This window comes from Muscardinus avellanarius, assembly GCF_963383645.1.
Source record: "Muscardinus avellanarius genome assembly, chromosome: 21".
Classification (NCBI taxonomy): domain Eukaryota; kingdom Metazoa; phylum Chordata; class Mammalia; order Rodentia; family Gliridae; genus Muscardinus; species Muscardinus avellanarius.
In genome coordinates, this window is record NC_137807.1 from 16,655,651 (window position 1) to 16,797,108 (window position 141,458).

Sequence of the window (141,458 nt, forward strand, 5' to 3'; positions counted from 1 at the left end):
TGCTGTGGTTACAAGTGTGTGCCACCACGCCCGGCTATAGGCTTGTAGCTTTTTGTTGGTTCTGTGGTCAGAGAGAAACTTCAGGCTTGGAGATGCCTCCTCCTCTGTTCCCAGCCTATGGCTGTGGCCTCCGAACACACTGACAACTAATTGGGCTCCAAAAGTTAGGGTGCATCTTTGGAGTCCCCCACTCATGTCTCACTTGCTGTCCCACTGCCCAGTCTGCTCCAACCCAGAGAGCCCTAAACTGAGCTCACTACCTCCTCCCTCAGGCCAGCTCGCCTGCCTCCCTCCCTCCCTTCCTCCCTTCCTTCCTTCTTTCCTATTTTCCTTCCTCCCTCTCTTTCCTTTCTTCCTTTCTTTTCTTTCTTTTTGTGCTGAGGATTAACCCAGAGGTATTCTACCTGTGAGCTATACCCCAGTCCTATTTTAAATTTTTTTTTTTTTTTTTTTTTTTTTTTGCAGTACTGGGGATGGAACCCAGGGGCATTGTACCTCCAAGCTACACCCCCAGCCCTATTTTTTTTATTCTTTATTTTGAAGCAGGGTCTCACTGAGTTGAAAAGGGCCTCCCTAAGTAGTAGCTGAGGCTGGCTGCAAAACAGGATCCTCCTGTCTCAGCCTCCCAAATGCTGGAATTATATTTTTATTTTGAAAAAGGGTCTTGCTAGGTCACGGAGGGCCTTGCTAAGCTGCTGAGGCTGGTCTTGAACTTGTGATTCCCCGTCTCAGCCTCCCAAGTCCCGGGTAGCGTGGGCCACCGCGCCAGGCTGAGCTTAGCTCTGCACCCGCCCGCGGTGGGCGCTGTCCTCCTCCACGCCTGCCCGTGTTGTCTCCAGTGCTGTCTTAGTCCGTGGACTCCTGAGGTCTCCGCCTCCCATCCTCGCCAGGCCCTCCTCAGCGGATCTCTCCGCAGTATTTCCCCGCCCTTTAGCCTGGTGCTTGGAGGGCCCAGCACGCACGTGCCTCTGCCCCTTTGCACGGCTGCTCCCTCTGCTGGGCTGTCTCCTTCCTGTCAGCGAGTGCCTGGCTCTTCACATTCATCCCGTGGAACTCTGGGCATTTGTAAAGCTTCACTGATTTCTACACTCTGGCTCCTCGGTGTGATTCATCACCAGGAAACTGGCAGAAACGCAGGATCTCAGGCTCCCCGCCAGGACTACTGGATCAGGGTCCATATTTTGAAGGATTCTCAGGTGATTTGTGTGTAGTTTCTTTTTTGCTTGTTTTTGGTACTGGGAATTGAACCCAGGGGCATTTTACCTCTGAGCTACACACCCCAGCTCTTTTATCTATGTATTTACTTATTTGTTTGTTTAATTTTGAAACAGGGTCTAGCTAAGTTGCTGAGGCTGACCTCAAATCTGCAGCCCTCTTGTCTCAGCCGCCCAAACACTGGGCTTGCAGGCGAGCGGCACCAGGCCCGCTGCCGTCCTGCTCTGACCTGTGCTCTGCTGCGACACTGTTCCACTGTCTTGTAGTGAGTTTCTTGGGGTGGGGATCCAGGTCCAGGTCTCATTCCATGGCTAGCCAAGGCTGCCACAATGGAAACGGAGCCAAGATGTCGGATCCTCAAGGATTCTCAGTTAAAGGCTAATGACAAAGAGAATGAGAAAAGGGAGTGCTGTTCAAATATTGACTTCTTCCTTACAAACTTATTGCTAAAAATGCTATTCCTTCTTCCCCTTAGGATTAATTCCAATTAGAATCAAATGGGAGTTGGGTACTTAGGAAAGTTGAGACAGGAGGATCTGGGTTTGTGGCCAGCCTCAGCTACTTAGTGAGACCCTGTTTCAAAATAAAGAATAAAAAATAAGGCTGGGACGTATCTAGGAGGTAAAATGCCCCTAGGTTCAATCCCTAGTATCACACACACAAAAGTAAATAATAAATAAATAAATAGGGTTGAGGGTATAGCTTGGAGGTAGAAGGCTGCTGGATTCAGTCCCAAGTACCAATAAACAAATAAATAAATAAATAAATATAAAATAATAAAATGGGAAACAAACAAGGGCTTATGTTTATAACTGTAAAAAATTAGAAAAATAAGCTAGGCGTGGTGGCTCACTCTTGTAATACCAGCATTTGGGAGGCTGAGACAGGAGGGTCGCATTTGAGGACAGCCTCAGCTATTTAGTGAGGCCCTTTGCAACTCAATGAGACCCTGTTTCAAAATAAAGAAGAAAAAATAGGGCTGAGGGGTGTAGCTCGGAGGCAGAATGCCCCTGGGTTCCATCCCCAGTACCACACACACACACACACACAATTAGAAAAATAGCCAGGCAGGATGGCACACACCTATAGAGTTAGTACTTGAGAGACTGAGACAGGAGGGATGCAGATTTGAGGCCAGCTGCAGCGGCTTAGCAAGGCCCTTTGCAACTTAATGAGACCCTGTTTCAAAACAAAAATAAAGGCCAAGCGTGATGGCTCATGCTTGTAATCCCAGCACTCTGGAGGCTGAGACTGGAGGATCACAGTTCGCGGACAGCCTCAGCTACTTAGTGAGGCCCTCTGCAACTCAGTGAGACCCTGTTTCAAAATAAAGAATAAAAAAATGGGCAGGGGGTGTAGCTCGGAGGTCAAATGCCTCTGGGTTCCATCCCTAGACCTGCAAAAATAAATAAATAAATAAATAGCTTAGAGGTAGAATGCCCCTGGGCTCCATTCCTAGTACCGCAAAACAAGCAAACAAATAATGAATAAATAAAAATAGAAAAACAAAAGGGCTAGCAAGTAGCTCAGAGGTACAAAACCCCTGGGTTCAGTCCCCAACACCACGCATATGCATACACACACACACAAGAAGAAAATTAGAAAAAAACTTAAACATACAACCATATGGGCCATTAAAAATAGTTATATGGATCTATATTTTTACATAAAAAGAATATAATCATATAAAAACATAAATTTTTCAAATCTTCTAAAATTATAAATTATACAATAAATTTAACAAATTCAAACAATATAGAATTGCATGTAGGTAATATTAAAAGTAACAGCCTAGCCAGGCATGATGGTGCATGCGTGTAATCCCAATACTTGGGACGCTAAAACAGGAGGATTGCAAGTTTGAGGACAGCCTCAGCAAGTAGTGAGACTCTCATCAACCTAGTAAGACCCTGTTTTCAAATAAGAAATAGAATAGGTCTGGGGATGTAGCTCAAAGGTAAAATGCCTCTGGGTTCAATCCCCAGTACCAAAAAAAAAAAAAAAAAAAGGAACAGCCTAGCCTAGCCAGGTGTGGTAGCGCATGCTTGTAATCTTAGAAATTAGGAGGCTGAGACAGGAGGAGTGCAGGTTCATAGCCAGCTTCAGCTCCTTAGTGAGATGACCGCAACTTAATGAGACCCTGTTTCAAAGAAAAATATATAAAGGGCTGGGGTGTAGCTCAGAGGTAGAATGCTCCTGGGTTCCATCTCCAGCACCATAAAATAAAGCAAGTCAAAAAATTAAAAATCACCTTCAATTTTTCTGCTATGGAATATTGAGCTTCAGTTTTTTCAAACTAAAATATTTAATTAAGTAGAATTTAATAGAAGAGAAGAACTAAAGTAAAACTTGTCCCTTTACCCCCCTCCAATTCTTCTAAATTTAAAAAGAGATTGTAAATAGTAAGAGAATGGGAACATTATGTTTTGGGTTAAATTTGCTTTTTCTTAATAGGCATGTTTTCAAATTTCCATGTAATAAAACTTTATAACCTGCCAAATGAAAATCAGAAGACACCATTGATGGCCAGATAAATACACACACACACACACACACTTAAGACATTTTTGTTGAAAGGGCAAGGTTTACAACCTTGTCCACTTTTCCCAGGAGAAAGTATTAGAAAATGGCCGATCTCTTGTAATCCCAGTACTTGGGAGTTTGAGACAGGAGAATCACAGGTTTGGGGCCAACCTCAGCTACTTAGTGAGGCCCTCTGCAACTTAGTGAGACCCTGTTTCAAAATAAAGAATAAAAAATAGGGCTGAGGGTATAGAATTCCATGGGTTTCATCTTCAGCACCACAAAATAAGAAAGAAAGAAAGAAAGAAAGAAAGAAAGAAAGAAAGAAAGAAAGATCCAAGAAAAATATCCCAAGTCCCGGTGTGGCGGCGCATGCTTGTAATCTCAGCATTTGAGAGACTAAGACGGGAGGATCGTGATTCATGGACAGCCTCAGCTACTTAACAAGGCCCTTCACAACTCAGTGAGACCCTGTTAGAAAAACAGACTTAAAAATAGGGCTGGGAGCGTAGCTCAGAGGTACCATACCCCCTGGGATCCATTCCCAGTACCGAAAAAAAAAAAAAAAAATCCATAAAACTGGCAAATTGCTTGTAGGAGAAAAACAAAACTTCCTGGGAAAACTACCTCATACCCATTAGAAATCTAATAAAATAAATCATGAATTCAGAATAAAATATTAATCTTACCCATCTGTTCTTAATGTTTTTGTCCAGTAGGGACTGGACGCTATTTCTTATGAGTCGTATTTTTCTTTCTCTTTACTTATTCCTTTATTTTATTTTTTTTATTTTATTTTGCAGTACTGGGGATGAAACCCAGGAGCATTCTATCTCCAAGCTAAACCACCAGCCCTATTTTTTCATTCTTCATTTTGAAACAGGGTCTCACTGAGTTGAGAAGGGCCTCACTAAGTAGCTGAGGCTGTCCACGAACTGCGATCCTCTAGTCTCAGCCTCCCGAATGCTGGGATTACTGTGAAGTCTGAGTGCAGGCGCGCAGTGTAAAACACGAGAGAAGTCCAGTACGCGTGGTATCAGCTTTAACGGTGCAGTTCTCCCGGGGATGGGGCTGGGCAGCCCTGGAGACCCACGAGACCCACGGGTCCATCCGAGGCTAGAAGGGGGGGGCCCTTCTTTAAAGGTCTGCATCTCGGGGGGTGAGATTTACTTGTGGGAACACGCGATTCTTGGAAGATACTACTTGCGAGGCAGACTCTTTCTGCCTTCAGGGTCCGCCCCTTGCCCACGCAGAGGTCATGTGGGGGAAGGGACCCCGACTTATCATCCCGGTCTTTTGGTGATAATGGGCTACTTCCTGCTGTCAAGGGGTGTCATAAGGAGGCCCCTTGGCCAGGAGAAGCAGGTCCTCCAGAAGTGGGCAGGTGGGAGTGTGGGACTTTAACAGGAGAGGGCTATTAAAAAAAAAAAAAATCGTGAGAGCGGATCCCAGGTTGGGCAGGAGCCCTTTAGATATGAGGTAGATTGTCACTAGGTATATTAATACAATAGCAGCATTTTCCCTGAGGAAGACATACACCACCCCTTTAGCAGTTTTTCATTAGACCAAAGTCATTAATAGCAGCTTTTTCCTGAGAGAAACACACGCCATTCTTTTCAGCAGTGAGTGGGTTTGGGCCCTCTGGTCCAATGGAAACATGCTATTGGGTCAGGAGCATCAGTAACGGATTCCAGAGGCTTAATACTTATGGCAGTTTGGCATCCGAAGAGGGAGAGCACCATGGTATGTAAACAAGTGGACCTGCTAAAATAAAAAATAACATCAAAGAGAATTATGCCAAGAAAAATGAAGCTTAGTAGGTCCCAATACCGTACAAGAAAATTTGTCATGGAGCTGTTGTAGCGGAGCCCTTTGTAGACTCTGCCTGAGCTTCAGGCAGAGCAATTTTGTCCTGTACAAGAGGCCTGTAATGTGTGGTCATGAGAGCTTGCCGTCAATCCCCTGTACCGAGATCGGAAAAGGAAAAACTAGAATCTGAAAAGACGGAGGGACTGAGCAGGCAACCAAAAAGGAGATTGGCTTACCCGCTACCCTGAGAGTTACCCTGGGCTGGCAAGATGGCGACTGTGTAGTGTCACATGGTCATGACTATGTAATGTCACAAGATGGCGATTGTGATGTCACCAGGCAGCGATACGCACCATCACAAAATGGCAGCTGATGAGGGAAAACATTTGGAGGGATGGAATTCAGGGGGAAAAAAATCCTGGACATAAAGACTTCTGACCATTTACCAAACCGCTTACAAAAGTTCTTAACCGTTCTTGGGCCACCGGAACCAATTACCCAACTCTATCAAGGCCGGACAGGTGCTCAGGGCATAAGTCCTCTGCTAGTTTAAAGGTTTGACTTCCCATAATTGGTTCGTGGGTGAAAACAAAGAACAGGAAACAGGCTTCCCCATTTTCCCGATCAATCGTTCGGAAACGAAGGTTAAGAGATCGGGAAGGACGTCTCCATCCCTTCTCGAAACTGGAGGATGACCTGGTCATCCTAACAGTGGTCCCAGTGGACCGGGGGACAGTGGGTCACCAAGCACTTGGATTTCAGGGTCCCAGTGGACCAGAAGACCCAAGTCTGGAATCCACTAACCAAGGGGAGACGGAGCTCACTGGAGTGAAGTGTTGCCAGCCAGCGCCGGCTGCGGCAGCTCTGAGAAGCTGCTGGGGGTGTGGTGGAGCCCGGGTACGTGGCGTCTGTGCCTGGTGTGGCGGCACTGGTGGCTGGCTTGGGCGGAATCAAACTGTGGTGCGCAGGTGGCATGGCTTGCCAGGCCCGCTGCGTGGAAACAAAATAGCTTCCAGGCGCGTGGCAGACACTGAGGCCGGGCCACGGGGCACAGCGCCCTGCAAGCCTGGCTTGGGAATGGGTGCAACGAGTGGCAGCGAGTGGAGCTACACCTGCAAGTCAAGCCTGGCACGGGTGGCAGTAGTGGACGCCGAAACCGGGCTGTGCGCCACCCAATGAGCCTGGCTTGGCGCAGGTGGAACAGAACGGCCAGAGGTCCAAGCAGCAGGCAGTCGGCAGGCAGAGCAGGCGCCAGTGCCCCCCAAGAGCCTGGCTCGGGGCTGGTGGAACTGGCAGTGTGGGAGCGTGTGCACCTGCAAGCCAAGCGCCAGGGCAGGACCTCACGGTGGAGCTGCTGGCGGGTCGGAGAGTCCAGGCCGGAGTCCCAAAGTCCGATATGGGTGCAGTAGCCCACGGGGAGCTGAGGTGGAGCGAGCGGGGAAGGAACCCAGGCACCTGCCCGGGTTGGCTGAAGACCGGGCCTAGGCGGAGCAGCGCCACTGCATAGGGGCTGGAAAGGGTTCCTCCATGGCCGGGAGACGGCGGGAGGTTCTTTCGGGGCCAGGCGGGGCAGTTTTTCTGGGCCAGGCGGTGGTGGTCCCTCCGGGTCGCTGTCCGCGGAGGTGGGCGGCGGTGACTGCGGGGCCCACTGTCCAAAGGCCGCAGATATGGTGGCGAATTCAGCTGCGCAGATCAAAGGATAAGAGTCCGACACGGATTCGGCACCATGATGTAAAGTCTGAGTGCAGGCGCGCAGTGTAAAACACGAGAGAAGTCCAGTACGCGTGGTATCAGCTTTAACAGTACAGTTCTCCCGGGGATGGGGCTGGGCAGCCCTGGAGACCCGTGAGACCCACGAGTCCATCTGAGGCTAGAAGGGGGGACCCTTCTTTAAAGGTCTGCATCTCCGGGGTGGGATTTACTCGTGGGAACACGCGATTCTTGCAAGATACTACTTGCGAGGCAGACTCTTTCTGCCTCCAGGGTCTGCCCCTTGCCCGCGCAGAGGTCATGTGGGGGAAGGGACTCCGACTTATCAATTACAAGTGTGCGCCACCACGCCCAGCTCTAATTTTTAGTTTTGAAACAGGGTTTTGCTAAGTTACTAAGAGCCTTGCTAAATTGGTGGGGCTTCAATCCTCCTGTCTCAGCCTCTCAAGTACTGGAATTACAGACATAGGATTGCAGGCATGCACCACCATGCCTGGCTTGATGACTGTTTAGAGCAACAAGCGTCAGGCACGGTGGCGCACACTTGTAATCACCGCGCTTGGGAGGCGGAGACAGGAGGATCGTGCAGGTTCAAAGCCAGGCGCGCATGCTGGCTTAGGAGACCCTGTTTCAAAAAAAAAAAAAAAAAAGTAAAAATAGATCTGGGAGTGTAGCTGGAGGTAGAAGGGCTTCCAGAAACCCCAGTACCACCCAAAACAAAACAAAAGAGCAACAAAACCTAGCTAATTTGTGTGTGTGTGTGTGTGTGTGTGTGTGTGTGTGTGTGTGTGTGGTACTGGGGGTGGAACCCAGAGGCTTTCTACCTCCAGACTATACCCCCAGACCTATTTTATACTTTATTTGGAAACAGGGTCTCACTAAGTTGCTGAGAGCCTCACTAAGTAGCTGAGGCTGGCTTCGAACCTACGTGATCCTCCTGTCTCAGCCTCCCAAGCACAGGGATTACAAGTGTGTGCCACCACGCCCAGCTTATTTTATATTTATTATTATTATCATTATTATTATTATTATTATTATTAATTATTTGCGGTAAAGGGGATGGAACCCAGGGGCATTTTACCTCTCAGCTATATCTCCAGCTCTATTTTTTATTCTTTAATTTGTTGGGGTTTTTTTTTGGTGGTACTGGGTTTCCTGAAAGCCCTTCTACCTCCAGCTACACTCCCAGATCTATTTTTACTTTTTTTTTTTTTTTTTGAAACAGGGTCTCCTAAGCCAGCATGCGCGGCTGGCTTTGAACCTGCACCGTCCTCCTGTCTCTGCCTCCCAAGCGTGGGGATTACAAGTGTGCGCCACCACGCCCGGCTTATTCTTTATTTTGAAACAGGGTCTCACTGAATTGCAAAGGGCCTCACTAAGTAGCTGAGGCTGCCTGCAAACTGTGATCCTCTTGTCTCAGCCTCCCTAATGCTGGAATTACAAGCATGCACTACCACACTGGGCTAGAACTCGTTTTTAATGAATAGAATAAGGCAGAAGTAGACAGGCATAATGGTTTGTGCCTGTAATCCCAGTACTCAGGAGGATGAGGCAGGAGGATTGTGGGTTTGAGGCCAGCCTCAGCAAGTTAGTATAGTAAGATCCCATTTCAAAATTAAAAGAGGGCTGTGGCTAAATGCCTCTGGGTTCAATACCCAGTACCACAATAAAGCAGCAGAGCATGGTGTGCGTCTGTAATCCTAGTCCTTGGGAGGCCGAGACAGGAGGCTCACAGGTTCACAGCCTCAGCCAGTTAGTGAGGCCCTCCACAATTTAGTGAGATTCTGTTTCCAAATAAAGAACAAATCCAGGCGTGATGGCACATACTTGTAATCCCAGTACTTGAGAAGCTGAGACAGGAGGATTGCAGGTTTGTAGCCAGCCTCAGCTACTTAATGAGGCCCTCTGTAATTTAGTGAGACTTTGTTTCAAAATAAAAAATAGGGCTGGGAGTGTAGCTCAGAGGTAGAATGCACCTGGGTTCTATCCCCAGTACCTGCAAAAATAACTAACCAAATAAATAAATATAAACTAAAATAGGGCTGAGGGTGTGGGTCAAAGGTAGAATGACTCTGGGTTCAATGATAAATTCTAAAAAGTAAAAAACAACAAAAACAAAAACCCAAAACAGAAGAGGGCAGAAGTTTCGATATGCAACTTTGGAGACAATGTCACACAAAGGTGCCATGACGTCTCTTTGGTTGTTTAAAAAGTTGGCAGTTTCCACCACCTCTTTCTAGGAAGACTTGCTTAGTGGGAAGCCAGCTGCCACACAAAAGTCTGACTTCCTCGAGACTCCCATGCCAAAAGGAAACCCAAGCTGGTCACGGGAAAGGCAGCATCACAAAAGGATGCCCAAGCTGCCTCCCGCTACGCACCTGTTCCCTGTGCAGGTGCAGGCAGACAACTGGGCTGCCATCCTGTACACTCCTCTCCCAGATGTGCTGTGCAGAACTGAGGGCCACCTTCAGCATCCTAGGCCCTCCAGAGGATGCCTTAGATATCTAGGCTCAGAGGAGAACCATCCACACTGTGTCCTGGCCAATTCCTGAACCACAGAATAGTTAAGTGTTGTGCTCAGGCCAATGTCATGGGAACAGAGAAAAAGTGTTCTTGGAAGATCAGTTTATTTAACTGCAGGAAAAAAAAAAAAAAAAAAAAAAAAAACAGACTAGCCAGGCTAGGGACATAGTCCTGCACTCAGTCCAGAACTGCAACCAGGAGCTGAATTTGCAAGGTGTTTTTAAAGGCTAAAGGCACACACAGGTGGCTGAGGGTAGGGGGGAGGCCCATTGTTATTGTCTGACAAAACTGCAACTTTGTCTGGAGTGGAGCTCAGTGTTCCAGGATGCAGGCTGTTGGTCTACATTTAAAATAATACCCTCCACTGATGTTACTTTAACCCCCTGAAACACCAGAGGAGCATTACTGTGCAAATTTTCTTTTTAAAGGCTGGTACAAAATGGGAAGCCAACTCTAAACAATTTTGGCTTCTTGGGCACAGTGGGAGAATTCCAATAACTGTGGGGTCACATCTGGGTCAAACATGGAGTGTCTCTTTTTACTAGGGCCTTACAGAAGGTATATGCTACAGTTTGGCTCTTAAACGTTTCCCAAAAGCCCACAGGTTAAAGGCTTGGTCTTCAACCTGGCATTAGTGGGAAGTGGTGGGAACCCTTGGGAAGTGTAGCCTTGTGAGAGGTCTTAATTCATTGGGGAAATATCCTTGAAGAGGGTAAGAGTTCTCTAGTTTCTTCCTCTGTCTTGTTTGATTTCCATTGGTGAGGTAAACATGCCCAGGCCTCCATAGGCTCCTGCCATTGTACCAGTATTGGGAATGGCTTAGGAAGATTTGAGAAAGCTCTGATTATTAATAGATATATTTCAAAAATAATTGTGTCAAAATGGCAGACCTGGAGAGAAAGACTTAGTTTGTTTCAGTCAGAAAGCAAACAGCTATTGACTTAGATAAAAGTAATTAACAAGTCCATAGGAGAGGGGAGCTAGGGCTTCCTCTTTCTTTCTTTTTTTTTTTTTTTTTGGTGGTACTGGGGGTGGAACCCAGGGGCTTTCTACCTCCGGGCTATACTCCCAGACCTTTTTTTATATTTTATTTGGAAACAGGGTCTCACTAAGTTGCTGAGAGCCTAAGTAGCCAAGGCTGGCTTCGAACCCGTGCGATCCTCCTGTCTCAGCCTCCCAAGCTCGGGGGATTACAAGCTTGCACCACCACTCGGGGCAAGGGTTTCCTCTTTCTAAAGACAGATCTACATAATAATGTAGCTGGGATAGGAGAAGGGGGTCGACCTTCATGAAAGGAGACACCTCGCCACACCTTGCTGCGGGAGGAACCTTACAGAGGCGTTTACTATGTCAGAATTACGTAAACAAGATGGAGGTCAGGAGTATAAAAAGTCCGGCCCACGTGTTATATCTTTGGTGGGGCATTCATTTGGAACCCCCCCCCCCATGCCATTCTGGCACGGAGCGTCTGGAGAGCTGCGCACAGTCCTGATGGGCGGCTGAGTCACGTGGGGGATCGAAGGCACCGCTGTTTTATAGGCATGCCGGTTCTCTTACGACACCTGCAGCATGGCAATGTTTGGAGTCTCGAGGCACCTGGGGTCTCGCGATATCTCAGCCCCTGGCTTCCGCTTCCTGTTCCGCTGTGAGATCAGGTGGAGGAGGGACCCAACTTATCACTGAGATCCTGTCTTATCTTTCTCTATAGCTTCAATACTTAGCACAGGGCTTGGTGTGCCAGAGGCTTGAAGGAATTAATTAATTAATGGTACCAGGGGTTGAATCCAGGGGCATTCTACCTACAATCTACACCCCCACTCTTTTCAATACTGAATGTTCGTGGCCCACCGGACATTCTACCTCTGAGCTACACCCCCAGCCCTATTTTATTCTTTTATTTTGAAACAAGGCTTCACTCAGTTGCAGGGGGGCTCACTAAGTAGCTGAGGCTGTTGTAATCCTCCCGTCTCAGCCTCCCAAGTATGGGGATTATAGGCGTGTCCCACCAAGCCCAGCTTTCATGAAAATTTATGGAATAAAGGATTTCTACTTTCTTTCTCCCGCCTTTAGCCTTCCATTCAGATTAAAAAGGTCACACTCTAAAATGCCCCAGAATGCTTTTACATACCTCCCAGGATTGGAGGCGAGGCTGTGGCTCTGCACTGGAACTGATAATTCCAAAGATAACAGCTTCAGGGCATGGGGCAAGCTTTGGGAATATAGCAGCTAAGATACAATGTTTTGAGGAATTTGGAGGGGGAGAAATCTCTGGAAGCCCACAGGTTATGTGGCCTTGGGCTTGTCCTCCCCTCCCGGGCTTAGATTCCTCCTGAGGCTTTGGAGCCAAAGCACAATCTGGGAAAAACTCGAAATCATCAGAAGAGGTCCCTGGCTTTGCCCCAAAGTGCCAGGGACAAACGCACCCCTCCGATGCTTCGAATTCTTTAGAAAATGTGGGCTGACACGATGGAAAGAGAAAGTTACAAAATGGTCTGTACAGAGCGTTCCCTGTGGGTAATTCTATCCGCCTCCCCCCTGCCAAGCCGGGGAAGCTGCGTGCCCGTGTTATCTGTGGTTATCTCGGGGCCAGGGAGAAATTATTCTGGGTAATTTTTATTTCCTTTTTCTGGCATGCTTCCACACTTCCTACAATGAAGGTCTATTATTTTTCATAATCAAGAAATTAAGAAGACATTTTTCCAAATGGGCAGTTTGGCACTGCCTTTTTTTTTTTTTTTTTTTTTTTTTTGGTGGTACTGGGGTTCCTGGAAACTCTTCTACCTCCAGGCTACACTCCCAGACCTACTTTATATTTTATTTGGAAACAGGGTCTCTTAAGCCAGCACAGCTGGCTTTGAACCTGCGCGATCTTCCTGTCTCCGCCTCCCAAGTGCGGGGATTACAAGCATGCGCCACCACGCCCAGCTATTTATTTATTTACTTATTTTTGTGGTACTGGGGGTGGAACCCAGAGGCTTTCTACCTCCAGACTATACTGCCAGATCTGTTTTATATCTTATTTGGAAACAGGGTCTCAGTAAGAGAGCCTCACTAAGTAGCCAAGGCTGGCTTCCAACATGTGCGATCCTCCTGTCTCCGCCTCCCAAGCGCGGGGATTACAAGCGTGCACCACCACCCCCGGCTGGGCATTGCCTTTTGTCCTGCTTGTTGCTTCTAGGAAGAAGTAGAAAACAGAGAAATCAACCACGCAGCCTTGTAGGCGGAGACTGTGGGATTCTTTCACCTGTGATTTGCCCATTGTTTTATAGCAAGTTATCACAAATGCCTCAAAGCAGAACACATTATTTCAAAATTTCTTCCTTCTTTCTTTCTTTTCTTCCTTCTTTTCCTTCCTTCTTTCTTTCTCTCCTCCCTTCCTGTACTGGGAACTGAACCCAGGGACATTTTTATCTCCAAGCTACACCCCCAGCCCCCCTTTTTTATTTTTTATTTTTCGTGGTAATGGAAATTGAACCTAGGTGCATTCTACCTCTGAGCTACACACCCAGCCAATATATATATATTGAAACAGAGTCTCAATAAATTGTGGAGGGTCTCACTAAGTTGCTGAGGCCGGCCTTGATTCTGAAATCCTCCTGTATCAACCTTCTAAGTATTGGGATTACAGATGAGTGCCAACACGCCCTGCTTTTTTTTGTGGATCTAGGAATGGAGCCCAGAGGCACCTGACCTCCGAGCTACACCCCCTGCCCTATTTTTTATTCTTTATTTTGAAACAGGTTCTCACTAAGTTGCGGAGGACCTCACTAAGTAGCTGAGGCTGTCTGCGAACCTCGATCCTCCGGTCTCAGCCTCCCAAATGCTGGGATCACAAGCATGCGCCGCCAAGCCCGGCTCCCATGCCCAGCTTTTAAAATGTTTTGAACTAGGATTTTGCTACATTACTGAGCCTGTCCTTCAACTTGTGATCCTCCTGTCTCCACCTCCCAAGTACTGGATACAGACTGTGCCGCACCACGTCCGGCTGTCCTTTATATTTTCAAACAGGATCACATTAAGTTGCTGAGGGTCTTTGCTAAATTGCTGAGAATGGTCTCGAACCTGCAATCCTTCTGTCTCAGACTGCCAAGTATTAGCTCATCATTTCTGTGGGTTGGGAGAACAGGCATGGCTCAGCCAAGTCCTCTGCTGAGAAACTCACAGGACGGCATCAGGGTGTGGGCCAGGCCGCATTCTCACCTGGAGGTAGGGAAGGTGCTGTTCAAATGTCTCCCGAAAGTTCACACATTGAAAATTTGATCCCCAAAGTAATACGCTAATGGTACTTGGAGACGTGGCCTTTGGAAGCAATCAGGGTCCCATGAGGTCATAAAGGTGACCCGGTGATGGCATCAGTGTCTTCATGAGGAAGAGAGCTGAGACCTTGCTCCTGCACACTTGCCAGGTCCTGCCAGTGGCTCCCTCTGCCTGGTTATGCTAAAGATCGGCCTTCTCAGCCTCAGCACCCCAAGAAATAGTTTTCTTATGAATCACCCGGCCTCGGGTATTTTGTTAAAGCATCAGAAAAGGCGTGAGACATTTGGGGGTAAAGCCATGGCGGCTGTGTCCACTCGGGCTGTTGACAGAATCCAGTTCCCTGAGCTGTAGGATGGAGGCCTAGCTTCTTGCCGCTCTTTGATTGGCAGCCACCCTCAGCTTGCAGGGGCCACCCGGTTTCTTTTGCACCTGGCCTTTCCCAATGTTGCCATTTCTCTTTCTTTCCTTTCTATTCTGTGGTATTGGGGATCGAAATCAGGGACATTCTTTCTCTGAGCTACCCCAGACCTTTTTACTATGTTGCTGAAACTGGCCTCAAACCTGCAATCCTCCTGTCTCAGCCTCCCAAATATTGGGATTATGGGCATGCTCTGCCATACCAAGTGGCCACGCTCATTAGCCAGCAACAAGAGCCTCTAGAACAAGGTGACATACCAACCTTCACCTTCACCAGACTCTACTGGATGAAGCAAGTTATAAGTCCTACTTGGAGGGGAGGGAGTTACGGAGATACTGTCCGTGGACTGGGCTGAATATTCGGCTCCTGCCAACATTCGTGTTGAAGCTCTAATTCCTTGTGTGACTGTATTTGAAGATTCTAAGGAATCTTAGATTCTTGATTCTAAGGAAGCAGCTTGATAAGTCGGGTCCCTCCCCTCCATGATCTCACAGCGGGAACAGGAGGCGGAACCCTGGAAGCCAGAAGCGAGATACCGCGAGACTTCAGGTGCCGTGAGACATACTTGAGATTGAGAGACTCCAGATGCCCCGAGAGAACTGGCATGCCTATAAAATATCGGTGCCTCCGATCCCCCACGTGACTCAGCCGGCCGATCAGGATTGTGCGCAACTCTCCAGACGTGTGGCCCGTCGTCGGTCCCTTCCCCCACGGCCGGCTGACTCCTCGGAGGGTGCTGGGTGGGGTCCGAATAAAGCGGCGGCCTCTGGTAACCCGGCGGGTGTTTTTACCTCCCTCCCTAGCTCTATTTTCAGCCTTTCACAACTAAGTTTGAACGAGGCCACAAAGTTGGCCGATCCAATAGGATTAGCGTCCTCATAAGATGTCCCCCGTACCACGGAAAGGCCATATGGAGACGTGTTGAGAAGGCAGCCCTCTACAAGCCAGACCACCGAGGTGGCTGGCCACCGTGGCCTCAGACCTCCACTCCAGGACGGTGAGAAATCGGTGTGTGTCTAAGCCCAGCCTGGGGTTCAGTCAAGACAACATGTGCTAAGATAGGTCTGAATGCCAAAGGCAAAGAGCACTGGAGAGGGGCGGTGATCTTAGAGCCCGCTGCCGCTCTTGACATTGTAAGGTTGTCTGGAATTCTGGGTAGAGATTCCAGAAGCTTCTAGGCAATGGTAATGTGGAATATTTTAAAAATGCAGTACCGCAAAAAATAAAAAATAATAAAATAAATAAATGCAGATACTCTGCAGACATTTTCATTTGGTGAGCAGTGTAGGGTCTGGGAAACGTTAAATGAGCTTGTCTTTCTTTCGTTCTTTTATTTATTTATTTTTTGGATTCTACTGAGCTACCCCCGTACCTATTTTATTTTTATTTTGAATCAGGGTCTCACTAGGTTGATGAGAGTCTTGCCATTTGCTGAGGCTGTCCTTGAGTTTGAAATCCTCCTGTCTCAGTCTCCCAAGCGCGGGGATTACAAGCGTGTGCCACCATGTCCGTCTTAAATGAGCTTTTCTAAGATGACTCCAGTGGTGGCTGCAGGTGGTCCATATTGGAGAAATACACACGTAGACCAGGCAGCTGTGGATCCTGCTGGACACTGCCACCTCTTGGCTATGGGACCCTAGATCAGGGTCTTCGCCTTCATCTGATGTAATATGACAGGTCGTTAAAGAAAATATAAACGGGGTGTGGTGGCACACACCTGCAATCCCAGTACTTGGGAGGCCGAGACAGGAGGATCCTGGGTTTGAGGCCAGCCTCATCCTGAGTGGCTGAGCAAGACCTTTAGCAACTTGGTGAGACCTTGTTTCAGGATAAAAAATAAAAAATAAAGCTGGGAAAGCCGGGCGTGGTGGCGCACGCTTGTAATCCCAGCATTCGGGAGGCTGAGATCGGAGAATCGCGGTTCGGGAACAGCCTCAGCTACTTAGTGAGGCCCTCCGCAACTCAGTGAGACCCTGTTTCAAAATAAAAGAATAAAAAATAGGGTTGGGGGTTGTAGCTCGGAGGTTAAATGCCCCTGGGTTCCATCCCCAAAGCCACAAGAAAGAAAGGAAGAAAGAAAGAAAGAAAGAGCGAGCAAGCTGGGGGTATAGCTTGGAGGTAGAATGCCCCTGGGTTAAATCCCCAGTACCAAAAAAATCATCTATCATCTATCATCTATCTATCTATCTATCTATCTATCTATCTATCATCTATCTATCTATCATCTATCTATCATCTACCTACCATCTACCTATCTAACATCACACCCTCTCACTTTTAGCAGCTTCTGTCCCTAATCCAGCCCCAGCAGAGGAGGCCAGCATTGCTCCTCATGTCCCTCCTCCTGTCCTTACTGCTTCAGAGCTGTGGGGAGGTTTACGTCACGAAGGGGCTGGGCTCGGGGATGCTCAAACAAGGAGGAGGCTGGATCTTGGGGGTCCTCGTGGCTGGAGAAGGGAGGGTCCAGGTGTAGAGCTAGGGTCTGTCGTGGGACTGAGGTTAAGGGCCAGCTGCAAGTGGAGCGGCCCCTGTGTGGCGGGGCCTCAGCTATTTGGCATCAAGGAGTTATAGCTGGGAGCGGTGCTGGTGCTGAGTGTGACACTGACTCAGGGTAGCATTAAATGACCTACAGAAGTAGAGGCATGGAGCCGGGCGTGGTGGCACACATCTGTAATTCCAGGACTTAGGAGGCTGAGACCAGAGGATTGCAGGTTCAAGGACAGCCTGAGCAACTTAGTAAGACTGCGACTCAGTGAGGCCTGTTTCAAATAAAGAATAAAATAGGGCTGGAGGTGTAGGTTGGGGGTAGAATCCTCCTGGGTTCAATCTCCAGCAACACACACAGAAGAAGAAAGAAAGAAAGAGAGAAAGAGAGAAAGGAAGAGAAAAAAGGTATGGAAAACTTCTTGCACCGGGGCTATGAAGCAAAATACACACCAGAAACATGTAAAAGGAGATGACGTGTGGAAGCTGCAGAGCATGGTACATGTCATGGTACACAGTAGGGCTGTAATCAATGGAGGCTGATATCCTGTTATCCAAACCCCCCCGGGCAGAGCAGCTCCTCTGTCTCCTTCTTATTCAGCACATATGTACGTGTGTCTGTGGTTCCCAGGCTGAAAGAGCTCTGGTGAAAAGCCAGGGTGGAAGGCCATTTTCATGCTAAGAGACCCTGGTTTTCCCTTCGTGGAGAACTCTATTAACTGGGGGAGTAATGTCAGAGCTCAGCTCTGTTCCCAGACTCAATAATGAGTTTTTATCACATACTGTATGATACCAATCAATTATGATACCAATGTTGGCCAGAACTGGGTGCTGGGTGTCACGGGCATGTTTTATTTTGTAAAACAAAGGGCATTTGAAGAAAATACACATCAGGGCTCATTCCTGGTGTGACCTGTACGGTCACAAAGGGTTCTTCACTTAGAAGGACATCACATTTGGGTTAATACTTTGATATCACCATCTTGAAATTCTTTTTTTTTTGGTGGTACTGGGGTTCCTGGAAGCCCTTCTACCTCCGGGCTACACTCCCAGACCTATTTTATATTTTATTTGGGAACAGGGTCTCTTAAGCCAGCACGCCTGGCTTCGAACCTGTGCGATCCTCCTGTCTCTACCTCCCAAGCATGGGGATTACAAGCGTGCACCACTGTGCCTGGCTCTTGAAATTCTTAATATATAAAATATATACAATTATATATAAATTATATAGTATAGTCGGGTGTGGTGGCGCACGCTTGTAATCCCCGTGCTTGGGAGGTGGAGACAGGAGGATCGCGCTGGTTCGGAGCCAGCCTTGCTGGCTTAAGAGACCCTGTTTCCAAATTAAAAAAAAAAAAAAAAAATATATATATATATATATATATATGTATATTTAATAGGTCTGGAGTGTAGCCCAGAGGTAGAAGGGCTTCCAGGAACCCCAATACCACCAAATATATATATATATATATATATATATATATATATATATATATATATATATTATATTTCTATGTATATATATTTTTAGCACTGGGAATGGAACCCTTGGGTGTTCTACCTCTGAGCTACTCCTCCAGACCTATTTTTTTATTTTTTATTTTTGGTGGTACTTCTACCTTCTACCTCCGGGCTACACTCCCAGACCTATTTTTACATTTTTTTCATTTGGAAACAGGGTCTCCTAAGCCAGTGCGTGTGGCTAGCTTCGAACCTGCGCGATCCTCCTGTCTCTGCCTCCCAAGCGCGGGGATGACAAGCGTGCGCCACCACGCCCGGCTTTATTCTTTATTTTGAAGCAAGGTCTCACTAAACTGCAGAGGGCCTCACTAAATATCTAAGGCTGGCCGTGTGATTCTCCTGTCCCAGCCTCCCAAAGTACTGGATTACAGGCACATTCCACTGTCCTGGTTGATATACTTTATCTTGACCCTAGTTCTTAGTAGCAGTCTGTACGGGAAGTTTTCAAGTTTCTTATAGCCCTTTATCTTGTTTGAGCCTTGACAGATCTGAGTGGTCTTCATCCATATGATTTCTCCAGACAGTGAAGGAAGATGGACACTGTACGGTCAGAGAATGCAGAAGGATCCAGTGGCAGGGAGTGTGAGGCTCCCTGTGTAGCCCTGGCGCCCACTGATGTGGGAGGCAGCTTCCTGTGAGGCCCTGTGGGAGGCGCTCGGAAACTTGACCAAAGTTTTCTAGGTGGAGGAAGATGAGCGTACGAGAGTGAGAAGATGGCTGGCCAGAAGCAGGTTCTTTCTGTCCTTCTTAGGCCGTTAGGCGTTAAGGACGTGCACAGAAAGTCCATTATAGACAGGCTCTAGGAAGCTGGTGGGTCAGAATGCTGTAGGAACAGGCCTGTCTTCCTTCTCTTTCCTTTTGGTACTGGGAACTGAAGGGGGCCTTTTACCTCTAAGCCATACCCACAGAGCCCTTTTAATTTAGTGTGTGTGTGTGTGTGTGTGTGTGTGTGTGTGTGTGTGTGTGTACTGTACTGAGGATCGAACTCAGGGGCATTCTACCTCCTGGGATTCTCCTATCTCAGACTCCCAAGTACCAGGATTACAAGACTGTGGCACCACATCCGGCTACTAGGGCTCTTTGCCTTTAAAAAGAGAGCTGGGAGAGGTATCCAGACCGAGTTATAAACATAGCCCGAGCCGTTATTCCCTTTTTGGGTGCCCCAGGCATGAGGAAACAGCAATCCGTTTGGCGAGAAGCTAAGAACAACTTGATACCAATTTGTTCTTCGGCTGAAGTCAAGGACGCCTACTATTACAGCCTGGAGGTTTCTAGAGATCTCTCCACATGCGTTTTTCATCGCTGTTGGTTTTCCCATAGTTAGACATGCTGGAGCACGTGAGCGCGGTTGCAAGGTTAGCTTTGGGCCAGGAAAGAGCGGCTGAGGCTGCGTGACCCAAGCCGGTTTCTCTGTAGGACGGGGAGGAGGCCCGCTCGGTTCCTTGCCCAGGCGGCAGCTTTCCATGGCGCCTCCGCCCTGGCGGTCTCTGGCTGGCTTCCTGGGCTGTTTCAATCAGTGGTGGCGGCGGCAGTGTGCACGTGTGTGCGCGTGTGCACACATATGTATACGTGAGCATGTGTAGGTGCCGCTCTGGACTCTGACTTCATGCTCTATCACATGCTTTCCAAAACTGTGGTATGATTTAAATGATCACACTGGAAAACAAGCCTTGGAAAATACACACAGAAGTCACGGCAGCATAATTACGTTGGCCACAAGGTAACCAGACTTATTTTAGAATGTTAATTCAAAGCACACTCCAGATGTGGTTTTGATGACGGAAGGCACGTTGAAGGCTGTTTTGAAGACTGTTGTCCTCATCTTTTGAGCATGTCAGCGAATATTTGTGATTGAAGTCTGGGCCTGGCATCCTCCTGTCCCTTCCTCTCTGTGGGAACCCTGTTTTATATGTCTCCTGGGCATTGTATCACCTAAAACAGCCTCTCGATTTGAGTCTTTTCTCTGGCCAAACTGTCTCCCTGACTATATACATTCTCAGGCATCCATCCATCCATCTTCCTTTCTTCCTTGGGGGTGGCAGGCAAGAAAGGAGCTGATTTTCCTTGTAAAAAGATTGAGTGTAAGCCGGGTGTGGTGGCGCACGCTTGTAATCCCCGCCCTTGGGAGGCTGAGACAGGAGGATCGCGCAGGTTCGAAGCCAGCCTCAGCTACTTAGTGAGGCTCTCAGCAACTTAGTGAGGCCCTGTTTCCAAATAAAATATAAAAAAAAATGGGTCTGGGAGTATAGCCCGGAAGTAGAAAGCCTCTGGGTTCCACCCCCAGTACCACCACCAAAAAAAACAAAAAAACACAAAAAACAAAAAAAGATTGAGTGTGTGCGTATGTCATGGACACTGGCAGTTGGGGCCAAGGCTGAAAAGATGGAAGGGGATGGCCAGCTGAGCATCGTCTGGAATTTTGTCACCTTAGTAATATTACTAATAACAACTGCTAGTTTCTTGTTTTTTTAAATTAAGTCTTCAAAAAAATTTTTTGGTGTAAATATAGTTGTGTGTGTGTGTGTGTGTGTGTGTGTGTGTGTGTGCGCGCGCGCGCGTGTATGGTACTAGGGATAGAACCCATGAGCATTCTACCTCTGAGCTATAGTCCCAGCCCTATTTTACTTTCTATTTTGAAACAGGGTCTCACTGTGGTGAGCTCCATGTGGTGGCACACGCTTGTAATCCTAGTACTTGGGAGGCTGAGACAGGATGATCACAAGTTCACAGCCAGCCTTAGCTACTTAGTGAAGCCCTTCACAATTTAGTGCGACCCTGTTTCAAAAAAAAAAAGGGGGGGGGAGGTAGAGCTCAGAGGTAGAATGCCCCTGGGTCTGATTCTCAGCACTACAAAACAAAACAAAACAAAAACCAGAGTCTCAGCCAGGCGTGGTGGCACATGCTTGTAATCCCAGTACTTGGGAGACTGAGACAGGAGGGATCACAGTTCGCGGACAGCCTCAGCTACTTAGTGAGGCCCTCTGCAACTCAGTGAGACCCTGTTTCAAAATAAAGAATAAAAAAATAGGGCTGGGGGTGTAGCTCAGAATAGAATGCCCCTGGGTTCCATCCTCAGTACAGAAAAAAAAAAAGAAAAGAAAAAAAAAGAATAAAATAGGGCTGAGGGTGTAGTTCAAAGGTAGAATGCCCCTGGGTTCAATCCCCAGTGTCAAAAATAAATAAATAAATAAATAAATAAATAATTTATGAGGCTGGCCTAGAATATGTGATCCTCCTATCTCAGCCTCCAAAGTGCTGGGATTATAGACATGTGCCGCCACACCCAGCAACTCCTTGCTTTATTCGATGGCTGTCCTCTATATTCCCAGGTGTATACTGTCTACACCATCATGGGCTTCTGTAGCTTTGTCTCCCAGAATCTATTCTTACTTTTTTATTTTTCAGTACTGGTGATTGAACCCAGGGGCATTCTACCTCCAAGATATACCCCAACTCTGTTTTATGTCCTTTATTTTGAAATAGGGTCTCAATAAATTGCAGACAGCCTCAGTAAATAGCTGAGGTTGGCCACAAAACTGCTATTCTGTCTCAGTCTCCCAAGTACTGCCAAGTAATGGGATTACAAATGTGCGCCACCACGTCCGGCTCTACCCCTACTTTTTTTTTTTCTTTGTTTGCAGTACTGGGGATGGAACCCAGGGGCATTCTACCTCCAAGCTAAACCTCTAGCCCTATTTTTTATTCTTTATTTTCAAACAGGGTCTCAATGAGTTGCAAAGGACCTCACCAAGTAGCTGAGGCTGTCCGGAAACTGAGATCTTCCAGTCTCAGACTCCCAAATGCTGGGATTACAAGGGTGGGCCACCATGCCCAGCTTCTATTCCTGCTTTTGATAAGGACATATCAGCTGCTTTCTTGAGTTTCCATCCCTCCTCCGCTGTCCATATTCACTACCTCTGGCTCCAGAAGTGAGCATATAACTCAAAAGTGTAATTTTTTTTAACTTAAAAAACACATTATGGCCCAGGGTGGGGTACACGATTCTTAATTCCAGTACTTGGGAGGCTGAAACAGGAGGGTCACAGATTCATGGCCAGCCTCAGCTACTTAGTGAGGCTCTTCACAACTCAGTGAGTCCCTGTTGCAAAATAAAGAATAAAAAATAGGACTGGGGGTGTAGCTCAGAGCTAGAATGCCCCTGGCTTCAATCACCAGTGCTGCAGAAACTAAATAATAAAAAGTAAAACATTATGGACTTACAATAGCCCTAGAGATCAGACTCACTCATTTTAGCAGTTACATACTACTCCTGAGTATATGTAGCTTCTCTATAACTGATGGGTCCATTCCTTTTTGATGGACCTTCAAACCCTTTCCATTTTTCTGTAACATAGACCATGTTGCTGTAAAATGCTTGAACTGATGTCCTGGGTACTTTTAATTCCTTGAGGTGGTCTTCAAAGTAACACTGCTAGGTGAAAAGCTATTTTCCAAGTTAAATTTATATTCTCAAAATTCTTTCTAAAAAGACTGGCACAGCCGGGCACGGTGGCGCACACTTGTAATCTCAGCATTCGGGAGGCTGAGACCGGAGGATCGCGGGTCGCGGTCAGCCTCAGCTACTTAGTGAGGCCCTCTGCAACTCAGTGAGACCCGGTTTCAAAATAAAGAATAAAAAAATGGGCAGGGGGTGTAGCTTGGAGGTCAAATGCCTCTGAGTTCCATCCCCAGACCCGCCCCCCCCAAAAAAAAAAAGACTGGCACAATCCACAGTCCCACCAATAATGTGCAAAGGTTTTCCTATATCCCATACTTGCCAGCACTGCCGGTCACTGGTGTTTTACATTTGGCCATGTGATAGGTCACAGAGGTAGGTGCAGAGACTTCTCACCACTCCGATCCTCTTCACAGGCTCACAGAAAGGCAGCCTGCACTGGAGTCACCACTGCTCCATCACCCACTGGGTGACACTGGAAGTGACTTGATTCCTCTGAGCCTGTTTTGTTACCTGTAAAACAGAGATAGTACCTAACCCATAGGACTGTGAGGATCAGATAAGACAATACTTACCAAGTGCCTGAAACGCTGCCTAGCATGGAGCAAGCACTGAATGCAGTAGCGATCACAGGCACCGCACGATGTTCTGGTCAACAGTGAACAGCATGTGCCCTGGGGATTCCATGGTCACACAGCCAAGGGAGATGGTAGGGGTTTTAGTTTGTGTAGTACAGTCAATGCTGTTCACAAGACAAAATTGTCTCTACAAGCATTTCTTGGGCCGTGTTTCTACTAAGTGACATGTGACTATTACTGTAGTTACCAATTTGTAGTAACTCTGGTGTATTTAGGATATTAATCCTGTCATTTAAGCTGGGCGTGGTGGCGCACGCTTGTAAATCCCAGCGCTTGGGAGGCTGAGACAGGAGGATCGCACAGGTTCGAAGCCAGCCTCAGCTACTTAGTGAGGCTCTCAGCAACTCAGTGAGACCCTGTTTCCAAATAAAGTATAAAATAGGTCTGGGAGTATAGCCCCTGGGTTCCACCCCCAGTATCATACACACACACAAAAATCCTGTCACCTATTTTGGAAATATTTTCCCAGTCTATCATGTGTCCTTTACATATTTGCTTTATATGGAAAAATATGTCTATATAATTTCCCATATGGCTTCTAGGTTCCCTGTTTATGAAGATCTCCCATGTCACAAGATTATAGTCAGCTGGGCTAGGTGGATCACTGGTTTGAGACCAGCCTCAGCAACTCAGTGAGGCCCTCAGCAACTTAAGAGTGGCCTTCAACAACTAAGACTCTGTTTCGAAATAAAAGATTAAAGAAATAGGACTAGGGATTTAGCTTGGAGGCAGAACATCCCTGGGATCAACCCCCAGTACCACAAAACAAAACAATACAGAACCCCACAAGATTATAGTCTCCTAAAATATTCTTCTAATACTTTTTTTTTTTTTTTTCGGGTCTGGGGATGAACCCAGAGGCATTTGACCTCTAAGCTACACCTCCTGCCCAATTTTTTATTCTTTATTTTGAAACCGGGTCTCACTGAGTTGCAGAGGGCCTAAGTAGCTGAGGCTGTCCGCGAACCACAACCTCCCGGTCTCAGCCTCCCAAATGCTGGGATTACATGCGTGCGCCACCACGCCCAGCCTAATACATCATCTTAATATTTAAATCTGAGCTGAGTATGGTGGCGCACGCTTGTAATCCCAGCATTTGGGAGGCTGAGACTGGAGGATCGCGGTTCACGGACACCCTGGTTACATAGTGAGAGCCTGTTTCAAAATAGAGAATAAAAAATAGGGCTGGGAGTGTAGCTTGGAGGTAGAATGCCCAAGTTCCATCCCCAGCACTGGAAAAAAAAATTAAATCTGTGATCATAGGTGGTACACACTTTGTATATACTGTGAACAGGGATCTGGCTGCTCTTTAGGCATCTTACTGTAGCTTTTTATAATTACACACATCTAGTTTGGAAGACTATGGTAAGAGATATGGAAGATTGTATTTATACCAATAGCTAACTTATTGGGCTGTTTGAAACAGCCCATCACTGGGTTTTAATTTCCTTTTTCTTTTTTTTGCAGTATTGGAGATTGAATCCAGGGGCATGCTACCTCCAAACTATACCCCCAGCCTTATGTTTTATTATTATTATTATTATTATTATTATTTTTTGCGGGTCTGGGGATGGAACCCAGGGGCTTTCGACCTCTGAGCTACACCCACTGCCCTATTTTTTATTCTTTATTTTGAAAGCGGGTCTCACTGAGTTGCAGAGGGCCTCACTAAGTAGCTGAGGCTGTCTGTGAACGGTGATCCTCCTATCTCAGCCTCCCAAATGCTGGGATTACAAGAGTGCGCCACCACGCCCGGCTTTTTTTTTTTTTTTTTTTTTTTTAATTCTTGGAAACAGGGTCTCACTAAATTGCAGAGACTTGACAAGTTGCTGAGGCTGGCCAAGAACCTGTGATCCTCCCGTCTCAGCCTCCCAAGTACTGGGATTACAAGCGTGCACCACCACACCTGGCTCAATTTCCTTTCTTTTAATGGAAACCTCCCATTTATTTTTATTGGAAATTTGGAACTCTCCCTTTACTTTTTTTTTTTTTTTTACAGTAAGTTCCAATATACAAAATTGAGCTATTTCACTTTGAAATATTAAAAGATGAGGCCTGGGGTGGGTAACATAAGGCCTTGGTAAGCAGAATATAGTTTAATTTTATTGTGAAGCAATGGAGGAAGTATTAAAAGGCCAAGAAGTGCATAGTGACTTGAGCTGTTCTCTAGGAAACAGACTGTACTAGGACATTAAAGGCCATGAGACCACTAGGAAGACATCATACAGTCCTAACAACTGATAATGCTTCCTTGAGCAACAGTGACAGAAGGTGAAGTTATTTGTTTTTTGCAGTACTGGGGATGGAACCCAGGGGCATTCTACCTCCAGGCTCCACCCCAGCCCCATTTTTTTATTCTTTATTTTGAAACAGGGTCTCACTGAGTTGTGGAGGGCCTAAGTAGCTGGGACTGGCCACAAACCTGCAATTCTCCTGTCTCAGCCTCCCAAGTACTGGGATTACAAGTGTGTCCCACCATGTCCGGCTCAGGTGAACAGTTTTGAGGTAACTTTACTTAAGAATACCAAGAGAATTTAATAGTGATATCTGGGGTGAAATGGAAGTATCAAGAATAACTGTCATGTTCTGGTTTGATGGGTGGAGGATGGTACCAATGACCAAGAAAAAGAAGACCTGAAAAGAATATATTGGGTCAATGTTTGATATGTTGGATCTGAGATATGGGGTACAGGCTATAGATATTTCTGCAACAGATGACAAGACTATAGCCAGTATTCATCTTTCTTGTATGTACATACGTTTATCCCCTGCAGTCAAGAATTTTTGACACAAAATTCCTGAGGTGTTTGGGGGCTGGGATTCTCAGACTTCTGAATATTCCCAGGTATTAACACTGCAAGTCAGTCTCTTTCCTGACTCATGCCTTAACTCTTACATCTTAGTAAGCATTATACTTTAGCAATTTGGGGAATTAATCTCCAAGTGCTAGTCTGGACTTAAGCACACTGAGACTTATTCATCCTGGACACAGAAAGGTCCTGGTTCTTATTCTCTGCATTAAAGGTTGAGTTTCTAGTTTTGAGTTGTCCACTGAAATCCTACCTTTCTATCCACTTCAAACTGTCCTATTGACAACAGCTACGTAGTTCTTTTTTTTTTTTTTTTTTTTTGTGGGTGTGTGGTACTGGGGATTGAACCCAGAGGCATTCTACCTCCAAGTTATACCCCCACCCTGATTTTATTTATTTGGAACAGGGTCTTGAGGCTAAGTTACAGAGGCTGGCTGTGAACCTGTGATCCTCCTGTTTCAGTCTCCCAAGTACTGAGATTACAAGTATGAGCCACCATGCCTTGATTAGTTCTTCAGATTTTGCCCTCAATATACACATGGACCCAAATGGCCAAGAGGCAGATCATTACTAGCTGTTTTGTCATAATAAACTGCTAGTCTTCTCCTCCCCCAACACAGAATGAACTACTGCTGCCTTTAATTCAGAGTGCAATAATCAGTTCCAGATCCTTGGCATTACTGAGGTTCTGAAGCCTACCATTTTACTCGCATCGACGTTTGTAATCAACCAGTTCTTTGGTTTATGCAATAGAAACCCATTTGACCATCAAGAGAATGTTCAAGGATATATGGTAACCAAAGTCACAGGCCCACCCAAGAACAGGGATGAGGGTGTCTGGCATCAATGCTTATGCCTCTGCATATCTTTTGGGATATTATCATTGGAATGACTCAGTTTCTATCACTTTTTTGTTACATTTTAATATCAAAATCCTGCTGAGTTATAGTGGCACATGCTTGTAACCTCAGTACTTGGGAAGCTGAGAAAGGAGGATTGCAAGTTTGAGGCTAGTCTTAGCAAGTTAGTGAGACTATCAGAAACCTAGTGAGGCCGGCATGGTGGTGCACACTTGTAATCCCTGCGCTTGGGAGGATGACACAGGAGGATTGCACAGGTTCAAAGCCAGCCTCAGCAACTTAGTGAGACCCTGTTTCCAAATAAAACATAAAATAGGTCAGGGAGTATTAGCCAGGAAGTAGTAAGTCCCTGGGTTCCACCCCCAGTACCACCCAAAAAAAAAAAAAAAAAAAAAAAAAAAGAAACCCAGTGAGACCATCAGAACCCTAATGAGACCATTAAAAAAAAAAAAAAAGTAATAATGAGGGCTGGGGGTATAGCTTGAAGATAGACTGCCCCTGGGTTCAATACCCAGCACATGATGGCAAAGGAAGGAAGGAAATCAAAGTTCTGGTCAGCAGGAAACTTTCATACCTCCGCCAGAATGGGCAGTAATTTCCAAAGGTAGAATGGGGATCTATCATTGAAGGAAATGGAACTGATTTTCAGCAGGCCAAAGCAATGTTTATGTCCAGTACACCAATATTTAAGTGTTATGGAGGACTAAAAACATCAGGAAGAAAATGGAAAGCATCACAGCACTTAAATGAAGATGTTGGTGAGTCATCTGTATTGCTCAAAATTCAGGTAAGATCCATATGCAATGGATTTAGAAATCAAAAGGTATTATTGGCCTTGAGTGCAGTGACAAGAGAGTAACCCAAGGATCTTTTAGTGATTTATTTTCTCCTCTCTGCCTAATGTGTATACTATAGTAGGGGGTCTTAGTAGATCAACATCACTTGTCGAAAGAAACATGCCTAAAAATTTTTTAAGGAACAGTTATTGAACTGAATTTCTCAAGTAGAGGTGTGGCATTCTGTCAGTTTGAGAATGGAATATATGTACCTTAAAGTTCACTAATATAGGTGGCATTTAAAATCATTTGACAAAACAGGCTCAGTGTTAAGTAAGTTGCCAAGGTCAAACAGTAAGCACTATATTTATTTTTAAAAATTCTTTATTTTTAAATAAAGTTTAAAAGTAATGTGGTAGTGTAAAATATTCAAATACAGGAATGTATAAAGTTGACTCTCAGATAACTACACTGTTCAAAGAAAGCCATTATTAGACTTCTATGCAGTTACAAACATAAGCACACATTTTTGAGTTCACACTATACACTTTTCTATCAATAGCTTGTTTTACTTAATATATCATGGCCATTTTCCCATGTCCATTCACAATGAATGACCTTGTTTAACAGATATGCAGATTTTAATGGTTGAACCATATCTTTTGTAACCAATCCTTTACTGGCAGTCACTCAGACTTTCTTCGATTATTTTCTACAGTGTAATCTGTATGCTTCTGTAGTAACTAAAAATATTTGCTCAGTCCGACTTATTTTCCCTTTGATTTTAGAAAATAACTTCAATGTAACTATGACTTCTAGTTTAATAAATATGTGGATTTGTCAAGTTTTGATGTTGGTAGATACTCTAATGGTCAGGACTCAATTTCAAGTAATAGAAACCCAACTCAAAGTAACTTAAGCAAAAAAGGGTATTTATTGGTTCACAAAACTGAAAAGTCCAGGGGATATACTAGCTTCAGGCACGGCTGGATCTAGGGGGCACAAATGTTGCCATCAGTACTCAAGTTTCTCCATCTTTTGGCTCTGCTTTCTTCTGCACTGGCTTTATTCTCTGACTGGCTCATTCAATGTGGTAGAGCTTGCATTTTCATCCTCAGTAATGAGAACTCCTTCACAATTCAGTAAAATGCCTAGGGTTGAGAATCACTGGACCAAGTTGAATCACAGTCATTCCATGTCAAGGACATGGATTTGATGAAGTCTGGATTACATGTCTACCAACGAAGTCCAAGGATGGGCCAGACTGTCCAAAGCACACAGACTGCAAATCGAAGAGATGGTTCCTAGAAAAATCGGTGAGTTGTTACAATGAGATGGGATGAATGCTGGGCAGTCAAAAACAATTGGTGTCCAGGATAAGATACTGAAAAAGCTTAATTTCTGCTCATTAAGTTGAATAGTCAACAGCTGGCATTGTTTCTTCGGTGGTAATGAAATTATCCTAAAAATAAGCATGAAGAATGTTTGTCCTGTCTATAGTCTATTTGGTTGGAACAGTAATCATGTCCACTAATATACCTTGGATGATATCACAGAGCTTCAACACAAGTAAATTATTGAGTTTGAGAGCCCAAATGCCTTGGTGACACCAAGCAGGACAATTAGCCTCCCAGTGGCAAATGGTTCCATGAGGCTATTTGAATCAGTGGCAGATTATCAAATTCAGTTGAAAACTTTTTCTTGTGTTCCTTTGAAGTCCTGTTGTCACGTTGACTGGTGCACTGCAGTAAGTACTGATGGATCACTCAATTCTGTGTTACTGCAGAATAGAGAAATGGACTCTTTCAATCTTCCTTGTTCACCTTCCACATCTGGTAGAAGAGGTCCTGGGTGCTGAAAACGATCAAACACACAGCTTACTTTTTCTTTTATGAAACAGAAGAGTTGCCTGTCAAGGAGCATGCAGCATGGTCCTTCCTGTTGTGAATGTTAAGTCATGGTGGGGTGAGGTGTGGGCTGCGTCTATTCAGAAATCCTCGATGGAACTGGGCACAAGACCGGCTGAAATTGGCTATAGTCTTTTCAGGGTCAATCAGTTTAAAGTGTCAAAAAATCAGGCAAGAGCTGAGACAGGCAAACAGACAAGCAGGGCCAACCATACCAACTGACAGGATATAATCTGGAAGGAAAGGCAGGTTGACAAATAAAGCTCTGTAAATCAATTTTTGCCCTGGGTACTTCAGTTATTCCATAGGGCTTACTTTGAATATACTTTTTTGATGTTAAAGGGCCAAAGATAGCAGTTATTTTCCTGCTTCCATATGCCCAAGAACTGTCATCTTAGGCCATATACTCATTGCAGACTTGGCGTTCTGTTTAAGTCTATGCTACATCAGGGTGCAATACAGCTGATAGAGCCAGCTCTGTCAAAGTTGGCCCTATTTTCTTTGGTGATCAAGTCTTCATCTGTAACTCAGCTCATCTCTGAGAACCATTATATACGCAAGTCAAGGCCTCACACTGACTGTGCTGCTGAAAGATTTAGATTTGAAGCGTGAAGATAGTAAGCAAGCGCCTATGTTTAAGCGCTAGGCCATTTGCTTTCTCAATTACCAATTCTGATGCAGTGTACATTAGACTCTTGAGCAGGTGATCATCCACATCTTAAGCCCTTCATTTTGACGGAGTATGACAGGATCAGGAATGACTGGCAGTGTAGATCAGTGTCTTTTTCTGAAAAGTATAGGAAAAAGCAGAAAGGAAAAAATCTGACAATCTGAAGGTTTGTAGAAAAGTGAGCTTGTAGATAATTTCTTCTTTACAAATAAATAGTTGTGTATACAAGCAGAATATTAATCCAGACTTTCCATTGCTTAGGGTGAGAAGTCTAGAGCAACTGTACCCAAGCTTTTTCTGATGACTTGTAGAGGAATCATGGAATCACAATTAGTCTAGGGGATGAGAGACAAAGATATAAAGAAACCATTTCCAGCATTTATCCAGTGCATCATTAGAGTGGCTGAGGACGGTTGGTCCCTTAAATAACTGTGAAGTAAAGGAATGAGATTTCCTCAGGGCACAAATGATAGTCTCCTTGTTTGATACATGGTCTCAGAATTGAGGAGTTGAGTCCTTCCTCTAGAAATAATTTGTCCTAATGTCCAAGAGTATCTCATAGCAAAGAATGAAGCCAGCTACTCTGAATCAGTGTAAAATGACAGTATCGAGACAGAAGCAATTCCATTAAAAAAAATCCACGAGGACAGAACTTTTCAGTCTATTGATAAAATCTTTAGCTGCCATCTTTGTAGATTTTTTTCAAGTCAGTCTGTTTCCAGAAAAATGGTAGACAATATTCTATTTGAAGTGCCCAGCAAGTCGGCTACCATGGCCTGATCAAAGGGCCTATGCACAACTATCCCCTACCATAAAATTGATGACTAGACATCGAAAGACCCATCTTAAAAGAACATCTCTCACTAATTAGAAGAAAATTTTCCAATGGCCACATTGTAAGTCACACATATGAAAAGGGATGTCTTGAAGGTCAGATGCAGTTAAGATATGAGTAATCTCTTATTAAAAGTTTTAGAAATAGGCAGACGTGCCAGCGATGGAAAAACTGCCCCCTCGCCCCAAGGCTATCAGATCATTTATCCTGGAAACAGTAGTTAGGCTGAATAAAAACCAAGGGGCAGTGTAACTACCACTAGCTGAGTCACACAGTGATTTGTAGTTTGAAGATGATAGCCAGGTTCTAAGCCCCTTTAGGAAATGTCGCCAGTATTTGGATTCTGCTTTCATAGTTAATGGTTATCCCTTGTACATGAAGTAGAGTACCACGGTTAAGGATGAGAGGTCAAATGTACAAGTTGGTCTAAGATGGCCTAAATGGGCACCAGCTTCAATACCAGCATGCGGGCGATTCACATATCTGAGAAGAGTCCAAGACTTCAGTTATGTATACTTCAAGTACCGCTACTACGTCTGGTGTTTAAAAAGTTGGTTAATGGGGCTTGTCAGTATAGGGTACACATGAATTGCTCTCTGTCTAAATCAAATTCCAGGAGCAACTGTAAGTCCATCTGGGAGAAGGCTATTAATAAAGGTTCATTTGACACCACTTTCAGCTCATATGACCATTGTGGGGGGGCAAAAGCATGCCCATCTTCTTGCACGTATATAAGCTTGCATGCAGTAAGCATTCATAAGATTGTTCAGCATCAACTGAATATGGACTATTTTGAGTGGAGATATAAAATCAGAATACCGTTCAGATCAAACATGTCGTCTAGGCAGTGGTTTCCAAACTGTGTTCTGAAGAATTCTACGTGTTGTAAGGAAGTCCCATTAGGTGTCACCATGGTGGGAAAGATGACTGTGGGAAGCTGCAGAACCCCACTCCTGCTTCACTACTTCATCTACAACAGCTTCGTTTTTTACTCTGGGCTTCCGCACTGTTTTCATTCAAAGGACTTCATGGCCTCAAAGCCTTTGGAAAACCAATGATCTAAGAATAAGTTGTTCACAAAATGCTGAAATACAAAAAATAGGTCACAAAAACCAGAAAGTGGGTGAGCAAAGCCTGTGGTCAGACAAGGCCCTTTCCTACTTATGCTTTCCCCAGTGTGGACTCCACTATAGGTTAATGAATTTTTTTTTCATGGTACTGGGAATTGAACCCAGAGATAGTCTACCTCCTCGCTACATCCCAGACTGATTTTATTTGGAAACAGGCTCTCACTAGGTTGCTGAAAGCCTCACTAAATTTCAGAGGCTGTCCTCGAACCTGAAATCCTCCTGTCTCAGCCTCCCAAGTACTGGGATTACAAGCGTGCGTCACCACGCCTGTGAGGTTGATGGATTAAAGCTCAAGATAATAATAGGTTTTGATTGTCTGAAATTGGGGTTATGAATGACTGCTGGAGAACAAGACTATTGGTTTTAAGTTGCAACAGCAGTGGGGCTTTAAAAAGGCAAAACACATCCATTTCTTTGTAAATATTAATTCAGTAAGTCCAGATTAGGTAACTTAAGCAATGATACAATCTCAATAGACCACAACTCAAATTCTAAAGAAGTATTCCCTCCTTATCTCTTCTCCCTTTATTCTCCTCCCCTTTGCTTCCCAACCTCCTTACCCACCTGAGATGAAATGCTCTTGAACAAAGTATAGAGAAAAATATAAACATCATAGAAGTCACCCAAATTTGGGTCAGAATTAACTTTTCCCCATTCCTCTCCCCTGTAGTCTTATAAATCTAGGGGTTCCTTTGCAAAAAAAAAAAAAAAAAAAAAAAAGTAATGATCACATACAGCACTTTCAGATGCTAGTGAGAACACTAATTTAAGCAGTAAGACAAGGTATGAGAGCCAGGCATGATGCCACAGGCCTGTAATCCCAGTGACTTGGAAAGCCAAGTCTGGAGGATAGCAAGTTCAAAGTCAGCCATGACAACTTGAGACCATCAAAATGAAAAAAAAAAGAAAAAAGAAGAAAAAAAAAAAAAGGTGGAGATTTAGCTGGGTTCAATCTCTAGTACTGCCCAAAACAAAAACAAGACCAGGCATGAGAAACCATGTTTCTTATGGTTTGTCCAATTTGTTGGTAGTCAGGAAGTACTCACTATATGGCACTAAAGCAGTTTCCCTTTTTGTTAAAAGGAATTAAACATGGAACAGCTAAATGAAGCTCTCTGCTGCAAGTCTTCTGAGATCCTCTAAAACACTACACTGCATTTTGGGTTGGGGAAAGGAACACTTTATGTGTATGGTACTAGGGGTTGAACTCAGGAGCATTTTACCTCTGAGCAATACCCACAGCCCTATTTTATTCATTTTGAATAAAGGTCTGGTTGGTGAGGCTGACCTTGAACCTGAGATCCTCCTGTCTCAGTCCCCCAAGAACTGGGATTATAAACCTGTTCCACCATGCTCAGCTGAAGGGACAAATCTTACAGTATTTTACCACTTAACTGGATAACAGAAGCTCTCTATACTTTACACATATATACACATAAAAATGGATGGCTCATTTTGTATTAGTTTGGGGACAGAGGACTACAGATAAACTCTTAGTGTCTAGAAGTATTAATACAATGTAAGATGATATGAACAGGGATTTCCTAATAATTAGGCCATTTGGGGAACTACTATAAAAATAGACAAAAGCAGCTTTGTTTCACACTGGGTAGCTTTCACGAAAAACATGCCTGATATGACATTCTGCTCCCACACTTAGGAAGGCTGCCAAAGGATCCTGGTCTAGGTGCAGCAACCACATGATTAAAGAGAAAACATCCTATCTGCTGGGGCACCAGATTAGCAAGCTGGAAAGTTCTTGAATGCCCAATCTCCAGCCTTTTTAACACTGAGGGTAAACTGGAGGCTAAGTTAATGCCAAATATAATACTGGACTGGGAGTCAGAAGGTCTGTTCTCTACCATTTTGTAGCTGTGTTGCCTTGGGTACTTGTTTAACCTCTTAAATTTCCATTTTCATTTCAAAAGGGGATGTTTTGTTTTGCTAATTAAGTGAGATAAAACAGAAGTGCTTTCTAACTGTAAAGTGCTATATAAACAGAGGGGATTACCATAGAGGTTCTATCTTGATGTATCATGTGGTCTTTTCTGGAGTCTGATTGAAGCCTTGTGAGATGCTGTTAGATAAGGGGATTCCTTGGTAGAATTTCTTACATTTGTGTGAAAAGTTCTGGTTCCTGAGTGATCCCCAAAATGATATGAGTTGACTGTGCCTTGGCTTTCATCATAGTGGGTCAGAATATCTGCTTCCTCATTCAGTAGGCTACTATGGATTTGAAGGAGAAAAAGAACAGAGCCCAGTGACCTTGATGGGATCCTAGACAATCCATGAACTTCAATCATCTGAGGTTGTGGGGTGTGGTCCAATGCTGTTCTCAAAGAAATGTTGCCCCTCTTCAGACAGAGTTGACAAAAATTCCCTGGTCCAAGTTTATTATGTGTCTCCGAAGGCTTTTACTGAAGAAATGAAATGCACACTTATGAAACAAACTGGGCCTTCATTGTGATAAAACAGCTTTAGCTATTTGGCTTGAGGACTCTGACTACACTATAAAGGGCTATGTTGAATCTGGGTAGAACAGGACAGTAGAGGTGAAGGCCACATCATGATGGCTGAATGCCTCTTGGGTCACAGTGGTCCACTGGAATGATGTCTTCTTCAGTAGTAAGATGGCAGCAATCACCATGGGCAAAAATCCAGGTACCAGGTCTGTAGGCTGATAAGACTAGCAGAAGATGGTTGGAAAGTCCAGGTGAACACTCAGCAATCAGGAGGCACAGGACTAAAAAAGGGAGGAACAAAACAAGCAATATAACAAATGCATGAGTTAGAGAAACAGGATTCTTTTTTTGTGTGTGTATGTGGCACTGAGGATTGAACCCTTGGGTATGCTACCTCTGAGATACACCCCCAGCCCTATTTTATCTTAAAACAGGGTCTCGCTAGGTTGATGAGTCTCACTACTTGCTGAGGCTGTCCTTGGAATCTGTGATCCTCCTGTCTCAGCCCCCCAAACACTGGGATTACAAGCATGTGTCACCATACTCAGCTACAAACAGAATTCTAACACTGAGGTGGGTCTGATGTCAACACATCAGCTGCCTGAGGGGCACCAATTCTTGATAAGCCCGAGAGATACAATGGTGTGTGTGTGTGTGTGTTGGTGGTGTTGTGGGGAGGGGGAGGCAGAAATAAAATCACAGAAAACCTGGTTAGTAGTTCCTGATAACAGAAAGATATCTCTGGAGAAGACTGTTTCCTCAGAACAAACTGTCTTAGAGATGTAGCAAACAGGCAGTGCCCTAAAGCTCATATTTTGGGGCAGTTATTTGCTTTTATTCCTGCTACCAGATATCATTAGTTGCAGGGAAGGAGGACATGGCACCACAGGTGGCACACAAGTGAAATTTAAAATTTATATACTAACAAGAAAGCAAAGGGAATATCTCCTCTTTCCTTTTCCAATGCCTTCCTTAGGTTGTCACACAACCTTCTCCTTTTAAAAGCTGCCCTTTCAGCTTAAAAAAATTTTTGAGTAGGACAGAGTAACACCTTGAAGCAAGCATGCTTCTGGTCCACTCAATGTATCAATTCCTCTTTAAGTCTGAGGGCTCCAGAGATCCTTTAAAATTTATTATTAAGTGCCAGGCCGGGTCGTGGTGGCGGAGGCTTGTAATCCGCATTTGGGAGGCGGAGACAGGAGGATCATGCAGGTGCGAAGCCAGCCTTGCTGGCTTAAGAGACCCTGTTTCCAAATAAAAAAGTATAAAAATAGGTCTGAGAGTATAGCTTGGAGGTAGAAGGGTTTCCAGGAATCCAAGTACCACACACACACAAAAAAAAAAGAAAACATAAAATTTATAATTAAGAAGCAAAACATTACATAAAGACCCATATCTAGTGACTTTATTACACAGCGGTTAAGCATACACTAAATGCTGGTTCTGAGAGGCTGTTCTTTGAACTCCTTTGTAATAAAGAGAGGTGATGCTGCAAAGGTAAATAAAACAAGGCCCTTGCTTTCAAAGAGTTTGCTATCCAGAAGAAGAACAAATGCATGCAAATAAATGATTTTGCAAAGATGCATAGATATGAGATACATAACATGCTATGTATCAAAGACCATATTTTGGCTAACATTAAGAAGTTCATGGGAGCCGGGTGTGGTGGCGCACGCTTGTAATCCCAGCATTTGGGAGGCTGAGACAGGAGGATCGCAGTTTGCGGACAGTCTTAGCTACTTAGTGAGGCCCTTTGCAACTCAGTGAGATCCTGTTTCAAAATAAAGAATAAAGAAATAGGGCTGGAGGTGTTGCTTGAAGGTAGAATGCCCCTGGGTTCCATCCCCGGTACAGCAAAAAATTCACGAGGACAGCATCTGAGTTGGATATTGAGGAAATGCAAAGTTGTGACAGGTGAGAAATCAGAGAAGGGCATTTCCAGGGTAGAGAAAAGAGTGTGAAAAAAGTGCAGAAATGGAGAATAAGGCATTTCAGAAAATGGCAAGTACCGTAATTGACTTTGGAGTGTTGTCAGTTTGCACTGAGAGTCTGGACAGAAACTCAGGTCTTCTATTTCCCAGTAACAGTGCTGGTGGCAGTGCTTGCTCAGTCGTTGCCTCTTTTTCTCACAGCAAGGTCAATAGTCCCAAAATTAAAAAAAAAAAAAAAAAAAAGTAAAACTACCACCGGAGCTTCTGCCACATTATAAGCTCTTCTGGGTTGCAGGTCCAGTTCTTGAAAATCTGGAGTCCATGGATGCATCTAAGCTGAAAGATATCTGCTTCAATAACTGCAGAACACTGTAGCAAAATCTTTTCAACCTTCAATCCTGGACATCTTGTTTTGTCACAGAATTTCAAGCTTTGAGTTCCAGTTGAATTTCTCCTCCTTTCTCTGGAGGAAAGCCTCTTATCACCAGTCTAAGATTCTTTTGAGGTACATCCAGATTTAGTTACAAAGAGCAACACTTCCCCCCCCCCCCCAAAAACAGTCATTTTTCTGGAAGTGAATCATTTGTCTCTGCCTTTTGGGTTAAGGGAATAGTCCGTTGATTTTTCAGATATCTGAATAAAATAGCAGGGTTGGCTAACATCTAATCAGACAAACTACACTTAAAAGTGTTTATGTTCACTTAGAGCTGTACCACTTGGTAAGCACCACTCCACAAAATGAAAATGTCTGAAATCCAATTGTTCAAACATTTTATAGTGTTTGCTGGATAATGGCCTGGAATTTAATAAAAGCAGCTGACAATTAACAAAGAAACAAAAGATACCTTTTTGGCTATCTCAGTATCACAAGCAATTACAATACAAGGCAGGCCGGGGAAAATATTAAGCTTCCACTCACTTCCATATCTGATTTTGAGGTTCATCAGTTCTAGCCAAACTTTTCCAAGAATGTTAACCTTCAATTTGATACAGAAAAACCCCGAAACATCTTCAGGAATGCCACGCCTGGGTTAGTCAGTTCCAGTGAAGCCTGCTCACTAAAAATCCACGTGCACCATTAATTGGCTGAGCTTTGCAGCACCATTTAGAGATAAGTCTGTTCACTACCAACCACAGAAACTAGGGACACAAAATAGGAGCAAGTGACGCATGGCAACCATGGTCATACAAAGTGGTCAAAGAATAAGGAAGGTCATCAGGCACCAGTACAAGCAGCAGAAAACAAGAATCGCTGGGCCAAAGATTAAATATGCTTCTTGATACTACAGAACACAATCACTCCTAATTGTAGCTGCTTTACAGTTGGGTGCCACTGTACCATGTGTATCAGCCATCCTTCAGGCACCCCATGGTTAAAGGAAAGGATTCAGAATAGAAGCCAAGCAGGGGAGTGCTGTTACCCCGAATAACCATTATGCATAGAAACAGCTCACATATCCCAGGGACTCAAACAGGGGCTTCATATTGGTAGTGAAGGGTCCCAAATGACATCTAGGCCTCAGTTTCCTCCCTGTGGCATAAAGGAATTGTCCTTCTTAACTCTTCTGGGTCACGCCCCCTCCGAAAACTTGCTAGCGGATGGATCATCATTTCCTTGGAATGCACATTCCCACAAATTTCTGCATACGATTCCAGGGAGTTTGGGGATCTCCAAATCCAAGGTTCCCAGGTTCAAAATTCCAGGAACTGGGCAATTGCTAAGTTTTCTTACAACTCAAAAACAAAACAAAAAAAACCTTTACACATAATCATCCTTTACGAACAACCAACGCTTTATAGTTTACAAAGCGCTTTGAACCCCACACACACCGACAGGCAGAGGAGGAAACTGAGGCGCAGATCAATTACAGAGTGACTTGCTGACGGTCACTCGGCCAGCTGGTGGCCCGGCCCGGGAGCGGCCCCAGCTCCTCCGACCCCGGGGCGCGGATCCCCACCCCGGGGCTGCCTCCAGCGGTGCCGCGCCTCACTAAGGCGGCATGAGGAGGAACAGGCAGAGCAGGAAGCCCACCACCAACCATCCTCCGGCCCCCTCCTGCCCGCCCAGCTGGGTCCTCGCGGGCCCCGAAGGGTGGCGCCAGGCCTCCAGGCCGGCCGCCGCCACCCCCGCCTCCCCGGCCGCGCCGAATCCCGCCGCCGCCGCCGCCGCCGCCGCCGCCGCGTCCCCGGGAGCGGGGCGGAGCAGCTGCCCGCCGCCGCCGACCACCCGGACGACTCCTCGTCGGATCGCAAACGCATAGGCCGCCGCCCGAGTTCTGCGGACGAGAAGAAAGACGCGGCGCGAGCGCCAACGGCCACCGGGCGCGCGCCGCGGCGGCCGGGCCTGCGCCCCTAGAGCGGGATGCCAGAGCAGGAGAAAGAGCCGCCAACCGATCGCTCGATCGACCGCGCGCCCGCTCCTTCGCCCTACCAGACCGGGGAGGGGGGGAGGGCGCGCCAGGGCTTCTTCTGAGTTAGGGGCCTGACTCCCCGGCGACAAGACAAGATGGCTTCTCCGGTCCGCGCCGCAGCTACCGTCCCGGCTGCGTCGCTCGGCCCGCCCCCGGTACTGTTTCTTTAAATGGCGGAGAGGGTCAAGCAAGCAGGAAGAGAGGCGCGCGCGCTCACGTGACGGGGGCGGGACCGGCCAGCCGAGATCCGGTCACGTGGGAGCGCGCCGCCCGCCAATCAGGAGGCGGGGTTTCCCGGCGGGGGCGGGAGGAGCTGCCGCGCTGTGATTGGCGGAGCGCGCCGCGGAGGCCTCGGGGGCTTGGGGCGTCGGGTAGTGCGCGAGGTGGCCGGGGCCGTGCGCTCTCGCGGAGACAAAGCCGGGGCTGCGGGGGCTGTGGCGGCGGCGGCCCGGAAGCTACGCTCGGAATTTGGCGGCGCCGAGCCTTGTCACCCTCTCAGCCTGCGCGGCGCGCGCGCGGGCGGGCGGCACCGGCGGCGGCGGCGGCGGCGGCAGCACATGGTTCCAAGAGCGCGCTGCGGTTGTTGGGTTCCAATTCCGCGGGGAGGGACAAAGGCAGCTGCGAGCTCCGGGCAACGCCCGGCCGGGCGGCGCGCTCGCCACTGACCGCGCGCGCTCGGGGCCTGGAGGCGGCGGCTCGGCTGCGGGCGGCGGCCGCGGAGCGAGGCCCGGGCCGGGCGGCGGCGGCGGCGGCGGCGGCGGCGGCGCGGGGGAGGGGCGGGCCTCTGTGAGGCCTTCCCGACGCCACCCACCGAGGGCGGGGCGGGTCTGGAAGAAGCCCGCGGCTGGCCGCTCTGGGGCGGGGAAGAGGTGAGGCGCGGAAGCCAGCGCCATATGCGCTCCGTCGACCCGGGCCTGGAAGGATCCTGACGTCATGCGTCTCGAAGACATGGGTGAACGCTCAGTTTTCTGACAGAAGTGGGTAAATTTCCGGGTTGGTAAGTTTCCGGATCGGTAGAGGAAAGTTAGGGGAACAAAAAAAAAAAAAAAAAAAAAAAAAGAAAAAGAAAAAGGGGGACTCAAAGATCGCGAAGATGAAGCAGTAATCATCAAAAACCGCCAACTCAAGGACCGTCTTCCCGGGACCATCCACTTTGGACCTCGATTGTCCGAATTGAACTGTCGAAACTTAACGCTCAAAGTTCTTTAGGACTGCAAGTTGATGACGCTTTTCTCTCTAAAATATTCCATCATAGATTGAGAAGATTACAGAATACTCGAAGTCAATTTCGGTTTTAATAATCTCAGTATATTTGGGGTAGATACTAGTTTCAACAGACATCATTAAGGAGCGCGGCCTTAACCTTCACTCGACGAATCTCTGGAAAATCGGTTCCATTATATATATATATATATTTCTCTGGGTAAAAGACCGAAGACCGAAGACCTCATTGCAGTCATGGCTTTCACAAATTACAGCAGTCTGAATCGAGCTCAGCTAACCTTTGAATATCTACACACAAATTCGTAAGTATCTTTTAAGGGCTCCTGAGGTCATCAGTAATTCATTCATTGATATTAATGTGGAAATCTTTTCCTCAGAAAATTCTGCTTTTACACTCTGGGATGTAACACTGGATATCTTGAGCTCTGTATTGAAGAACTGAGATCAGTGAAGTATTTATTGCTATTCCAGAAGAATCTGATTTTCATTATTGGACCAAAAATTTCTAAATGCAAACTAGTTATCTGAAGTCAGTATATTGACTTGTGTCATTCACGTGTTTAATGGGAATCCCAACAAATACTGCTCTTTGGATCACCAAAAGTTGGACTATACTAGCATCAGCTTTTTCTCTTTTGTAAAAACAGCCTAGCCAGATGTGGTGGCTCACGCTTGTAATCCCAGCATTTGGGAGGCTGACAGGAGGATTGCACAGGTTCGAAGCCAGCCTCAGCTACTTAGGCCCTTTGCAACTCAGTGAGACCCTGTTTCAAAATAATGAATAAAAAATAGGGCTGGGGGTGTTGCTCGGAGGTAGAATGCTCTTGAGTTCCATCCCCAGTAACGCAAAAAGGAGGAAAAAAAAAAAACCAGCCCGAACAGTTGGGTTATAGCAAATGTTTTCTGACAAGGAAAATGGAAGATAACGACATTTAAGTGACAACTCGTGAGAAGAAAATTATATCCCTCCCCTTCCAAACGTTTGGCTTTATCTTTATGGGACATTGGTCTCTACATACAGTATAATTTGTATATTCTAGGCAGGAAATGGCAACTTTTTTAAGCCCTTGATTTAGTCTTTCTCCAAATGTGCGGAACTACAGAAGCATACTGCATTTATGGTTCTTTAGTTCACAAAGAGGTTACCATCACTCCAATTTGGTATGGAATGTTTTAGGGCTTATTGTTAAACCCACACTCATTATTCCCCAGTGAGATGAAAACTAGTGTATTAATACAGTCATCTATTACTTTTGAGAAGAAGGTAAGTATTCTACCTCTACTGGAAAGGAGATGATGAACAGCTAAGTGACTAGCTCAGACTTACCTTGAAGAACTACTTTCAGGACTGAGAGTATAAACTTTAGTTATTCAATAACAATGCAATGATTTTTAGCCTTTTATGGAAAAGACGGTCTGTCTTTTTGCTATTTTTCTCATCAAGGATATTTTCTCTTGAGTAGTGAAGTGATTTGCCAAATGTTTAGGGTATGGCTTCATTTTTAGGAATTTATTTTTTTAATTTATTTTTATTTTATTTTTGGTGGTACTGGGATTCCTGGAAGCCCTTCTACCTCCGGGCTATACTCCCAGACCTATTTTTATATTTTTATTTGGAAACAGGGTCTCTTAAGCCAGAGCACGTGGCTGGCTTCGAACCTGTGCGATCCTCCTGTCTCCACCTCCCAAGCGTGCGGATTACAAGCGTACACCACCACGCCCGGCTTTGGGAAGCTTTTAATTGAAGTAGGTCATCTTAGGGATGGTACAATAGAGGTTGCCTACATAACTTTTCATATTTATGGATTTGGAATTTGGATCTTAAAGTCATTAATCAAAAGTACTAGCATAGTCTTGGGAAAATCCTTCAATATTCTTTTTTATAATTGAATTTTCATGTTAGGAACAAGCAGGTGAAGGCCACTTCTTTTTGGGGGGGGGGTCTGGAGATGGAACCCAGGGGCATTCGACCTTCAAGCTAGACCCCCTGCCCTATTTTTAAAATTTTTTTTTTTTTGTGGTACTGGGGTTCCTGGAAGCCCTTCTACCTCCGGGCTACACTGCCAGACCTATTTTATATTTTTTATTTCGAAACAGGGTCTCTTAAGCCAGCGAGGCTGGCTTCAAACCAGTGCGATCTTCCTGTCTCTGCCTCCCAAGCACGGGGATTACAACTGTGCGCCACCACACCTGGCTTAATTCTGTATTTTGAAACAGGGTCTCGCTGAGTTGCAGAAGGCCTCACTAAGTAGCTGAGGCTGTCTGCGAACCGTGATCGTCCAGTCTCAGCCTCCCAAATGCTGGGATAACAAGCGTGAGCCTCCATGCCCAGCTCCGAAGGCCACTTGTGAATGGTTGTAAAGTAAATGGCTTTTTGTTTTTGAATTTTGAAATAACATGGCAAAATTGGGACTACAGACTATGATAATCTTCAGAAAAGACTTCAGAACTTGGGTTCTTGTTCCAATCTTGCCCAAAGACTTTAAGCAATAATAAAATAACAGTAAGTCATTGTTTCATGCAAGTCATTGGTCTGAACTTTGTCAAAATCTTTTTTTTTTTTTTTTTTTTTTTCGGTACTGGGGATTGAACGCAGAGGCATTCTATATCCGAGCTACTCCCAGCCCTATTTTTAATTATTTTGAAACAGGGTCTAAGTTATGGGAGGGCCTCACTAAGTAGTTGAGGCTGGCTGCCACTTGTGATCCTTCTGTCTCAGCCTCCTAAGTACTGGGATTACAAGCATGTACCACCACGCCCGGTTCTGTCTAAATCTTTAATCTTTAAGTAGACCTGTGAGTTATGGTTTATTTCTCTTTTTGCATTTGAGGAAACAGGCTCTCAAAGAGTTTAAATTACGTGCTAACGGTTAGGTAGTGCAGAATGGCAGATTAAAGGTGACGAGTCAATATTTATTCAGCGACAGTCTTTAGTGCTTTTAACAATTTGGCAATACTGACCTGGTGAGTTTTACCTTCAAGGGCCTGTTTTCTTGTCTGAATTTACTTCTCACTTTAAAAGTTCAATTGTAGTTTATCTTGGTGCTTCTAATTTGAGGATTATAGTATATTTCTTGCTCTCTCTTTTTCCTATTGTATAGCTTATTAACAATAGGTGGGTAGTGCCAAAGCAAAGAGGCAAACTTCAGTTACATTACTTGTTAATATTTGTTGATATTGGAGAATTTTCAATGAATTTTACTTACCCAAATTAAAGTGGAACCACCTGCTTTCTTTAACATAAGAGGATTGAAGTATCACTTTGGAAGCTCTGGAATTTCTTATCTGGATCACAACTTTGACCTTTGATGATGTTCTGCTTTTATTTATTTATTTTTTTATACTTTATTTGGAAACAGGGTCTCACTAAGTTGCTGAGAGCCTCACTAAGTGGCTGAGAGCCTTACTAAGTAGCTGAGGCTGGCTTTGAATCTGTGCAATCCTCCTATCTCAGCCTACCAAGCACCGGATTTTAAGCCTGGGCCACCATGCCCGACTATGTTGTTTTGCTTTTAATTGTGTGTAATCCTACCAACTATGAACTTTAGAACACTCAGTATTGAGTGTGGTTAATTTCACGAGATTTCTTTATCCTTCTGACTTGATTGAAAGTTCATTTTTAGAGAAAAGTGAAGTTTTAAAATCCTCACATGTGACTTGTTACTTGTAATGGAGGGAGATGAACCTCCTCTGTGTTAGGTGGTTTAGTAAGTAACCTTCAGAGAAGGAAAAGTTGGTTTTGTATCTTCTCCTATGTTCTGTTAAAATCTTAAAAACATTAGACTATTTTAGGGTGTCTGACATCTACAGTATTACCATATTGTGAAAGAAGTGGCACTTTGCTTACTTTCATTTAATGTAGAGCCCACGCTTCATGGAAATCACATTAGTGAAAAGGCTGGGCTTGGGAGCTAACCTCCCCGTGATTTGACTGCTTCCCGTCTGTGTCTTTGGTTGGGCAAAGACAACTTGTTGAGCCTCAGTTTTTTCATTTAGAAGATGAGTCTAGCCGGACGTGGTGGTGCATGCTTGTGATCCCCGCGCTTGGGAGGCAGAGACAGGAGGATCGCACAGGTTCAAAGCCAGCTGTGCGCTGGCTTAGGAGACCCTGTTTCCAAATAAAAATGTAAAAATAGGTCTGGGAGTGTAGCCCGGAGGTAGAAGGGCTTCCAGGAACCCCAGTACCACCAAAAAAAAAAAAAAAAAAAAAAAAAAGGTAAGCTAAAGAAGATGAGTCTAACCTAAAAAATTGTGTTTATGAGGAATACGTCAAAAACTATGAGGAATACGTCAAAAACAAAGTTTGTAGGTCATATATGGTACACAGGGAACATTGAATAAGTGGTAGTTATTCTCTTTATGATATAGGTTTATAAAAACTAAAAATTGATAACGCTCTATGATATTAAGTCATTAGGTAGATAAGGTTTTATGGAGTATATGTTGAACACTAAACATGTCTTGAAAAAATTTTTGTTATTAGTCCTGTAGTAATTATCAATGGATATTAAAAAAAAAAATTTAGTCTAGCCAGGCATGGTGGTGTACGCTTATAATCCCAGCGCTTAGGAGGCTGAGACAGGAGGATCGCACAGGTTCAAAGCCAGCCCAGCAATTTAGTGAGACCCTGTTTCCAAATAAAGTATAAAATAGGTCTGGGAGTATAGTATAGTTTCCACCCCGAGCACCACCAAAATAAATAAATAAATAAATAAATAAATAAATAAATAAAAATTTTAGCCCAATTTTATTTATTTGGAAACAAGGTCTCACTAGGTTGATTGGAGTTTTACTACTTGCTGAGGCTGTCCTGAAGCCAGTGATCCTCCTATCTCAGCCTCCCGAGTACTGGGATTTCAGGTGTCCACCACCATGCTTAGCTATTAATGGTTATTCTTTGGTACATCAATGTTAGGCTGAAAAAAGGCCTGGGGAATTCTCAGGATAATTGGAAAGTCTAATTTCTTTTAATACTGGATGTTGCTTTTATGAAGTGATACATTAGAATTTATTTTTGTGGTACTAGGGATGGAAACTAGGGATATTTTATCTTTGAGCCACACCCCCAGACCTATTTTATTTTTTATTTTGAAACAGGGTCTCACTAAGTTGTGGAGGGCCTCACTTATTACTGAGGCTGAACCTGGCCACAAACCTGTCATCTTCCCTTTCAGCCTTCCAAGTACTCGGATTACAAGCATGCACCACCATGCCTGGCTCTACATTAGAGTTTATACGTAAAAGGAGTTTCGTGCTGTTACTGCATTTTGGTGGTGGGTTTTGTGACTCTTTCATAACATGGTGGTAGTAATGTCCCTTTGGCCTAGGATGCATGTAAGTCATCTGGTTTGGTGTAGTGGTGGGATAGATCAGGCTGATTTTATAAGATGGCTACTTCTTATGTTTCATCCTGTTGATACAATTAATAACTTACTACCTTGGTCATATATTTTATCATATGAAGTGAATGTAGAGAAACCTGTCAATTTAAATACTTCCATTTCTTGTGGTTTATTGGTCTGTTGAAATGTAGGTTTACGCCTGGCGTGGTGGCACACACTTGCAATCCCAGCGCTTGGGAGCTGAGACAGGAGGATTGCACAAGTTCGAAGCCAGCCTCGGCTACTTAGTGAGGCTCTCAGCAACTTAGTGAGACCCCATTTCCAAATAAATATAAAATGGTTCCACCTCCAGTACCACCAAAAAAAAAAAAAAAAAGTAGGTTTACACTCCAAATATCAATGACATTTGAATGTAAAATGGCTGCTTCAGGATTCCTCAGCTTCATTTTGTACTTAAAAGGCAACATAACAAGAACTCAGCAGAAACTACCATTGTCTGATGGCTTTGTGGATAATTATTGTTTTAAATTCAGGCTGACTATAAATAGATCATTTCCCTTACATAATAAGCTACATGTGAATTTGTCACTAGAGATGCTGAGCTGCAGAACTGTTTACTGAAAACAGAAGAGTTTGTTTGTTTGTTTGTTTGTTTTTGGTGGTGCTGGGGGTGGAACCCAGGGGTATTTTCTATCTCTGAGCAATGTTCCCAGACCTATTTTATATTTTATTTGGAAACAGGGTCTCACTAAGTTGCTGAGAGCCTCACTAAGTAGCTGAGGCTGGCTTCGAGCCTGTGTGATCCTCCTGTCTCAGCCTCCCAAGCGCTGAGATTACAAGCGTGTGCCACCACATCTGGCTAAAAGAGAAGAATATTAAAAATTGATCTCGAGGCTGAGCTTGTTTCCAAATAAAAAATATAAAATAGGTCTGGGAGTGTAGCCCAGAGGTAGAAGGTCCCTGGGTTCCATTCCCAGTACCACACATACACACACACACAAAAATTGATCTCTTGCTGAGTGTGGTGATGCATACCTGTAATTCCAGTACTTGGAAGGCTGAGAGACAGGATCAGAGGTCAAGTCTAGCCTTAGCAACTCATAAAAAAAATAGGGCTTTGGGTGTAGATTGGAAGTAGAATGCTCTTAGGTTCAATCACCAGCACTAAAAAAGCAACGACAACTTATTCCAATGGTTGATCATATTTGGCTCACATGCAAAGGCACTTTAGGTCTATGAAGAGAATGCTTTTATTTTTTTAACATTTAGTCATTCTTTTTCAAATGCTGGCAAACAATGAGTGCACTTCTTGGAATATTATTTGGAAAAAAAGGGAAGTTACACAGTTAAGTTGATATTAAGAAATGTTTAGAATTCAAACTTAAGCATTGGAAGATCCACCATTAATCAGTTGGAGGTCTAGAGAAGATTCTGAATATTATCTCTGGTCTTACCAATAGTCACAAAAGACCCCCTTTATATTGTATGTTGTCTACACAAAAGTACTCTTTTGCTTCATTTTTAAAGATAATGATTAGCTTATCTGATTATTCGATTTGAAGTATCTTCATTATTTATGTGAATCAATCAAATATGTATTGTTGAAATGCAGTTGCTATTTCTGTTCTTACTTTTTGGTACTGGGGATTGAACCCAGGAATACTGTTACCACTAAGCTGCATCCCCAGAGGCTGGCCTTTAGAATGCAGTCCTCCTCCTCCTGAGTAGCATGGATTACAGGCACACATCACCATCATCATACCTGGCTGCTATTTCTGTTTCTAGTTTCCTTCAGAATTTGCTTGATAATTCCTTTTCACCATTCTCACTACCAAAGGCCAGAAACTTAATTTCTTTTACTTATTTTCCCCTAAAATTTAAGGCTAATACAATTTATGCTTCTAATATGGTTGTGCTTTTGTTCTCCCCATTCCCAGGAGCTGCATTTCTGAGATTCCTTAACTTATGTTAAAGTACAGATTCATGTTTTAAAAGTATTGCAATCAAATTGATTATTTTACATTTTTGTGTAGCAGTCCTCAAAGTTCAGAAAATTAAGTATATACAAAACTAATTCACTTTGTTAATTGTAAGTTACTTAAAGGTCAGGCAGGAAGATGTCTGGAAGCTTGAGAACATTTGTTAGATTCCTTTTTTGGGGGACCGGGGATAGGGTTGCACACAAACCTATTTAAATTTTGAAACAGGGTTCTACTGAGTTGCCCAGGCTGATCTAGAGCTTTTGATTCTTCTGTTTCAGCCTTCCTAGTAGCTGGAAAAATAAGCTCATGCCATTGTATCCTTAGATTAACATTTAGTAACTCATCTTAATTGTCCAGCATATTTCTCCATGTTTCTTTAGTGGAGTATATAGAATAGATATGTTTATCCTATTAATAATTTGAAGAATTTAAATGGAATTCTAGAGAAGTATTTTTGACAATATGTCATTATGACTAATATATATTAGTCAAGTATGTGTGTGTGTGTGTGTGTGTGTGTGTGTGTGTGTGTTGCTGGGGATGGAACCCAGAGGCTTTCTACTTCCGGGCTATACTCGCAGACCTATTTTCTATTTTATTTGGAAACAGGGTCTCACCGAGTTGCTGAGAACCTAAGTAGCTGAGGCTGGCTTTGAACCTGTGCGATCCTCGCATCTCAGCCCCCAAGTGCTGGGATTACAAGTGTGCGCCACCATGCCCGACAAACCTTTTGTTTGAAACTTGATTCTTCATGTAAAATAATTAGGAGTTGGGTTTTATCAGAAGTTGAGGTCTATTTTCCAGGTGAATTGGTAATAACATATCTATGCTTGTTAAAACATTCATTGATTGTTTCTTTGGCTTAGCAACAGATATCTTCATTGATCTTGTGCGGCAAATTTGTTCCTAAAATAACAGGAGCTAGTGGTTTTAATTCAGAATTTGCATATGTAAACATGTAAGGATTTACTTGAGGAAAAACTAGGGTTCCTGGACAGTTCAGTTATGAATGTTTGTATTATAAACAAATGTTTTATAATTTGTTTGAAACAATATGGTAGGTGACCAATATTGATGGTCTAGATGACTTAGTTGCTGGCTATTTAATGTTGATATATTTCATTCTAAACTTTTAGAAATTTTCTTTTTTCTTCTTTTTTGCAGTACTATGATGGAATCCAGGGGCATTCTACCTCTGAGCTATGCCCCTACCCCCATATCTTTTTATTATTTCTTTATTTTACTTTTTGGTGGTACTGGGGTTCCTGGAAGCCCTTCTACCTCCAGGCTCCACTCCCAGACCTATTTTTATATTTTTATTTGGAATCAGAGTCTCTTAAGCCAGCGAGACTGGTTTCCAACCTGTGCAATCCTCCTGTCTCCACCTCCCAAGCACAGGGATTACAAGTGTGCACCACACGCCCAGCGTTTATTCTTTATTTTGAAACAGGGTCTCACTTGAGTTGCAAAGGGCCTCACTAAGTAGCTAAGTCTGGCTGCGAACCACAATCCAAGTGTCTCACCCTCCCAAAGGCTGGGATTACAAGCTTGCACCACCATCTCCAGCTTTGGACATAACCTCCTATACCTAATGAGGACTAATATGGAAAATAGTGCAAATTAAAGAAAGTGTGAATTATACATGTCAGTGGATAACATTAGCATTTTAAAATACCATGTTCAACTTAATAGCAAAAAAAGGAAACATATGCTTTTGTGCAATTTATAAACAAAAATACTTTTAAAAGTGGGAGAGAAACCAAACATGGTGTCACATGTTTGTAATCCCAGTACTTGGGAGGCTGAGACAGGAAGATTGCAGGTTCATGGCCAGCCTCAGCTACTTAGGCTTTCCATAATATAATAAGACTCTGTTTCAAAATAAAGAATGAAAAATAGGGCTGGAAGTGTAGCTTTGAGGTAGAATACCCCTGAGTTCACTCCCCAGCTCTGCCAAAAAAAAAAAAAAAAGTGGGAGAGAATAACAGTAATCTGGACTTTCTGATTTTGACTCAAAACAGAACTTTGTTCACATTAAAGAATTGAATTCATAATCCTTGAATGGTTCCATCTAGAAGAAGAGCTTGATGTGATCTCCTAGGGACCCTAGTAAAGTTTTACCCCTTTAAGGGAGCCAGTGGTCATCTTTTTTTGGAGGCTACTGAAGGTTTTGGTGGATAAATACACAACTGCTATGTTATTCAGCACTCAGTAAAGATACTCAAGATGAATACCTACAATTCTTCCCATGAGATATGCAGAAATTGATAGCTGGTTAAGGAAATGAAAACAATGCAGGCATTTGTCTAGGCAGACCATCACTACTTTTAGCACCTTTTAATGCTTAGGGTGGGGTTTTCAATTCAAAATAGGAAGAATTAAAAAAATAGAGCCGGGCATGTTGGCGCATGCTTGTAATCCCCGTGCTTGGGAGGCTGAGACAGGATGATCACGCAGGTTCAGAGCCAGCCTCAGCTGGTTTAAGAGACCCTGTTTTCAAATAAAATATAAAATAAATATAAAATAGGTCTGGGAGTGTAGCCCGGAGGCAGAAGGCCCCTGGGTTCCATTCCCAGTACCACAAAAATAAATAAATAAATAGGAAGAATAAACATTTCTGAGTAGACAGCAGAACTGATTAACACTTGGGGAGAATTAGCTCTGTGGAGCCTTGAGTTGTGGAGAACTAATTTCAGTAGTATGAGTGGAGATTTTAGATTTTTATAAAACTTTTAAGCATTTTATAATCTTGACTAATTAGAAGTCTTAGTTGAATGCATAATTCTTTTGCTGTCATTTCAGAACCACTCATGAATTCTTGTTTGGTGCTCTTGCCGAACTGGTTGATAATGCAAGGTATGTATTCTAGTATATAATCTGTTTGGAATGGACACTTTTTGGGTCACTGTGGCCCTTGTTCTCTGAAGACTTCAGAGGAAGAAGTAGCTGCATCTGCCAAGAGGCCTGTTACTAAAAAAGTACTTTTAATATCACACTGAGTCTTTCATTTTGTTTTTTAATTAACTTAAATACATTCACTATTCTTTCTGTTCTTGCCTAAAAATAGCAGACTCACTGCCATTCAAACCATGTTTCCTTGGGTATTAGAGCAAGATAATTGTGAAAAGTAGAGTTAAAATAGGAACTTAGGAGTCAAATTAATGGGACAGATTAGTTATGATTTTAATTTCTGCTGCCAGGATAGCGTACCACTGAATGTCTTTAAAACTATGCCACAGTTTTGTATCTTCTCCTATTATGTTTTATTTTAAGGAGACTCCCATTGATTAAAGTTTCATCCTTATTAGCTGTTGTGTTTGGAAAGAATTATTCTTCAGCACTGTCTTACACTGAGTTCTTAGTGATGGAGGCATATTAGTGTTACTGTTTAAGGCTAAATAAAATTTCTTTTTTTTCCCACAAAGACCCTACTCTAAATACAGATTTTATAATTATGTTATAAAAATATTATATTAGTCTTATCCTTGAACACATAAAATTTAGATGCATTATTTATTGGCTTGTGTTGACTAATGAAGAAAGAAGAGGTTAAGAATTTATAAAAGTGCTTCTAAGTAGTTTTTTAATGAGTTTGCTTATAATTACCAGCATCTGTAAAGTTAACCTATACTATTATTTTTGTTGCTATTACCTGGGCTGCTCATGGAAATATGTTAGGTAACAGAATGTTTAACCAGAAAATTCCCATTTTATTTGAATTTTGATTGACTCAAAAATTTTCCATTCAGTAAAAAATGTTATAATTGAATGGAATTTTGTTTGAATTTGCTGCTTATAAAGAGCTTGCTGAGCTGAGGCAAGTGGCTTTTTTGTGTGTTATATGGTGAACTAGAGATTCTTGGAACTATGTTTTTCTACTCAAGCACACATCTTGTCGATCTCTCGTTTTAAAATATTTTTATATCTTTGAGAATAGAAACATACTGATCTGTGTTTTTTTTTGTTTCATTCATTCATTCATTTTTATATTTTTGGTCTTGGGATTGAACCCAGGGTCTTATGCATGCTAAGCATGCACTCTACTACTGAACAATATTCCTAGCCCCAGAGCTGTGTGGATTTTATGCATTTAAAACCAGTGAAGTACTTGAGAGGCTGAGAAAGGAGGATTGCAGGTTCTCGGTCAGCCTCAGCTACTTAGTGAGGCCCTTTGCAACTTGGTGAGACCCTGTTTCAAAATAATGAATAAGAAATAGGGCAGAGGGTGTAGCTCAGAGGTAGAATGTCTTTGGTTTAACCCCCATTATCATACACACACAAAAATAATCAATGAAATATAACCAATGAAGCTAGTTGTGGTGTAAATGTAAAAGCTAGTTGCTAAGTAAATGCTACTATAATCCCAGTACTTGGGCAGCTGAGACGGGAAGATTGTTATTTGAGGATAGTCTCAGGAACTTAGGCCTTTCACAACTTAGACCCTGCTTTAAAAAAAAAAAAAGGCTAAGGGTAGAGATCAGAGGTAGAATGCCCCTAGGTCAAGTTCCCATTACCACAGGCAAAACAAAAAACAATGAAACTGTCTATTTTCTTGCCTGCTGTGGTTGGCAAATTGGACTAAATTACTTCTAAGCCTTATAGGAACCTTCCTTGATGACTGATGATGTGATTTCAGCCTATGTCTGGAGTCTAATGGGATCCAACTTCCTTTCAAAGCTAGGAAAGATAAAATTATGGGCTCAGGAGTTAGTTTCCTCACTGCAGTATATGTACCATTTTGTGATAGATATACAATTTTTCACAGGTCTTGATGTAGGTAATAGTTTTCTTTTTCTTTTTTCTTTTTTTTTTTTTGTGATATTGGGGGTGGAACCCAGGGGCTTTTCTGCCTCTGGACTATACTCCCAGACCTATTTTTAGAGTCTCACTAAGTAGCTAGCTTCAAACCTGTGCGATCTTCCTGTCTCAGTCCCCCAAGTGCTGGGATTACAAGTGTGTGCCACCACGCTGGGCTTATAGTTTTCTTTTTTAAGAAAAATCTTCATGAGCTGGGTTTGGTGGTGCATGTTTGTAATCCCAGCATTTGGGAGGATGAGACAGGAGGACTGCAGGTTCATGGACAGCCTCAGCAAGTGGTAAGACTCAACAACCTAGTAAGACCCTATTTCAAATAGGAAAAATAAAAATAGGGCTGGGGGTATAGCTTGGAGGTAGAATGCCCCTAGATTCAATCCTGTTACCATAAATAAATAAACAAAACTATTCACAAATTAATAAGGAAAATTATGTTGTCAAGTATAAAAGTAAAGCTTTAATGTATGTAAATTTTTTATGGTTTCCTGAAAGACAAAGTACCGTGTATTTCACTTAAAATATTATGCATTCTGCTAGTCAGTATTTAAAATTCTCATTTGGATCTTGTGGGTTTCTTTTTTAGAGATGCTGATGCCACCAGAATAGATATTTATGCAGGTAAGTCAGACTTTGGACCTTTCTTCTAATGCCCAGTTTCCTTTAAAACACTTATTATTGTGACTAAGGAGAAATAAGTGAGAAATAATGGAAATGACCTGAGCCTGGGGAGGCAGCACAGTTAGTTCAGGTCAAGGTAGAAATGCTGGTCAGGTACGTCATAGGAAGCAAAAGCACTGGCTTTGAAACTAGCACTGGGTATACAAATCTTAGGTTAACATAGCCACCAGAAGACTGTGGGAGTAAAATGGCCAAGTACTGGTCATCATCTTGGGAAGGCAAGATCTTGCTGGAGCTTCTCATCATTCTGGATAAGCACCAGTCCAGCCTGGAGAGTTACTGGTGTCAGCTGAAGAAAACAGCTGCACTGGGTTTGCAGAGATGTTTTCAGGCAGAGGTATCAGGAAGGAGGGCTTGGCTTGGAATTTGAAGCTTTGGTAGGTAGCCTCTACCTTTTTGCTTATTTGATGGGCTGTGCTGTTGTATTATTATATTGGGGATTGAACCTCTGGGCATTTTACCACTGAGCTACACCACCAATCCTTTTCATTTTAAATTTTGAGATAGGGTCTCGCTAGGTTGCTGAGGCTGGTCTTAAACTTATGGTCAGCCTCCCAAGTACTGGGATTCTAGGCATGTACCCTCACACCTGCCAGCTGTGCTCTTTTATAGTAAGATATTCTTAGAGTGGTTACAACAGTAGAAAAATTCTTAACCATTATCATTGGCCTCTTTTTTAATATTTCATTTTCTGTCTAGTTTTTGTACTAACACTTTATTTTTATCTTTATTTTTGTCGCTTGAATACTAAGACTTTGGAAAGAGAATAGAAGACAGTTTTAAAATCCAGTTTGGCTAGTGCTATATGTTTTTCTGACACACTTTTTTTCTGAAATCTTCTGAAAGGTTCGAGGTCACATTTTGGATAACATTGCCCATCTTTAGGAAGTCTGTGTATTTATGTGGGACTGTATAGTTACCATGTAACCCCTTCATGGACCCACTTGATAAAAGAGAATATACACACAACCTTTAGTCATGAAGAATCTTCAAGTAAGTTATGAGCAAGCTCTTATGCCTAATATACTTTAAAGCAAAGAAAATACTCAGAAATTCAGGCAAGGTGGTACGTGCCTGTAATCCCAGTGCCTCAGAAGGCCGAGGTAGTAGAATCCAAGTTCAAGGCCAGCCTGGGGAACTTACTTAGATTCTGTCTGAAAATTAAGTAAAGAAATAAAAAGAGCTGGGGATGTATTTCAGTGGCAGAGTGACCCTCAGCTCAGTCCCCAGTTCTGCCAAAAAAGAAAAGGGTTAGAACACTTGCATGCATGTCACTTAAATTCTGAAAGTGCTCAATTGAAAAGACTTGCCAAAGTGGTAGAAATAGGCTCCTTTTCTTTTTAGAAGCAAATAACAGGAAAAGGGATATAGCAGAAGAATGTTAAATGATAGTTGCTGAACCCTTGGGCCAGAGGGAGGTACCTTCTAGTCCACATTTTACTGGGCTTCAGGAGTAGTAACATCTGACAAAAAGTGGCCATGTGATCACCTCTCTGCAGAGGATGGAGCAGAGCGGCCCTGTACTCCTCAATGTGGAAGGACCAATCCTAATTTCAAGTTTATTTCGAAGAAGTTTTTTTTTTTAAAATAGCATCTCAGCCGGGCATGGTGGTGCACACTTGTAATCCCCGCGCTTGGGAGGCTGAGACAGGAGGATCACATAGGTTCAAAGCCAGCCTCAGTTACCTAGTGAGGTTCTTAGCAACTTAGTGAGACCCTGTTCCCAAATAAAATATAAAAAAAGCTTTGGGAATGTAGCCCAGAGGTAGAAGGCCCCTGGGTTCCATCCCTAGACAGACAGACAGACAGACAGACAGACACACACACACACACACACACACACACACACACACACTCACACACACTCTCTCTCTCTCTCTTTCTTTTCCCTTCTACCACCTTTGGTGTGTGAATTTCAGCAAGGAAATTTTAATTTTAATTTTTATTTTTTTTTGTACTGGGGTTCCTGGAAGCCCTTCTACCTCCAGGCTACACTCCCAGACCTATTTTTAAATTTTTGTTTGGAAACAGAATCCCTTAAGCCAGCATGGCTGGCTTCGAACCTGCGCGATTACAAGCGTGCATCACCACGCCCAGCAAGGAAATTTAATTTTTGACACTTAGAAAGCAGCAGAATAATTGGGTTTCAGTTTAAATAAAAAAGGCCCAATGCACATTTATTTTGTTTTCTCTGCTACTGTTGGGCTTTGGGAAAAGTCCAGAGAGGATGAGGTGAGTCCTTTGCTCAGAGAACTTAGTCTCTAATTGGAGAGGCAATTAGCACAGTACAGATGAATAGAGAAAAATAACTAGATCTTGAGGGAACAGTCAAGATAGTTAAGTGGTGTGACAGAATCATCAGAAGACTTGTTTTACTCCAAGTATTTTGGGATTGGGAGTCTTGGCATCCTTACCTTTACACTCTTCTACTTCAGTGTCTTCTTGATGAATTTAGCAGGAGGAATAAAAGCAATGAAATTAAGCCACATGTGGTGGGGCAAGCTTGTAATCCCAGTACTTGGGAGGCTGAGACAGGAGATTCACAGGTTCAAGGCCAGCCTCAGCAACATAAGCTCTCAGCAACTTAGACTGTTTCCAGATAAAAAATAAAATAGGTCTGGGGTGTAGCCCAGAGTTTCATATCCAGTACTACAAAATAAATAAATAAATGCCAGATGTGGTAGCACATGATTGTAATCCCAGTACTTGGGATACAGTGCAAGAGGATCGCAGGTTTGCGGCCAGCCTCAGCTACTTAGTGAGACCCTGTTTCAAAATAAAGAATAAAAAATAGGGCTCGGGATATAGTTTGCAGGTAGAGTGCCCCTGGGTTCAATCCCTAGTACTACAGGTGGGGGAAAAAAGCAATAGAATCAACACTAAGATGTGTGTGTGTATGTGTGTGCTACTGAGGATTGAACCCAGGGACATTTTACCTCTGAGCTACTCTCCTGGCTCTATTTTATATTTTTATTTTGAAACAGGGTCTCAAAATAAGCCAGCACTACTCTTAATAATCTTGTTGGTGGTAAATAGGAAAAGTATTTTCTTTTTGCGTATTGTGAAGCTGGATTCATACTTGACCTTGGAAATCTCTATAAACTATAAACAGTTTGAAGTTACCATAAAAATTATATTTTAAAAACTGCCTTTAAACCTAAGAAGGGCAACAAAGGGATAGCCATTCAGAGCACAGAGGTGTTTAATTACCCAAAGAATTTTTACAAATTAAAATCAGATCTTAATGACATGTCTGTCAGAAGTAGATTCTGGCAACTTCCTTGGTTTTTTGGGATAGGTAGAGCTGCCTCCTCAAAAAAAGATCCCTTTTGTGATGCTATAGTGATGGTTAATAAATGGAAAATTAGAACAACTGAAACATACTAGTACTGCTCATCAGAGCAAACACAATTGAAATTAAGATTGCAGAGTCTGCTGGAAAACTTGGATGTCATTTCCTATCAGCCTCTGCAAAGGACACTTTTTTTTTTAATCACCTTTGACTTTTGACCCACAGCTTCATTTTATATCACTTCTTTTTACCCACAATCCAACTCACGGGTGCTTGAATGGAAGGATGTTGGCTTAGAGAAGCCCAGGCTTGACCTTGTTGAAGGAGCTTAGAAGCGCGGCCTTCCAGGCTGGTCCAGTCTCTGAAGCACAGCGGGAAGAGGCAGTTTGGCTTTGCTTTCCCTGTCTAGCTTCAGGATGTATGATGGAGGGGAGCACACTACCCCTGCTTTTAGGCTCCACCCAGAATCCTCACTCCTCAGCCCAGTTCTCTCTTTGAGGCGTTAGGTATCACTCAGTTGACCTTTTAAGTAAATAGTAATATTAGGAGTGAAGGTAGAAATGTCTAGGGAGGTGGTTTAGAGCAGGGACACCTTCTTAGTTCTTTTGGCTTGCCCTAGGGTCTTAGGAGTAGTTCACTCAGGGACAGTTCCAGTATCACCAGGGAGAAATGCAAATTTTCAGGCCTAGCCTGAGAGTATGGAATCGGAGCCCACCTTTTTTTTTTTTTTTTTTTTTTTTTTTTTCTTTTCAGTACTGAGGACAGAACCTAGGGGTATTTTACCTCCAAGCTGCACCCCCCAGCCTTATTTTTATTATTATTCTTCTTTATTTTGAAATAGGGTCTCACTAAGTTGCAAAGGGCCTCACTAAGTAGCTGAAGCTGTCCACGAACCACCATCCTCCTGTCTCAGCCTCCTGAATGCTCGGATTACAAGTGTGCGCCACCATGCCTGGCCCAGCTTTTGTATTTTCACAAGTTCTTCAGGTGATTATTGGTAACTACCTTTTGCTCCAGCTGATTCTTACTCCACCATCTTGTAGCTTAAACCCTCCTATTCTTTACTTCCAACGTCATCTACTGCAGAGAGCAGCAGAGCTTTGACTCTGTTACACTGTGAGCCCTTTGAAGACAAATATTGCATCTGCATGGTTCACTCTTCTCGTCCCTGTCACAGAACTAGGTGCTCAAGAGGCACTCAGTAAATAGTGAATGAGTAAGTGAGCACTTTGCATATGTGTTCTGGCCGGGTAAAGACACCACATGCCTGTTTACATTTGAAGTCTGTGCCGAATTATCTGCTTTGTTTTGGCACTGAGACAGTATTGCATGAAGATCCCTTAGTGTGGGCCTCTTCACCCTTGTAAACTATGTGAAAAAGCTTTGAAATGCTGTCTTTGAATCAGAAAGGGACCCAAGGACCTACTGTTAGGTGATGATTGCTGCTGAAACAGCCTGTGAGTCTTGTCCTAACAGAGGGGCCTAGAAAGTAACTTCTTTGGTAGTGTTCAAGGAGTCAGTCACCCTGGGGGCCTTTTCAGCCCATGTCTAGATCCTAGAGCAGCTTCGCACACACTTTATGGCGGTGGCGCTAGAATTAGAGCACCGCTTCCACCATGCTGTACCTCACGGGTCTGAGTCTCCGTGTGACACTTGGCTTCGTTTCAGGTGGGAACTTTGATAGCTTTTTGCACTTTCTGCGTACTTGTTCTTGCTTGCCAAGTCTCATTTGAATTGCCTAGACTCTAATAAGAAGCACTGCTATGGGGAGAGATTTTCTTATCTACCAGTAGTACTCCCAGGAAGATGCTCACCCTGAACTTTCCAGAGGCACTTGTAACGAATGCCAGCTTCCTGAACACTGCTTGGTACTTGAAGATCTCTGGTTTATCGCCCTTCTGAAATGGCATTATAAATTACATTAACTAGGCCAGGCGTGGTGGCGCACGCTTGTAATCCCCGCGCTTGGGAGGCGGAGACAGGAGGATCGCGCAGGTTCGAAGCCAGCTGCGCTGGCTTAAGAGACCCTGTTTCCAAAAATAAAAAAATAGGTCTGGGAGTGTAGCCCGGAGGTAGAAGGGCTTCCAGGAATCCCAGTACCACCAAAAAAAAAAAAAAAAAAAAAAAAATTACATTAACTAGTCTAACAGAGAGCAGTCACGACTCACTTGAAGTTTTAGCCTGTGGGAAGGACAGAGAGCACTTTAAACTGAGGCTTGTCAGCATAGATAGTTGTACAAAGTTGGTGAACTGCAGCTTTCCAGAGACTAGAAAATCCTCTGTTAGGGACCAGGCTCCAAAGCGGCACTGGGCTTGTCTCCAGAGCACCTCACACAGTTCTTTCCTTTCTAGTAGAAGTGCTACTTTGATTCTAGTGCCAAGCAGTAGACTATGAACAGCATCTGTGCTGAGGGGTGGGTGTGGCTCCTTACCTAGCTATTGAGTTCCCTGCCTCTGCTTCATCTCTTCTTTTTGCAGCACTGGGGATGGAACCCAGGGCAGTCTACCCCGAGCTACACCCCAGCCCTATACACCCCAGCCCTATTTTTTTTTTTTTATTCTTTATTTTGAAACAGGGTCTTCCTCACTGAGTTGCAGAGGGCCTAAGTAGCTGAGGCTGTCCACGAACCGCGATCCTATCTCAGCCTCCTGAATGCTGGGATTACACGCGTGCGCCACCATGCCTGGCACGTCTTTTTCTCTTGTTTCTGACTTTCCCTGGTTCCTAGGCTAGCTCCTCTGCTGCTCACCTGGTCTCTATCATTGAGTTAGAAGCACTGTGACTCAAGGCGATTATGTAACTGTCTAACATTGCCTGTTTGGAATCTCTTCTCCATTGTTCATGACATGTTGGACTCAGGCTGCTTTGGATTACCACTTGCTGCTACACAGGATAGCTGCTGAAGATTTTTTTTTTTTTTTGGTCAGTACTGAGGATTGAACCCAGGGGCATTCTACCTCCGAGCTATATCTCCAGCCCTGGTTTTTTTTTTTTTTTTATTTCAGAAACAGGGTCTCACTAAGTTGTGGAGGGCCTAAGTATCTGAGGCTGGCCATGAGAAAGAAATTTTTTTACCCACTGAATGGCAGCCATAGCTGGGTTCTTTTCCTGTTGTCCAGGAAACCCAGCCCTGGTTGTCGTGTACCGTATTGCTAGAGGACCATTCTTCCTTCCACTCATGCAGATCCACTGGGAACTTCTCACTGCACTGTGTCATCTCATTCCTTTTTAAGGACCCATAGCCAGCAGGGGATAGGACACCAAGTAGAAATAGCCCAGAAACTGTAGTTAGCCCAGGCATGGGATGGTCATACACAGACATAGCAGTTCATCTGGAGAGCAGCAGACACCACTGCTACACCATGTCTGGCTTCACCACTTAGTCTGAAGGCTTTCCCAGACTTAACTCACAAAGGAGGGCATCCTGTTGAGTTTGAGCAGTGTTGACAAGGTGCAGTGTGTCATAGTTGGAGTACTTAAGTGCTTGGGTTCCGTGGCATAGGAAAGGTGTGATAGTAATCCAGGTAGAGAGAGGAAGAAGGATGCAGTGGTCTCGAGTGTGCTTAGATATTGTTTTTAGGTAGTCCCTGCCTGCCGTATAGATTCTTTGAAGCTCTGTCATGAATTAGAAAGCACTGGAGAACCTTTGGTGGGGACTCATACCCTCAGGGCCCTGACATTTAATTCACACCAGCTAGGGCAGTTTAACCTGACCTTCTAGGATCAAGCTTCCTATTGATCCACCATCTGTTCATACCTACATTGCCACCTAATGAATAATATAGCAGTCATAGTGACTTTTTTCTTTTTAACAGAAAGACGAGAGGACCTTCGAGGAGGATTTATGCTTTGCTTTTTGGATGATGGAGCAGGAATGGATCCGAGTAAGTGATGAGATAATGATGTTTCTTTGGAGGAGGACATAACCGTTGTACAGAACACTATGTAAACTTGTTTTTCTGTGGTGTCACTGTTGGGCATGACAAGTCTTCGGTCTTGTCCAGACATGGAGATGGGATCTGGACGGCAACCTGAAGTCACTCAGATTGCCTGTGTCTTGACATGGTATTTGTCAGCTTGCACAGCATCTGGGAACAGCCTCCAGTGCCTCCCAGCCTGTTGCCCATGTTCCCCAGGTGAGCACAGGTCTCGGCGATGGCGCTGACAGGCCAGGCAGAGGCTGCTTCCGTTTGCCTTGTGCTGCCCATTTTCTTGGAGAGCATTTTTGTTTATCTGATACACAAATGTGCTTGGATTTAATGAGCCTCAGACCTTTGGCTTTGAGGAGCCTGGAGAAGACATGCCGATTTCACTTTCTCTTGTGTCTGCCACTCAGGTGATGCCGCCAGTGTGATCCAGTTTGGGAAGTCAGCCAAACGAACGCCTGAGTCCACCCAGATTGGGCAGTACGGGAATGGGTTGAAATCGTAGGTATACTGGAGTCCTGCTGTGGGCCTAACACTACATCAGGTGGTGCTCTTCTGCCCTCCCCTGCCCTCCATTTCTGTAGCTCTGGGGCGGTAGGCAGTTCCAAGGGAGTAGTGATTCAGGGCAGTTTATCAGCTGTCGGCTAGCTGAGCTTGCTGCACAGGTTAAGATGTATGAACATCCAGACCAAGTTGGGGTGGGAGAGGCTGTGGGGAGATCATGGCACTGTGCCTCTCCTGTTGAAAATTCTTTTTTACCCTTTGGGGATGTGAGTGGCTCTCTTGTGGCAGTAGGATATCTGATAAAGTGAGCTGGTCATCTCATGGTGTAGCACCTGCTGCATATCACACTTTGTGCCAGGCACTGGGGGTCCAGAGTCAGAGACACACAACCCCTTCCTCCTGGAGGACACTGTCTCTGTGCACATACTGCACAAGGCCTTTAAAGCAGGGACCCACCTACTGCTTCAGATCCCTTGGGACTTCTCCCTCAGCCCTTGGTTTCTACTTGTTTAGTGTTTGGAATGTGTTGTTCTGGTTTTGAGTGAAGCCTCAAGAGAAAGGTTTCTATTTCTGAAAAGCTCACTTCCAGCTGTACATACCTTTGGATGGAATAAGATTTAGTGGGATTGGAGTTTGTGCAAATGGAATTATGAGTCACATTTCCAGTCTTGCTGTGGAAACATGGTGTTTTGTTAGAGAGGGTGGTGGTTTGATCTGTCAACAGCCTTGGTTGGGCCTCGTGTGCAGTGTACTTTGGGTGTAGAGAAGAGAGAGAGTGCTTCCTAAGAGATCAGGGGCCTAATTCTTGGATGTTAGGACTTTTCTCTCAGAGCAAGAGCAAATGATAGTAATAAGCGCCTAGCATGTGCAGGCCACTGTGCTCAAATCTCCACAGGGATGATCTCTTTCATCCTCACTGTGGCCCTGTGATGTAAATGTACTGCTATTTGCAGGTGAAGAATTGAGGTTTATAGGGTGAATTCCCCAACGGTGTAAAGACGTCTACATGCGGAGCTGGGGTGTGAACCAAGTCTTTCTGACTGCAAAACCGGAGCTGCTTTTCATTCAACTTTAGTCAGGCAGCCAAAATCCTACCTCAGCCACTTAATTACTTCTGAGTGTTGCCTTCCAACTTTTGTAAGTTAAGATTATAATATGTTCCATTGCTGGGAGAGTACTTAGCTTGCTTTCTGGCTTATTTTTCTGGGATCTGTTCAGAGCAGATTTCTGGCCTGATTGAGTGGGCCTGGGTAAGACCTAGGGATCTGTGTTTTTCGTAGATGGAATGAGTCACCTGTGATGGCAGTGAATCCCCCGGGAATTTGAGATCCCCTAGCCTCAGCCTCTGCCTCCGGAGTAGCTGGGACTCCAGGCATGATTCGCAGCACTAGGCCCTCCCCGGGGAATTGTGTTTTATTTTGAGACAAGTCTTGGTAAGTTGCCCAGGCTGGCCTCACACTTGTGTCCTCCTGCCCTAGCCTCCGGAGTAGCTGGATTACAGGTGTGTGCTGCCAGTCCTGGCTTAGAAAATGGGATTAGAACCTCAGATTCTCTTCTGTACAGAGGAAAGTTGAGGAGCAAATGAAATGTGGCTCTGAAAATGCTTAGAAGAACGGAAGGAACTGAAATTGAGGGTGCTATCCTTCATGTAGTCAGTGGAAGAATTTAATGGAAATCCTATTGAAATGGAGCCATCTAGTGTTCGCAGTGTACACAGTATAAACATTCTGAAATTTGTAATCCCAGTTCTTGGGAGGCTGAGACGGGAGGATCGCAGATTTGCAGCCAGCCTCAGTGACTTAGACTCTCCACAACTTAATGAGACCCTATTTCAAAGTAAGGAATAAAAAAATAGGTCTGGGGTGTAGCTCGGAGGTAGTATGACTCTAGGTTTAATCTCCAGTTTCTCAAAAAAAGAAAAAGTACTGAAAGAGTTTTCAGAGGAGACGAATTGTGGTTAGCATAAGGCTGAGAAGCGGGGAAGCCAGGAGTGAGGTGGTGGTTGGGATTCTTGCTATTCAGGCCCCATGTCAGATTGAAGAAAGGCGCAGAGAGTTTTTGCCATCTTAGAGCAGGGGCAAGCTTTGATAGAAGGTAAGATAATGTACTTCCTTTTGTTTACCAGAAAGCTTTAAGGAGGAAAGCAGAAGACTGTGAAATTTGAAAGGGAGGACCTTACCGGCACTCTGGGTCCTGGAGGGGGAGAAACAGGACTTGGCAGCACCCAGGGCATCTCTGGAGAGCATCCTGGGAGTTTTCCTGGGTGTTTGGGGACATGGGGCATGATATTGATCCGTGTGCTTGGCATGCCAGCCTGGTTTGTTTTTGTACACAGAAGGGAATAATGAAGCTTCCCACCTCTGTCATCTCCCGAGGGTGCTCTGAGGACTAATGAGATGACAGCCGTAACATCCAGAGGTGTTGAAAAGGAAGGAGCTGAGCAGCTTTATTGTTGAGTGGGCAGTTCCCCCACTGCTTCACGCTTCTGCGCCTCTCCATGCTGCCAGAAAGGCCTGCCACTGCCTGTTCCTCGGGTTTACCATGGCCAGACAGGAAGGAAGCAGTGGATTCCATTCTGACTTCTGCCTAGTAGAAGCCTGCCTCAAGGCATAGTTCCCAGTAAACAGTTCCATCCAAACACAGGGATGCAGCTGTCCCAATGAGACTGAGGTGACTAAGCAGTTCTGAGACAGAAGATGGCTGTAATTAGGCATAAGCAAGTTGCAGGCCGCCTTGAACACTCTTGTCAGAAAGGTTCATACTGTGCTTGGCAGGACTTGTGGGCAATAGGCACTGTTGGGCTGTCCCATCCTTGGGTTGCTGTCTGATGAGCGGACAGGAGAGGGAGCTTGGGTCAGGGAGGGAACTGGGTGTGGCCCCCATAGAAGGGACGTGTTGATGGATTAAATACTGAAGTGGATCTCCTGGTGGCGCAGCCCGAGGGCACAGGGTCCTTGTGTGAGCCTTGAACCCGGAACCTTGAGGGCAGCAAGATTATCTGTAAGCATTGTAGCAGTGGGCTGGGAATGAGGCTTACTGGGGGCTCGTGGATGCAGTGAATGTACCCTAAATGGATGGTGAGAGAGCCCTGCATGGAGGCTTTGTGGATGAGAAGATTGTAGGTAAAGATTAAGGAATTATGGGGTTATCAGAAAAGCAGAGCAAGGAGCGTTGGACGACTGGAGAGTGAGCAAGGCCTCAGGAGGGCCCTCCAGGTGGGGCTCCTTTTCCAGATGAACTTTGTGTCTTTAGAATAACCTGTTTCTACTTCCTCTTCAGGGGCTCAATGCGCATTGGGAAGGATTTTATTCTTTTCACCAAGAAGGAAAACACCATGACCTGCCTCTTCCTGTCTCGTACCTTTCATGAAGAAGAAGGCATTGATGAAGTAGGTCCTGTGTGTGTAATCTGAATGACCACTCCCCATTTCCTGCATGTGCCCAGGCTGTTTACAGTGCTGGGCTCTGGGGTGGGAGGGTTGGACAGATGCCCCTGAGGGCTTTGGCTGGATGAGTTGGTTGAGGTGCTGAGACAGATGATAGATACCCTTAACGCGAGAGGAAATGAAATCGCAGAGCACTTCGAGAACAGCTGCTCTGTTTCTACGAGTGAGACTGTCAAGTGGCAGGAGCCAAGAGCTGAGCTCGCAGCTCCTCCAGAGCTACAGCTTGAATCCATCTGTGGGGCGTCGCATGCGAGCTGTCATCAGGGGGAATATTTGGGCTTCCCTGACTATGGGTGGAGAGTGTGGCTGGTGGTAATGTAGGAACAGCAGTGTCTTTCCCATATGATGGTGATTTTGTAGAATGTGCTGTCAGTGCATTTTCCTTTTGAGGAAATGCATTGCGTTAACTGCCTATATCAGAAGCTACAAATCAAGTCCCTCCAGAGCAGGCAGGTAGTGAAACGATGAGTGTATGAAAAACATCCGCCTGAGCTCGTTAGTAGACGGCACCTGCCATTGGTCTCACTTTGGGAGTGGCTGCTGCACGGTTCACCGGTGCTGGAAGACTGGCTTGAGAAATCCAGAATATTCTGACTTTGAAACATTTTGGTAATATAATTAACCATACATTAAATACATGCTTAACTGATTCTTTTTGTGGCCTAGAGGCTCAATTTCTGCACAGCAGTTTTTGTTGGATTAGCAAAGGTCTCCTGAGTTTTACCTCATGTGTGAGTAATGGATGCCAGAGCTCTAGAGAGGGGCTGAGGTTCTGTGGAAAAACCTGTGCAGTGTCGGCGGTGGCACGTGCCTGCAATCCTAGTACTTGGGAGGTTGAGACAAGAAGGTTGGAGGTTTGAGGACAGCTTCAGCAACTTAGCAAGACCCTGTTTCAAACAAAAAAGGGCTAAGGTGTAGCTTATAGGTAGAATGCTCCTGGATTCAATCCCCAGTACCACATAAACAGACACACACACCAAAAAACCCACGAAAGAAACCCACGGCTGTCACAGAATGCATGGTTGAGTTCAGAGTTTTGGTCTAAGTCTTCTCTGCCGAATTTGAACTGGTCCTGCTGAGATCTGAGCCTTAATCATTGATAACTTGTGCGTGCTGGGAATGGCAGGCTATCTCTTCTCCCCGTCTCTACTTAGCCAGCCAGTGGGTTTGCTCTCCTTTTTGGTACACTGTGTTAGTTCGTTAAGCTTCCTTGGGTGTGCTGCACCTGGAAAGAGCAGGCTTCAGCTGAAGGAGGGGCAAAAGGACCTAGCCTGGCTAGGATGGGCAGGAATGTTGACTGGTGAAGAGAGTGGAAGTCAGTGGAAGCACCATGCTGGGGCCTCGCTGGCTAGGGAAGGCTGTGAGAGGGAGTTAGCAGCAGGACCAGTGGTGGCCCCTAGAGAGCAGGGAGGGCCAGATCAAGCCCTCGTGGCCTTGTTAAACAAGTGGGACTTCATTAGCAAGAGTGTTCCGGTGTTGGATTTTCTTTTACAAAGGTCCACGTGGTTTCTGAGTGGTAACTGGATTAGAAATATCAGGGATGAGGGCTGGAATGGACTGGCTGAGGCCCTGGCTGTGGCAGGCTGTTGAGACTCGTAGTAGTCATTGTCTCTTGAGGATATGGGATCCGTAGGTGGGGTGATTGGTCATGGTAGGAAGGGAGAGAGAGTGGTGGATGACTGACAGGTTCTGGCGTAGCAGTTGGGGGGCTATGGGCTTCCTGGAGCTGGGGAAGAATGAAAGAGGGACATTTTGTGGGAGGGGGGAGAGTATAAATTTGTTCCAGCTGGGCGTGGTGGTGCACGCTTATAATCCCAGCGCTTGGGAGGCTGAGACAGGAGGATCGCACAGGTTCGAAGCCAGCCTCAGCTACTTAGGCTCTCAGCAACTTAATGAGACCCTGTTTCCAAATAAAATGTAAAAATAGGTCTGGGAGTTACAGCCTAGAGGTAGAAAAGCTCTTGGGTTCCACCCTCAGTACCACTAAAAAAAAATTGTTCCAGACACGCAAAACAAAGTCTGGAGTTTGGGGGAAAGGCTGGGCTCTGTATTCTTCATGGCAAATGAGCTCACCCCAAGGCAAGAGGGGAGTGAGAAGAGAATCTGGGATTTAGGCAGACCAAAACTGAAACATCATGGGGAGGAGAAAGTGGCAAGGGACACAGAAGAACAGCCAGAAAGGTAGGGAGAAGCCAGGCGTGGTGGTGGTGATGGTGCACGCTTGGAATCCAAGTACTTGGGAGGATGAGACGGAGGATCACAGATTTGAGGCCAGCCTTGGCAGCTTAGCGAGGCCCTCTGCAGCTTAGTGAGACCTTGTTTCAAATAAGAAATAAAATCAGGGTGGGGGTATAACTTGGAGGTAGAATGCCTCTGGGTTCAATCCCCAGTACCAAAAAGAAAGAAGGGAAGGAAAGGAAGAAAAAAAGAAAAAAAGAAATGGGGAGAATGGTGGCACTGAGGCTGAAGAGTCTACCAGGAGGGATGGGTGCCAGTGGCGGTGGGTGCCTGTGGTTTAAAGTGATGCCATCATCACCTGGGGCCACTGGGAGGAGTGGGAGGTATGAAGCGAAACTGCATTTCACAGCACACAGTGGAATTCAGTTCCCTCGGTGGACAAGCTAGGAAATTTCTTCCTTACTTGGTGCTAGAAGGTCACTGTTTTGGATTGTACTCTAGTGTGAACTCAGCCAAGATTTCAAAATAAGATCATTTTCGGCCAAAGAGGAATGTGTCCAAACCAGCCCTACGGGTGGGTGCTGTCATTGCAGCCTCTCAGACAGCAGCATCTCAGAACGCGTAGGTTTGCCACCCCTTAGTCCTCACTGGGCCATCTGGTCTGAGCCCCTCGGGCAGCCCAGGTGGTTTGCCGGTGGAGCGCTCCCTTCAGCCAGCCCTTGCTGGGCTCTGCGGGCGCTGCTGGCTCGAGAGGAAGGGCAGGGCTACAGCGAGCCTGCTGTGGAGGTGCTTTGAGGTGGGGCTTTTGAACAAAGAATAGAATTTTAAAAAATAATGCTTAGCTATAAAATCAAGTTCCATATATTTACAAAAATGAAATAAGACCTGTGTATAGTAGAGAGGATGATTAGAAAGCAAACGTGTGCAGTGGCCGTGCTGGGCAGTGTTAGGAGCCCAGCTCTCTGGGAACGCACCACTTGTATTCTTTGCTGTGGCAAGCACCGCCGTCAGGTGGCTTTGGGGGTGATCGTCTCCTGTTCACTACGCTTGTCACCTGTGTGCATCCCCACTGATGGTGGAGTCATGCTGTAGGTCTTCTGTTTCTGAGATCCGTCCATGTTGGTGCTAACAGCTGTGAGTTTGTTCATGTTCATCACTGCATAGCTTTTTATTACATAAGTACACCGGTTTAATTTTAGCCACTCTGTAGTAGACATTTGGGTTATTCCTATACGTGTTTGCTGGTACATTTGTGCAAAAGTTTTTCATGGGATATTTACCCAGGAGTAGAATTGCTGAGTTATAGGTTATATTATGTGTTTTTAGATTCATTGGATAATTGGAAATATTTTTTTTCTAGTAGTGATAAGAGTAGCATTTATACCAAATTAAGAAAATGGCCAGGGGCATCTCAAACAGGAGGCTGCCCAGGCAGAGACCCCGAGCGCATAAACCAGAATGATCCTGAGGTGAACCAGTGACATGAGAATGAGTCTTAGGAGGGCAGAAGCCGCAGAGCCTCTGGTGCCAGACTGCAGAGCGTCGGCTCCAGCTGCGGGGACCCAGAGCGGAGGTCAGGAGAGCGCGCCTCTTGCAGGGGCCTCACAGTGTCTGCTCCCCCAAAGGTGATCGTCCCATTGCCCACCTGGAGCGCTCACACTCGGGAACCTGTCACAGACAACGTGGAGAAGTTTGCCATCGAAACAGAACTCATCTACAAGTACTCTCCTTTCCACACTGAGGAGGAAGTCATGGCTCAGTTCTTGAAGATTCCTGGGGACAGCGGTAAGCAGGCTTTGAGCCTCAGCCCCAAGAACCTAGGAGCACCAGGGCCGCAAGTGGTGTGGGCGCGGGCCGGGGTGTGGAACGAGAGGGAGATTTCTGTTTCCCAGGAACACTGGTGATCATCTTTAATCTCAAGCTGATGGATAACGGAGAGCCCGAGCTAGACATAATCTCAAATCCAAGAGACATCCAGATGGCAGAGACCTCCTCGGAGGGCACGTGAGTGGGGCTGGGAAAGGAGGCAGGCCCTGGGCTGGTTGTCCTTCTCATGAGAGGTGACTGCAGGGAAAGAGGAGGGCTAGTGCCCTGGGTTTCTTTCAGTGGTGCCATTGGAGTTGATGGGGCTGAGAGCTGTATACCTGCTTGGCACAAGCTGACAGGGGAAAGAGCAGGGCAGCGCCTCAGCCAAGCTAAGAGAGAAGGTCAATAATCCATAATCCCATTCGACAGAAGAAATTGAGGCTGGGCTCGGGGAGGAGGTGAATTGCCCAGGGTCAACAGTAGGGCAGGGTAGGGCCAGCTGCGGTGCCCGTGGGGACTGGTGCTGGGCCTGAGGGGAGCAGGTTCCCTGTCAGAGTGGCAAGAGAAGCCAAGAGGAGAGGTGGGCAGGCGGGCCGAGAGAGGCCTCAGGGCCGTGGCGGGCTGGGCGGCGGGGAGGCCGGCGGCAGTGCTGTTCTCCTGCTGCCTCCAGGAAGCCCGAGCGGCGCTCCTTCCGAGCCTACGCTGCCGTGCTCTACATTGACCCCCGGATGAGGATCTTCATCCACGGGCACAAAGTGCAGACCAAGCGGCTCTCCTGCTGCCTGTACAAGCCACGGTAGGCCGCCCCGCGGGGCCCTGGGTGCTGTGGGGGCGGCTCTTGCAGTGCTCGCTGCGTGGGGCCTTTGGGCTGCCTGTGATTTAGCCAGACTGGCTCCTGGGCCTCAGGGAGGGCAGAGGTGGCCAGTGGGCTGCGGAGCTGAGCTTGCTGAGGAAGTGCTCGTGAGACTGGAGGGTGGCACAGGGAGCGGGCACTCGCTCAGCATCGGGGTCAAGGGCCTTTAGACACTACCCAGAAAGCAAAGGCCCAGGCTGATTACCAGGGTTTGTCCTGCTGTGAGATCAGTGACCCAGGAGCAGGAGCAGGTGAGTAGAGGTGGAATCTTTGCTAAGCTGGGATGGGTTTGTTTCATGGCAGGGCCAGGCAGCAGTGTGGAGGAGACGGGCAGGTGGTGCTTCCTTAGCTCGTGGGCCTGGCTGCCGTCCTTAATGCTTGGCCCTCAGTGTGCTTTTTCTGTTTAGAATGTACAAATACACATCAAGCCGTTTCAAGACCCGTGCAGAGCAGGAGGTGAAGAAAGCAGAGCACGTGGCGAGGATTGGTGAGCCACTCCCTGTGGAGGAGGCAGGATGGGCCACCTGGGGGCGCCACGTGCAAAGCCGAGATCCAGGGAAGGCTCTGTCCACTCCCCAGGACCAGGGCTCTTCTCCTGGTCCACTTCCTTCCCAACTCCAGCTCCCTCTGTACTTTTTTTTTTCCCTTCACATTCTTTCTCTCCTCCTGCCATTATTAGGGCCTTATTGAAATAAGTGTCAATTGTTTGGCTGAGAGTGAAGAATCTGATACTGTCCCCTGGCCCAAGTACTTGTGAAATTGGTTTTCTTGATTGGAAGGCAGAAATCCCAAGGTCTCTTATCAGGAATGAACTGCAACGTCTCAGTTTTCTGTCAGAGGGATGGCTGAATACTTCTTTAGCTCCAGCTCATGCTGATGGCTTACTTCCAGTCACCTTGGGTGTTTTTCAGCCTGTTTTGATTCATTGTGAGTTTGGAAAGCATGTCTCAGGTGTGCCTAGGCCTGGTTTCTTTGTGGTTTCCATGCTCTTTATGAATGCCAGGCTTCCTTTCTAAAATGAATCTACAGTTCGGGCCTGGAAGCTTCCCCACGCTGCCCACTGGCAGTTCTTCCTCCTGACTTTTTTCTTGCTGAGGTATACACTTTTGCATCAGGGACTGCTCTATGGATCCAGGAAGGATGACAGAGTTTTGAACCTTTGAATCCTTTATCATGGTTTCTTCTGGGTTTCAGCTGAAGAAAAGGCCCGGGAGGCAGAGAGCAAAGCTCGGACATTAGAAGTACGCCTGGGTGGAGATCTCACCCGGGACTCCAGGGTAAGGCCCAGACCCATTCAGCTCTTCTCCAGTGGTTCCGACATTAGGAACTCTTGTCATGCAAGCCTGGTCTAACAAAGTACAGCTTTACAAGTTTTTCCCAGTGAGGGCTATTTTCTGTAGAAAAAAAATCTTCAGGTGTGGATTTGCATTTGTGTGTTTAGGTGAAGAAGTTTTAGTTGTAATGTTACAAGTACTGTGTGCTGAGGCCTCTCCTCACCTGTTGCCGATTTCTGTCCAGGTGATGCTGCGACAGGTGCAGAACACAGCCATCACCCTGCGCAGGGAGGCTGACGTCAAGAAGAGGGTCAAGGAGGCCAAGCAGCGGTGAGTGCAGAGCTGTCCTTGTCTTTTAAGAGAAAGTGGCTTTTGTATAAATTGACAGGTTGCCATTCTGTCACCAAGACTACTGTGAGAAAGACATCAGTGTTGCAATCTCTAATGCTTGATAAATGCCCCTGAGGGGGAGAGGCCAACCTTGTGCTCTCAGCTCTTTGCTGAACCTTCAGAAGGCAGGGCAGGGCCGACCCTGGGTATACCAAACTGCCCTCTATCATCTTTCCTTCTTCTTCTTTTTTTTTTTTTTTAGTGTGTGTATATGGTACTGGGGATGGAACCCAGGGGCATTCTACCTTTGAGCTACGCCCTAGTCTATTTTTTATTCTTTAATTTAAAAACAGGATCTCACTGAGTTGCAGAGGCCCTCACTAAGTAGCTGAGGCTGTCCTCAAACCACGATCCTCCTGTCTCAGCCTCCCAAGTGCTGGGATTACAAGTATGCACCACCATGCCCGGCTCAGTTTTTTATTTTTCTTTTCTGTTAAAGGATATAAAAAATGCTTATTCATGTATGTCCACACAAGTCTTTTATCCCACTATGATGTATGAATACAGTGCACCAATAAAAAATTTAAAAAGCTTTTATTAAGACTTGAAAAATACAAAACATTTGAGAAATTTAAAACTCTCCATTGTGCTCCTACCTGCAATATCTACTAGTTTTTTATGTTATTCTCTGTATATGCCTGTTCATAATTCATTCTCCCCTCACTGGTTACAGATGTGGCATATTATAGACTGAGTTTTGAATACTTCTTATTTTTCATTTAGAATGTGCATTTGGGTTGCTAAATTATCCCCTTGTTGCACCTCTGTGTCTTGAGCCTCTCAGATGCTCTGGCTTGCTGCTTTTGGGCTTCCTTGCCACAGGCATAGGCTTTAGGTTACTTCATTTTATTTATTTATTTATTTACTTATTTATTTATTGGGTCTGGGGATGGAACCCAGGGGCATTTCAACCTCCGAGCTACACCTCCTGCCCTGTTTTTTATTCTTTATTTTGAAACAGGGTCTCACTGAGTTGCAGAGGGCCTCGCTAAGTAGCTGAGGCTGTCCGCGAACCGCGATCCTCCGGTCTCAGCCTCCTGAATGCTGGGATTACAAGCGTGCGCCACCACGCCTGGCTAGGTTACTTCATTTTAAATCCTCTGCTTTCTGGGCTTCCATGATTTTGTTGACATTAATTGTCATCAGGGTGTCTTCTCTCATGCGTTTGTGAATTTTTGTCTTTAAAAAAATTATTTTTGGGCAAGGTATAAAAGTAAGTAACCTTGTGTTTTTTCCACCATGTTACTATCTTTGCAAAGATTTGCAGTTCTTTCCCAGTAACCCATTTTGTACTTAAATTCATCCCGGTTTTGTTACCCCAAAATCCAAATGACATTGCTTTTACTTAGGGAAGCTTGGCATCACTGCCCAGCGCAGATCCCTGTTAGGTCTAGCAGCCCGCTTCGAGGAGCGTTGCAGGCACTCTGCTTAGCATTCGGTCCTGAGTCTAAGCTGAATACCTCCGGATGCTCGTGTGCTAAAGCTAAATACCTCTGGATGCTCATGTGCTAACGTCAGATGTGCCTGGATGTCTTCCCTTTGCCATACTTCATAGCGCACTCAAAGAACCTAAAGAACTCAATTTTGTCTTCGGGGTCAACATTGAACACCGAGATCTAGACGGCATGTTCATCTATAACTGTAGCCGCCTGATAAAGATGTATGAGAAAGTGGGCCCACAGCTGGAAGGGGGCATGTGAGTAACGCCCAGGCGGAGCTTTCCAGCCCAAGGTGGATGGTGGGAAGGTTTGGGCCAGCAATGCGACAACTGAGTTCTCTTGCTCCTACCAGGGCATGTGGTGGGGTTGTTGGCGTTGTTGATGTGCCCTACCTGGTCCTGGAACCTACGCACAACAAGCAGGACTTTGCTGATGCCAAGGAATACCGGCACCTGCTGCGGGCCATGGGGGAGCACCTGGCGCAGTACTGGAAGGACATCGCCATCGGTAAAGGGCCAGGGCTGCTGGACTGCTGCCTTTTCTCTTCACCGCTAGCCTTAAGATGCTCTGGGGCTTGAGAGGGTGAACTTAGGAAGAAGGCAAGGCTTCCTCCTGATGTAATATGTGGGTGTTACCTTCCAGCCCAGCGTGGAATCATCAAGTTCTGGGATGAGTTTGGTTACCTCTCTGCCAATTGGAACCAGCCACCATCCAGTGAGCTGCGTTACAGACGCCGGAGAGCTATGGAAATCCCGACCACCATCCAGTGTGGTAAGTCAGGTGGCTGGAATCATTTTCCTGGCTTCTTCCGTCATGGTCCATGACCCTTTTCTTTCTAGGCCTCCTGACTTGACTGTCATGGACTTAGGGTCGCATTAGGAATATGAATCTGTGTTTGATGGCCCTGTGAGCTCAGGCTTAAGGCTGTGTCAATTTCCTCGTGGATTAGGTACCATATTGTTTCTAGTGTGAGTGTTTGACTGAGCCAGGATTCTTTTATAGGAGGGAAGAGGAACTGAGGGCAGTAAGAGTCCACAGTCTTTGAGTTTCATTCTTGTTAGACTTACTGTCCCTAAGAAGAATTACTGTTCAGAGGAAAAGTAGGAAAGGTCTTTGCTTGCAGAGTCTCAGGCATCTTTGCCTTGGGTAAAAACAGAACACAGCTCCTAGATAGTGTTCGTAGCTGAGGTGAATGTTTATGTGGGTGTTTTCTGTGTCGCAGATTTGTGTCTTAAGTGGAGGACCCTCCCCTTCCAGCTGAGTTCAGTGGAAAAGGATTACCCTGACACCTGGGTTTGCTCCATGAACCCTGATCCTGAGCAGGACCGGTAAGTGCTTGCACTGGCACTGCTCCCCACTGTTCTGTTCTTCTGCTCTTGGGGTCAGTGCTCATATCCTTACAGCTCTGGCTTGTTGAACATAGTAATCAGGAAGAGTAGATACACGTCCTGCATCACCTGCCAGTTCCATGCATTAGGCGCTCTTGGTGGTTGCTCCTTTGAGAGATAACAGAGTTGGCTGGGGAGGGAGGTCCCTGCCCCAGTAGAGCCCTGTTCTGCGTGGTTTCCATACTCCCTTTTCTCTACAGGTGTGAGGCATCTGAACAGAAGCAGAAGGTTCCTCTGGGGACATTCAAAAAGGACCTGAAGACACAAGAGGAGAAGCAGAAGCAACTAACAGAGAAAATTCGCCAGCAGCAGGAGAAGCTGGAGGCCCTTCAGGTGTGTGGGCTTTGGGCAGGGGCAGGGGCAGCCTATATGACTCTCCTGGACCCCTTTGGGTCAATTTCTTCCCCATTCACCCGTGCGTGCCAAGGCTTTCCAGCCCACGTTCCAGGTCCAGGCACTCTGTTTTCAAGTGTGCCTTGCTTATTCTTTAGAAAAATATGGCGGCACATGTTGTGGTCCCAGTACTTGGGAAGTTGAGTCAGGGATGGCAGGTTCAAGGCCAGCACATGCTAACTTTAGAGGCCCTGTTTCAAAAATAAAATATGACTCGGAGTAGTCAGAGGTAGAATGCCCCCGGATTTAACCCCTAATAACACACACACACACACACACACACACACACTCCGTAGTGTCCATTTTATTCAGAATGTAGAAAAACTTCAGGAAATATCTTTTCTTAGAAATAATCACCACTATCCAGCTTTTCATGAAATACCACACACAATTACATATTTTAATAGAAATGCAGCAGTCATGCCATATGTGTATTTTATATATCTTCACATATATAGCACATAGTTTTTTCTTGTTAATTTTCTAGAAGTGAAATTGAGTTTGAGAAGAAAAATGGCTTTTTTTTATAGCTCTTCTCAAATTACCCTCCAGAACATATATTAACTCGTTATATCAATTGAGTATTGCTTTTAAATGTTTTTGCAGATTTGACAGGCAAAGATAAGCATCTTACTTTAATTTCCTTTGTATTTTAAATATTGGATAGTGTTTCCTATGTCCATTTAAGTGTCTTTTTTTCTTTAGGTACTGAGGATTGAACCCAGGGTTTTCTACCTCTTAGCTACACCCCTAGCCCTTTTTGTTTTGTGTTATGAAAAGTTCTTACTTTGAGTTGCTGAGGCTGGCCTCGAATCTGTGATCCTCCTGTCTGAGCCTCTCAAGTATTGGGCCACTTAGTTTTCTTTTAGAATTGCTGGCTACTTATATTTTTATTTCTCTCTTGATTCGTCCATATTTTTTTATTACACAGTATTTCCTCTCTATCTTCTGTGTCTGTACAGCGCACTCATTAACTCGAAATGTTTTATGTGTGCCTCCGTGTCTGCTGAATCTCTCCTGTCTTCTCTGGCTTCATCCACATTTCACTCATCTTTTAAGCCTTTCCTGCCCTTTTTGGCTCCTTTTCCAGAAATTCAGTCCATTGGCACTTTTTCCCAGTCTCTCAGTTGCGGGATGGGTCATCATAGTACCCTATAACTTGCTGGTGGTGTGATGTTTATTGTCTACCCCGTGATAGTAGAAGGGCTGCAGGACTAGGACTGTGGTCTAGTTTTTTTTTGTTTTGTTTTGTTTTTTTTCTGTCCCAGACACATTGAATTCAAAGAGTTCACTTGAACATACCAAGATCAGCTAACATTCATTACCATGTTTGTCTTGCAGAAAACCACACCCATCCGTTCCCAGGCTGACCTGAAGAAATTACCCTTGGAAGTGACCACCAGACCTTCTGCTGAGGTGAAGCCCAGGGCCCTGGGAGGGCTCCTCCTCGGTGTCTTGGGCTAGGCTCAGTGTTTTCACTCTCGCTGGGCTTCTTTTAAGGAACCTGTGCGGAGACAGCGCCCTCGATCGCCACCTCTACCTGCTGTGATTAAGAATGCTCCGAGTAGACCCCCTTCCACGCAAGCTCCCAGGCCAGCCAGCCAAGCCCGAAAGGCTCCTGTCATCAGCAGCCCCCCAAAGCCTCCTGTTGTGGCAGCCCGGGTAGAAGGCAGTACCTCCAGGCCGCTCCAGACACCAGAGGCACCCAGAAAGCCTGCGAACACTGTGGTCAAGACTGCACCCCGGCCTGCTCCTCCAGCGCAGCCACCGTCACCGTCACTACTGTCCAACTCCAAGAGCCCTCGGGAGGTTCCTGCCCCCAGAGCCTCCAGGACTCCAGTGGTCAAGAAGCCAGAGCCGCCTGTTAAACTCTCCCCGGTAAGATACTTGGGCCTCTCTGACCCCCTGTCCGTCCAGTGAATGGAATTGCACACATCAATGCTTAGAGAGGAGCTGAGGGAAGATCACCCGGTCTAAAGCTTTTTCTTGGCTCTGTGGCGAGGAGGGACTTGTTCTGGGCACAGAGCACATCAGTCCTGTCCACGGAGCTCCGGAGTGTTCCCTTCACCTGTGGTCTGCCACAAATTTGAATCACCTGCACTGGATTCTCACTGTGGGTGTAGGTCAGTGCCCTGGTAACAGATGGCATTAGCAGGAGTGGTAGTGTATCAAGGAGGTCACAGCCGGCTGGCCAGGCAGGCTAAGCAGAGAGAACTGAGAGGCTTCTCCCACGACAGCTTTGAGTAAAGGTCCTCATGGCTCATGCTTTGTATGTACTGAGCAGTGTCAGATGGGGAAGGACAGGAGTACAAACCCTGCTCTGAGCAGCGCCTTTGAGCTGTGGGAAGTCTTCCTGTGCCTCGGGCTGAACAGGCCCCGCACCTTCCCGTTTTCTTCCTGCTATAGGCTACTACTGGTCGGAAGCGGAGTCTTGGCGTTTCTGATGAGGAGGAAGCTGAGGAAGAGGTGGACAGGAGGAAGGAGAGGTGCAAGCGGGGCAAATTTGCTGTGAAGGAAGAAAAGAAGGAATCAATTGAGGTAGGTGGTCAGTTCTCGGAGCCTCCCTACCCAGCTGCAGCCCCCACCTGCCCTGCAGCGTGGTCCAGCTCTGTGTTCATGAGCCAGGTCGTGCACGGGCCTCGATGAGCTCCTAGGAACTCGGAGTCACCAGGGGACTGCTTGCACAGAGCCGGGTGGGATCTTGAGTGACACTGGTGCTCATGTGGGATTGGCGGGAGCCAGGAGCACTGCTTCCCTGTCTCACCTCCTGACCCTTACCTGTTGTCTTGTCTATAAAGATGGCAGAGGGGTAGGTACGTAAGCAGTGAATTTAGAGAATCATGTAAACCGCAGCCTAAGATGATGAGAAGGTGTTAGCCATGACCAGATAGCTGCCAGTACACGAAAGTCTGCTCTTCAGAGCAGAATGACGTCTGTCTTCTGTCCTCGCGGTGGGGTGGCTCCAACAGGCTCTTCTCCTTGCAGCTCTCTGACAGTGGTGGGGAGGAAGATCCGCTTGACGTTAAGAGGGCTCAGAAAGGTGAGTTTGGGGGGCTGCCGCCCCTGAGTGGAAGTAGAACCTTCCCCAGCAGCAGTTTAACCCTGGAGGCTGGGAGCCTCTTTGGCCTGGGCATGGTACGACAGTGTATTGACGTTGAGTCCCGAGGAGCACTCTGAAGATAGCTTCCCTCAGTGGTTTGTTCTGTGGTACTGGGGATCGAACCCAGGGCCCTCTGTTTCCCAGCTACACCCTTCGCCCTGTTTTTCTTTAAGCAAGGTCTCACTAGGTTGATGAGTCTTACTACTCACTGAAGCTGACCTCCATCTGCAGTCTTCCTGTCTCACCTGTCCCAGCCTCCCAAATATTGAGATTTCAAGTGTGTGCCACCCCCCCCCACTTTTTTTTTTTTTCTAAACAGATTCTCGCTAGATTGATGAGTCTCACTACATTCTAAGGCTATTCTCAAACCTCCCAAGTACTGAGATTACAAGTATGGGCCACTAAGCCCAGCTTCCCTGGGTGGTTTTTTTTTTTTTGCCTGTGAGTTCGTGCACACATGCACATATGTATGGTACTGGGTTTGAACTCAGGGCCTCATGTGCTAGGCAAGTGCTCTGTTACTCAGCTACATCCCCAGCCCTAGTCCTGTGTCATGCTTGCTTTTTTTTTTTTTCTTGCTTTTTTTTTTTCCAGCACTGGAGATGAAACCCTAGCTATACCCCCAGTCCAAATTTTTTAGTCTTTTTATTTTTTGAAATGGTCTCACTGAGTTGTGAAGGGCATAAATAGCTGAGGCTGTGCACAAACTGCGATCTTCCAGTCTCCGCCTCCTGAATGCTGGGATTACAATCGTGTGCCACCACCGGGCCTCATGGTTACTTTAACGTGTTCCCCATGGGTAGTCACTCATCCCTCTGCTTTTAGCACCCTGTGACAGGAAAGAGTCGACGAGGGGCAGTGAGGGCCACATCTAGGGCTCTGTGTTCCAGGCCTGGGTGACTTACCTTTCTCAGGGTGGTTCTGGCTTAGTGAGAGACGTCAATCTAGTTGTCTGATTCTCACCTCTGTGTGGGTTCTCAGATAAAGGGCTGCACGTGGAGGTGCGTGTGAACAGGGAGTGGTACACAGGCCGTGTCACCGCTGTGGAGGTGGGCAAGACGGTGGTGCGATGGAAGGTGAAGTTTGACTATGTGCCCACAGACACAACTCCAAGAGACCGCTGGTAATGTCCCCTCGGGGAGGCCGGAGTGGGGGTTCCTGCCCTCCTATGCAGTCTATTGTGACTGCTGGTAATGTCCCCTCGGGGAGGCCGGAGCGGGGGGTTCCTGCCCTCCTATGCAGTCTATTGTGGGAGCCAAGGACAGACAAGACACAAGCCCTGTGTCCCACATAGGGTGGAAAAAGGCAGCGAAGACGTGCGGCTGATGAAGCCGCCTTCTCCAGAGTACCAGAGCCCTGACACCCAGCAGGAGGGCGGGGAGGAGGAGGAGGTCGTGGAGGCCCCGCAGGCTGCAGCCACCACCACAGAGCCCTCCACTTCTGACTGCGTCCGCATCGAGCCAGACACCACCGCCCCGAGCACCAGCCACGAGACGATTGACCTGTTGGTCCAGATTCTCCGGTACATGTTATTTTTGTCTTCCTGCTCTGAGCTGGCAGCAGCTCTGCAGCCTTCCAAGCCATTTTGAGTTCTTATTCTCACCTTCTCTTTCTTAGGAATTGCTTACGGTATTTCCTGCCTCCAAGTTTCCCCATCTCCAAGAAGGAGCTGAGTGCTATGAATTCAGATGAGCTGATCTCTTTCCCCCTGGTGAGTCTGGCCCCACCTTGCACTTCCTCCTCTCCCTGCCCGCCCCTGCTTGTGAGTAGTCCGAGTGCCAGCTCTCAGCCTCCTGCCCCGCCTCAGTAAGCACCCCTTCCTTCTGCTGAGAGGAGGGAAGAGGAGACTTGATGTTGTGCGGGAAAAGTGGTTTAACTAGATAGGACTTTGGCATGCAAGACTTCAGCTCAGCTGCCCCTCACCAAGCTTGCTAAGCTCAGAGTCTCTCCTGGATGAGGACTGCAGGCCTGGTTGATGTTGTGTAACAGTACATCCCTTCTCTTCTGCTCCAGCAGAGGAAATAAACCTCTCCCAAGTAACAGCAAAGAGCTCAGATTCAAAGTGCCTACAGCCTGGTCCTGGGAGGGGGCAGAAAGAAGCTTGTGTGTGGACAGAAGCACCGGACTTCTGTAGCCCAGCACTGTTGATTGCCACCTCCGCTAGCAGGCCCCTCCTGGGCCTCACAGTGAGCAGTAAGAGAGTCTGCAGCAGGCTGTCTTTTCTTCAGCTTAGGAGTTTGGCCCCTTTGTCAAAGATAAATTGACTATAGATGTGTGGGTTTGTTTCTGTATCTTCTATTCTGTTCCACTGGTCAGTCTGCCTGTTGTTGTGCCAAGCTAGGGAGTAGTGGTAATACCAGAGAGACTCCAGATGATGGAGGGGAAATCTCAGCAAAGCTTGAACGGAAGAATAGGAGAGGAAGAAAGCTGAGGTTGTTCAGTGGAGGAGCTACATACGAATATGTGTAATAGCATAAATACAACATGGTTAACCTGGACACTCTCTATTGGGGGGGGAGGGAAAGGGAGGGCGAAGGGCATGAAGCACAGTGTAAATGTATACCACTCTCAATATGTTCCACTTACAAAAATTAAAAGTTAAAAATTAAAAAAAAAGAAAAAATATTAGCCAGGCCTGGTGGTGCACGCTTGTAATCCCTGTGCTTGGGAGGCGGAGACAGGAGGATCATGCAGGTTCGAAGCCAGCCGTGCTGGCTTACGAGATCCTGTTTCCAAATAAAAAGTATAAAATAGGTCTGGGAGTGTAGCCCGGTGGTAGAAGAGTTTCCAGGAATCCCAGTACCACAAAAAAAATTAGAGCCAGGTATGGTGATGCACACTTGTAATCCCAGTACTTGGGAGGCTGAGACAGGAGGATCACAGATTCAAAGCCAGCCTCAACAACTTAGCAAGGCCCTCCACAATTTAGTGAGACCCTCTTTCCAAATAAATAAAATAGGGCTGGGGTTTAGCTCAGAAGGTGTAGAATGAATGCCTTTAGGTTTAATCTCCAGTGCTTTAAAAAAAAAAAAAAAAACTAGTATAAACTGGGCACTGTGGCATACGCTGTAATACAAGCACTTCCAGTATTTCAGAATTTAAGAAATTAAGAGGGACGTGTCAGAAGTAGACGCCCCCCTGGGTTTAATCCCTAGGAACCTCCCCCCAAACTGGTCTAAATCATGGCTGCTCTCAAGACATTGTTCACTGGATTTTAATGCTTTGAAGCTGGCTCGGTTGTTCTATTTTGTGCTGCCAAGGTAACTATTTTTAGTGTGCAGAACATGAAGTTTTTCTTGCTATCTTGTTTTAAGACATACTAGTGTAGATTGTAAGGTGATCCAGTTAAATACTTGTTGGGAACAGTTTTTAAAACAGCAGCGGCCCCCTATGATGAGTCGGCGCTCGTGCGCCTTTATAGAAGTGACCAAATGCAGGAGGTGGCCAGACTGCAGAGGCTGTGTTTCTGTTAATCAAAATGGCTTCCTCATTCTTGTGGTGAATTCTGAGTAAATGATATTATAAATTTGAGCTTAGAAAACAAACTTAGCCAGGCATGGTGGCACACACTTTTAATCCCAGTACTTGGGAGGCTGAGACAGGAGGATCACAGCTTAGAGGACAGCCCCAGCAAGTAGTGAGACTCTCATCAAGCTGCTGAGACCCTGTTTCAAAACAAAAATAAAATAGCACTGGGGGTGTGGCCCAGAGGTAGCCCTGGTTCAATGCCCAGTACCCCCACACACACACAAAAAAAGAAATAAACTTAGATACTAATTTGTGTTATTATTACACTGAGATTCACTGTAACATTTTATTTAAAACAAATATTTCTCTGACTTTTCAAAGTTTGAAAAGCCACCTGACTTTACAAACTGATTAACAATAACTATTACCTTTAGCTGAGTGTCATGGCTCACACCTGTAATCCTAGTACTTGGTAGGCTGAGACAGGAGGGTCATAGGTTCAAGGACAACCTCAGCAACTTGGCGAGACTTTTTTAGCAACCTAGCAAGACCCTGTTTCAAAAACAAAAAGAGCTGAGGGTGTGGCTCGGAGACAGAATGCCCCCTGGGTTCAATCCCTAGTATCACACACACACAAAAAAAAGAGCAAGAGAAAGGAAAGAAGGAAGGATGGACAGAGGGGCTATTCCGCCTCTTGGGGTTTTCAGGTCCTTCTGGGGGAATAGTAAAAAGTTCTTATATTGCAAAAATACCTACTACACAAATCTTGACATAGCTGCTCGTGGTAAGCCCTTGATGAATTTGTGAAGCAGAACCACTCTCGCCCTGGCATCGCTGGTGGGACTTGCAAGTGGATTGCTGAGGGATGTCTGGGGTTGGTCGGGTGAGTGGGAGAGCCACCTGGAGTGGTGCGTACCCGTGTCCTGTGTTCCCAGAGCACTTTGCTGAGCGCTGTACCTGCAGGACTGCCCTTGTCCTGCGGCAGTGCCATGACAGAGGCGTTAGGTCTTCCCTGGTGGGCCTAGGGAGACCGCTCACCCCTGTATGTGAGATGTCTTTAAATGCCCTTGTGTGTACCCGTGTCCATGTTGAAGGGCCTGGGGAGGCCTCGGACTCTAGCCACCTCTCCCCTGGCTTCCTCCTGTAGAAAGAGTACTTCAAGCAGTACGAAGTGGGACTGCAGAACCTGTGCCATTCCTACCAGAGCCGTGCTGACTCGCGGGCCAAGGCCTCCGAGGAGAGCCTGCGCACTTCTGAAAGGAAGCTCCGCGAAACTGAGGAAAAGCTGCAGAAGCTGAGGACCAACATTGTGGCACTCCTGCAAAAGGTGCAGGAGGTGAGCCAGACAGCCCTCCCACGCAGCTGCACCACCTGGCCCCAGGGCAGGGGCAGGCACCTTCGGCTCCCTTCTCACGGCCCTGTTAACGCACTGGAATCTTCCAGCCTGGCTGCAGAGCATCCCGACCACAGGGCTTGGGGTGGGGGGGCTGCCTGGACCTCCTCCCAGCAGGCCCAGCAGCCTGACTGCCCCTTGTCTACATTGTGATGTGCAGCCTACTTTAGAGAATCCCCCAAGCTTTAAAACAAAGTTGTTGCCTTTGTAGACGATGCTCAGATGGGATCAGGTAGTTGAGAAGTGGAGCGTGCCCCTGAGGGTGTCTTTCGTCTAGCCATCAGTACCAGGGCCTGTCCTGGCGTCTGGGGAGCGCAGGATGGGCCACGTGAGGCCCCTGGTCTCAAACACGGTCTGGCGGAGTGAGCTGATGGTGGGCAGTGGCAGAGCACTGGGAAAGGGCACTCCACTGGGGTGGACGGGCGGCCTCTGAGGTGGTGCTGTTTGAGCTGAGACTGGAAACTGACCGTGCAAAGAGGGAGCACGGGAACATGGGGAGCGGAGGGGTGGGGCAGTGGAGAGTCATTGGCATGGCTTAGTTTCATGTAAGACACTCTGGTTGGTTGGAGGGGTGGAAGATAGAACCAGGGAACCTGGCGAGGAGATTCCCACGTCGACTGGGTACAAGACAGTGGTGGTCTGGACATGGTGCTGATGTGAGCAGTGGGCGCAGTGTGTCTGAGGCGAGCGGGGACTTGGAGCTAGAGGCAGGGCAGGAATCAGTCCAGGCAACATCTGAGCACACAGCTGGGGGTGGGAGTGTGAGCGAGACAGGACAGAAGTCTGACGGAAGAGGGGATGCGGCCCCGCCCGCCACACCCCACCCCTGCTTTCTGGCCCTGGCTGACTCCCGCCCTGTTCTGTTCCAGGATATAGACATCAACACAGACGATGAGCTGGATGCCTACATCGAGGATCTCATCACCAAGGGGGACTGAGGGCCAGGAGACCACTCCCCTGCCCACCCGCCCAGTACAGCAGCTCCAGGGTGGGGTTTTCATTCATGGTTGGTGGACTTAACCTTGGCTTGACTCACGTGGGATATTTTGTGATTTTGGAGGGAAAGATGCTCAAATATTTATTTTTTAAAAGAAACAAGATGGGTATTCCTGCTGTGAGACCATAATGTTTCTGTGTGACTCTTAGGCCAAGGCCAGTGCATTTAGACTTAACGGTTCCAGGCTGCTGAGCCTAAGCTACTGAGGCTTCTGCTTGCTCCTCTAGAGAGAGGCAGAGTTGGACAGGCTCCAGGGAAGGTTCTCTCTCAGGATGGAGCCGGGCCTGGGCCCCAGGGGCTGAGACTTGGAGGGCCCACACAGGGGCTGTGGTCAGAGCAGGCACAGAGGCAGAAGGGTGCCTTCTATCATAGCTCCCCGGCTCACATCAGGGCTGTGAGGGCTGAGCTTGGCCCAGAGCGTCATCCAGACAGTTTGGGGAGGAAGAGGAAGTTCTCTGTGAAGGAGTAGTTTCTTCAGTTAACGTGGACTGTGAAGTTTCCTGCCTCAGTAGCGTGAGTCCAGGTGAAGAGACAGCTCTGACTGGTCAGAGCCTTGGCCTGGGTCGTACTGTGAGTGTTGGACTCCACAGGTTCCTCAGGGCGGGAGCGGGTATGTTACCGAACCCTGGTGCTGAGCTGGCAGAGGCTTCCTGTCTGGCTGCCACAGGAGCGCCGACTGCGGCTTTAATACTTCTTCCTTCTGCTGAGCCCCACCCTGTTCCTGGGCAGTCGGGAGGGGCCGGGGGCCACTGGCCTCAGGGACTCCGAAGCAGCTCTCCAGGAAGCACACCTGGCCTTCCCTCCATGTCCGGCCAGCCCCAGAACCCTGTCCCTCAAACAACTCAGGGTCAGAGACAAAGGCAAGAGTTGCTGAGTTTTTTCTAATGGCCGTTGGAAGAATTCTGGTTACTTTTCCTCTCTTTCCACTCCTATTTGGGGCACAGCTTTGTACCCCTGATCTCAGACCTCTTGGGGTGGCTTTCGGCCATCTCCCTAACTCAGGGGCCACCCTGCTGCCCCATGAGTCTGCAGGAGACAGGGAAGCAGCGGTGAGCGACACCAGCCGCGCTGGAATCTGCAGTCTCCCCACTTGGGCACGCGGCCAGAGCACCTGTGACGGGTGGGTTCCGGCCTTCCCTAAACTACATTCCTGGGAGAAGGCTCCTCTTCTACTGGAACATTCTCCAAGAGCCGGGTTTCCTGAGCTGGTAACCCGCTCATCCAGCTGTTTACTCCAAGCAGTGTGTGGTTCATTTTTATTCCTCAAACCCACTGTTCCAAGCTAAAAGGAAGTTGGTTCTGCATTTTGACTGGAGGGTGACTCAAGTTTCTTACTTCTGTGTAATCAAAACATGCAATACTATAAACTGACTGCTGAACTCAGTCTGTTCTCCATGGAATTTGCACCTTCCTCTTCATTCTTCTACCCTGTGGCTTTACACTGTCAGTCTTCCTCTTCTCCATCTTCATCAGCTTCTCCCTCAACACCCATAGAACAGAGAAGACGAAATTTCCTACATGTTTTATGTTTTTATTTGCAGTACTGGGGATTGAATCTGGGGGATTAGACCTCCAAGCCACAGCCCTCACCCTATTTTTTATTCTTTATTTTGAAACAGGGTCTCACTAAGTTGCAGAGGGCCTAAGTAGCTGAGGCTGGCTGCAAACCTGGCCCTCCTGTCTCAGCCTCCCAAAGTTCTGTGGTTGTAAGCATGCACTGCCATGCCCGGCCTAGATGTTTTAGCTTCCACTCTTGGATATGCTTAATCCAACCACAGCTTTGCTGAATGCAGCCTGGTTCTGGATGGGGAGACGAAATGCGCCCGCCCCTTTCCTGGGAACTTCATGGGTAGCTCGTGTACTTAAGTGGGTAGAGAAAGACGTTCTGGTTCATTTGAGGTTGGGAAGGTCCTTGGCACAAGCTGGCAAAAAGTGAAGGCAATGACCCTGGTTTTTAAGAAAAGGGATAGGGGGACTTTGTTTAGGGTGTTTTTTGTTTTTGAGTGACACATGCACATGGTAAATTCAGATCCAAACAGTATAGAAGGCTGGACCAAGACAAGCAAGGGTCCCTCCCACCCCGTGCCCATCTCCAGGTCCTTCCTGGAGAGCAGATCCATCCTGAGTCGCTGGCCTTCCTGTTTCCACTGAGTCTACCTTGCAGCCTGTTTCTGAATAACCCATGTGGGTCTACTTTATTCTTCTTGGAGGGAGGGCACAATACTGGGGATTAAGCCCAGGGGCACCACTGAGCTGCAGCCCTAGCCCTTTGTAGTTTGAGAAAAGGCATCAGAACTTAAGATCTTCCTGCCTCATCTACCATGTAGTGGGTTGAGGCACGTGCCGCCATGCTGGTGCTCTGCTATATCCTGGACCACACGGAATCTTAGCATCTCGGATGTATTGTCATTTAAGTCTCCTACTTAGAAGCAGTAAGGTTGTTTGTAACATTTTAAAAATGCAATGAGCAGGGCGTGGTGGTGCACGCTTGTAATCCCCGCACTTGGGAGCGGAGACAGGAGGATCGCGCAGGTTCGAAGCCAGCCGCGCTGGCTTAAGAGACCCTGTTTCCAAATAAAAAAAGTATAAAAAAAAAAAAAAAGATCTGGGAGTGTAGCCCAGAGGTAGAAGGGCTTCCAGGAACCCCAGTACCACCAAAAATAAATAAATTAAATTAAATTAAAAATGCAACGAGAAGCCAGGCATGGTTGTTGACACTTGAAATCCCAGCATTTGGGAGGTTGAGACAGGAGGATTGTAGTTCAAGGCCAGCCTCAGCTACTTAGGCCCTCTGCAACTCAGTGAGACCCTGTTTCAAAATAAAGAATAAAAAAATAGAGCTAGGGGTATAGCACAGAGGTAGAATGCCCCTGGGTTCCATATCCAGTACTGCAAAAAAAGAAAAAGGGGGAAAAATGCAATGAATGTGTGTTTTTGTGTATTTATTCATTAACTTGGATTTGTATTTATAGAGGGTAAATTGCAAACAGGGAAATGGCTCTGCCAGACAGTGAGTACGTGAATTCTAAGATACATGCCCACGCCGCCTTACAGAAGACGCCAAGTCAACTCCTACCAGCAGGGTATCGTAGTCACGCCTCCTCTGAGTGTTTGTTACTATAATGTGGAAAGTGATGGGTTTTGGCGTCAGTATGAATTCATCAGTGAGACACTCTTTACTGGCTCGCTGTGTTATCTTCTGGTACAGGAATGTTCTGGATCTTGGGTTTGGGACCTTTTTGAAATCAGGTTTAAGGTGTGGCAGAGTCCTCCGGAAACGTCAGACTCACAGAGCCTCTCAACCCCTAAGTGTCCCGGGGACTTCAGTTTAAAAGCTCCTCTTGGTTACCGGTAAATGCTGACTCTTACCAGGTCAGGAAAGGTGTGACGTGTTTGCTGCTGAAGAAAGGCGAGGATTAAAAACAGGCTGAGAAAAACCTCTGGTTCAGTTCATAGCCGTCTGAGCAACACTGCTTTTTGTCTTGGTGGCTCCTCTCTCGTTGGTTCCAATTCCCCAGGTCTAGGATTCCACGCCAGGGTTCCTGTAGCACTGGCCACGTCTACAGACGAGGAAGGAAAGCTGATAGATCAGCTCCAGCTTCTTGCTTTTTTTTTTTTTTTTGGTGGTGCTGGGGATGGAACCCAGAGGCTTTCTATCTCTGGGCCAGACCTGTTTTATATTTTATTTGGAAACAGGGTCTCACTAAGTTGCTGAGAGCCTCACTAAGTATGAGGCTGGCTTTGAACCTGTGCGATCCTCCTGTCTCAGCCTCCCACGTACTGGGATTACAAGTGTGCGCCACCATGCCTGGCTTCCTTGCCCCTTTTTTTTCTTTTTCTTTTTCTTTTTACATCACAAAGCTTCTATATAGTTAGAAAATGTACATTTTATCTTTTTCTGGTACTGAGGATGGAACCCAGGGGCTTTCTACCTCCAAGCTTTACCCCCAGCTATATTTTTTATTATCATTCTTTATTTTGAAACAGGGTCTCACTGAGTTGCAAAGGGCCTCACTAAGTAGCTGAAGCTGTCCGTGAATCGCCACCCTCCTGTCTCAGCCTCCCAAATGCTGGGATTACAAGTGTAATGTCATTTAGATGAGAACAAAAATTAGGTACAAATATAATAAAATTGGTTCCAAGAAGCTATTTTAAAAGCAAAAAAAAAAAAAAAAAAAAAGTGCATCTGGAAAATAAATAGATTTTAAAAAAAATCTCTATTGGAGCTGGGCGTGGTGGCGCACGCTTGTAATCCCCGCGCTTGGGAGGCGAAGACAGGAGGATCATGCAGGTTTGAAGCCAGCCGCGCTGGCTTGAGAGACCCTGTTTCCAAATAAAAATAAGTATAAAAATAGGTACTGTGAGTATAGCCTGGAGGTAGAAGGGTTTCCAGGAACCCTAGTACCGCCAAAAAAAAATCTGTATTGGTATTTTTCATGAGGAAACATCTTCCATCATAGTAAAAAGAATATGGATCACTTTGTGAATTTATGTGTCATCCTTGCATAGGGACTATGATGACCTAGTGTGTGTCATTCCAGTTTTAGTATACGTTCTTGCCGTTCACACAGTACTCGAGGGCCGGCCCAAGTCATGACTGCCTCCGCTGACTCCTTGCTCCTGGCGGAAGGCCGTTCTGCAACAAGTCAGCTTGTACGGGACCCACCAGCGGCCCCCTGCCTGAGGTCCTGAGAGTTCCACCACAGGGTTCTGGCCTTTGTTGGACATGGAACTCTTGAGGATCCCTGCGGGTCAGTCGCTCTGCTCTTGGTTCTCAAAGCCCAAGCTTGGCCAGAGGGGCAGACCTCCAAAAGAACATGCCTCAAGACGACCGCGCAGGGGCAGGATCTGGCGAGGCGTGTCCCATTCAGCAGGGAGCCGAGACTTTGCCAGGCCCGCCCTTAGGTCCCATTTTCATCCGGGAACTTGCCAGGCTCCAGGTCCACCGGTGAGTCCAGCAGAGCCTACCTTCTTCCAGCTCTCAAGGTCTCTGGACAAGTCACTGTCCACTCTGGTTCCCCATTCCTCCTCTAAAATAAGAGGATGATGATGGTACAGGTTTAACAGTTAGTTACCGGTCCATGTGTCCACCTGAAAAGTGTTGAGCCCTTATAGAAAACGTAATGCTACAGCTGCTCCGGGCCAAGGTGGAACAGGGCCCAGGACTCTTGCCGCCTTGACCCACTGTGTGTGGCACTGGGGCTGGACCCGGAGTGTTATACCTCTTAGCTATACCCTCAGCCCTATTTTTTTACATTTAATTTTGAAACAGTCTTAAGTTGCCACGGTGGTCCTTGAACCTGCGATCCTCCTGTCTTAGCCTCCCATGTACTGGGATTACAGGTTAGGGTGGTGTGTGCCGCCAAGCCCTGCTGGCCTTCAATCCTTGCAAGACTCACTGGTTCCTCAGCTGGTGCTTGTGGCCTAAAGCTGCTTACTTGGGGGCCCATGCAGGGATGGTGTGTTCTGCTCGGGGCTGCCATTATGGTCATCCAACCACTTACCAAGTTTCAGGATCCCCCAAGGGTGTGGGAGGGCTGGGTTTCCATGTAGCCACACGAGGCCGGCACCACGAGTGCCTATGGTGTTTCTGGGGCTCTGGCATTCTTGGCAGCAGTCAGCCAGAGTCTGGAAGGTAGGAGAACTCAGCCTTGGCCAGAGGGAGAGTAAGGATCCAGGAGACACATCCCCCTCCTCTCCTGTGCCCTTTGGACTTGATGGAGATGTGCCTGGGATTTTCTGGGGCCACTCGCTGCCCCAAGTGCCTGCAGGTTTCAGCACAGCTGTAGCCCTCAGTCCGCTCCTCACTTCTTTTGAAAGCTCTGGATCTCTTCCCAGGCCTCCACCAAGCTGGGCTTGGGGTGCTGCGATGGCCATGGGAGGAGAGCCCCCAAATATCGGAAGATAATCCTTTGAGCTTCTCACAGTCCCGAGGACATGTACCCGAGGGCTGCCTGCAAATTCTCAACTGGCCCGGAGGACATGGCCACCCACCCCAACACTCTGCTCTTTCTCTGAAGTTTTCAGGGCGGCCAAGGCTCTGCGCCATCCCTGCACCTGCACTGAGCCTGGCCCAGCTGCCGCCAAGCCAGCTGGTGGGAGCGCTGCCGTCCTGCTGCGCTGTGCAGGGCTGGGTGGGGACCTGGCCTGCGGGAGTCTCTTCACATCCTGGGGGCCCCTCAGTAGACAGCGAAGGCCAACCTCGACTCCAAGCAAAAAGTGGGGAGTGATCTTTTCCAGCTTCTGCGTGTTAAGCTCAGACTACAACTGAAACCTTTCTGTTTCCACCCCTTTGAGGAGTCGCTAGAGAAAGCATTTTCATGCAGATGCACTTGGCGAGGCTGCCGGTCATTTCTGCAAGGCAGAGACTTGGAAAGGAAGCTACATGATTTTCTTCCTTTTGCCTTAAAGGACCAGTCTACATGCCAGCCCTCCCTGGGGGCTCTAGGCTGAGCGCCTGAGACCTCTTGGTTCTCACAACTTTTATTACAGGTTTGCTTTTAGCTTGACTTGTGTTGAAAGGTCAGCATTTTTAGGTTTTGGCGTTTCCTATCATGCTGTAAAAAATGCAGCCCTTCACCCCCATTCTCTTAAATTGTGTTTTTGTATGTGTGTGTCAAACTTCATTCCCTGTTGAATATATTTCAGTCAAAATATCTCTGAGCTACACTCCCAGCCCTTTTCTATTTTTTTTTTTTTCCTTTATTTTGAAACCAGGTCTTGTTAAGTTCCTGAGGCTGGCCTTGAACCTGTGCTCCTCCAGTCTCGGCCACCCATGTGTTCCTCAAGAAATTTTATTTATTTTTATTTTTATTTTGCGGGTCTGGGAATGGAATCCAGAGGCATTTGACCTCTAAGCTACACCCCCTGCCCAATTTTTTATTCTTTATTTTAAAACAGGGTCTCACTAAGTTGCAGAGGGCCTCACTAAGTAGCCGAGGCTGTCTGCGAACCGCGATCCTTCAGTCTCAGCCTCCCAAATGCTGGGATTACAAACGTGTACCACACGCCTGGCTTCAAGAAATTTTAAATCACTTTATCAAATTCACTCCCATTGAGACTTTTAAAAAAGGTTCCACTGAGATTTAAATTATAATTGCATTGACTTTAAATATGAATTTGGAAGTATTGCCATTTTTATGATATTAAAACTCCCCAGAGGAAATAAAAATGGCTTTCCATTTGTTCAAGACTTACTTTAGATCCTTCAGTTGGACTTTATTCTTTCTTCATCTGCCATGTATAACTCTAGTAGCGTTTGCTTTTACGTGTACACTATTGTAGTAGAATATTTTTTCCATCTCTAGTGTTTACTTAGTACGGAAAAAATCTGGTGACTTACATTGGTTTTGTGGGATGGGGCACTAAGGATTACACCCAGGGTCATTTTACCTCTGAGCTACATCTCCAACCCTACTTATTCTTTTTTCTTTTTTTAAAACAGGGTCTAAGTTGCGGAAGTTAGCTTTGAACCTGTGATCCTCCTGTCTCAGCCTCCAAGTACTGGGATGGCAGGCGTGTGCTACCATGCCCAGCTGTGACTTAAATCATGATTTAAGGTCATTTACTTCTACCTCGTGAACCCTGGTGGTTATAAAAAACAAATCTGTGTTTTATAGAGATAATTTGCAAATTTACCAGTATACAAATAAATTTGCCATTTTGCTTTGGATGGGACTTATGAAACAATGTTGGATAATTATGTGGGTCTTGTTTCTAATGTGGATGGAAATCCGCATGTAAGGGGCCAGCAGGACGTTGGTTTTAGCTTTGGTAAGTGACCTTTGAAGGGTTGAAAGGAGTAGCTGCCGGTTGTGCCCAAGTTGGGAGCCAGAGGGCAGCAGTAACCCAGTATAAAATGTGAGTGGTGCCCTCGAGAACGGCCAGATTTTGTCAAATGCCTTAAAAGCCATATGGAGGTTAGGCGTTGTGGCACACGTGTGTGCTTGGGAGGCTGAGATGGGAGGATCACAGGTTCAAAGCCAGCCTTGGCAATGTAGTGAGGCTCTCAGAAACCTAGTGAGACTGTTTCCAAATAAACGAAATTGTCCTGGGGGCATAGCCATGAGGTAGAATGCTTCCAGGTTCAATCCCCAGAACCTAAAACAAAATAAAAAGCACATGGAAGTCGGACAGAGTGGTGTACACCTGTAATTCCAGTACTTAGAGGCTGAGACAGGAGGATCACAGGTTCAAAGCCAATCTCAGAAATTTAGGGAGCCCCTCAGCACTTAATGAGACTCTGTTTCAAAATGAAAATAGGAAGCTGGGCGTGGTGGCACATGCTTGTCATCCCAGCATTTGGGAGGCCAAGACTGGAGGATTGTGGTTCGCCGACAGCCTCAGCTACTTAGTGAAGCCCTCTGCAACTCAGTGAGACCCTGTTTCAAAATAAAGAATAAAAAGTAGGGCAGAGGTTGTAGCTCAGAGGTAGAATGCCCCTGGGTTCCATCCCCAGACTTGCAAAAAAAAAAAAAAAAAAAAAACACCTACACTTAAAAAGAATTATATAGACTCACAACAGTTTAGACTAAAGTTAAAAGATGAAAAAGCAAGCTATATTAACCCAATATTAGCCGGGCGTGGTGGCGCACACTTATAATCCCAGTGCTTGGGAGTCTGAAACAGGTGGGTTGCACAGGTTCAAAGCCAGCCTCAGCTACTTAGTGAGACTCTGTTTCCAAATAAAGTATAAAATAGATCTGGGAGTATAGTCTGGAGGTTAAAAAAAAAAAAAAAAAAGCCCCTGGGTTCCACCCCCAGTACCAAATACACACAAAAAAACTAATATTAATTACTAATAAAACAGCTGTAGCTCCCCCAAACCTCCATAATTTTAAAAGACTATATATTCCTGTGCCTTTCTTTATTATAAAACAAGTTTTCAAAATAGTAACTTCTAGCAAACAGATAAGGAAAAGCTGAGAACTCACCAAGAACACAGGGGTAATACATGCTTTAAACTTAGGAGTAAGAATAAAACCAAAGACAAAGTGGGCATATACCGCGTAGCCCCTGACCTTGCTAACCAAAGAAAAGGCTCACACAGCAGAGATTAACTGGCGGGCCTGCACCTGCATTTTGGGGGAAAAAGATTATTGGGTAGACTATAGGGGGAAGGGGAGATAATAAACTATTATAAAAACATAGGCATTGCCAGGCGTGGTGGCGCACGCTTGTAATCCCAGCACTTGGGAGGCTGAGACCAGAGGATCGCACAGGTTCAAAGCCAGCCTCAGTTACTTAGTGACACTCAGCAACTTAGTGAGACCCTGTTTCCAAATAAAGTATAAATAGGTCTGAGAGTATAGGCTGGGGGTAGAAAAGCCCCTGGGTTCCACCCTCAGTAACACCAATATATATCAGAGATGTCAGTGTCTTACTGTCAAGGCTCCCCACTGCGCCCCTCTGGCGCAGTGTTTTGATTGTTCTGTCCCTTCTTTCTACCATTTTAATAAAACTTGGCTTAAGCTTGCATCAGTGTAGCTGTAGCTATTTTTTCTAAACTAGCTAAGAACAAAAACCCATGGTGACGTCCCAAACCATTACAGCTTGGGGCCCAAATGCGAGGCCCCAGCCAGCAGGGGCCTCATGCCACTGCATCACCAAAACGTGGCTGGAACCTGGCAGATGCCTGGGTAACTGGCGCAGTGGGCTCCGTGATCGTGGAGACCCCCTGCCACGCTCAGCTCCGGCAGACTCTCCGGGAGAGGAAATCGCCCTTAATTAGTAGGAGACAAGAGGAGCCGCGGAGCCGCCTCAAGCTTACTCTATGAACGCACTGGCAACCCAGCAGTAACCTGGGAGCCTCGTGGCTTTCACGGCAACGGCTCCTGTTGTGTTCTCGTGAGGCCAGATCTGTGTCAAGATCTATACTGGGTTCTGGGAAAGCCCACCATTGTGAAGCCCCATGAGTGCCTGTCCACTCTGCCCCGTCAAAAATGGGACACTGCTAAAAGACTTTAGGGAAACAGAACTCAGGAAGGATGCTGCCTTTCCATATGCAGGCTACGTCATCAGAAAGGTGCATGCCCAGCCGGGCGTGGGGGCGCGCGCTTGTAATCCCCGCGCTTGGGAGGCTGAGACGGGAGGATTGCGCAGGTTCAAAGCCAGCCTCAGCTACTGAGTGAGGCTCTCAGCAACTTAGTGAGACCCTGTTTCCAAATAAAATACAAAATGGGTCTGGGAGTATAGCCCGGAGGTAGAAAGCCTCTGGGTTCCATCCCCAGTACCACAAAAAAAAAAAAAAAAAAAAAAAAGGAAGGAAGGAAAGAGAAAGAAAGAAAAGAAGAAAAGAAAGACGCATGCCCCTTCTGTAAGAAGACTGTATTGGAGGCTACAGGCACATCTGTTCTCTGATTCCCCCCTCCCCCCATCCTCTAACTGGACACTGCCGTATGTACCCAAGAGGCCTCAGGTAGAAACTGAAAAGGAAGAGCGCCCATGGATGGCCATTCAGACCTCTTTCCAGCCTTAGACTTTTATCCTCACCTAAGTTGTGGCACATTCTCAGCGCGGCCAGTGAATGAGACAGGATTCTCCCGCACTTGAAACTTTGTCTTTAATGGCCACCGTCTGTGGCTAATGAGAGTGTTTTAGGAGCTGCAGTGTTTTCGTAATTGGAAATATGAAAAAATATCTAGGGTACGAATGAGGCTACAAGGATCCTCATCTCGATAGCGCGCACGCAATAGGCGGGGAGGGGCGGAGGTGGGGCAGGGCCGAGGGTGGCGAAGCCTCAAGCCTGAAGAGACCTCCCCACTGGGCGGTGAGGCCGCGCTCGCTGAGTCCACACACACGGACCTCGCTGGCCGCCCCGGCCGAGCCATTCAGTTTCACAGGGTGCGAGGAAGGAGGGCGGCCTTCTGTGTACCATCCAATTGTACCCTCTCTCTCTTAGGTGGGATCCCAGCAATCCGAAGTGGAACCCCGATCTCCACTTCCCTGTGTTCCCCAAAGTTGGGAAAACTTCAACCCTAAAACGCTAAGGAAGAAAGCTTTCGTTTCTTGGTTTTCTTTTTTTTTTTCTTTTTTCTTTTCTTCTTTCCCTGTACTCAAGTTTGGCCACGATACTCACTAGAAGAGAGACCTGGCCACCTAAGGGAAGCTTGAATTACTATACCATCCTGCCGTTAGATCTCTTTTGTAGAAAGGAGAACGAATGGGCAGAGAGAGCTTATCTTCACCTGTGCTTTTACCTCCCAGGACCACCCAGATTTATTTAAAGATTGTAGGGTTGAGACAATCTTGGTAGCCTTGGCTAAGACAGACTCTAAAGACGAATTAGCCCGAGAAAAACAAGAGGCATCGCAGGAGCCAGAGCTCCCCTGACACCCCCGCGGGCCCCCCAAAACGGGCCCCTCCATAACACAGCGCTGCCCTGGTCAACGGGGCCCCTCTATAACACTGCACTGCCCTGGTCAACGGGAGGCCCAGGAGATGCCCCACACTAAGGAACCGGGAAGGTCCCCCTCCTACCATAGGGGGAGGGAGGACGACGTAAAGGAGATTAAGAGACATCTTGGGAGCTGTCCCATGGCCCCGACCAGTACCTACAGGCATTCAAATTACTTCGCTCTTTGTGGAGAGAGATTAAATTTTTCCTAGAACAGATCCTGACTTTGTTAGAGCGTGTAAAGAGGCGAGAGCAGTGTGCGATGGCTATTTTGCTGCCTCAGGTGGGGTACAGCATGTCCCCACGGGGCAGGCAGGACCCCGCACTGATCCCGAGGGGGATCCTGACCACCCACGAAATGAACAGGAGAGAACGTTTGTACTGTCAACAGGAAGGATGAAAGTGAGCTCAAGAGAAGCCCTTCAGTAACGGCCAATTAGAGCCGGGCGTGGGGGCGCACGCTTGTAATCCCATCGCGTGGGAGGCTGAGACAGGAGGATCGCACAGGTTCGAAGCCAGCCTCAGCTACTTAGTGAGGCTCTCAGCAACTTAGTGAGACCCTGTTTCCAAATAAAATATAAAAAAGGTCTGGGAGTATAGCCCGGAGGTAGAAAGCCCCTGGGTTCCACCCCCAGTACCACACACACACAAAAAAATGGCCAATTAGCAGTCATACATCAAAGCCCAAATAAATCCCCGATGACCTTCCTGAAAGCAGTTTAAAACAAACCTTGGTTACACTCACTAATGTGACCTTAAAATCAATAGAAGGGGAGGCCATCCTTTTTCTTATTATTTATTGAGGTTCTGGGGATGGAACCCAGGGGCATTTGACCTCCCAGCTACACCCCCTGCCCTATTTTTTTTTTATTCTTTATTTTGAAACAAGGTCTCACTAAGTTGTGAGGGCCTCACTAAGTAGCTGAGGCTGTCCGCGAACCGCGATCCTCAGGTCTCAGCCTCCCGAATGCCGGGATGACAAGCGCGCGCCACCACGCCCGGCTCTCCTTTCTTTTGAAACAGGATCTTGCCAAGTTGCAGGGGGCTTCGCTAAACGGCTGAAGCTGAGTGTCTTACTTTCAAGGCTCTCCACTGCGTCCCTCCAATGCAATGGCTTTGTTCTGTTCCTTCTTTCTACCCTTGTAATAATAAAACTTTTTGTAATAATAAGACTTAAGCTTGCTGGGCATGGTGGTGCACGCTTGTCATCCCCGCACTTGGGAGGCAGAGACAGGAGGATCGCGCAGGTTCGAAGCCAGCCGCACGCGCTGGCTTAGGAGACCCTGTTTCTAAATAAAAATGTAAAAATAGGTCTGGGAGTGTAGCCCGGATGTAGAAGGGCTTCCAGGAACCCCAGTACCACCAATAAATAAATAAATAAATAAATAAATAAATAAATAAATAAATAAATAAAAATAGGGCTGGAGCTTAGATAGGAGCTAGAATGCCCCTGGGTTCAATTCTCGGTACCAAAAAAAAAGAAAAAAAATAAGTTTGCTGTAGGATTTATAAAAGTAGAGAGACTATATACAAGGATTACAAGCGTGCGCCACCATGCCTGGCTTTGGCCAATAAAAATTTTAAAAGGTGCTCAACCACCGGAGAAATCAGCGGAATACAAAGGAAACCACAATGAGACCATTCCATACTCAAGAGACTGGCAAAACCCTTCAGGCCTAGGATACCAGTGTCAGTGAGGAAGCAGGTACCCACAGGGCCAGCGGGCTGAACACTGATACAACCATTTCTGGAAACAGTGTGGCCATACTTAGTGAATTATAATTCAAATGTCCTATGACTCAGCAATTATAAGGTTACATCCTAGAGAACATCCTGCCTGCATGCAACAGGGGAAACCAGAATGTGGCCACCATAATGGCGAATTTGTAAATAAAAATACTTAGCCCAGATGCCAGCCACAGAGGCATGGATTTTAAAATGTGGGACATTCCATCGTCAATATATTTCATTATATACAGTAGAGAAAACGAATTATACATTCAACGACATGGTTAAATTTCTGGAACATGTTGAAAAGACGAGGCAAACTGAAAAATAGTAACTAAAATCCTATGTCCATCTAAGTTCCAAAACAGCAAAGCGGCTCGGCGCGATGGCTGAGCTTTACTTGGGATACTGAGACGGGAAGGTTGCAGGTTCAAGGACAGCCTCAGCAGGCAGCGAGAATCAACCTAGCGAGACCCTGTTTCTAAAAACTAAAAATAGGGCTGAAGGTCGGGTCGCAAGTAGAATGGGTTCAATCCCCAGTACCACATGCTAAAAAAAAAAAAAAAAAAAAAAAAATAATAATAATAATAATAATAATAAAATGGCTGGGAGTATAGCTCAGAAGTAGAACGCTCCTGAATTAAATTCCCAGTACTACAAAAAGTAAAAAGTAAAATGAAAATGGAGATAGTTGGCCCAGACTTCAAAAGAGGAGGACAGAGAGATCCTGTAAGAAGTAAATCTTGTCCACGCAGCCCCTGCTCTCCCCGGCAGGCCCCCTCCAGCGCCTCACTCTGCTCCACCCTGGGTTGCCCACTCCCCATTCCAGTGGGCGCTGCCCTGCAGACCCCCCAGGAGCGGGGCGTCCCGCAGAGTGAGGCCCGGCTCGGACTCCCCTCCGCGACCTCACCTGGACGCGCGGCCTCTGGGCGACTCCGCGGTGGACCTCGGCCGCTCCGCCGGCCCAGGAGCTGCTGACTGCGTTGCCTGGCAACGGGGACAACAGAGGCGGCCGGGCCACGGTTGCCAAGCAACAGGCGCTTGCCAGGGCAGCCCTCCTCCTGCAGGACGGGCCCTGGGCGGCTTGGGGCACGGAGCCTGGAGGGCCTGCTGGCGGCTCCCGGGTGGCTCAGGCGCTGTCCTCCCGGAGGGGGCGGGAGACCTGGGTCCAGGCCGACCCTTGGCTGCCCTGGGAGAAGCGCGCCCCGCCCGGGCAGTGCTGGGACCGACTCCCGCGCAGGCCGCCCTCGCCCCACGCCCCCTGTCCTGCGCAGCACCCCAGTCCAGCCACAGACAGACTCAGGGACAGGGAAGGTTTTGTTGTTGTTTTTATTAAGTGTTCTCTGACTCCCCCTTCCTGCCCGAGGGCAACGTATTGCACAATACCTTGGTGTTTTCACTTTTTTTAAAAAATAAAAACAAAACCATTCCCTGGAGTAGTAGAAAGAAAAACCCAACCCCCCGCGATGAACTCTGAGGACCAAACTAAAGCAGGAGGGTTGGAATGGGTGTCCGAGGGCCGGGAGCGGGAGCCACAGTGGTCCCCCTGCCAGGAGGCCAAACTCAGACAGGCACACCCGTCTTCATCATTTTCCACTTTGACATAGAAATTTAAGCAAAATAGCCATTTCACATATATATTTATATATCCATATATATAAATTCAGCAAATAAAGTAGCTCAGGGGGTGCGGAGCGGGGCACCCCGGAGCCGCCTGAGGAGGGATGCCAGTCTTGGCCCGGGTCACCAGCCCAGGCTGAGGGGAGGAGGGTTTGTTCGTTATTGCTGATTGGGGCCTGGTTCCGGGGGGCACCTGCGGGCCCTTCCTGGCCGCTCTGGGTCCAGGGCACCGCCCCAGGCTGGCCAGGGCTTGGAGCTGAGCTTCCTCAGTGGCCCCCCACCCATTATGGGTGGTCACTCCAGAAAGAGACCCTTGTGCTCTGCTGAGCCGGCTCAGGCCCCTCTGCCTGATGCCTGCAGGGCCCGGGCTCCTAGGGAGCAGGCAGCTCAGACAGGGACGAGGCCTTGCCATGTCTAGGTACAAAATGCTCCTAACTCAAAAGGGGTCTGGCTTCCTGATGTCTTTAAAAAGGGGACCGATTCTTGCCTGGTCAATTTTGTGGCAAGAGAGTACACTTGGAAAGCCGTCTGCTAAGTGCTGTACTAAAAATACTTACTAAACATCATGGCTGAAAAGAAATGAAAATCATTTTTTCTTTTTTCTTTTTTTTTTCTAAAAAAGTCAAAAGAGGCTCCTTAGGAGGACCCGGTACCTCCCTGGGAGGAGGCTGGTGACCTGGGCAGCCCCTGGCCTGGGCCAGCCGGCCTGAGTTGTGGGAACCGGGAGCCGGGTTCCTCGGGGCCTCGAGTCCATGGGGAAGGCGGTGCGGGTGACCCGGTGCACCTAGGATCTGGGGAGAACCCAGGTCAGCCCTTCCTCCTTCTGAGGTGGGAGCGCCCCAAAAGTTTTTCTTGAGGAAAAAAAGTGGGGAGAAATGACTGTGTGTGTGTGCGTGTGCGTGTGCGTGTGCGTGTGTGTGTGTGTGTGTTCCATCCATTCGGTACTAAATTGAGTGCGTTAAAAGAAGAGGGGGAGCCGCTGCGGGCCCTGTATTTGCTGCGGGGGCGGAGCTCAGAAGATGTTGGGGCACACATGCCAGTCTTGCTTCTCCTTGGCCTCCCAGTAGCCGCCCTTGTACATGCAGGCCATCTCCCCGGTCAGCGGGTCCAGCCTCTTCTCAAACCACAGCGGCACGTAGCCTTCCCCGTCCTTCTCTGCTGGGCAGGTGCGGCAGGACGCAGCGATCGGTGCCCTGCTCCCGGGCCTCGCGCCTGCCACCCGTCCACCTGTCCCCCTGTCCACCCGTCCCCCTGTCCACCCGTCCCCCTGTCCACCCGTCCCCCTGTCCACCCGTCCCCCTGTCCACCCGTCCACCCATCCCCCTGTCCACCCGTCCCCCTGTCCACCCGTCCCCCTGTCCACCCGTCCCCCTGTCCACCCGTCCACCCATCCCCCTGTCCACCCATCCCCCTGTCCACCCATCCCCCTGTCCACCCGTCCCCCTGTCCACCCGTCCACCCATCCCCCTGTCCACCCGTCCCCCTGTCCACCCGTCCCCCTGTCCACCCATCCCCCTGTCCACCCATCCCCCTGTCCACCCGTCCCCCTGTCCACCCGTCCCCCTGTCCACCCATCCACCTGTGCCCCTGGCCTCCTCCCCGAGGGCCTCACCTTCCTCGGCGCAGCCCCGGCCGGCCCCGCAGGACTCCAGCCTCCGGCGCCTCGACAGGCGCTGCTTCTCCTCCAGCCGCTGCTTCTCCGTGTTGGCCTCGTCCCAGCGCCCCTTCTCCATGAGCCTCTGGTCGGGCCGCAGGCGGCTGTCCGTGGGCGCCACGCCCTCCTCCGGCTCGTTGAGGGTCAGCGCCAGCTCTGAGAAGTAGTACATGTTCTCGGCGTTCTCCCTGCGGGCGAGGGGCCGTGAGCTGCCCGCCCGCCGGACCGGCCGCGAGGCCATGGCCGCCCGCAGCGGGCCCGGCAGCTCTGCACCTGAGGCCTGCAGCTGCCTGGCTACTCTGCACTTCTCTGGGAATTCACCCTTTTCAAATTTATCAGCATAAACTTGTTTCCTAAACCAGGCACGGTGGGAGAGGCCTCTAATTCCAGTACTTGGAAGCCGAGACAGGAGGATTGCAGGTTCGAGGACAGGCTCAGTATCTTAACAAGATGCCCAGCAACCTGGATAGACTCTGGCTCAAAACAAGTAATGGGAGCTGGGGGGGTGACTCGGGTAGGATGCCCCTGGCCCCCCAGACCGAAAAAAGTCCTAAAATCCTCATGGCATCGCGTTGCTGCCGTGGCACAGCGCCTGACTCCCTGTTTGCACAAAACATGTTGGCTCTGTGAGCCCCCTCCCTGTTCTGAACATCCACACGGAAGGTTTATTCACTGAAAGTCAAACTTGCTCCCCAGCACCAAAAAAACAGAAACAAAACTGTCTCTCCTAGTGTGGGGCTTTCTGTGTTACTGATCTTGCTGTTAGAGTCCTACTTTGCTGGCGGTAATTTTTTTTTTTTTTTAGTCTTCTTGTGATGCTCTGCTCTTTATTCCCCTACACCCTCTTAGGATGGTTTGGTATGAGGGTTATTCTGACCTCACAGAATGGGAAAAAAGAGTATTTTCTTTCTTTCTTTCTTTCTTTCTTTCTTTCTTTCTTCCTTTCTCTCTTTCTTTCTTTCCATTTATTTATTTATTTATTTATTTATTTATTTATTTATTTATTTATTTTGCAGTACCAGAGTTGAACCCAGGGGTATTCTGCATCTGAGCTATATCCCCAGCCTGATTTTTTTTATTCTTTATTTTGAAACAGGGCCTCCCTAAGTCGAGGAGGGCCTCACTAGATAGCTGAGGCTGGCTGCAAACCCGGATCCTCCTGACTCAGCCTCCCAAGTACTGGGATTATTATTATTTTTTTTGTGTGTGTGTGGTACTGGGGGTGGAACCCAGAGGCTTTTCTACCTCTGGGCTATGTTCCCAGACCTATTTTATACTTTATTTGGAAACAGGGCCTCACTAAGCTGTGGAGGGCCTCACTGAGTAGCTGAGGCTGTCCGCGAACCTGTGATGATCAGATCTCAGCCTCCCAAGCGCTGGGATTCCAGGCGTGCGCTGCCACGCTTAACACCATCCCTGCTTCTTGTTCTAGTCAGTTCTCATAAGTGATGTTTTTCCAACGATATGTCTTTCCTGAGAGTTTTGACGATCTAGTTGTATTTTACTTATCATATAAAACCTTTTGCATTACTATTTAATTCTAGTTTGAGCAGTCTTACCAGTAGGTTTCTCTGTTGTTTGCTGCTGTTTTCTCAAAGAATAAACTTTTGGCTTTATGTTTCATTTTTCTATTTCATTTATTTCCGCTCTTATTTTGTATTTTAAAAATTAATGAAAGCCGGGTGTGGTGGTGCACACTTGTAATCCCAGCATTCGGGAGGCTGAGACCTGAGGATCACGGTTCGCGGACAGCCTCAGCTACTTAGTGAGGCCCTCTGCAACTCAGTGAGACCTGGTTTCAAAATAAAGAATAAAAAATAGGGCAGGAGGTGTAGCTCGGAAGTCAAATGCCTCTGGGTTCCATCCCCAGACCCACACACACAAAAAATAATAATTAGCCAGGCGTGGTGGTACACACTTACGATCCCAGTACTTGGAGGCTGAGACAGGAGGATCTTAGGACAGCCTCAGCAAGCAGTACGGTTCTCATCAACCTAGCGAGATCCTGTTTCAGAATAAAGTAAAATAGGGCTGGGGTTGAAGCTCAGAGGTAGAATGCCCCTAGGTTCAATTCTCAGTTCTACAAAAATGCATAAATAAAAATAAATTCGTTTTACAGTACTGGGGATTGAACCCAGGGGCGTTCTTCAATCGAGCTATATCCCCGGCCCTTTTGTTTTGAAACAAGGTCTAAGATGTCCTGGACTTGAACCTGTGAACCTCTTGTCTCAGCCTCAGTGATAGCATAGCCTGGGCAAACACGTGTGTGTGTGTGTGTGTGTGTGTGTGTGTGTGTGTGTGTGTGTATTACTGGGAATTGAATCTAGGGTCATCCTACCACTGATCTACATACAGCCCCAGCCCTATTTTAATTGTATTTTGAAATAGAGTCTCACTAAATTACCATGCACTAGCCTTGAACCTAGAGTCCTATCTCAGCCACGGTGCCTGGCTTGAACATTTGTTAAGAATATTATTATTATTATTATTATTATTATTATTATTATTATTGTGGTACTGGGGCTCCTGGAAACCCTTCTACCTCCGGGCTACACTCCCAGACCTATTTTTATACTTTTTTTATTTGGAAACAGGGTCTCTTAAGCCAGCGCTCACGGCTCGCTTCGATCTTGTGCAATCCTCCTGTCTCCACCTCCCAAGCACGGGGATTATAAGCGTGTGCCACCACACCTGGCCCCAGACCTATTTTTTATATTTTATTTGGAAACGGGGTCTCACTAAGTTACTGAGGCTGGCTTCGAACCCGTGCGATCCTCCTGTCTCAGCCTCCCAAGTACTGAGATTACAAGCGTGCGCCACCACGCCCGGCCTATTTTATTTTGAAATAGGGTCTTCCTAGGTTGCCCAGGTTGGCTTCAAAGTGGCGTTGGGCTACATTTGTTTTGTCTCTTACAGCCATGTAGGGAAGGGTTCTGCCATGCCCTGCGTGGTATTTTCTGCCTCCTGGCAGTTCGGGCCCAGGCCAGGACCTCAGGTGCAGAATGCCCACACGTGGACTGAGTGCCCAACCCCCACCCGTCTTCCTGCCATGTGCCTGTCCACCGCCCGGGGCCTCCTCTCCCTCGCGGGTGCCCGCCCCGCGTCCCCACGCACGGCAGCGGGTACTTCTTCCACAGCAGCTTGGCCGGCAGGGTCTGGTACACTGTCTTCTGCCTCCCGTCGGAGCCGGGGCTGCTGGGGCTGCTGTGCACGACCTTGGAGCACTCCATCTGTTCATCCCACGAGCCGGACAGCACGTAGTGGGCCTTGCCCCGGCTGTCACTCACCACGCCCGTCACCTGCGGACATCGGCAGGACCCGCGTGAGCAAGTGCCCGCCGTGGGCCTCTGCGGGCTGCGGGAGGGGCCCGCTTACCTTCCGGGCGGCCTCTTTGGAGAAGTAGCTGTAGGGTACAAACTTCAGCTGGCACCGGTCACTGGTCTTGTGGTTCACAATCTCGATGTCCCCTGACTGGCGAGAGAAGGCGGCGGTCGGCGCGGCCCAGGTCCGGCCGCCCGCCCAGGCCCCGCCGCGGCTCTGACCTGGTCGATCCAGAGCTTGCCCACGATGATGTTGTGCACCGTGGAGGTGCTCTTCCGCCACACGTAGTGGTTCCCGCTGGCCTGGAATTCTAAGTGGATGGCACCTGCAGGCCGGGCACGGTCAGAGATCGCGGCCCCCTGGTGCCGGGCTCTGGCCAGCCCACCCTCAGGCCCGGGGTCTGGGGAACCCAAGGCTGTCCACGCAGGCCAGAACCACTGTGGGTGGTGAGGGCGGGGAGACACTGCAGGGAGGCTACCCCAGTCTCCCCGCAGAGTCCCAAGTTGGCTTTTTTGTTTGTGTGTTGGGGGGGTATTGAAGACTGAGTCGAGGGGCACTCTACCTCCAAGCTACATCCGTAACCTCAGTTTTAAAATTTTTGATCCCAGCCGGGCGTGGTGGCGCACGCTCGTCATCCCAGCATTCGGGGGGCTGAGACCGGAGGATCGCGGTTCACGGACAGCCTCGGCTACTAAGTAAGGCCCTCCGCAACTCAGTGAGACCCGGTTTCAAAATAAAGAATAAAAAATAGGGCAGGGGGTGTAGCTCGGAGGTCAAATGCCCCTGGGTTCCATCCCCAGACCCGCCAAAAAAATTCTGATCCAGGGTCTCACTAGATTGCTGAGCCTCTTGCTACTTTACTGAGGCTGTTCTCAAATCTGCGATTCTCCTGTCTCAGCCTCCCAAGTACTGGAATTACATGCCCGGCTCCCAGCTGGCTTCCAGGGTGGGCCTCCCCTCCCCCGCAGCGCGAGCTAGCTCACCCAGCGGCATGATGGACAGGTACTTCCCCCGGAATTTGCTGGCGATGGTGATCTCCTGCCACAGGGTCCAGCCGTGCTTGGAGAACACGTGGTGGGCAGCTGAGGGCGGGTGGTGGCTCACCTGGGACGGACAGGAGCACGTAAGCATTGCTGGACAAGGCCCACACCGCCTCCCCGGCCAGGCCCAGGACTCGGCTCTGTGCTGTGGGAGCAGGTCCCCAGGGAGGGCAGGGTCCTGGGGGGAAAGGGGCGGTGGCCGCCGCAGGTGCTGGCCGGCAGGACTGCGAGGCGAGTCTGGCTCTTGGGCTGTGCAATGGGGACAATGGTAGATGATCCCCCTCCCCCCTTCTCCCCCTCCCCCTTCCTTGTCGTCTTCTTCGTGTGTGTGGCACTGGGGAGGAACATACGGGCCTTCTTTTGTGTGTGTGTGGTGGGTCTGGGGATGAAACCCTGGGGCACTCCACCTCCGAGCTACGCCCCCTGCCCTGTTTTTTATTCTTTATTTTGAAACCGGGTCTCACTGAGTTGCGGAGGGCCTAAGTAGCTGAGGCTGTCCGCGAACCGTGATCCTCCGGTCTCAGCCTCCCGAATGCTGGGATGACAAGCGTGCGCCACCACGCCTGGCAAGGGGGCCTTCTACCTCTGAGCTACACCCCCAGCCCAATTTAATTTTTTGTTTTGAAACAGTCTCTCTGGGCTGCGGAGTCTCCCTTCTCCCTGGGTCCTCCTGTCTCTGCTTCCCAAGTACTGGGATTACAGGCGTGCATTCCAGGCCTGGCTGGGCCGCGCTTGTCGCTGTTCCCAGGACAGGCTGGGCTGAGGGCTGGGGTGCGTGGCTTTATCGAGGATTCCTGTGCACCTTCTCAGGTCATCTTCCCTGTGCACCTGGGGAGGCACGTGTCTGGGGCCTGCTAGACTGAGGGGGGGCCTAGGATATGGTGAACCCATTTTTCTTGAAGGGACTGGGGATTGAATCCAGGGGTGAGCTATACCCTCAGATCTTTTTTTTTCTTTATCTTGAAATAGGGTCTCACTAAATTGTTGAGGCTCATCTTGAACCTGGGATCCTCCTGTCGGTTTCACCACACTCCACAGGGCAAAGCCACTTTATCAGAGGGGCATTGTCCAGCCTGGCTCCAGTGGGAGTCACATCAGCGTCCTGCCCGGGGCCTCCTCTGTCCCCCACACAAGACTCAGGGGCCCGCGCCTTCCTCTGAGGGGAAGGCCTCATTCCATGGCCTCCTCGCTCCCCAGAGTGCGCAGCTCTGTGGCCTCTGGCACCCAGTCTCACCCCAGCCGCCTCCACCAGGGTCAGCCAGCTGTGCTCTGGGAGTGTGGACCCCACCTGCCAGCCTCCCTGCATCATGGGGCCCCACGCCTGCCCCTGGTGTGGATGCTCCGGCATCCAGTAACACAAGGACCCAGCTCTGTCCGTGACCTCTGTGTGACCTTGCTAAGCGTCTACCTCCAGGGATGTGACCCCGCCCCCCATCCCAGGCCTCCCATGCTCCGGCCTCCCCGACCCCTCCTCCTCTCCATCCTCTTTGGACCCTTACACATCTGATTTACTCCTGCAGAATACACCCAGCATCCGAGCTGCCCCACGGCCCCCCACACCATCCCAGGCCTCCCACAGGGTCAGCGGCCACGACCACCGCCTTCTCCCTCGCCCTCTGCCCTCTGCACCGGCCTAGTGCTGCGGGCCTGCTCCTTCTCCTCTCTCTCGTTCACATTCTCACATACTGGGGATTGAACCCAGAGACATTCTACCTTTGACTACACCCCCAGCCCTATTTTAATTTTATTTTTACTTATTTATTTATTTTTTGGTAGTACTGGGGTTCCTGGAAACCCTTCTACCTCTGGGCTACACTCCCAGACACACACACACCCACACCCCCCCACACACACATATATTTTTTCTTTTTTGAGACAGGGTCTCTTAAGCCAGCGCGGCTGGCTTTGAACCTGCACGATCCACCTGTCTCCGCCTCCCAAGCGCAGGGATTACAAGCGTGCGCCGGCTCCAGCCCTATTTTATATTTTCTTTTGAAGTGGGGTCTCACTAGGTTGCTGAGAGCCTTGCTAAGTTGCCAAGGCTGGCCTTGAACCTGTGCTACTACTGTCTCGGTCTCCCAGGTCTGGGGTTCCAGGCACACGCCACCATGCCTGGCGCCACCCGCCTTCTGAGAGTCGAAGCCTGTGCCCCTCCAGCCCGGCCCCACAAGGACGGGAGCAGCGCGTGTCCGCTCCCCAGCTGGCCCTCACCCTGCACACCCAGGCACTCAGTGTCTGCCGAATGGAGAAATGCATTTAGCCCAGGGCTCAGGCCCCGGACCCCAGGCTACTGTGCGGGTCACCACCTCACTGGCGGCCACAGGCCGTCAGAGCAGCCGCAGCACATGGCTTTCAAACACGGGCTCTCATGGGCTGAGCGCCAAGAGCATCATGGTCGCCTCTTTCTGAGAGGGGCCGGGGGCAGGCGGGGACGTGGCCGGCCTGGGCTCCTCCTGCCTGGCCCCTGGGTTCCATGGCGGCCTCTCCTCCAGCCCACAGACTCTCAACAGCCCTGCACACTCGCCTCCACAGTCCCCGGCCGGGGTCCTGGCTTCCCCCTTGGCCCGACTCCAGACCCAACTCTGTCCCCAAGCTCCTTCCGCCCCTGAGGCGTCTGGGCACCCTGGACCGGCGGCTGCAGGCCGCTGGCATCAGGGCCGCATCCCGTTTGCCTCGCGCGGGCCAGCGGTGGGTGTACCTGCTCGCAGAGGGAGCGCAGGCCCATCTCCTCCAGGCGGTCGAGCTCGAAGGTCTCCCCCAGCATGGGGTTGAAGGGCTTGGCGATGCGGTGCACGGTGGTGGAGTAGGAGGACACGGAGAAGGCCGCCACCAGGCACATCTGCTCCACGGAGCTGGCGCAGTGCACCGCCTTGTCCAGCAGGTGGTGGTACTCCAGGTCCTCCGTCAGGCGCTGCAGCATGGACAGGGGCTCGTTGAAGTTCACCTGCGGGCGGGAGGCGGGTGGCCGGCGGGCCTCAGGGCGGGCATTCCCCCCGGAGCGCTTTCACCTGCGTCCTCTGACAACCTGGCTGCCCTGCACCTTGCTCCCATCCCCCTCCCCAGCGCCCTGCCTCAGTCTCCCTGCAGCGCACATCACCTCGCAGGCTGTATGCATGCTTTTTCTTTTTGTAGTACTAGGGATGGAACCAGGGGGTGTCCACCTATGAGCTACACCCCCAGCCCTGTTTTAGGCCTCAGTAAGTTACTGCCCACTCGTCTCCCACCTGATCTCCTCCTGTCTCACTTCCAAAGTACTGGGATTGGAGGCGTGTGCCACTAAGCCTGGCTTTCTTCTTATTGATTTATGTGGTACTGGGGATTGAACCCAGGAACTTTCCACCTCTCAGCTCTACCCCCAGTCCTATTTTATTTTTTCTTAATTTTGAAACAGGGTCTCACTAAGTTAGGGAGGGTCTCAGTTGCTGAGGCTGGCTGCAAACCTGCGATCCTCCTGTCTCAGCCTCCCAAGTACTGAGATCCAGGTGTGTGATGCCACACCGGGCTCTGTTGACCTATTTATTGGTACTGAGTTTTGAGCCCAAGGGCTTCTACCTCTGAGCTACACCCTCGGCCCTTTTTTATTTTTGGTAAGTTGCTGGGCTGGCCTCAAACCTGCAGTTCTCCTGTCTCGGCCTCCCAAGTACTGGACGACAGATGTGCGCCACCGTGCCTGGCCTGCATGTTGTACCTTGTTGACGATCCCTGTCACTCCACCCACAAAGGCCAGGCCTTCCGACCTGCCCACGGCTGTGCGGTGCTAAACCATCGCCATCAGAGCCGATAAACCAGTCTATGGACGGAGGCGGCGGCTCTGAGCTGTGATCTGAGCTTTCCATCCAGGGCTCCCAGGAGAGGCCTGGGCGGGGTGGGCGGTGCTCAGCCCCCTGTGGGTCTCAGCAGGCAGGGCCTGGTCAGCCACCCTCCAGAGCAGCCCAGCACCATCCCACGCCATCCTCCAGATAACCTCAAGGGGGCGCTGTGACTCCACTTTGCTGCCGGTCTGGTGGCGACACCGCCACAGCCTGGTGGCACAGGGCCCAGCTCTGTCCTCGGACTCAGGTGTGACCCTGCTGACCCTCCATTTCCTGGGAGGGCCTTGGAGATGCCAGAGCATGAAGCAGGGGTACCCCTCCACACGCAGAGCCTGCTCCCCATTTACCAAGGGGCACTGCTGGGACATTGGCAGGCCCCACGGGCCCAGGGGTGCGCTGGGGGGGGGGTCCCCATTTCTCCGCCCACACAGAGCCCTTTCTTCCTGGGCTCCTTTCCTTGGAGCCTGAGGACCCTTGCTGAGCCGGGTATTATGTCTGTAATCCCAGTACTTGGGAGGCTGAGACAGGAGGATCCCAGGTTTAAGGCCAGTCTCAGCAACTTAGTGAGAGCCTCAGTAGCTTAGCGAGACTGTTTTCAAAATTTAAACATCTTAAAAGGGGGTAGGGTTGGAGTTCAGAGGTAGAATATCCCAGTGTAACCCCCAGTCCCAGAGCAAAACAAAACCAGAAGCCCCTGATCTTTGGGGGTTGGCTGAGCCGGCAGGCAGAGATGGCAGGCGCTCCTCAGAGGCCGCAGGGGCCTACCGGCATGGGGATCCTGGAGAGCTCGCGGCCAATGCAGTTCTTCATGATGCTCCACAGGTTAAGGCTGTAGTTGGGCTTGTCGGGGATGCGGACGCGCCTCTTGACTCTGGTCGAGCCCTTGGGCGCAATCGCGCTATCTAATACCTGCCAGGGGAGCCGGGCGCGTGTGGGTGGACCCCGGAGCCCCCTCGGCCATCCGGGGCCCTGCTTGCCCGTCACCCTCTGAGGGCCACCGCCAGCCTCCTACAGAGGAGGCAGGACCCCAGGGTGGCCGGAGCGCGTGGCCCGAGCTCCCCACCCAGCCGCCTGCCTTACGTTGTCTGCCGAGGTCCATTCCACGGGGCCCGCCCCAGGTCCTCCTTCAGCTCTTCTGGGAGAAAAAAGGGGAGACAGTGATGGGCGAGTCCTGAGGGCTCCTCGTCCAGCCCACCGTCCGCCCAGACCTCTGCTGAGGCACCAGGGCATCCCAATGGGGGCCCGTCCAGGGGGCCCAGGCGCAGGTGTCCAGAGGCCCTTGTCTGGAGTCCCTGCACCCAGCCTGGTAAGAGGCCTAGAGGCAGACACCCTTGGAGAGCCTCGCAGAGCCCTGTGGGCCCTCCCCATCAGGCAGGCCCGTGTCCCCACGCTCGACGGGGTTTCTAAAGGGCAGGACGTGTCCCTGATACTTGTGGGGTAGAGCCGCGGCGGGGCGGGGCGGCGCGGCTGAGGGCGCACGGCTCTGTGGGGGCCCGCGGAGGGGCAGCGGGGCCATGAGGGCCGGGAACGGGCGCTGGGCAGCGGGGCCCCAGGTCCGGGAGAGGTGGCAGGGGCTGGAGGCCGCCCATCCCCGCGGCACCTTCCTGGCTGCTGGGGACGAGGGTGGCCAAGCGCACGGACCTCGTGCGCATCGTTAGCAATTATGGGATGTTACTGGAAATAGAGAGTGAGTCTGAGCGGGCGGCACACTGCAGGTGGGACTCGGTGCCCGTCCCTGGAAGATGCGAGGATGGCGGTGACTGTCTGTCCGCGTGTCTGTCCACGGAGCTCATGGCTCCCAAAGAAAACAGTGGCTGGGGTCTTTTCCCTTCATACCGCGGACTGAACCCAGGGGCTTTCTCCCTCTGGAGCTGCACTCCATGCCCTCTGTATTTATTAATTAATTGATTAATTTATTTGTTGGGGGCACTGGGAATTGAACTCAGGGGCATGCTATCTCCAGGTTACACTCCAAGCCCTATTTTATTTTTACTTGGAAGCAGGGTCTCACTAGGTTGGTGAGTCTCACTACTTGCTGAGGCTGGCTTCAAACCTGTCATCCTCCTGTCTCAGCCTCCCAAGTACTAGGATTACAGGAGTGTACCACCACGCCCGCCCTTTACTTTTCTGTTTTGAAACAGGGTCTTGCTAGGTTGCTGAGCTGCTGAGGCTGGCCTTGAATCTGAGATCCTCCTGTGGCTGCCTCCCGAGCACTGGGATTATAGACACGTGCCTTTGTGCCTGGCTTGGCTGAGGCTGCCTGGCTGCCTGCTGGTCCCTGACCACACCTGCCATGGTTTGCAGCCAGCCTGCTGCCCGCCTCGCACTGTCCCCTGCACCTGTCTGTGTGCTGGCACCGCCACGCCCGCGGGCATCTCCCCAGGCTTGCTCTCCCTCCCCATCTGCTTTCATTACTGGTAAATGCCCTGTTCCGGAAATATGTTCTACTTCAGATACACCCTCAACTTTTTTTTTTTTTGTGGTACTGGGGATGGAACCTAGGGGCATTCTACTTCTGACGACACCCCCAGCCCTAGTTTTTAGTCTTTTTTATTTATGAAACAGGTTCTCATTGAGTTGAAAAGGGCCTCACTAAATAGCTGAGGCTGTCCACGAACTGCGATCCTCCGGGCTTCGCCTCCCGAATGCTGGGATTACAAGCGTGCGCCACCACGCCCGGCTCTTTTTATTCTTTAAGATAAGGTCTCACTGAGTTGCAGAGGGCCTCACTAAGAAGCTGAGGCTGGCCGGGCGTGGTGGGCATGCTTGTCATCCCCGCGCTTGGGAGGCGGAGACAGGAGGATCGCGCTGGTTCGGAGCCAGCCGCGCTGGCTTAAGAGACCCTGTTTCCAAATAAAAAAAATATAAAATAGGTCTGGGAGTGTAGCCCGGAGGTAGAAGGGCTTCCAGGAAGAAGCTGAGGCTGTCTGCAAACTGCGATCCTCCTACCTCAGCCTCCCAGATGCTGGGATTGCAAGCGTGCACCACCACACCTTGGCTTCATTTCTTATTTTGGAAAAGGGTCTTGCTAAGTTGCTGAGGCGGGCATTGACTGTGACCCTCCTGCTTCAGCCTCCCAAGTTACTGGGATTATTGGCTGCACTACTTTGCCCATTTCTTTTCTTCTTTTTGTGGTACTGGACGTGGGACCCAGGGGCTTTTCTATCTCTGAGCTATACTCCCAGACCTATTTTTTACTTTTTTTAATTTTGGAAACAGGGTCTCACTAAGTTGCTGAGAGCCTCACTAAGTAGCTGAGGCTGGCTCCGAATCTGCGCCATCCTCCTGTCTCAGCCTCCCAAGCGCGGGGATCACAAGCGTGCGCCACCACGCCCGGCTTATTTAGGCTTTTTTTTTTTTTTTTTGGTGGTACTGGGGGTGGAACCCAGGGCTTTCTACCTCCGGGCTATACTTCCAGACCTATTTTATACTTTATTCGGAAACAGGGTCTCACTAAGTAGCCGAGGCTGGCTTCAAACCTGTGCGATCCTCCTGTCTCCCAAGCGCGGGGATGACAAGCTGCGCCGCCACGCCCGGCTTACTTAGGCATTTCTGATGTGAGGAAAAGTAGAATCTGAGCGGAGAGCCCATCTGGCGCAAGATGTAAAGGGCAGGCGGGGGCGCGGCGCCCACCTGTCCTCCTTGGGCTCCGTGATTACGGTGATGAAGGACGTGGAGTCTTCCATGGCGTCGAAGTACTCAGTCTCCTCATCCTCCTCGCTGTCCTCTCCTTTGGCGGTCGAGAGGCTTCCTAGGGACACAGGCACGGCGCTGCCTCGGTGCCGCCTGGGGAGGCCCGGCCGCCCGCCACCCTGGCCCGCTGGGTTCCAGCGCCCTCCTCCCTTCCATTCCCTTCTTTTTCTTTTCTTTTTCTTTCTTTCTTTTTTCTTTTCTTTTCTTTTTTTTTTTTTTTTGGTACTGGGGATTGAACGCAGGGGCATTCTGAGCTACACCCCAGCACTTTAAAATTTTGAAGCAGAGTCTCACTAAGTTGCCACGGCTGGCCTTGAACCTGTGGTCCTCGGGTCTCAGGGTCACAGGTGTGCGCCCCCACCCGGCTGGGTGCTTCCCTTTCCATATGCGCTTGCTCCGATGCCCCCTTTCTGGAAGCTTCCAGCGAGTTCTCAACATGTCTGCTTCCATCGGTGTGTGGTCCAGCTTCCCTTTCTTTTCTTTCCTCATTTCTCTTTGTGTGTGTGTGTGTGTGTGTGTGTGTGTGTGTGTGTGTGTGTGTGTGTGTGTGTGTAAGCGTCAAACCCAGGGCCATTCGACCTCTCAGCTACACCCCAGCCCTACTTTACGGTCTCACCAGGTAGCTGAGGCTGGCTGCCAACCTGGGGTCCTCCTGTCTCTGCCTCCCGAGTCCTGGGATTCCGGGGCGTCCACCACGCCTGGCTCCAGCGTCCCTGATGGACTTGCCGGCCTGAGGCTTGGCAAGTTCCACCTGGCACCCAGGCAGCCCTGCCAGAGGGGACAGCCGGGCTCAATGAACTTCTCTTTTCGTTGTTGGTGCTGGGGATTGAACCCAGGGGCCGTCTATCTCTGAGGAGCCTTTATTTATTTACTATTTATTTATTTATTTATTTATTTATTTATTTATTTATTTATTTAATAGACTCTCGCTCAGTTGCAGAGCGCCTCACTAAGTTTCCGAGGCTGGCCTCAAACCTCCTGTCTCAGCCTCCCTTGGGCTGGATTGCGCATGCGCCTCCGTTGGACGTTTGCGCAGCGGCACCTGGGCTGGGGGCCGGGACGCGCGGCGCATGCGCGGGCGGGTGGGCGCTCACCCGCGCTGAGGCTCCGCGTGGGGCTGGGCCGGCCGGGGCCGCCGCGGAAGGCCCGCTCCAGGCTGTTGTGCTGCTTGGCCAGCTGCTCAATGGTCTCCTCCAGGTGCACACGCTGCTCCTGCTCGTACTGCAGCGCCCGCTGCCATTTCCGGCTGTGCAGCTCAGCTAGCTCCAGGAAGTCCTTGCAGGCCTAGGAGGGACGAGCGGCCTCGTGAGCAGGTTCGAGACCAGCCTCGGCAACTTAGTGAGACCCTCGGCAACTTAGTGAGACCTTGTTTCAAAATAAAAAACAAGCTGGGCTTGGTGGCTCATGCTTAGAATCCTAGTATTTGGGAGGCTGTGACAGGAGGATGGAAGGTTTGAGGATAGCTTCAGCAAGTCGTGAGAGACTCATCAACCTTATGAGATCCTGTTTCAAAAATAAGAATATAAGCCGGGCGTGGTGGCGCACGTTTGTAATTGCAGCATTTGAGAGGCTGAGACTGGGGGATCGCGGTTCGCGGACAGCCTCGGCTACTTAGTGAGGCCCTCTGCAACTCAGTGAGACCGGCTTGGAGGTCAATGCCCCTGGGTTCCATCCCCAGATACACACACACACACAAGAATAAAATAGGACTGGAGGAAGGAGTTCAGAGGTAGAATGCCCCTGGGTCCACCCCACACTAAATAAATAAATAAATAAATAAATAAATAAATAGGGGTGGAGGTGTGCCTGGAGGCAGAGTGCTCCTGGGTTCAATCCCCAGTAACACACACCCCGCAGGTGCACAGGCCCTCTGGTTGCCATGGGAACAGGGATGCTATCTGGAGAGCACTCAGCCTGGAGTGTCTCTGGTCAGCTGGAGGCGTGGGCTGTGGCTCCCTCACCACTGGGGCCCGAGCCTGCGAGGCTCGGCCTCACTGCACTGGGCCTGACGTTTGCCAGCCCAAGGCAGCCCTGGGAGCGGAGGCAGCCCCGGGCTCGGGACAGAGAGCGGAAGCCTCGTCCGTCATGCTTCTGGCTCAGGAGGTGACCAGCGTTTCCCCTCAGTTATGTCACTGTCCATGTCACTTGACTAAGGTCTGCCCTCAAGCCCGTGGCCCTACTATGACATCCAGATCCTTTCCAGCTTCCCAGGTCCACAGACAGTTCCACCACCCTCCTGTGAAGCAGGCTGGTACCCGGGACTCACCATCCACAGAGGAGGGAAGTCCAGGCCAGGGATAATCTGGATTTTTTTTTTGTGGTACTGGGGGTGGAACCCAGAGGCTTTCTACCTCCGGGTTATACTTCCAGACCTATTTTATATTTTTTATTTGGAAACAGGGTCTCACTAAGTTGCTGAGAGCCTCACTAAGTAGCTGAGGCCGGCTTCGAACCTGTGCGATCCTCCTGTCTCAGCCTCCCAAGCGCGGGGATTACAAGCGTGCGCCACCACGCCTGACTTTGCCCTCCCTCCCTCTCTTTCTTTCTTTCTTTCTTTCTTTCTTTCTTTCTCTTTCTTTCTTTTTTTTCTTCTTATTCTTCTTTTTTTGGTACTAGAGATTGAGCCCAGAGACATCCTACCTTCAAGCTACACCCCAAGCCCTTTTTATTTCTTTATTTTGTAACAAGGTCTCACTAAGTTGCTGCATGCTGGCCTTGAACCTGCGATCCTCCTGTCTTGGCCTCCCACATACTGGGATCACAGGCCTGTGCCCGCGACTTCCAGATGCCTCGTTAACTCCGGAGGATCCAGGACTGTGCTCGGCTTCCCCTCCCCAGCACTGACGCACCAGCCCGCCCAGCCACCTTGGGCTCCATGCAGGCCGCAGGCGTCTGGCCCTGTGGGTCTGAGAAGGGACAGCGCAGCACTAATGGAGGCTCTCGGGGAACTGGGAGGCGATGAGCGATGGTGGGGAGCGCTCAACAGGCGCCTGGACGAGCCAGCTGCCTCTGCTCCCAACACCCCTCCCGACACCCGCGGCTCCCCGCCTCCCCGGCTTCCAGCCCCAGGAAACCCTGCAGCCTGAGATGCCTCCTCTGCAGTGGCCCCGTGCGCCCGCTGGCTTCTCTCGCCACGGTGCGTGTCTCTCCGCTCAGTGCCCTTCCCTCCCGGAACCTCGGGAATCCTGCAGCCGTTCCGGAGCGTGTTGGCTGGGTGGCACCTACCCGTCCTGGGCAACTCCCTCCACCACCAACACCGACGTGCCTGGGCAGGACCGGGTGCTCCCCATCCCCATTCCCAGGGGCTGGACATGGGGCCTGGAGATGGGTGCCACCAGCCCAAGGACACGGCAAAGCATGCTGGGAAAGGCCCATTATCAGCAGTCAGAAGCCCTGGCTTCTGGCAGAGCCGCTCAGCCTCCGAGCCCCGGTTCTGTGAGACGGCACAGGAACATGCAGACTCTGCGCTCCTGCGCTGCCCTGTCTCAACTCTCCCAGCAAACTCCTCGAGGTAGGCGGGCTGGGAGCATCCTCATTTAACAGATGGGGAAACTGAGGCTCTAGTCCTGGAAGCTCTCTCCGTCTAGGCTGGCAGGCTCCTGGAGGAGGCCCCTTCGCTTCCCCTCAAGCGAGGAGTCTGTTCCCTCCTCCCTCACAAGGCCTGGGTGCTCTAGGGTCCCTGCCCAGCCACACCTACGCGGGGTTCATACTGAAGGGCAGACCTTCCCGGGCACGGAAAGAAATCCTCTTAGCTCACGTGCTCAACAGACCCTGAAATTGGGAGAGGCAGTGTCCAGGGTGGGTGGAGGAGCTCTAGGCTTTATTTATTTATTTTTGTAGTACTAGGAATTGAACCCAGGGGAATTATACCTCTGAGACAACCCCTTTTGGGTTTGGTTTTATTTTGAAACAGGGTCTCGCTACATTGCTGAGGCTGTCCTCGAACCTGTGGTCCTCCTGTCTCAGCCTCCCGAGTACTGGGATTCTAGGCGTGCGCCACCATGCCCGGCTCAGTCTTCTTCCGGCATGCAGCCCTGTCAGGTTTGGAGTTTTGCAGGTTCTCGCGGTGTGGGTGCCTGCCTGGGGGTGGGGCGAGTGCACAAGGCCTCTGTCCCCGCCCTCCCTTGGCCTCCCCCTGCCCGCTGGGGTCATCTCTGTCCCTGAGTGTCAGCGTGGATGGGAGGATGCTCTGCTCTCATAGCCACAGGTCACTTAAAACGAGACTTACGAGAGCGCCAGGGACAGTACGAGAGTCGACGCGGCCGGCACGTGGCCCATGCCCGTCAGCCAGGCACTTGGGAGGCTGGGACAGGAGGACCTCAGGTTCAAGGCCAGCCTCAGCAGCTCAGCGAGATGCCCAGTGATTTAGCAAGACCCCGCTTCAAAATAAAGAGGGCTGGGTACGTGGCTCAGGTAGAACACCTCTGAGTCCAATCCTTGCTACCAAAAGGAAAATAAATCAGTAAAATAGCTGGGGGTACAGCTCAGTAGAATGCCCCAGAGAGCACCCCCAGCACCACAGGGGGGAAAATAAGAGTAGCCAAGGTCTCGGTAATGACTTCCACACACTCACATCGGAGGTGCCTGGGCTTCCTAGAAGCAAAAGCTGGTAAAATGATGGTAAAATGATGGTCTGGGAGAAGGGTGTGAGCTCGGCTTTATTCCGCCTGCTCTCATGGTTCTACACACTTGGGCAGTGGTCATTTTCAGCCTGCCATGGTGGCACATGCCCGTAATCCTAGCTACTTGGGAGGCTGAGGCAGGGCACAGCAAATTCAAGGCTAGCTTTGGCAACAGAGCAAGACCCTGTCTCAAAATAAAAGAATAAAAGGCCGGGCGTGGTGGCGCACGCTTGTAATCCCCGCTCTTGGGAGGCTGAGACAGGAGGATCACATGGGTTCGAAGCCAGCCTCAGCTACTTAGTGAGGCTCTCAGCAACTTAGTGAGACCCTGTTTCCAAATAAAATAGAAAATAGGTCTGGGAGTATAGCCCGGAGGTAGGAGGCCTCTGGGTTCCACCCCAGTACCACCAAAAAAACAACAACAACAACAAAAAAAAAATAAATAAAAGAATAAAAAAAATTTAAAGTTCCAGGGGGTACCGCTCAGCGGTAGAGTGTTCCTGGGCGCGATTCCCAGCCCCCCGCCCCCTGCACACACACATACACAAATGACCATTCTCTCCTCCGAGGGAGGTTGGCGTGTCTCCCACAGACCCCACGGCTGGCAGCCTCTGGGCCCTGGCCTCGACCCCTCAGCCTCTCCCAGCTGGCCTCCTGGATCCACCGTGCACCCCGGCGCCGGCCTCCCCTGCCCGGCCTGGCCATCCTCACGCGCCCACCCCCTCGCTGCGCACCCGCCGCCGTCATCAGGACTGTCTGGGGCGTCTCACAATGCCGAGACAGCCGCTTCTCTACTGAGGCCCGGAGACTCGCCCAAGGTCACGGGAGGTGCGTGCAGGCCCGGGGCCACTTCCTCTGCACCCCACTGCGTGCACGCCTCCCCGGGCACTGAATTGGTGCCACGGTTTATTTTGTAAAGCTGGATTTTCTTTTCTTTTCTTTTCTTTTTTGGTACTGAGGACTGAACGGAGCCATCCTCCCTCTGAGATACCCCTGGCACTTTTTTTTGCTTTTTTTTTTTTTTTTTTTGGAGTACTGGGGTTGAACCCAAGGGCAGTCTACCTCTGCTACATTCCGAACCTATTTTGTTTTTTATTTCAAACAGGGTTTCAGTTTCAGTTGCAGAGAGCTTTGAAAGTGCAATCCTCCTCTCTCAGCCTCCCAAGTACTAGGATTACAAGTGTGCGCCCCCATGCCCGGTTCACCCGCAGCCCTTTTTATCTTTCTACGATGAAGCAGGCTCTTATTGAGGTGCAAAGGGTCTCGCTAAGTTGCCGAGGCTGGCCTCTAACCTGGGATCCTCCTGTCTTCGTCTCCCAAGTACTGAGATGACAGGCATCCGCCCACCCCTGCTTTGAAGAGCAGGGTCTTTATATTTGTCTTTGAGCCCCTTGAGGGCAGACACTTGATGGCGGGGTCCTGGCGGTCTTTCTGATGTGGAGGTGGACTCCGGGGAGAAGCTTACCAACAAGGATGTCTGGGGACAGCCCTGTCCAAGCAGCAGGGCCCAGCCCTGGCCTCGGGGACAGAGCGCTGGCTCGCAGAATAGGAGGCCGAGCTGACAGACCCTGGCCATGTGCAACCTCTAGCCCCTGTGGTCGGGCTAGGCACATGCAGATCAGAGAGAGTCACGGTCACCTGAAGCGGGGCTGCCCTGACCTGGTATCGAGGCCCACGCGGCTAGGCCCAGGCCCTTCACCAGCGTCACTGGCTGGGCACTGTGGCGGGTGAGCAGAAGCCGTCTACCCTTCCTCCCCGAGGCACCCACCTGGTGTCCATGCCCAGCTCCCACGGTCTCCTCTGTTGCCTCTGGCCTTCTCCAGGCCCCATCCTGGCCGCACCGTGGAGAGAAGCGGTGCTGGGCCCGCGGCCCGGAATGCTTGGCTGGGCAGTGCCCTGCAGCTGGGCGCTCACTAAGCTGGATTAAGCCTGGGGCCAGCCAGGGGCTGGGAAGGGGGCGGCTCCCCTGCCCCGGAAGGCCGGGCTGACGCAGCCCACACCCGAATCCCGGCCACATTTCCTCTGAGAGTCTGCAACCCCTCTACCTGGGGGTGGAAAGCTCCTGCCAGCAGCCCCTCAGCAGAAGAGACCCTGGAGCTGGGCGTGGTGCCGCACGCTTGTAACCCCAGCATTTGGGAAGCTGAGACAGGAGGATCGCGGTTCACGGACAGCCTCAGCTCCTTAGTGAGGCCCTTTGCAAGTCAGTGAGACCCTGTTTCAAAATAAAGAATAAAAAACAGGGCTGGGGGTGTAGCTTGGAGGTAGAATGCCCCTGCGTTCTATCAGTACTGCAGAGAGAGAGAGAGAGAGAGAGAGAGAGAGAGAGAGAGACAGACAGACAGACAGACACACACACACGGCCCCACCCACACCACACTGTGCCCCGAATCCTTCAGAGGAGGCTGGTGGAGCGGAGCTGGGGCTGGGGCTGTGTCTGGGCCCCGTAGGAGCCCAGACATCCCCCTCCCTGCCTCAGCATCTTTGTAGGATGAACCGGGCGGGTGGACACCAGGGCTCTGAGGAGCCCTCAATTCTGTGACCTGCTGGGCCAACTGTCCTCAGGATGGGGACACGATTCCAGCTGCTTGGCCCTGCCCCCCCCCCATAGGGCCGCAGGGGTCCTGGCGGAAGGACAACAGGCGTTGTAGGAGCGCGCAGATGCTGAGGGGCTGGCCAGGGCACAGGATTCCCACCGCGGGCAGCAGCCACAGGGGAAGGTGGGGAGCAGAGTGAGGACATCCCAGCCCAGGAAAGAAACAGTGCCCTCCCCTCCCCCCCGCAGGGCCGGCCCTGCTCTCCTAATGTCTACTGGGACACTCCCTTCCGGGGACCCCCACCCGAGAAGCCGGGGACCAGGTCAGGGGCCGCGTTGCGTGGACCCGCAGATAACCCGCTGGCCATCTTAAGAGGTGCCCACGGGGCAGACGCAGTCTCTGACCTGGAAACCTCGCCCGGCTGGCCCCCGGAGAAGGAGGATGAGCTCTAATCGCTTCTGCTGTTCCTAATCCTAATCCTGCCCATGACCTCGCTGCTCCTCCAGCAAAGCCTGGGTGGGGCCTGGGGGCCTTCGGGCTCTCAGGGGATCTGTGGAGTCAGAACCCCGTCTGGGCCTCAGCTTCAGGGGCCGCTCAGAAATCCTCTGGGGCTCCTCCAGGTTCTCCCTCTTAGGCGGGGGCACAGGAGGGCCGGTGTTGGTGGGCATCTACTGAGCTCATGTAGGAGGGAGTGAGAGGCACCGGGGCCCGGCTGCCTGCCTCCATCATGGCACACGCAGCGGTCTCTGTACTCTGAATACAGAAAGACAGGAGAAAGGGCTGCGTCTCTGCCTGTGCAGGGGCTGGGACCTGCCAGGCCCCTGACCTCTGTCCTGCGGGGGTTTCCAGGTTTGTGGGATCCGGGGTGGGTGGGTCAGGGGACTGAGGTCAGGGACTGAGATGGCTCGTCCCCACTGACCCTTGCGTGGTCACCCCCACCTCTCACTAGCCTGGGGAGGGAATGGTGGCAACACCAGAGCTGCTCACGCCGCGGGGACACACTGGGGTCAACAGGGCTCCCATCTCTTCCCCTCCCCTGCGACCGAGGAGCTGCAGGCTAACCTCATTTCCACAGGAAGAAGCCCAAGTTCAGTATAGACCCATGGAGGCAGGAAGGAGTGGTGCTAAGACCCAGGCCCCATCTGCCTGGCCCAGAGGACGCCATACTGGAAGATGTGTGGCCATTTTAGTCGAAGAGTAAGAGTGAGGCCCCCTGGAGGCAAAACGGGAGTGCCGTGCTCAGCCCGGGCTCCTCTGGCCAGCCAGGCGGCCGCGCTCGGTATCACTGATGCCTGTGGAGCCGGAGCTCGCAATGCTGGGTGGCACCGCTGTGGACCACCCAGCGTCAGCCACAGACTGGCCAGCGCCGCCGCCCTCCACCTCCGTCGGCCCAGGCGGAGCAGCCTTCCACTTCAGCAACACTCGGAAATAGCCCTTAGCACAACCAGAATAATTTACCCCTGTGCACGGAGCCAGTGCCATCTGGCTGCCAGCTTGCCAACAGATTCAAGACAATTCCGGGCTCTATTTTTACCCATCTCTCCAGGCCCCAAGTGAGCAGGCTCTTAGGGTCAGCGGGACAGAAACCTGTCCCTACACCCCGAAGAAGCAGGGGCAGCCCCCGCCTCTCCCCACAGCCTGGTGGACAAGAAGCCCACGTGGTCTCCTAGGCCACACCAAATGCGGCTTCATGGAGCCCTTGGCAGCTCCGTCAGACATGGGCTTCACTTCTATGAGGTCCCCTAGGAAGACCCCCATGATAAAATTACACGTATTTTATTTAGTAGTACTAGAGATTGAACCCGGGGGGTATTCTATCTCTGAGCAGCACTCCCAGTCCTTTTCATTTTATGTTTTAGAAACAGGGTCTCACAAGCTGGGCGTGGTGGCGCAGGCTTGTAATCCCGGTACTTGGGGGGCTAAGACAGGTGGATTGCAGGTTCGCAGTAGCCTTGGCTACTTATCGAGGCCCTCTGCAACTCAGTGAGACCCTGTTTCAAAGCAAAAATAAGGCCGGGCATGGTGGCACACATTTGTAATCCCCGCGCTTGGGAGGCAGAGACAGGAGGATCGCGCAGGTTCAAAGCCAGCTGCGCACGCTGGCTTAGGAGACCCTGTTTCCAAATAAAAATGTAAAAATGGGTCTGGGAGTGTAGCCCGGAGGTAGAAGGGCTTCCAGGAACCCCAGTACCACAAAACAAACAAACAAAGAATAAAAAATAGGTCTGCGGGTGTAGCTCAGAGGAAGAATGCCCCTGGGTTCAATCCCCAGTACCACACAGAGAGAGAGAGAGACAGACAGACAGACAGACACAGACAGACAGACAGACAGACAGACAGACAGACAGACATGGTCCTAGCCTCCCAGGTACTGGGATTCCAGCAGTGCGCCACCACGCCTGGCCACCCTAGTGTCTTCTGGTGGGGACTGTGGCTCTCGTCTCCCTGACCAGGGCCGAGAAGAGGAGGAGGTGGGAGTGGTGGCAGGAGGGGGTCCAGGGGCTCGAGGGTGGGCAGGAAGGGGGCCCAGGTGACAAGCACAGAGGAGCCCTTCCCAGCCAGGCTGCCAGGGAGGGAGCACTTCCCACACGAGCGCAGGCTGCCCCGAGGGACTGCTCCAGGCACAGCCCCGGGAGCCGAGGGGAGGCCTTTTCACAAAGGCCCCCTCACCCGCCAGCGGTGGAGATGGCCCGGGACAGGTGGCTGTCGCCCCGTAGTGACACCCCCTCACGTGGCTGTTCTGAGGGGCAGTCGTGAGCAGGAGACTTGGGGGCGGCCGTCACACCCCACCATCCCACAGGCCTGTCCTTCACACTGGACCTTGAACTTACAGGGAAGAAGGAACGCGGCTAGAGAGACTTCTTTTCCCCATGGATGTGAACTAAAACCCAGAGCATGAGTTTGGGACAGACGCTAATTCTGCCGCTTTCTGCCTTAAACCGGGGCCAGGCTGCACCCAGCTCTCAGGCCTAGAGCACCAGGAGGGGGCGCGACCCCACACCACACCTGGCGGAGTAGCTCTGCACTGGGCTTCAGGAGTCATTCCCCACACCAAACCATTCAACACTGCTGTGAGACTTCTAAACAGCCGGCTAAGTGATGGCTGCCCCAAACAGTAATTCAAACAGGGATCTGCTGGGCTGACTTTTTGCAGCCCAAAAATTACTTGCTAGGGAATCCCCAGAGCAAACGAGCTAGTGGTCTGCTCCTGTGCTCCGGTGCTCTTCCACGGCCCTCCCTCTCTCTGCTCTTCCACGACCCTCCCTCTCTCTCTCATTTGCTGAGGCACGGAGACTACAGAGCTGCTGGGACTGCTGGGGTGGGGGGTCCTCTTCTTGCAGGGAGGATGGAGGATGCCGTGGCGGAACACCCAGGAGATGCCACAGACCCGCAGAAGGGCGGCAGGGACACAGGGCCGGCGTGGGCGAGGCTTCGCTGGCCCCTGCCGCTGCAGCAGGCTCTGGAAGCAGGACCTGGGCTCCGTCCTTAGCAGTGTGACCCTCAGCCCTTCCTTCTCCTTCCAGGCACGGCTCTGGCCACGTCCTCTGCCCACTGCAGGCCCAGCACGGCGTGGCGTGGCCCGGCTCCCAGGGTGCAGTGCACATGACTAGTACCCAAGGGTCGCTCTCCTGGGGGCTGCAGCAGAGCCCCTTCTCGGGCCCTTCCCATCATCCTTCACTCCATTCTTCTCTCTCCTCCCCTCCCCACCTCTGAGCTACATCCCAGCCTTAGTTTACTTTTGATTTTGAAACAGTATCTTCCTAAGTTGCTGAGGGCCTCCCTAAGTTGTCGAAGCTGGCCTTGAACCTGCATCCTTCTGTCTCAGCCTCCCATGTACTGGGATTACAGGTGGGTGCCACCTTGCCTGGCTTCCCAAATTCTTTTTATTATTATTGGGGGAGTGGGTACTGGGGTAGAACCCAGGAGAGTTCTTCCTCCAAGCTATATCCCACCCTTTTTAATTAACTAATTAACTAACTAACTAATTTATTTATTTATTCATTTGCAGTACTGGGGTTGGAACCCAGGGGCATTCTACCTCTGAGCTACACCCCCAGGCCTATTTATTATTATTATTTTTTAAGGGTCTGGGGATGGAACCTAGAGGCATTTGACCTCTGAGCTATACCCCCTGCCCAGTTTTTTATTCTTTATTTTGAAACAGGGTCTCACTGAGTTGCAGAGGGCCTCACTAAGTAGCTGAGGCTGTCCGCGAACTGTGATCCTCCAGTCTCAGTCTCCCAAATGCTGGGATTATAAGCGTGCGCCACCATGCCCTGCTTTATTTTTTATTTTGGAACAGGGTCTCACTGAGTGCAGAGGGCCTCTCCAGGTAGCTGAGGCTGTCCTCGAACAACGATCCTCCTGTCTCAGCCTCCCGAATGCTGAGATTACAAGCGTGTGCCACCATGCCTGACTTCCCACCCTTTTTATTTTGAAACAGGGTCTTTGTAAGTTGCTAGGGGCCTCACAGAGTTGCTGGGGCTGTTTTTGAACCTGTGACCCTCCTGTCTCGGCCTCCCGAGTACTGGGGTTACAGGTTTGCGCCACCGTGCCCGGTGCGTACTTAGCTCTCAGATGTGGGTACATGAGCTTCTGTCCCTGGCTCCACATCCTCTCCAGGTGGCATCGCTGAACACGTGAGGCGGGGCATCGCCTGGAAAGCCTGGGGGACCCTGAGTTCCGTGGGTGGACAGTCCTGCCTGTTGCCCAAGTCCCTGACCACTGGGGCCATGCAGCCCTGGTCTCAGTACGTGGTAAGGACAATTCAACACAGCAAGGGCTTGGGAAGGGTGCTGAGGTGTCCCTCCGTCCCCTGTCCAGGAACCCCTCTGAGCACCCAGATCTGGATGGGAGGTGAGGGTGCTGCCCACCCTGAGGAGCCGGGGTACGTGGCATGGTCCTGCACTGGCAAAGGCTCTCTGCTCAGCCCTTGGGGGAAAAGGTAGGGGACCTGTTTAAACCTCCTGCAAAAGCCGGGCGTGGTGGCGCACGCTTGCCATCCCCGTGCTTGGGAGGCTGAGACAGGAGGATCCCACGGGTTCGAAGCCAGCCTCAGCCACTTAGTGAGGCTCTCAGCAACTTAGTGAGCTGGGTTCAACGCATGGAGCTGGGTTCCTGGAGATTGTCCTGGGTTCTTGGTCCCTGCTGGGAGCTTGGGACTGAGAGGCTTATGGCACTGATGCCCTCTTTGCAGGAAATTAATTATTTATTGTACTGGAGGTGGAACCCAGGGGCTTTCTACTTCTGGGCTACACTCCCAGACCTATTTTATATTTTATTTGGAAACAGGGTCTCACTAAGTTGCTGAGAGCCTCACTAAGTAGCTGAGGCTGGCTTCGAACCTGCGCGATCCTCCTGTCTCAGCCTCCCAAGCACGGGGATGACAAGCGTGCGCCACCATGCCCGGCTTTGCAGGAGGTTTAAATAGGTCCCCTGCCTATTCTCCCAAGGGCTGGGCAGAGACAGCCTTTGCCATCTTGGGGAGAAGGCCTGCCCAGGGCCTCTGAGGACGGCGTCCCTGGGAGGGCTTGTCTGGCCCGCCACCCTCACTCTACTCCGTGGTGACCCAGGCTCAGCCGCAGACCACAAGGCAGGTCACAGCATCCAAGGCTGAGATACAGCGTCCGGAAGCAGGGCCTGCCCTGAGTGGCCAGCAGGAATAGACTCCCCAGACTCAGGTGTAGGCTGCTAGAAACTTCTGGGCTCGCATGTGGTCAGGCAGGAGTGGGGAACAAGACCCACAGGAGGAGAAGCAGTTCCCGCTGAGGGTGACACGGGGGGAATTAGGAGAGGGCGACTGTGCCCTGGGGACAGCGGGGATGGCTTCCATCTCTGCGTCTTCATGGGGGGCCATGATGAACAGGCCACATGGCAGCTTAGAGGTAAAAGACATACTGGGGCCTGGCTGGTGGTGCTCACCTGTGATTATGATACTTGGGAGGTTGAGCCTGGAGGATCAAGGTTTAGAGACCAGATTTAGCAACTTTGTAAGACTCTAGGCAACCTAGCAACACCCTATTTCAAAACATAAAATAAAAAGGGCTAGGGATGTGGCTCAGAGGCAGAATGCCCCTGGGTTCAATCCTCGGTACCCTGCCCCCCCACCACAAAGATGTGCCGGGGTCTCAGAGGCCCTGAGGCTGAGGTCACCCAGTGTGAGGCCCTCGCTGGCATGTCTGGACCCCAGAGCAGAACCACAGCAGGAAGAGGGGCTCTGCAGCCCTTGGGGGGCTCGCCCTCAGGGGCCTCACAGACCTGGGCTTGCATCCCAGCTGGCTCATGCGACTTCCCTGAGCCTCACTTTCCACCCTGGCACTGACGATGCCTCGTGGTACCAAGGAGGCTGTTGGGAGTCCCCCTTGAGGACTGGGGAGGAAGATGCATGGCACCTTGGTTACAGATCCCTGGTCCAGCCCCCGTCCATAACAGACAAAAAGCCTCGGCTGGGGCTGACCCGTGTCCCATGGCCCTCGCAGAAGCAGGCTCTGTGGACCCTGGAGCACTGCGGGGCAGACACCTGGTAAACAGCAGCATACCACCCTCGCAGACCACCTTGATCCTGCCAGGTTAGAGATGCCCCTTGGTTCCCAAAAGAAACTTGGGGTCTGGGCCAGCTTGGACCACAAGCTTAGCCTGTCAGGGGAGCTCGCTCCCGCCCACCCCGCCCTGATGGGAGGCCCTTGTGCCAGGTCGCAGCAGCCAGTGCACAGAGCTGCACGCACACGGAGCCGGGCCCAGGGTCAGGGCCAGCTGTCTGTCACATGTTTCCCTGGCCCCAGAGCTGGAAACAGGCCTGTGACCAAGCCCAGGCACTGCGCTTCCATAAAACAATCCATTGTGTGGAGGCTGCGAGCTGTTTTTTGGGTTTGTACATGCAGAGGAACCACTGACACCTGATAAAAGCAGGTGAGAGGCGATGGCCAGTGGCCAGGCGCACCTTCTCAGGGAGCCTCACCTGGTCCCTGGGGGCCACGCGGAGCGGTGAAAGGCGGGCCAGGAATGCTACACCCATAGGTCACTAAATAATCCCATCTGCCAATGGAGGCTGTGGGCCGTGGGGAAGATGGGGACCCAGAGGGAAGGCAGAAGAATCAAGAACACCAAGAACACCAAGGGGCATCGTGCAGGCGGCAGCTCAGTGGCAGTTCAGCAGCCTTTCCCGTCCTCGGAACACACAGCGCCAACTGCAGCCTGAGCACCATGCACCTGGCGACGGGCAACGTGCCCGCACCTGCAGGCCGAGTTTCCTGGTGGTCTAGGAGGAGGGTGCCCCCTCTCTCAACCTTGGGCCCCAGGGCAGGGATCCCCGAGGCTGCACCTGGGTATGTCTGGGCATGTGGGGACGGCGGGGTAGCCCTCCTGCCCCATGATCGCAGAGCTGCCAACAGGCTGGGGAGTGGGCCTGGGCAGGCTCGGATGCTCAGGGCTTGGGCCAAGGGTCATGAGTATCCTGTTGGGCCTACAGCCTGCTGCTGCCCTCTAGCCAAGACCGGTCCCCCACTGGGGGCTCACCTGAGTGCTGGGATTGCCCATGGCTTCCAGCCCAGTCCAGGGCCCCCACCGAGCCAGATTCTCTAACGCCCTCCTGCCCCTCTGCACACTCCACCCCACCTCCCACCGGCCCCCTGCTCGCAGCAGGCCACGCGGGTCCTTATGACTGGCACCCTGGTCTGGACGCCCCCCCCCCCCAGGAGGCTGCCCTTGGGAGGCTGTTACAATGAGACCTGAGTAGGGGGCTGGAGACCTGGGGAACTCTTCAGGCAGAAGATGAAGGGTCCAGCAGCATGGTCAAACGCTACCCTCTTGCCACCACACAGACGCTCCCGCTCCCATCCCCTGCCACGGGGCTTCCAGAACCCAAGGAGGGTGACCCACTCCCACGCCTGTGTCTTTAGTTTGGACACTAAGTCTGTCTACCACCAGATTGGTGTGACCCTTTGGCAGGTTGAGCTCCAAAGCTCTTCTGGCTAAGGGAACACAACTCCGGCCTCCCGTCCCACATACCTGTCCCGCTTCCCCGTGTGTACCTGGGTCCTGATCCTGCTTATCTGTGGAGTTTACCCAGGGAACAAACAGAAGCCCGGCGAGAGTGCAGCGACCATGTGGGTCCATCTCGGCTTCTCACCTTGGCCCTGACCTTCCCCACCCACGCCCAAACCACCTGCAAGCCTCCACCAGATTCCACAATCAACTCTGGCTTCCACCAGGCAATTAAAATGGATGCCCTTGAGCCAGGAATAGTGGTATACGCCTGTCATCCCAGCACTTGGGAGGCTGAGGCAGAAGAATTACAGGTTTAAGGCCAGCCTTGGCCAGGTACCAAGACCCTCGGCAACTTAGAGCCTGTTTCAAAATAAAAAAATAAGCTGGGTGTGGTGACACACACTTGTAGTCCCAGTACTTGGGAGGCTGAGACAGGAGGATCATAGGTTCAAAGTCAGCCTCAACAATTTAGTGAGACTCTTATCAACGTAGCGAGACCCTGTTTCCAAATAAAAATAAGGCTGGGGGTGTAGCTCGGAGATAGAATGCCCCGGGTGGTTTAATCCCCAGTACCCCCCCCCTTAAAAAATAAAAAAATAGGGCTAGGGGTGTGGCTTGGAGGTAGAATGTCCCTGGGTTCAAGCCCCAGTAACACACACGCGCGGGGACCGCGGCACTCACGTTGATCATAGCATTCGACGTAATGCGGAAGAGGGTGGCGCGCTCGTTCACGGCCTTCAGCTTCTCCCCGCTCTCCACCGGGATCTTGAGGCCGTCCAGCTCGTTCAGGGAGCGCTGCAGCGCTGCCCCGTGCTTGGCGATGAGGTCGTTGCAGGTGCCGAGGTCGTCCAGCTTCACGGAGAGGCTCTTCAGGGTGTGGTGCAGCTCGCTCTTGTCCGCTGGGGAGGTGGTCTCCTCGTCGTCGTCTCCAGAGTCATCTGTGGAGGGAACGCGGCGCCATTCAAGGTGACCCGCTCCTGCCAGGCACAGCGGTGCACACCTGCAATCCCCGCGACTCAAGAAGCACAAAGATCCCAAACTCGGGGCCGCCCTGCCTCAAAATAAAAACCAGAAGGGCAGCACAGGCCCACCCGAGTCAACGGAGGCTGGCACTCTGGGCAAGGGCGAGCCAGGCTGGGTGGAGAGGGGGCCCCCAGGCGGATCCAGGGCTCCCTCCTTGCCCTGCAGGCCCACCCAGGCTGCCCGACCCCTGCCCGGCCACCCCTACTCGTCTCTGCTCCGTGCCCGTGCCCAGCCCAGCCACAGCCAGCTGTCCCGTTCCATCCCCGCAGGCACTTGCCCTGTGTCCCCACTGCCTGGAGCCAAGTTCCGCCTTCTCCTCCAGGTCTCCACGTCCAGCCCTGTGCTGCCCCTCTCTGGGGCACACAGACTCCTCACCTCCTGTCCCCCGCACCCGGCCCTGGCCGGTCCTCCTGATGCTCTGCAGACCTCTTCTCTGCAGAAGCAGGGCCACTCAATTGTGGATTGTCTTCTGAGTACAGACACTGGCTACGGGGAGGGCCGTGCCATCCCCAGGGACACAACGGCTGTGCTCTGGGAGCAGAAGTCCCGGCAGGCCTCTCCCTCTCGCGCGGTCCGGGGTGCACGGGGTCTCAGGACACCTGGCCCGGGGCTCTGCTACCACTTTAATGCCGGGCATGGGGCAACCAAGAAGATGCCCGCAGCCCTGAGTCTGAGGACCAGAGTCTATATCTGCTAAGGAGTTTCTGCAACGCCTTGCTTCAGAAATAATCAGCAAAAGAATTTTTTTTTAGGTTGAAGTAAATCTGTAACCCAAGATACAAAATTAAAAATAAGGCATATTTTGAGAAAACAGATTTCCTCCCACGGCAGGCAAGGTGTGTGTGGGTGGACATGGCTGAGCTGCTGCACCAAGCGAGCCCGGACAGGCCGGCCAGCCGCAGAGGGACAAGCGGGGAGCCAGAGGAGGGTGTCCACTGGCCACAGGGCCCTTGGGCCGGCATCCAGGGACAGGGGTCCTCCCTCCCAACCAGCCCAGTTGCAGCACCAGAGTGACCCCGTGTCTGGAAATCATGTATGCTGGGCTGCTAGCTTTATCAAAAATAGATCTTATTGGGAGGCTGAGACAGGAGGATCACAGGTTCTAGACCAGCCTCAGCAACTTAGTGAGACCTTGTTTTAAAATAAAAGAATAGCCAGCCGTGGTGGCGCACGCTTGTAATCCCAGTGCTTGGGAGGCTGAGACAGGAGGATCGATCGCACAGGTTCAAAGCCAGCCTCAGCTACTTAGGCTCTCAGCAACTTAGTGAGACCTTGTTTCATAGATCTGGGAGTATAGCCTGGAGGTAAAAAGCCTCCGGGTTCCACCCCCAGTACCACTAAAAAATAAAATAAAATGAAAGAAAAGAAAAGAATAAAATCAGGTTGGGGGTGTAGCTCAGAGGTAGAATGCCCCTGGATTCCATCCCGAGTACCACAAAAATAAAAATAATAAATAATAAAATAGGACTGGGGGTGTAGCTCAGAGACCGAATGCCCCTGGGTTCAACCACCAGTACCAATATCTGCCTGTCAGTCAGTCTGTCTGTCTCCAGACAACTATATGTATAGGTCGATCTGAGCCTCACCGTGGAGGCCAGCAGCTCACACCTCTTCCCTCCCTGAGAGGCAGGCTGGGCTCAGGCTGTCCTCGAGGGGAAGGAGCCTGAACCAGGTCTGTGGTCAGGAGGCTTCCTCTCTGGATCGCCTCTTGAAAGGCTCCAGGTGTACCTGGCCCTGCGGGGCTCTGGCGGAGGGGAAGGCGCGGCCTCAGTTATACAGGTGAGGACCCTGTATACACCGGTGAGGTAGGCCCAGGGCAGAAGGTGCGTTGAGGCGGCCGCGCCACGAGGCGGGCCAGGGCCCTGGAGGGCTGCGTCTGCCATCGGAGCCGGGGCTCTTCCCCCTCCGTCACTGAGGCACCTCGTCACCTTCCTGGTCTGATGACCAGAGCCACCAGCCAGCGACCGGCAGAAGAGCCCGCTCTGCACCGCGAGGCACGTGGGTGGGGCTGGACACTGTGCTTCTAACTTATGACACCTTTTTTTTTTTTTTTTTTTTTGAGAAACTGGGGATTGAACCCAGGGCAGTCTACTTCTGAGTTACATCCTCAGCCTTATTTTTTTAATTCTTTATTTGGCAACAGGGTCTCAGTAAGTTGTGGAGGGCCTGAGTAGCTGAGGCTGGCCGTGACCCTGCGATCCTCCTGTCTCAGCCTCCCCAAGTCCTGGGATTACCAGCATGCGCCACCACGCCCGGCTTGTTGCACCTTGAGGCCTTATTTCTGGGGCCAGGGGACACGGGCTCTGCGCTGACGTTGCTGGCTGTGTTGTGGAGGCAAGAGAGAAGGACCAAGGTCAGCGACTGCTGACCAGCAAGGTTCCATTCACAGAGAGGCGGGAGAGCTCCTCCCAGAAGGACGGAGACGGGTGGGAACGAGTGGAGAGGGTGAGGGGATGAATAACGCGGGGGTCTGCGCAGGCCGCTGGCTCCCGCGCTCCCAGGTGGGTGGCAGATCACACACACAGGCAGGGGCGCGGGGAAGTGGGTGCAGGGTGGGGGAGTGCATGGAGGGCCAGTCCCTCCTCCCTCAGCCGAGTCAGCGCTGTGGGAAACACTGCTAACAGGCCGCCAAAGGCCAGGCAGGGCCAAGGCCAGGGTGGCCACAGGAGGCCAGAGCCTGGGCAGGAGCAAGAGGGCCTGGAGAGGAAGGACCCAGAAACCGGTCGGCCAGTTCTAAGGCCAAGAGTTACACCCACAGCCACACTCTACGGTCCCCAGACACCTGCCCCACCCACAGCAAGACTAAGGCTGTTGAGATACACACAGCCTGGGCGACAAGGAGTGCCGGCCCTGAGGACGGGGCCGCCGCGAGTCCCACGGCCGAGTTCTGGGTAAGGGCCTTGAAAGGAGCCACGCGCGTCAGAAAGGCAGGTGCACCGCAGTACAGCCGCCTCTGGTATCCTCGGGGGATGGTTCCAGAACCCACAAGGATACCGAAGTCCAAGAGTGCTCAAGTTCCTAATATAAAGCACCCTATACACAGCCTCTGTATACTCTGATCCTGTCTAGATGCCATCCATCCAGTGTTAACAAGTCGAGGGAATAATGACAAAAGAAAAAACTCTGTACCAGTACAGATGTAACTCTTTCTCTCTCTCTCTCTCTCTCTCTCTCTCTCTCTCTCTCTCTCTCTCTCTCTCTCAGAAATATATTTGATATTAGGAGTTGAACCCAGAGGCATTCTACCGCTGAGCTACAGCCCCAATCCTTTTTATTTTATTTATTTATTTATTTATTTATTTATTTATATTTTTGGGTGGTACTGGGATTCCTAGAAACCCTTCTACCTCCAGGTTACACTCTCAGACCTATTATATATATATATATATATATATATATATATATATATATATATTTTTTTTTTTTTTTTTTTTTTTTTTTTTAAACAGGGTCTCTTAAGCCAGCGCGGCTGGCTTTGAACCAGTGTGATCCTTCTGTCTCTGCCTCCCAAGCGCGGGGATTACAAGGTGTGCCACCACGCCCGGCCAATCCTTTTTATTTTGAAGCAGGGTCTCACTAAGTAGCTGAGGCTGGCCTTGAACCTGGGATCCTCCTGTCTCAGCCTCTCAAGTACTGAGATTACAGGCATGTGTCACCATGCCCAACTTTTCCAAATATGTTTGACTTGTGGTTGGTTGAATCTTCAAATGTGGAACCACTGGATAAAAAAAAAAAACAAAAAAAACCTCCCCATACTCCACACCCTGTTTTCGTCCTTGGGTGACAAGATGTTCCAGCTGACTTCTGAGCTGTCCAGAGACATCCACCCATGGCGCACCCAGGCCAAACCAAGGGGCCAGCCCAGCCGCACTGTCTCCAGAGCCCGGCCGTCGGTCCGCTTCAGCCAGGCGCACACCTTGTTTGCAGATGGGGAAACTGAGGCCAGGAGAGGGAAAGGGGCTTTGGCCAAGGTCAGCTATTGGAGCAACCTTGGCTCTTCCCAAGCGGCCCCGAGGCATCTGCCCGCAGCTCAGAGCCTGCACCCTGGGCAGGGGTGCTGGTGTCCTGCGGCTTCCGGGGGGTTGCCTTCCTCTCCCGTCACCCCAGGGCTGGGCTGCTGCCGGCCTCTGACACTTTCTGTGCACCAGCTGCTGACCCAAGCTCACAGGGACGCTGTGAGGCGTTCTCTCTACGCAGAGCCAGGCACGGCGCACACTGTCATCCCAGTGCTTAGGAGGCTGAGGCAGGAGGATCACAGGTTTGAGACCAGCCTCAGCCACTTAGTGAGACCTTCAGAGACTTAAAGATACTCTGTTTCAAAATAAATTTAAAAAGGCTGGAGGTGTAACTCAGAGGTAGAATGCCCCTGGGTTCACCTAGCACCAAAAAAAAAAAAAAAAAAAAAAAAAGCTAGGTAGAGAGGCCCACTTCACCTGAGAGTGGGGCTGGTGGGGGCAAGGCTGAACTGGGGTGACTGTCTTTGCTGGGGAGCAGCTGGGAGTGAGGGACAAGCCAGAGAGCTCAAGCGCTCCCTGCTCTCTGGCCTCGTCTCAGTGCTGGTGCCCCCGCTCGGCCGAGCAGGCCTCCCTCTCCACGCGCGTCTGGATGACTTATCATATCTCATGCCTTCGCCTCCTGCCCACTTCTGCTGGGCCTGCTGTGGGTGATCGCGCCACTTCATTCATTCATTCATTCACGGGCGGCCTCTGCGCGCAGCCGGGACTTCTGGGGAATGCTTGGTGAATGAATCACACCCAGACACCGGGAGCGGGCGGCGTAGAGCAGGCAGTGACCCTCTGGTCATCAGCGGAGCAAGACGGCAGGCATCCTGCCGCAGGAGGGATGGCAATTACCGCGGCGGTGGCCACCGAGGCTTACGCAAGGTGCAGAGCTTGTAGGCCAAAGTAAAATAAAACCCAGACATTCATTCAGTCTGCGTACATCTGACAAGCTCATTTTGCAGGGCAGGAGGCTGGGAAACTGAGCCTTGGCGTGGGATGGCCCTGCTGGGAGCATGTGGGAGACCTGGGGTCCTTGCCAGGTGGCCGAGCCCCCGCCCGTGCTCCTCGCCACGGCTCCGCGGAGGCCACACTGAGGACCTCTCTGGACCAGGACCTCACTCTTCTCATGAAGACACCCGGTCTTCATGAGTCCGCAGTCAAAACTTCTCTCCCTTTTGCAAAACTTCTGGGTGTGTTTCATCTTGCTGAACCGGCCGGTCGTCTCGTGCCCCCCGTCCTAGACTGTCAGCCTGGCCAGGAAGAGGGCGGATCTAGGATGTTTGCACGGAAGGAGGCTGCAGACCTGGCTACCTCGCCCTCACACGGGGGACATCTGGCCTAGACCACTGGGAAGCCAGAGAGTGGCCGGACAGGGCAAGGCCCCCCACTTGCAAAGATGCTCCTCACCAGAGCTGGGGCTTCTGCCCAGCCCTCTGCTCTGTGCTGTCAGGCATCCCCCAGCAAGGCCGCGGGGATCCTTCCGCCCTCCTGCGTGGCTGTCCCAGGTTCCACATGGCTGGCTGCCTGTGCCAGGCATCTAATGTGCAGATCACACGTTCACAGAAAAAGCCGCCCGCCGGGATCCCAGCAGGCCGCTCTGCACCCTCAAAGGATGTGGCTTCTGAAACAAGGACATCCAGGAAAGGGGGGGGGCGACCCTGCTCTTCCCCAGATGGCTCAGGACCAAAGTGGGGCGTCTCTTGCAATGCGAAGGACTTCTCCACGTTGGCCTGAGGCACACAGCTGCGCCACGCTGAGGAGCCTGAAGAACCATCAATGGTGCCTCCAAGCTCGGCACGGGGCCGTGAACCGGTGGGTGGCAGAGCCGTGGGGGCGAGCGACGCACCCTCACCTACCCATAGACATGGCCTTCCCGAGACACCTGCAACTTTACCAGCTACACGGAAGAATGAGCCTGCCTGCCTGCCTGCGCCCCCTCTCTCAGATTGAACCCAGGGTGCTCTACCTTCAACTTACCCCTCCCCACACCCAGCCCCTTTTATTTTGAAACAGAGTCTAAGTTGCTGAGGCTAGCTTCAAATGTGCGCTTCTCCTGTCTCAGCCTCCCAAGTACGGGAATTACAGGTGTGTGCCACTCCGCCTAGTTGAGTTCAAAACCAGAGGAGCTGCCATGGGCGTCCCGTGGCCCTGCTCCCCGCCCAGGGCCCTCCTCAGCCCCTTCAATAACCCCGTCTGGCTGAGGAGCCCTGGGCACCTTTCTTCCAGAGGCACCTAGGAACACAGGTTGCTATGGTAACGATGGGGCCAGGTGGGTTATTCTTAGCAGCAAAGCTTTTTGTTTTTTCATTTTTGGAGGAAAATAGACTGAGTTTCTCAGTGGCAAAGCCCTGTTGGGGGCAGCAGTTTGAGAGTGGAAGGCCTTGCGGGCTGGTTTAGCCAGGGGAGAGGGAAGGGGCGGAGGCACCTCCTCCGTGCTTGCTTCTGCTCAGGGAGCCTGGCCAGCCTCTGCCCACACTGCTCCCTGGGGTCACGGCACGGGATGACTGGTGGGGACCCCACGACACACAGTGGCCTCAGCTCTTGTGTGCAAATACTTAAAAAGAATGTGGTAGCCGGGCGTGGTGGCGCACGCTTGTAATCCCCGCGCTGGGGAGGCGGAGACAGGAGGATCGTGCAGGTTCGAAGCCAGCTGGCTTAAGAGACCCTGTTTCAAAAAAAAAAAAAATATATATATAATAGGTCTGGGAGTGTAGTCCAGAGATAGAAGGGCTTCCAGGAACCCCAGTACCACCAAAAAAATAAAAATGAAATAAAATTAAAAAAAATAATGTGGTAAGAAACAAACCCACACACCTATAGTCAATTGATCTTTGACAAAGGGACCAAACTCATACGCTGGAAAAAAGACAGCCTTTTCGCCGGGCGTGGTGGCGCACACTTGTAATCCCCGCGCTTGGGAGGCAGAGACAGGAGGATCGCGCAGGTTCGAAGCCAGCCTCGCACGTTGGCTTAGGAGACCCTGTTTCCAAATAAAAATGTAAAAATAGGTCTGGGAGTGTAGCCCGGAGGTAGAAGGGCTTCCAGGAACCCCAGTACCACCAAAAAAAAAAAAAAAAAGACAGCCTTTTCAACAACTAGTGCTGGGAGAACTGGCTATCCATTTGTAGAAAGGTGGATCTAAATCCTTACCTCTCACTGTGCACAGGAATCAACTCGAGATGGATCAAAGACTCAGAAATTAGACCAGAGACTGTGAAGTTAGTAGAGGAGGGCACAGGCTCAACACTCCAACATACAGGCACAGGCAGTAACTTTCTCAACAAGACCTCCAAAGCACAGGAAATTAAAGCAAGCACTAACAAGTGGGATGGCATCAAACTAAAAAAGTTTCTTCTCATCGAAGGAAACCACCAAGAACCTAAAGAGGAAGCCTACAGAATGGGAGAAGATCCTTACCAGCCACCACTCGGATAGAGGGCTAATATCCAGAATATACAAAGAGCTCAAAAGACTCTACACTAGCAAAATAAACAACTCAATCAAGAAATGGGCAACTGAGCTGAATAGACACTTCACAAAAGAAGAGATACAAAGGGCCAATGGATACATGAAAAGATGTTCAACATGATTAGCCATCAGGGAGATGCAAATCAAAACTACACTGAGATTCCATCTAACCCCAGTCAGAGGGGCAAGCATGAAGAAATCAAATAACAACAAGTGCTGGTGAGGATGTGGGGAGAGAGGAACTCTTTTACACTGCTGGTGGGAGTGCAAACTAGTTCAGCCGCTATGGAGATCTGTGTGGAGATTCCTGAGAAAACTGGGAATAGATCCACCATATGATCCGGCTCTACCACTCCTGGGTATCTTTCCAGAGGGGTTAGAAATCAGAGAACTACAGTAACATATGCATACCCATGTTCATAACAGCACAATTCGTAATAGCCAAAATATGGAACCAACCCAGGTCTCCATTAACGGATGAATGGATAGCAAAACTATGGGAAATACACAAAATGGAATTCTATTCAGCCATAAAGAAGAACAAAAACATGGCATTCGCAAGAAGATGGAAAGTCCTGGAGAACATTGTGTTAAGTGAGGTCAGCCAAGCACAGAAAGAGAAGGGACATGTGTTTTCTCTAATATGCCCAAAGTAGAGAGCATTGGGGATACAGAGGGGCTCCAGATAATGGAGGGGAAACCTCAGCAAAGCCCGAATGGAAGGATAGGAGAGGAAGAAGGCTGAGGGTGATTAATGGAGGAGCCACATCCGAATATGTGTAGAAGTGTGAATATAGCATGGTTAACCTGGACACTCATTGTTGGGAGGGGAAAGGGGAGAGGGGAGAGGGCACCAAACACAGTCTAAATGTGTGCCATTTTCAATATGTTCCACGTATAAATAAAATAAAATATGAGAAAAGTAAAAAAGTGTGGTAGCCAGGCATGGTGGTGCACGCTGGTAATCCCCACACTTGGGGATTAAAAGGCTGAGACAGGAGGATCGCACAGGTTCGAAGCCAGCCCCAGCTACTTAGGCTCTCAGCAACTTAGTGAGACCCTGTTTCCAAGTAAAATAGAAAATAGGGCTAGGAGTATAGCCCAGAGGTAGAAAAGCCCCTGGGTTCCACCCCTAGTACCACCAAAATAATAAATAAATAAATAAATAAATAAATAAATAAATAAATAAATAAATAAATGGAATGTGTAGCCAGGCGTGGTGGCACATGCCTGTAACCTCAGTTACTTGGGGGCTGAGACAGGAGGATCACATGTTTGCATCCAGCCTCAGCAGCTTAGTGAGACCCTGTTTGTTTGTTTGTTTGTGGTACTAGGGATCGAGCCCAGGGCCTTTCTGTCTCTGAGCTATATCTCCAGCCCTATTTTTATTTGGAAGCAGGGGCTCGCTAGGTAGCAAGAGTCTCACTACTTGCTGTGGCTTTCCTTGAACCTGTGACCCACCTGTCTCAGTCTCCCAAGTACCGGGATTACAGGCATGCATCAGTGGGCCCAGCTGAGACCCTGTTTTAAAATAAAAATAAAGTAGGGCAGGGTGTATCTTGGAAGTAGAACACCTCTGGGTTTAGTCTCCAACACCAAAATAAATAAGCAAATAGAATGTGGTGGCTTCTTAGAGGACGAGATCCATCACTTCCTGGTCTCTGCATCCCTAGAACCTGGGTGGGGCCCTTGATGGCAAAGAAAGAAAGAGAAGCCTCCCCCCAACCCCTACGCCCATGACAGGTGACTGCGTCGGTGAGCGCCACTGGGCCCAGGGCACTGAGACCCGACTGTCAGTCACCAGCAGGGGCAGCTCTGCGGTGGGCCTCCCTTCCCTCCGTCAGTGGCAGAATGGAGGGGCTGGTCCTGGGGCCAGGCCTTGTCCCAAGCCTGGGTGGCTTTCCAGCCCCCAGCCTTGTCCTCTGGGCAGCCACTCGCCTCTGGAGCTCCCCTCGCAGGGCTCCACTCCCACACAGGGTGTTCACCACCCCCAGTGGGTGAGCACCGTGGATTCTGAGCAGGGTGAGCACCCTGGTTTCCCCCAGTCTGACTGTTTAAAGAGACCCCCGCCAAGGGGCCTCTGAGAAGCAAACGCAGCGTCAGTTTCAAGCGAGAACTGCAGGGGGCGCTGCACCCCAGCAGAAGACAGCCAATTCCCTTCCGCTTCCTTAGTCCACAATCGCTTCAGCCTCCCGAATGTTGGGATTACAAGCGTGCGCCACCATGCCTGGCTTCTATTTTATTTTAATTTTGAAACAGGGTCCTGTTAGGTCGATGACAGTCTCAATATTTGTGGAGGTTGTCCTCAAACCTGTGATTCTCCTGTCTCAGCCTCCCAAGTACTGGGATTACAGACATGTGCCACCATGCCCAGCTCTTCTAAGGACTTTCAAGAGAACACAGAGCCTGAGACGACTGGCAGCACAGGGGGCTTGACAGGAGGCGGGGCCAGGGAGATGACTTCAGCTGGGGCTGCAGGGCCTGTTCCAGGGAGAGGAAAGAGCAGAAGACCTAGGGCAGAGGCTAGACAGGCTGGGAGAGAGGGACAGAGCCAGCTGGGCACGAGGCCTCAGGAGGGGGAGCCTCCGAGGGCTCTGGCGACCGAAGCCGACCAGCAGAGGCTCTGCCGTCCTCCTGACCCGGGACCAGGAGCCGTAACAGTTCTGCCTTCCCCAGAACCGGCCCCGTGGGGAAACTCGCCCTGCAAGGAGTTCTGCAAAAGAAAGCATTGGTAAAGTTGGCATGGTGGCACACGCCTAGAATCCCGGTTCTCGGGAGGCCAAGGTGGGAGGGTCAGAGGTTGAAGGCCATCGGGAGACCCTCAACCACAAAACACTCTTTGAGGAACCAGGTGAACGATGCCCCCCCCTCAAGGAGGCAAGGGACAGAGGTTCTGAGCCGCCGGGCCCTGAGGACACTGGTCAGGGCCTAATCTGATGGAAAATCAGATAATGATAAATAATAAATCGTACAACCCTCACAGGTAGATGGAAAATACCAGCGAAGGCCTGGCATGGTCTGAACTAACCCTGGGGCTCTGCTGTGGGCCTGGCCCTCTCCTCTCCCACAGTGACGGTGCCCGCGGGCATCCTGGGGACCTGGTGGGGCCATGCCCTGGCTCTCTGGCAGCTCTTCCAGGAGAGAGGAGCAGGACCGTTGGGACCCTGGCCAGGCAAGGTGCCTGGGCCTGCCACGTCAAAGCCAGACTTCCGAGCTGCAAGGGAGAGGTCTCACCTGATAAACAGGTCTACCAAGGGGGCTGGCGTCTATGCCCATTGAATCGCTCCTTTATCTTTCCAGGACTAAAATTGCTCCCAGGAGCCGGGCATGATGGCGCACACTTGTAATCCCAGTACTTGGGAGGCTGGGAGAGGAGGATCATAGGTTTGTGGCCAGCCTTAGCTATTACTGAGTGAGTCCCTCTGCAACTTAGTGAGACCCTGTTTCAAAATAAAGAATAAAAAGTAGAGCCGGGCATGGTGGTGCACACTTGTAATCCCAGCATTTGGGAGGCTGAGACCAGAGGATCGTGGTTCGCGGACAGCCTCAACTACTTAGTGAGGCTCTCCGTAACTTAGTGAGACCCTGTTTCAAAATAAAGAATTTTAAAAAAGAATAAAAATAGGTATAGGGGTATAGATTGGAGGTAGAATGTCCCTGGTTTTATTACCAGTGCCACAAAAAAAAAAGAAAGAAAGGAAGGAAGGGAGGGAGAAGGGAGGGAGGGAGGAAGGAAGGAAAGAAAAGAAAAGGAAAGGAAAAAGAAAAAGCTCCCAAGGGATCCCTGGGCTGGATAGAGATGACGGAGCGCGGATGTCGGAGGACGGCAACACTGCCTCCTTCCTCTGGTCCTCTCGGAGTCGAAGCCGGGAGGTCGGCGCCTCCCTCCGCAGTGTGAGGCTGGCGTGGCAGCGCCCTTGCTTGTCCTCAGGATGATGGCGGCTCTGGGCAGCCGGGCCACCTCCAAGGACACAAGCACAGGTGCTGAGATGGGGCACAGAAATGGAGGCGCGCGCCCCACTTACGGCATCTGTGTGAAGCCAAAGATGGCTCACCACCCACAGCCCCTTCCGGCCGGCAGAGCGCCCACTCAGTGACAGCCTGCACCCAAGCGGGCTTCCGTGGGGTCTCCCTGAAGGAGCACGGCTCCAGGACACCCAGACCCAGTGTCCTCCCTGTCCAGGTCTGCGCTCAGCTCAAGGTGAGGGGAGGTCGAGGGGCCAGGGCTTGAGCAGATGCCGCAGGGGCAGATGCTGTGCCCAGGAAGCTGGCTGCGATGCTGCCGCCCGTCCCCGCCCCCCGCCCCGTGCAGTGGACGTGGAGGGCCGGGAGCTGACGCCTTGACCCCTTCCCCTCCTCTGACTGCTGGGTCAAGACCAGGACGCAAGATGTGTCTGTGTCTCGGCTTGGTGGTGCCTTCCAGAGGCAGCAGCCTCCTGACTGGTTGATTTCTAGACAAAAGCAAGCCTCCTCTGGGGCCTCCACTGTGGGGCCATCTATCTCTCTGTCCATTCTCAGCCATCTATCTTTTTTTGGGGGGGTACTGGGGTTCCTTGAAGCCCTTCTATCTCCGGGCCACACTCTCAGACCTATTTTATATTTTTATTTGGAAACAGGGTCTCCTAAGCCAGCACGCGCAGCTGGCTTCGAACCAGCGCGATCCTCCTGTCTCCGCCTCCCAAGCGCGGGGATGACAAGCGTGCGCCACCACGCCCGGCTCAGCCATCTGTCTTTCTGTCCCCCTCCTGTTCTGTGAGCTAGTTGGGATCTCTGGCCTGCAGGTCCAGCCTCACTGCCTGGAGACTGGGGTTGTGAGGGCACCCGCGTCTCTAAACAGCTTGTGCAGGAGACTTTGCTGGCCAGGATGAGCACCCCTGGGCTAGATACCCCTAGATACCCAAGTCCCACCGACTGTGCCACCGTAACCCACACCCCAGCCACACCTGTAGCTGCTTATTCGTGCCCTGTGGCTCCCATCACCAAGGCCAAGGGGAAGCCAGGGGCAGGGGTCGCCAGGCATCCTGGCTCCTGGGATTCAACTAATGTCCCCTGGGTGGCCTCCTGGAACCAAATGAAAAGAAAGCTGTTCTGTCATCCTGACATTTCGGGAAGTTAAACTATTTCCTTATTTCCATGTCGAAGTCTAGACTTGGTCCACACAAAACAGATTCCGTTTGGGGCTTTGCTTTTCCACCTGTCAGCCTTTGCCCAGTCTCTACGGCTTGACTCTTCATGAGCAGCTGTCCCGTGTCCATCTGGCCATGGGCTGTGGCCTCCTCGTGCGCCAGCTCTTTGGGCTGTGGCAGGAGTTTCACAATACGTTGCCGAGGCTGGTCTCGAACTTACAATCCTTTTGCCTCAGCCTCCCTGGTAGCTGTGGTTACGGGCGTGAACCTCAGAGCTAGCGAGGAGGGCTGCTTTTTGCCCTCATACGTGGGAGAGTGCTTCTCTGGCCTGACTCTGAGCACAGCTCCTTTGAGACCGCTGATCCTACTGACCAGCTAGGCGGACACACTGGACCAGGTCCATCGGCTGAGAGTTTCAGGGTCAGCCCTCCCGGGCCAGCGAGAAGAATCTCTTAATAGACGATGCGGAGAAGTGCCCATGTGAAGGTTTCACTGGACGCCATGCCAAGACCTATCTCAAGGCCAGAGCAAGTGGGGATCAAGTATAAAGCAGGCGCTGGGGGGCTCACACCTGAGAACCTACTGATCTGGCTCAGACGGCGCCGGCTTCGCTGACCAGGTCACTGGAAACAACCAGTTTGCACTTTCCTGAGGACAGCCGTGCCTGCTTATCCTTGGAAAATATCAGATACCCATACAACCGTACTAGGGCGTTTTCCATGTGCACTGGGCCACTGAGAGGTATCAGTGATGGAGGGCGAGTGGAGGCGGGGAAGGGGGTTCCACCCCCGGGAGCCGGGAGCCCCACATCCCAGAGTGGGTGCACAGGAGGTGGTAAGTAGGGGCTTGTTTTAATTTTGAGGCTTTTTTTTTTTTTAAACTGGATATTGAATCCAGGGTCATTCTACCTCCAAGATATACTTCCAGCCCTTTTTATTTTGTTTATTTTGAAACAGGGCCTTGCTAAATTGCTGAGGCTGGCCTGGAACCTGCGATCCTCCTGTCTCAGCCTCCCAAGTACTGCGATTATGGGCTACTGCAGTTTTTCTGTGCATGATGCTGGGGATTGGCCCCAGGGGCCCTCTACCTCTGAAGGACATTCTTGGCCCTTGTTTTATTTCTTATTTTAAACAGGGCTTACCTAAACTATGGCATGGTGGCCTGAAACCTGTGATCCTCCTGTCTCTGCCTCCCAAGCACTC

At 49.5% G+C, this 141,458-nt stretch overlaps 3 protein-coding genes across 7 annotated transcripts in view; 1 reads left to right on the forward strand and 2 right to left on the reverse strand.

The window, feature by feature from the left end:
* Positions 1–38,925: 38,925 nt before the first annotated feature.
* On the reverse strand, positions 38,926–40,296 carry TUG1 (taurine up-regulated 1; the record flags this gene model as incomplete). Its single annotated transcript, XM_080717782.1, has 3 exons — positions 38,926–39,510; positions 39,602–39,801; positions 40,158–40,296. 3 exons carry the CDS (start codon positions 40,294–40,296, stop codon positions 38,926–38,928), a joined length of 924 nt encoding a protein of 307 aa, XP_080573908.1.
* A 508-nt stretch (positions 40,297–40,804) lies between these two features.
* Positions 40,805–83,174, forward strand: MORC2 (MORC family CW-type zinc finger 2; the record flags this gene model as incomplete). 3 transcript variants are annotated; one of them, XM_080717998.1, is made up of 26 exons in its annotated part: positions 40,805–40,872; positions 50,696–50,749; positions 53,292–53,326; positions 60,495–60,563; positions 61,016–61,106; positions 64,389–64,497; positions 68,358–68,517; positions 68,625–68,736; positions 69,209–69,334; positions 69,799–69,878; positions 70,586–70,668; positions 70,910–70,995; positions 72,611–72,751; positions 72,847–73,001; positions 73,137–73,265; positions 73,717–73,822; positions 74,083–74,215; positions 75,617–75,691; positions 75,776–76,153; positions 76,682–76,824; positions 77,245–77,315; positions 78,357–78,498; positions 78,670–78,897; positions 78,993–79,086; positions 81,991–82,179; positions 83,106–83,174. In XM_080717998.1, 26 exons carry the CDS (start codon positions 40,805–40,807, stop codon positions 83,172–83,174), a joined length of 3,126 nt encoding a protein of 1,041 aa, XP_080574124.1. The 3 variants fall into 3 exon arrangements, with proteins under 3 accessions (XP_080574124.1, XP_080574125.1, XP_080574126.1); XM_080717999.1 differs by having other exon boundaries at positions 76,682–76,813; positions 77,261–77,315; XM_080718000.1 differs by having other exon boundaries at positions 76,682–76,813; positions 77,261–77,315; positions 81,991–82,170.
* A 15,814-nt stretch (positions 83,175–98,988) lies between these two features.
* Positions 98,989–141,458, reverse strand: part of OSBP2 (oxysterol binding protein 2) — a gene marked incomplete at both ends in the record, with an annotated part of 138,281 nt that continues 95,811 nt past the window's right edge. For 2 of the 3 annotated variants that reach the window (XM_080717660.1, XM_080717661.1), the window contains 12 exons: positions 98,989–99,134; positions 99,589–99,818; positions 102,745–102,929; positions 103,006–103,101; positions 103,173–103,276; positions 103,935–104,055; positions 106,690–106,935; positions 108,569–108,712; positions 108,884–108,938; positions 111,437–111,554; positions 112,591–112,780; positions 127,320–127,576. In XM_080717660.1, coding sequence (XP_080573786.1) covers positions 98,989–99,134; positions 99,589–99,818; positions 102,745–102,929; positions 103,006–103,101; positions 103,173–103,276; positions 103,935–104,055; positions 106,690–106,935; positions 108,569–108,712; positions 108,884–108,938; positions 111,437–111,554; positions 112,591–112,780; positions 127,320–127,576 — 1,892 coding nt within the window. Of the gene's footprint in view, positions 99,135–99,588; positions 99,819–102,744; positions 102,930–103,005; positions 103,102–103,172; positions 103,277–103,934; positions 104,056–106,689; positions 106,936–108,568; positions 108,713–108,874; positions 108,939–111,436; positions 111,555–112,590; positions 112,781–127,319; positions 127,577–141,458 lie in introns of all 3 variants that reach the window. The other variant, XM_080717659.1, reaches the window with a different exon arrangement.